The sequence below is a fragment of the Coregonus clupeaformis genome, chromosome 18, assembly GCF_020615455.1.
Source record: "Coregonus clupeaformis isolate EN_2021a chromosome 18, ASM2061545v1, whole genome shotgun sequence".
In the NCBI taxonomy this organism is placed as follows: Eukaryota; Metazoa; Chordata; class Actinopteri; order Salmoniformes; family Salmonidae; genus Coregonus; species Coregonus clupeaformis.
The window spans coordinates 3,434,242-3,578,420 of record NC_059209.1 but is presented as its reverse complement, the minus strand read 5'-3'; positions in this window follow the sequence as shown (position 1 = coordinate 3,578,420).

The following is a 144,179-nucleotide window of genomic DNA, read 5'->3' as shown; positions in this document are numbered from 1 at the left end:
GATACAATATTCAAATTCTTGGATATCCTCCCTTTGGCTGGTTTCTGATAGGAATTGATAATCACTTCACAAACCAGTGACTTGCAGGTCTGATTTGGCCCATGAGCCAGGATTTTAAGACCATAATATTGAGGATAACCAGGCCATAATTAAAGGCCTCATGAAGTGTATAATATGTGGTCATAAAGAGTTTACTTTTAATTTAAACACATTCACTTTGGCAGTCACTTGGTGAAGGCTTCAGGAATAGAAGTTAGTGAATGTAAGAACCATGTGTCTGTTACTAACAAACACAGTCATAGGTGGGTATCTCTCACATTCACTCGAAACACATGCTGGGAAATATGCAAATACATCTTTATGCCCTACAGTGTTAAAACAACACAGTGTATAGTGTTTAATACCTAAACGCCTCGTGCAGAATAAACATGTTTTGGTGTTTGCAATCTAAACACCGTGATGCATTTTCATTGAAATTCTAAATGCCTTGATGTGATTAAAAAGTGTTCCCGAAAAGTGTTTAGTTATGTGTTCAGATCCTAAACACTTGGTTTTACAGTGTATATTGATCTGCGCAGACACTCAGGCTCAGGCAGCGGAGCACACATCCCAGCTGTTGCCGCACCTGCTCGCTCTATGCTTCAGGATAAATCATGCCAAAAGCTTGCTCTTACGGACCCAGCAGCAAATCTATTTGGGGTCTGGACTCTGTAGTCTGTCGAGCAGCCCTCACCGTGGAGAGTGCAACAGCTTTTTGCCATTGCCTCTCAGTGCTTGGCCCGGCAACATCTGTCACATACTGGATGTGTCTGAGGGGTCTTGGGCTCATGGCCTCCATGATTGTAGTAGTCCCGCTAGGCCTCCTCCTCATGAGAGACTTCCAGCATTGGGTGACCTCACTCCGCTTGAACACGTCTCTCCACCGTGGTGGAGGAATGCGCTCCTGCCAACTTCACTCTCTGGCAAGAGATATTTTGTTATGGAGCAGCAAACATCTGTCGTCTCTCAGAGCAACACATGTGGCAGGCAGACTAAACTCAGGTACAGATTTACTGTCACTGGGGAACCCCCTACCAGAGGAGTGGCATCTTCATCCCGAAGTCATCGAGGAGGTGTGGGGACTTTACAGCAGAGCTGCCGTCGATCTGTACACATTGCAGGACAACGCGCACTGTCGCCTGTTCTTTGCAATGAGAGATCTCAACATTCCTCTGGGCGTAAACGTGCTGGCCCACTAGTGGTCAGATGTGCTTCTGTACGCCTTTCCTCCCACGGGCCTGATCCCACGGGCTCTCACATTGTAAAATGTATGTCAGTGATGTCATTTCCAGGCAAGAGTATCTGCATGGCTTCGTGCTTGACTGCCACTTCTCCCTGGTACCTGTTTGGTAACAATGTTTACTTGTTAACTTTGATTTGTTAGTTCTTTGTCCGTTTTTTGTTAAGTCTTTGTTTTTGTCTACTTTTTGGCCTGTTGTTTTTGTCCACTTTTAGGCCTACTGGAGTTTTGTGACTTTTACAACCATTAACTCTATCTTAGCCTACCTCTGAGTCTGGACTGCACTGCTGGGATTTACATTTACATTTACATCATTTAGCAGACGCTCTTATCCAGAGCGACTTACAAATTGGTGCATTCAACTTAGGATAGCCAGTGGTACAACCGCTTTTTTAAATTAAATTGTTTTTATGGGGGGGTGGGGGGTAGAAGGATTACTTTATACTATTCCAGGTATTCCTTAAAGAGGTAGGGTTTCAAGTGTCTCCAGAAGGTGGTCAGTGACTCCGCTGTCCTGGCGTCATGGGGGAGCTTGTTCCACTATTGGGGTGCCAGAGCAGCAAATAGCTTTGACTGGGCTGAGCGGGAACTGTGCTTCCGTAGAGGTAGGGGAGGTAGCAGGCCAGAGGTGGATGAACGCAGTGCCCTCGTTTGGGTGTAGGGTCTGATCAGAGCCTGAAGGTAAGGAGGTGCCGTTCCCCTCACAGCTCCGTAGGCAAGCACCATGGTCTTGTAGTAGATGCAAGCCTCAACTGGAAGCCAGTGGAGTGTGCGGAGGAGCGGTGTGACATGAGAGAACTTGGGAAGGTCGAACACCAGACGGGCTGCAGCGTTCTGGATAAGTTGTAGGGGTTTAATGGCACAGGCAGGGAGCCCAGCCAACAGTGAGTTGCAGTAATCCAGACGGGAGATGACATGTGCCTGGATTAGGACCTGTGCCGCTTTCTGTGTAAGGTAGGGTCGTACTCTGCAAATGTTGTAGAGCATGAGCCTGCAGGATCGGGTCACCGCTTTGATGTTAGCAGAGAATGACAGGGTGTTGTCCAGGGTCACGCCAAGGTTCTTTGCACTCTGGGAGGAGGACAATACGGAGTTGTCAACCGTGATGGCGAGATCATGGAGCGGGCAGTCCTTCCCCGGGAGGAAGAGAAGCTCCGTCTTGCCGAGGTTCAGCTTGAGGTGGTGATCCGACAATCCACACTGATATGTCTGCCAGAAATGCGATTCGCCACCTGGTTATCAGAAGGGGGAAAGGAGAAAAGGTATTGTGTGTCGTCTGCGTAGCAATGATAGGAGAGACCATGTGAGGATATGACAGATCAATAGACTTGGTGTATAGAGAGAATAGGAGAGGGCCTAGAACTGAGCCCTGGGGGACACCAGTGGTGAGAGCATGTGGTGCGGAGACAGATTCTCGCCACGCCACCTGGTAGGAGCGACCTGTCAGGTAGGACGCAATCCAAGAGTGAGCAGCGCCGGAGATGCCCAACTCGGAGAGGGTGGAGAGGAGGATCTGATGGTTCACAGTATCAAAGGAAGCAGATAGGTCTAGAAGGATAAGAGCAGAGGAGAGAGAGTTAGCTTTAGCTGTGCGGAGAGCCTCCGTGACACAGAGAAGAGCAGTGTACGTACAGTCACTGTGGGGACGACGTCATCAATGCACTTATTGATGAAGCCATTGACTGATGTGGTGCACTCCTCAAAGCCATTCGGAAGAATCCCGGAACATATTCCAGTCTGTGCTAGCAAAACAGTCCTGTAGCTTAGCATCTGCTTCATCGGATCACTTTTTTATTGACCGAGTCACTGGTGTTTCCTGCTTTAGTTTTTGCTTGTAAGCAGGAATCAGGAGGATAGAATTATGAGATACTCTACCTCAGGCTAGCAAAACCTTAAAACTTTCTTAGATATCGTGCACCAGCTGTTGTTTACAAATATACATAGACCGCTACCCCTTGTCTTAACAGAGGCTGCTGTTCTATCCTGCCGATACAGTGTATAACCCGGTAGCTGTATGTTATTCATGTCTTCGTTCAGCCACGACTCTGTGAAACATAAGATATTACAGTTTTTAATGTCCCGTTGGTAGGATATTCGTGCCTGTAGTTCGTCCACTTTATTATCAAGCGATTGTAAATTGGCCAATAGTATCGATGGCAAAGGCAGATTAGCCACTTGTCGCCGTCTCTTTACCAAGCACCCCGATCTCCTCCTGCAATATCTCCTTTTCTTTCTACTGCAAACGATGGGGATGAGGGCCCTGTCGGGTGTCTGGAGCAAATCTCTCTCGTCCGACTCATTAAAGAAAAAATACAAGGGTGAATGGTGGGACTTGGGGCAGACACAAGCCATGGAAACGTAGGCTCCCCTCCTGGGTGTGCTCTCCCTCTTCCCCTCCCTCTTCCTCCTCATCTCCCTCTTCCTCCTCCTCTCCATGTTCCTCTTCCTCTACTCTTCTCTTCCTCTCTCCCTCCACTCTCCTCTCCTTCACTCTCCTCTTCCTCTCTCCCTCCTCTCCTCCCACCTCGCTCCACATCTCTATCCCTCCAATCATCTCTTCCTCCTTGCCTTTTGCTGCTGAGCCCTGACTGTCCACATCACTTCCTTTGCTTTCACTGACCTATAGGAACAGAGTAACAGAGAGAGAGGAGCAACAAATAGGATACAATTGTGGTCAGTCTCCCTCTCCAATACAATCTCACACTCAATTCAACAAATCCTCATCAATCTACACACAATACCCCATTATGATAATGCAAGAACAGGTTTTTAGAATATTTGCAAATTTATTCAAAATAAAAAACATAAATACCTTAAGGATACCATCCCTATGGTGAAGCATGGTGGTGGCCACACACACACACACTCTTTCTCTCTCCTCCAATCAACTCTTGCTTTCTTACCTGACAGACTAACTACAGAGTTCACCAATGTTAGCTGATTAGTTACGAAGCTGGGACCGTTTCCAAATGAATTGCTTCGGTAGAAACAGGACAAAACAAGCAACTTGTTAGCTGGCTATGTAAACAAATATCCAACTCATCATATGAGCTCCACTGTGCGGGCATCTACTACGCTAACACGACACGGCATCTACTACCTTAAATGAGGCAATTTATAGCCTATGAATATCTGCACTAAGCAAACCATAACCTAAGGCCAACAGATAAACACAAATTACTCTAGCCTTCATTTCGGTGGCTAGTTAGCTGATTGTCTGTATGGCTAGATAGTGAAAGTGACAGCTGAGGTTGATGCTTCGTGAGCACAGCCCAAATTTACCGCTACAAGACAAAACAACCAACTAGTTAGCTGATTATATACAGCTAAACACTGCAACTACTTCCATGAGACAGAGCGCAATCATTTGAGCTCCACCGCTGATGTGCTGGCCTGTACCAACCAAGTTATCATGACATAACAGAAAAACAAGGCCTTTCGCGGCTACTATAGTAATTTAAAGAAAGGTCGTCAACGGCCGCTATGGGTTATAAAGACTTAAAGTTATGTTTGTCCTTGTATTTATTTTTGCTATAAAGATGGTGACACACACACACAAAAAAAAACTTTACAATAGGCCTGTATCTAAAAATGCATACAGGTGTTCTAAAACTTTTGACCGGTAGTATATATGACCGTGAATATATATACCGTATACGTAATTTTAATAGCAGGACACTTTAAAGTCCATTATCCCTCTGAAGAGTATGAATTAGGCTTCCTGAGAAGGTTTGAATCCTAACCAACCTGCCTACACATAGTTTGAAGTACAAAAGCAACATACACTACATGGCCAAAAGGATGTGGACACCCCTTCAAATTAATGGATTCGGCTATTTCAGCCACACCCGTTGCTGACAGGTGTATAAAATTGAGCCCCCAGCCATGCAATCTCCATTGACAAACAACTGAAGAGCTCAGTGACTTTCAACGTGGCCCCATCATATGATGCCATCTTTCCAACAAGTCAGTTCGTCAAATTTCTGCCCTGTTAGAGCTGCCCCGGTTAACTGTAAGTGCTGTTATTCTCAAGTGGAAACGTCTAGGAGCAACAACGGCTCAGCCGCGGAGTGGTAGGCCACACAAGCTCACATAACGGGACCATCGAGTGCTGAAGCGCGTAGGGCGTAAAAAACCGTCTGTCCTCGGTTGCAACATTCACTACCGAGTTTCAAACTGTCTCTGGAAGCAACGTCAGCACAATAACTGTTCATCGGGAGCTTCATGAAATGTGTTTCCATGGCCGAGCAGCCGCACACCTAAGATCACCATGCGCAATTACAAGCATCGGCTGGAGTGGTGTAAAGTTCGCCACCATTGGTCTCTGAAGAAGTGGAAACTCATTCTCTGGAGTGATGAGTCACGCTTCATCATCTAGCAGTCCGACGAACAAATCTGGGTTTGGCAGATGCCAAAAGAACGTTACCTGCCTGAATGCATAGTGCCAACTGTAAAGTTTGGTGGAGGAGGAATAATGGTCTGGGGCTGTTTTTCATGGTTCTGGCTTGGCCCCTTAGTTCCAGGGAAAGGAAATCTTAATGCTACAGCATACAATGACATTCTAGATTATTCTGTTTTTCCAACTTTGTTGCAATAGTTTGGAGAAGGCCCATTCCTGTTTCAGCATGAATGCCCCTGTGCAAAAAGCGAGGTCCATATAGAAATGGTTTGTCGAGATCGCTGTGGAAGAACTTGACTGGCCTGCACAGAGCCCTGACCTCAACCCCATCGTACACCTTTGGGATGAATTGGAACACCGACTGTGAGCCAGGCATAATCGGCCAACATCAGTGCCAGACCTCACTAATGCTCTTTTGGCTGAATGGAAGCAAGTCCCCACAGCGATGTTCCAACATCTAGTGAAAAGCCTTCCCAGAAGAGTGGAGGCTGTTATAGCAGCAAAGGGGGGACCAACTCTATTAACTATATTAATGCCCATGATTTTGGAATGAGATGTTTGACGAGCAGGTGACCACAAAACTTTGGCCATGTAGTGTAGCTACCGTTGTAGGTCAAAGCTGTGGTTGACTGACAGGCTTCCCAGACTGCCTCCAATCTTTAAAATGTTCCTTCAGGTGTCTAATATTAGTGTACCAAGTTTGATAACCCTATCCTAAAATGCACAATTATTTCACCTATCCGCTGTACTGCAGCAGTTCAACTCTTGAATTTAGAGAAGTGCAGTAATAAAGCTAAAACGACTGTGCACAGTGCACTCCAGTGTTTTTAACCTCTCCAAGATCTTCCATCTTTCAGAAACAGAGGAAGAGCTGCTACAGAAAGGACTCAATTTCATTCCCACAACTCAGAGTTCTGTAATACATTGAGAGAGAGTTGACTTGACACATGACAGCTGTCATAGTGCCCATTATAACTATAGTTATGACTGCCTGACAGATGTTATAATATATTACGTAGCTGCTATAAACACTTTATGAATGCATGCATACATAGGGGGGCTACAGTAAAGTGCAAGCCAAATTTCATTCTGATCTCATATGAATAGATAAGATTTGCCCAGTCCTGCCTTTGAAAGGAAAGGAGGGAGGAGAATAATCGATCCCCTTTCCCAGCACTGTCCTTCCTCACGTTCCACATCCTTCCTTTAATGTTCTCCCACCGAGCCCTCAGTAGCAGACAGACCCGCATCTCCTCCCACCTTTCCTCTTCAGATCCTCTCTCGTGAATAATATATGCCAAAATGCTTGGCTACGCCATTAAAATGGACCTTGGTGAATTATTGATTGTACCATAACACTCCTGACCTCTATCAAAGCAGGCCCGTTAGTTAGCCTCACTGCTTCCGGTACTCTCATATTTCATGTCCCGGTGACTTTTAATACCCGCGAGTATCCCTCATGGGTTTAATCACCATGGCTACAGGCCGGATTGGTGGCGTAGGAAGGGTTAGAGGAGAAGGGAAATGGAAAGCCTTTTCTATTAAATATTGGTAACTGAGGTGCACTGGTACTGTTTTCTTTGGATGTACTGTAAACAACATAAAGAATGGGCAAGAATTGACATTGACATTCTTTCAACATTGCATACAGCACCTGAACTACTAATATGAGTAGAAAATTGAAAAAGCATCAAAGATGATGTATATTGCAATAGTCATTACACCTACAGCAACTCATCAATGCAACACTCAATACTACCCATTTTTCAACAGAAAATGATGATAAATAATAATAATAAAAAGCTAAATAAAAGTGATGACAATAATAGAATGACAAAGAAGACCAAGATAACAACTGTCATCTTTCACCACTGCTCGGCAGACAGCCATTTACCTCACATCCATGACCAGATTGGATGTGAAATGGGGACGCTCTCCTTCCTGCAAATAATGCAACATGATGAGTCATCCCCCTCGCTACCATCAGTCCCCTGTGACCGTAGCAACGGGTCTGGGGCTGTAAAAGAGAGGGCATATGACAACTGGGATATGTCACTTTGCTGCCAATGTGACCTTTTGCTGGCATTTCACTGGAGACATAATCTTCTGTCTCCTCTCAGCCCTTTGGTTCTTAATGCTCGTATTGATTGTGGAAGACGAGGAGACAGGAGATGGGATGTAAATATGCAAATCAGTGTTTGGGTTCGTCAGTGCCCCTGCTTTAACCTTAGCCATTACACCAAGAGGTCTGAACCATCTTGAGAATGATGAAACATGCCATAAGTAGCGTCAAGAGCTTGGTTACGACTGACTAGTCAAGATATAAGCATCTTTAAAGATAGGCTAACTAGTTAGCTAGCAGTATGCTTGGTCAACGAGCTTACCTTCATAATGCTTTGTCATATCAGCTGGATATGTGCAGCACTTTGCAACATCACACCCCATCCCCCTCTGCTGTTCCTGTCGACTCGCCCTCCTCTCCCCTGTTGGGTCTGGTAGAAAGTGCTGACACGCACGCCCCTATGCGAGTTCACTGGGTCAGCCAGCCAGTCCATGCTGAGCGAGAGCAAAAATACCACCACCCCTCTCCCGATTCAGAGCACTATCCTCCTCCCCGATGTTTGATGTCTTTCCCCATCTCAATTAATAATTATCGTTCAATGTTATTTATACAGACTCAGCCCTTTCAAGTCATGTCATGTCTATAGCCACAATTTGACTAGCATCAATTATGTGTCTTTGGAGAGGAGACATTGAGTTTTGTCTAATTAAAAATTGAGTTATTATGTGTATAAACATTAGTCTGGCATGTAAATGCTGCAAAACATAGAAAAATACTCAAGATGTTAAATATTTCCACAAGAGACTAACTTACTTACTCCTCTTCATCCGCTATAGGACATAAGGTTACAATGATCTCCTTACACCTCTCTCTGTCCTTGGCCCCGTGTTGCGCCTCACCCCAAGAGAGGTTAATCTTGTCCAGCTCATCTGTCACAGTTCTGCATTCATCACTATATGCCTACATGTACAGTGACTAGCGAAGTATTCACCCCCCTTGGCATTTTTCCTATTTTGTTGCTTTACAACCTGGAATTAAAATGGATTTTTTGGGGGGGGTTGTATTATTTGATTTACACAACATGCCTACCACTTTGAAGATGCAAAATATTTTTGGGTGTGAAACAAACAAGAAATAAGACAAAAAAACAGAAAACTTGAGCGTGCATAACTATTCACACCCCCAAAGTCAATACTTTGTGAAGCCACCTTTTGCAGCAATTACAGCAGCAAGTCTCTTGGGGTATGTCTCTATAAGCTTGGCATATCTAGCCACTGGGATTTTTGCCCATTCTTCAAGGCAAAACTGCTCCAGCTCCTTCAAGTTGGATGGGTTCCGCTGGTGTACAGAAATCTTTAAGTCATACCACAGATTCTCAATTGGATTGAGGTCTGGGCTTTGACTAGGTCATTCCAAGACATTTAAATGTTTCCCCTTAAACCACTCAAGTGTTGCTTTAGCAGTATGCTTAGGGTCATTGTCCTGCTGGAAGGTGAACGTCCGTCCTAGTCTCAAATCTCTGGAAGACTGAAACAGGTTTCCCTTAAGAATTTCCCTGTATTTAGCGCCATCCATCATTCCTTCAATTCTGACCAGTTTCCCAGTCCCTGCCGATGAAAAACATCCCCACAGCATGATGCTGCCATCACCATGCTTCACTGTGGGGATGGTGTTCTCGGGGTGATGAGAGGTGTTGGGTTTGCACCAGACATAGCGTTTTCCTTGATGGCCAATAAGCTCAATTTTAGTCTCATCTGACCAGAGTACCTTCTTCAATATGTTTGGGGAGTCTCCCACATGCCTTTTGGAGAACACCAAACATGTTTGCTTATTTTTTTCTTTAAGCAATAGCTTTTTTCTGGCCACTCTTCCGTAAAGCCCAGCTCTGTGGAGTGTACAGCTTAAAGTGGTCCCATGGACAGATACTCCAATCTCTGCTGTGGAGTTTTGCAGCTCCTTCAGGGTTATCTTTGGTCTCTTTGTTGCCTCTCTGATGAATGCCCTCCTTGCCTGGTCCGTGGGTTTTGGTGGGCGGCCCTTTCTTGGCATGTTTGTTGTGGTGCCATATTCTTTCCATTTTTTAATAATGGATTTAATGGTGCTCGGTGGGATGTTCAAAGTTTCAGATATTTTCTTATAACCCAACCCTGATCTGTACTTCTCTACAACTTTGTCCTTGACATGTTTGGAGAGCTCCTTGGTCTTCATGGTGGCGCTTGCTTGGTGGTGCCCCTAGCTTAGTGGTGTTGCAGACTCTGGGGCCTTTCAGAACAGGTGTATATATACTGAGATCATGTGACAGATCATGTAACACTTAGGTTGCACACAGGTGGACTTTATTTAACTAATTATGTGACTTCTGAAGGTAATTGGTTGCACCAGATCTTATTTAGGGGTTTCATAGCAAAGGGGGTGAATACATATGCACGCACCACTTTTCCGTTATTTATTTTTTTGAAACTTTTTTAATAAGTTATTTTTTTAATTTCACTTCACCAATTTGGACTATTTTGTATATGTCCATTACATGAAATCCAAATAAAAATCCATTTAAATTACAGGTTGTAATGCAACAAAATAGGAAAAACGCCAAGGGGGATGAATACTTTTGCAAGGCACTATCTACAGTGCATTCGGAAACTACTCAAACCCCCTGACTTTTTCCACATTTTGTTACACCTTATTCTAAAATGGTTTAAATTTGAAAATGTATTAAAGAAATAGCTTATTTACATAAGTATTCAGACCCTTTGCTATGAGACTCGAAATTGAGCTCAGTTGCATCCTGTTTCCATGTATCATCTTTGAGATGCTTCTACAACTTGATTGGAGTCCACATGTGGAAAATTCTATTGATTGGGCATGATTTGGAAAGGCACACACCTGTCTATATAAGGTCCCAAGTTGACAGAGCATGTCAGAGCAAAAACCAAGCCATGAGGTTGAAGGAATTGTCCTCAGAGCTCCGAGACAAGATTGTGTCGAGGCACAGATCTGGGGAAGGGTACCAAACATTTTTTGCAGCATTGAAGGTCCCCAAGAACACAGTAGCCTCCATCATTCTTAAATGGAAGAAGTTTGGAACCACCAAGACTCTTCCTAGAGCTGGCCGCCCGGGCAAACTGAGCAATCGGGGGAGAAGGGCCTTGGTCAGGGAGGTGACCAAGAACCTGATGGTCACTCTGACAGAGCTCCAGAGTTCCTCTGTGGGGATGGGAGAACCTTCCAGAAGGACAACCATCTCTGCAGCACTCCACCAATCAGGCCTTTACAGTAAAGTGGCCAGACGGAAGCCACTCCTCAGTAAAAGGCACATGACAGCCCGCTTGGTTTGCCAAAAGGCACCTGAAGACGCTCAGACCATGAGAAACAAGATTCTCTGGTCTGATTAAACCACGATTGAACTCTTTGGTCTGAATGCCAAGCATCACGTCTGGAGGAAACCTGGCACCATCTTTACGGTGAGGCATGGTGGTGGCAGCATTATGCTGTGGGGATGTTTTTCAGCGTCAGGGACTGGGAGACTAGTCAGGATTGAGGGAAAGATGAACGGAGCAAAGTACAGAGAGATCCTTGATGAAAACCTGCTCCAGAGCGCTCAGGACTTCAGACTGGGGCAAAGGTTCCCCTTCTAACAGGAGAACAACCCTAAGCACACAGCCAAGACAACACAGGGGTGGCTTCGGGACAAGTCTCTGAATGTCCTTGAGTGGCCCAGCCTGAGCCCGGACTTGAACCTGATCGAACATCACTGGAGAGACCTGAAAATAGCTGTGCAGTGACGCTCCCCATCCAACCTGACAGAGCTTAAGAGGATCTGCAGAGAAGAATGGGAGAAACTCCTGAAATACAGTTGTGCCAAGCTTGTAGCGTCATACCCAAGAAGACTTGAGGCTGTAAACGCTGCCAAAGGTGCTTCAACTAAGTACTGAGTAAAGGGTCTGAATACTTATGTAAATGTGATATTTCAGTGTTTGTAATACATTTGCTTAAGTTTCTAAAAACCAGTTTTTGCTTTGTCATTATGGGGTATTGTGTGTAGATTCATAAGGGAAAACAACTATTTCATCCGTTTTGGAATAAGTCTGTAACGTAACAAAATGTGGAAAAAGTCAAGGGGTCTGAATACTTTCCAAATGCACTGTACCTGTATTACCACGTATCCCTGCACATTGATATGGTATTGGTACTCCTTCTATGTAGCTGACATTCTTCTTTCATTTATCATGTGTTTTTTTTTTCTTTATTTAACTCTGCATCGTTGACCAAATAGTATATAATCCGATTTTATTTGTCACATGCTTCGTAAACAACAGGTGTAGAAAAATAATAGAAAAATAACTAGATGGTAATTGCACATGAAGTACAATTGGTGGGACTTGCTTTAACTCTTTAAAAGTATTTTTGTGGTAGAAGTTTAAAAAGTTTTACTTTACTATTTAAAGCAAAGCAGTTAAATATAGTGCACGTTTTTTCATAGACTACTAAATCAACCATATTACTTTGGATTGTGGGGAAGTTAGATCACAAAATGCCTAAACTACAGTTGTTGCGTGTGAAAACTAAAAGCAGAAAGACAAAGCGATCAAATGGTCAGAAGATGGGAATAAAAAGCAGAATCATGTGGACAATACACTTAGGAAAGCAAAGCAACTCTGAATCATTGATGCTGTGGGTTTCAGATAAATACATGCACAATTTACTTTTGTAAAACGTTCAGTGTAAATGAAGTTTGATTTTAGTTTAATGGCTATGTAATGATTAGAAAGTGTTAGGCTATTATTTGGGGAGAGAATTATGATGGTGCATCTAGTGATGACAACTCTTTAAAATTATTTTTGTGGTATTTGAAGAACTATGTAGAATAGGTTCATATGTAGACCTACTGATAGCTAGCTGTAGTTTTATCTAATAAATAAACTATTTAGGCTAACAGTGATCACTGAAAAGTACATTTCCTGAAGAAAACGTGGTGTGTTTGCTAGCTTGTTTTGAAGTATGTATGGTTTTGAATTACGTTATAGTAGTGGTCGTTTCTGCAGTAGTAATGGTGGTGACTGGTTATAGTTGAAAAAGTAGATAGATGAAAACTAAGGATAGCCTGAACATATGAACGTTGGTTTGGTGTATCTAGCTTGAACGGTTCAAGAGTTACTGTTGGTGAGTTATATTATGCTAATTTATGCCAATGTTTTTTGTTATAGTTAATTACAAATATTTAATTTGAATATTAGGATAGCCTGAACATGTGAAAGTTGGTTTGGTGTCTTTAGCTTGAACACTTCACGAATTACCGTTGGTGAGTTATTTTATGCAGATTTAGGTCCCGTTTTAAATTACGTACAGCTTATAAAGGCTTCATAAAGCCTTAATAATGCCTTCATAAGCACTACATAAATGTGTTACAAAGCATCAATAACCTTATGTCATGCTTTATAAAGGGTTCATAAATGTGGCATAACTGTGTGACATAATCACCAATGTCAAATGTGGCACAACCCACTATGTCAAATATTCTATAAACATGTACTTTATAAAGGCTGAAGGATGGCATACGCTCAAAAGTGATGTCATGTTAGTAACATTACACCTAATCTCGTTCCCAGACACTTCCAGCCAAATGCGTGGAAGGTCTGGTAGACCAACGCATCGAACATGGCCTTCATTAGTTAGGGTTAGGTTTAAAATAACATTTTAAGAAGATAAATTGTGGAAATGGGCAGGGTTTTGCAATAATTATGACTCTTTGACTGTGTTAAGTAGTGACGATGACAAATACTTTACTCAGTAAGGTCATTCCTATATAAATCTATGGTCACTCACACTAAGTCCAACATTGATTGGTTGATATCCCAGGCTTATATGTGCTTTGTGTGCAATAACCTGGGGACGACTGTCACGCCCTGGCTCTGGGGACTCTTAAATGTTGAGCCAGGGTGTGTAGTTTCTGTGTTGTGTTTATTTCTATGGTGAATATCTATTATGTGTAGATCTATGTTGGCCGGTTTGGTTCCCAATCAGAGGCAGCTGTAGCTCGTTGTCTCTGATTGGGGACCATACTTAGGCAGCCTTTTGGCACCAGTCAGTTGTGGGATCTTGTTCCGTATAAGGTATGTTGTTTGTATGCTACCTTGGACTTCACGTTTCGTTTGTTGTTTTGTCGTGTGTTTAGCCGTAAATAAATATGAATGCATATCACGCTGCGCCTTGGTCCTTTTTGTTCATGAACGATTGTGACAGAAGATCCCTCCAATCCTGGACCAAGCAGTGTGCCGAGAGGAGCCGAGAGGATGGACTTGGGAGGAGATGAGCGAGAGGCTGGCAAGAAGGAGGGAGGCCCTGATCACGGTGGAGAGACAATCCCCAAAAATGTTTAGGAGGGGGCTCACGCCGTGGACGACGAGGCAGCAGGAGGCCGCGATAGAGCGGTTCCGCTGTTTAGCAGAGGAGGCCACCAGATTAGAGGGGGGTCATTGGTTCAGAAGGAGCAGAAGGAAAGTGTAGAGGCACGGCGAGAGGAGCTGGTTAGGCAGCAGAAGGAGCGGGGGTTAATGAAGGAACCCAGTCCAGCTCCTTGCATCAATCAAGTGGTGCGTGTCGCCAGTCCGGTCCGGCCCGTTCCTGCTTCCCGCACTAAGCCAGTGGTGTGTGTTCCCAGTACGGTTCGGTCCGTTCCTGCTCCTCGCATCAAGCCAGTGGTGCGCGTTGCCAGCCCGGTCCGTCCTGTTCCTGTCCCTCGCACCAAGTCAGTGGTGCGCGTCGCCAGCCCGGCCCGGCCTGTTCCTGCTCCTCGCACCAAGCCAGTGGTGCGCGTCGCCAGCCCGGTCCGACCTTTGCCTGTCCCTCGCACCAGGCCAGTGGGGTGCGTCGCCAGCCCGGCCCGGCCTGTTCCTGCTCCCCGCGCCAAGCCGGTGGTGCGCGTCATCAGCCCAGTCCGGCCCGTTCCTGCTCCCCGCACCATGCCAAGGGTGTGCGTCATCAGCCAGGTCCGGCTCGTTCCTACTCCCCGCACCAAGCCAAGGGTGCGCGTCATCAGCCTGGTCCGGCTCGTTCCTACTCCCCGCACCAAGCCAGTGGTGCGTGTGTCCAGTCCGGCACGGCCCATGCCTGTTCCACCGGTGCCTGGTCCGGCACCGGTCAGTTGCTCCACTCCGGAGCCAGAGCAATCCGCTCCACCTGGGATCCAGTCCAGCTCCGGTCAGCAGGTCTCCACTCCGGAGCCAGAGCAGTCCGCTCCACCGGTGCCCGATCCAGCTCCGGTCAGCGGCTCCACTCCGGAGCCAGAGCAGTTCGATCCACCATCGTCGGGTCCAGCTCCAGTCAGCGGTTCCAGACCAGACCAGGGGCGCAACAGGGAGGCGGATAATAGGTGGTGGTCACGCCTGGAGCCGGATCCGCCTCCGAGGCGGAATGCCCACCCGGCCCCTACCCTGTTATGTTTAGGTTGCGCGGTCGGAGTCCGCACCTTTGGGGGGGGGATACTGTCACGCCCTGGCTCTGGGGACTCTTAAATGTTGAATATCTATTATGTGTAGATCTATGTTGGCCGGTTTGGTTCCCAATCAGAGGCAGCTGTAGCTCGTTGTCTCTGATTGGGGACCATACTTAGGCAGCCTTTTGGCACCAGTCAGTTGTGGGATCTTGTTCCGTGTAAGGTATGTTGTTTGTATGCTACCTTGGACTTCACGTTTCGTTTGTTGTTTTGTCGTGTGTTTAGCCGTAAATAAATATGAATGCATATCACGCTGCGCCTTGGTCCTTCTCGTCCGTAAACGATCGTGACAACGACATTACACCAAGAAACACTTACCTTGATGAAAGCCCCCAACCTAAAGACATTTAAAGACTTGAAACCCCACCTCTTTAAGGAATACCTGGGATAGGATAAAGTAATCCTTCTACCCCCCCTTACCCCACCCCAAAGAAAAAAAAAAAAACACTGGCTATAAGGTGAATGCACCAATTTGTAAGTCGTTCTGGATAAGAGCGTCTGCTAAATGACGTAAATGTAAATGTAAATTTAAAGTGTCTTTCTTCTGGAACCAAGTTAAATGTTCCTTAGTACACAAACACAACAAAAATGAGCCATACCGTGAGGTGTTGGGCCCATCAGGTCTTTGACGCATTAACCCACTCACCCGCTGAAAATTCAGCAACAAAATGTTAGCACCATTGTAACAGGTTGTAATCAATCCCTGGTCTCCAGCATGCTAGCAGAAGAAGAATACCTGGTGCGGTAGTCTCAGGTTGGACTAATCCAAATCATCTTGGTTCTGACACACACACACACACACACAAATGCAAGCTTTGCAGGTCCATCAACCCATCAACTCATTTAAATACAGTTGAAGTCGGAAGTTTACATACACTTAAATTGGAGTCATTAAAATTATTTTTTAAACCACTCCACAAGTTTCTTGTTAACAAAATATAGTTTTGCCAAATCGGTTAGGACATCTACTTTGTGCATGACACAAGTAATAGTTAACAGACAGATTATTTCACTTATAATTCACTGTATCAAAATTCCAGTGGGTCAGAAGTTGATTGTGCCTTTAAACTGTAACGATCCCGGCTGTCTGAGTCGGGTCCTGTCTGGTGACTAGTGCTCCGGTTCGTAATCTCCAGTTTCCCGAGGGTTCGGGAACGCTCCGGGGAGCGCTCTTGTTTTCCGCACCTGCATCCCATCAGCAATCTGCACACCTGGTCCTGATCATCACCCTTCTTAGGCTCTGGCCTAACATCCAGTTCCTGCCGGATCGTTAGCTATGAACAGTATGTTTGTCAGCGTATCAGCCTCTGAGCCATTAGTGTTAGTTTTGTTGTTTTGCACCTTGTGACTTGCTGTGTACTGACCTCCGTTTTTGTTCTGTCTGCAGTCTCTCACCCGGAACCTTCACCCAACCTCTGCCTGATGGTCGGCGGCTGCCGAGCCAGTACCGGACCAACCACTGCACCCTCAACAACCCATCCACGCCACCCGCTCTGTTCCCTGGATTATTCAGCCTCACTCGGAATCTATTAAATAAACACTCACCTTTCTCTCAACGTACCTTGTCCTGGTCTGCTTCTGGGTTCTGGCATAGTAAACCGTGACAGAACGATCCGGCCAGAAATGAACCCAGCGGACCTGGACTCTGTTCGCCATGCTATTACCCAGCAGGAGAAGATGTTGGGCCATCATAGCATGGTACTACAGGAGATCGCGTTGTCAGTTCGGAACCTTTCTACCGGTCTGACGGAGGTCCAGAACCAACGTAAGTGCCCGGTGGAGGATCCACTACCGGTTTCACCCATCTCGCCTGCCGCTTCTGAAGCTGTGTCCATCCGTGAGCCCAAGGTTCCGACGCCGGATAAATATGAGGGGGAGCTGGGAAGATGCCGTTCCTTCCTTATGCAGTGTGGATTAGTGTTCGATCTACAGCCCTACTCTTATGCCACAGACAAGGCTAGGATAGCCTTTGTGATTGAGTTGCTGCGTGGTCGAGCGCTGGAGTGGGCTTCAGCCGTTTGGGAACGACAGGATCCCTGCATGGCTTCATACCAGGGGTTCACGGCCGAGATGAGGAAGCTCTTCGACCATTCCGTCCGAGGGAGGGACGCAGCTAGGCGCCTGTTTTCGCTTCGCCAAGGAACTTCGCAGCGTGGCCGACTTCGTGATCGAGTTCAAGACGTTGGCTGTGGAGAGTGGGTGGAACGAGGAGTCTCTGCAAGCGGCCTTTTACCAGGGTCTGTCGGAGCAGCTCAAGGATGAGTTGATCTCCTATCCGGAGCCTAGTGACCTGGACAGCTTGGTAGCCTTGTCTATTCGGGTGGATAATCGAGTCCGAGAGCGAAGGAGGGAGAAGCAATGGGGTCCGTCCAATCGATCAGCTTCTCAGTTCCCAGTCGGGTCGGGTGGTGGACCAGAACACGTCGATCATTCTCCACCACAATGGATTAGCGGAGAGGTCCTCTCTCCCGATTCTGAAACCATGCAAGTGGGGCGGTACGGGTTAACCAAGGAGGAGCGTCAACATAGACGTAAGACCAACTGCTGCCTCTACTGTGGTAGCTCGGGTACATCATCTCCAGGGGAGAGATTAGGATGGACCAGGAGAAGGTTAGAGCGGTTCTGGAATGGGCCCAGCCCGGTACGAGATTGCAGCTCCAGAGATTTTTGGGGTTTGCGAATTTCTACCGCAGATTCATCTGGGATTACAGCCGTGTGGCCGCTCCGTTAACTGCCTTGACTTCCAGTATCAGGACCTTCAAGTGGAATCCGGAGGCGGATCGAGCGTTTCTGGATTTGAAGAGGCGATTCACCAACGCACCGATTCTCTCTCAACCGGACACGCCCGTCAGTTCGGTCGTTGAAGTGGACGCGTCTGATGTGGGAGTTGGCGCCATCCTGTCGCAGCGATGCTCCACGGACAGTAAACTCCATCCCTGCGCCTACTACTCTCGTCGCCTTTCGCCTGCGGAGAGGAATTGCGATGTGGGTAACCGGGAGCTTCTCGCGGTGAAACTTGCCTTGGAGGAGTGGCGCCACTGGTTGGAGGGGGCGGAGCAACCGTTTATTGTCTGGACTGACCACAAGAATCTTGCTTACGTGCAATCGGCTAAACGTCTCAACTCCCGTCCAGGCCAGGTGGGCGTTGTTTTTCGGACGATTCAAGTTTGCCCTGACGTTCCGACCTGGATCTAAGAACGGCAAGGCGGATGCCTTGTCCCGGATGTTCTCCAAGACGGAGGAGAGTGGGTCCAAGACCGAGACAATCCTCCCCCGGAACTGCGTCGTGGGAGCAGTTATGTGGAAGATTGAGGAGGAGGTGCTGGCGGCCCTTCGGACTCAGCCCGGTCCCGGTAACGGTCCACCCGGTCGGTTGTTTGTGCCTGAGTCGGTTCGTCCTGCTGTCCTCAAATGGTCCCACGCCAGCAAGATGGCTTGTCACCCTGGCGTGGCTCGGACAATGGCGTTTCTTCGCAGACGCTTTTTGGTGGCCTGCCATGGCCGAGGATACTCGGGGTTTTGTTGCTGCCTGTCCAGTGTGTGCGCAGAATAAGAGTACCAATCGGCCCAGCTCTGGACTACTTCACCCCCTTCCTATTCCCCGGCGACCATGGTCGCATCTGGCCCTGGACTTCGTCACTGGGTTGCCCGCTTCTGAGGGGAACACGGTCGTTCTGACTATCGTGGACAGATTCAGCAAGTTCGCCCACTTTGTGCCTATTGCCAAGCTTCCCTCTGCCTCGGAGACGTCCGAGATCCTGGTTAGGGAGGTTTTCAGGGTCCACGGTTTGCCCAGTGATATCGTTTCCGACCGTGGCCCTCAGTTTACCTCTGCTGTCTGGAAGTCCTTCTGTTTGGCCATTGGAGCTACAGTCAGTCTCACATCTGGTTTTCACCCCCAATCCAATGGTCAGGCGGAGAGAGCCAACCAGAAGATGGAATCCACGCTACGCTGTCTGGTCTCTTCCAACCCCACCTCCTGGGTCTCTCAGTTGCCTTGGGTTGAGTATGCCCACAATACTCTTCCTACATCTGCCACTGGGATGTCTCCCTTCCAGTGCCTGTATGGCTACCAACCTCCCCTGTTTCCTTCTCAGGAGAAGGAGCTCTCAGTGCCTTCTGTTCAGGCCCATATTCGTCGTTGCCACCGGACCTGGCATCGGGCCAGAAAGGCACTCCTTAGAGTTTCGGACCGGTATCAGCTCCAGGCGAATCGTCGCCGGATCCCCGCTCCCACCTATACCATCGGAGATAGGGTTTGGTTGGCCACACGGGATCTTCCGTTACGGACTGAGTCTAGGAAGTTGTTACCGAAGTTCATTGGTCCGTTTGTGGTGGAGAAGGTGATCAATCCAGTGGCAGTTCGACTCAAACTACCGAGGACGCTCAGAGTCCATCCCACCTTTCATGTCTCCTGCCTCAAGCCTGTCTTCCTCAGTCCTCTGTTGCCTCCTCCGCCTCCTCCTCCTCCTCCTCGGATGATCGGAGGTGGTCCTGCCTACACGGTGCGTCGCATCATGGATTCCAGACGGCGGGGCCGGGGTTTCCAGTATCTCGTGGACTGGGAGGGGTATGGCCCTGAAGAGAGGAGTTGGATTCCGCGGCGACAGGTCCTAGATGCGGACCTCATCAGTGACTTCTACCGCCTCCATCCTGGCGCTCCGGGAGTCCGCCCGGTGGCGTTCGGTCGGAGGGGGGTACTGTAACGATCCCGGCTGTCTGAGTCGGGTCCTGTCTGGTGACTAGTGCTCCGGTTCCGTAATCTCCAGTTTCCCGAGGGTTCGGGAACGCTCCGGGAGCGCTCTTGTTTTCCGCACCTGCATCCCATCAGCAATCTGCACACCTGGTCCTGATCATCACCCTTCTTAGGCTCTGGCCTAACATCCAGTTCCTGCCGGATCGTTAGCTATGAACAGTATGTTTGTCAGCGTATCAGCCTCTGAGCCATTAGTGTTAGTTTTGTTGTTTTGCACCTTGTGACTTGCTGTGTACTGACCTCCGTTTTTGTTCTGTCTGCAGTCTCTCACCCGGAACCTTCACCCAACCTCTGCCTGATGGTCGGCGGCTGCCGAGCCAGTACCGGACCAACCACTGCACCCTCAACAACCCATCCACGCCACCCGCTCTGTTCCCTGGATTATTCAGCCTCACTCGGAATCTATTAAATAAACACTCACCTTTCTCTCAACGTACCTTGTCCTGGTCTGCTTCTGGGTTCTGGCATAGTAAACCGTGACATAAACAGCTTGGAAAATTCCATAAAATGATGTCATGGCTTTAGAAGCTTCTGATAGGCTAATTGACATCATTTGAGTCAATTGTAGGTGTACCTGTGGATGCATTTCAAGGCCTACCTTCAATGTCAGTTCCTATTTTCTTGACATCATGGGAAAATCAAAAGAAATCAGCCAAGACTTTAGAAAGAAAATTGGAGACCTCCACAAGTCTGGTTCATCCTTGGGAGCAATTTCCAAACGTCTGAAGGTACCACGTTCATCTGTATAAACAATAGTATGCAAGTATAAATACCATGGGACCAGCCGTCATACCGCTCAGGAAGGAGACGCATTCTGTCTCCTAGAGATGAACGTACTTTGGTGAGAAAAGTGCAAATCAATCCCAGAACAACAGCAAAGGACCTTGTGAAGATGCTGGAGGAAACAGGTACAAAAGTATCTCTATCCACAGTAAAACGAGTCCTATATTGACATAACCTGAAAGGCCACTCAGCAAGGAAGAAGCCACTGCTCCAAAACCGCCATAAAAAAGCCAGACTACGGTTTGCAACTGCACATGGGGACAAAGATCGTACTTTTTGGTCTGGTCTGGTCTGATGAAACAAAAATATAACTGTTTGGCCATAATGACCATCGTTATGTTTGGAGGAAAAATTGGGGTGGCTTGCAAGCCGAAGAACACCATCCCAACCGTGAAGCACGGGGGTGGCAGCATCATGCTGTGGGGGTGCTTTGCTGCAGGAGGGACTGGTGCACTTCACAAACTAGATGGCATCATGAGGAAGGAAACTTATGTGGATATATTGAAGCAACATCTCAAGACATCAGTCAGGAAGTTAAAGCTTGGTTGCAAATGCGTCTTCCAAATGGACAATGACCCCAAGCATACTTCCAAAGTTGTGGCAAAATGGCTTAAGGACAACAAAGTCAAGGTATTGGAGTGGCCATCACAAAGCCCTGACCTCAATCCTATTGAAAATGTGTGGGCAGAACTGAAAAAGTGTGTGCGAGCAAGGAGACCTACAAACCTGACTCAGTTACACCAGCTCTGTCAGGAGGAATTGGCCAAAATTCACCCAACTTATTGTGGGAAGCTTGTGGAAGGCTACCCGAAATGTTTGACCCAAGTTAAACAATATAAAGGCAATGCTACCAAATACTAATTGAGTGTATGTAAACTTCTGACCCACTGGGAATGTGATGAAAGAAATAAAAGCTGAAATAAATCATTCTCTCTACTATTATTCAAATTCTTAAAATAAAATGGTGATCCTAACTGACCTAAAACAGGGAATTTTTACTAGGATTAAATGTCAGGAATTGCGAAAAACTAAGTTTAAATGTATTTGGCTAAGGTGTATGTAAACTTCCGACTTCAATACTTCTGTACCTCTCACACCCTAAAGTAACCTGTGTATCATTAGAGAACCTTCATAAATCAGCAAAATGTTAATAACCTATTTATTGACGCTTCATGTAGTGTCCTGAAATACTTAGTTTGATGTTTGACACCTTCGGTCATTCATAACACATCCATAAAGACTCTATATCGCATCACGCTGTACTTACTATGAAGTCAAACACCTTTGGTCATTCATAACACATACATAAAAGCTTAATGATGTAAACACAAATGTATTAACAATTAGGGAATTATCACTAACAGCTAAAACCAATAAACATTAAAGACATGTTTAACCCATACATTTCCTTTTATTCGTACATTTTAAATCAATACAAATACATGAAGTTTAAAAAAGACCAGCAATGCAATTACATTGAACATTACACAGGGCTGTAAATAGTGTAGATTGTCCCTGAGCTGGCGGACGAATGGTTCTTGCCTCGCTTTCTGCTGGTACTGCATTTTGGTTCCAACCTTCAAAATAACAACAAAGAAAGTTAGCAGTTCTGTTAGGAAATTACTTTGCCACACTATTTGGATAAGGACATTTCTGTGCTGCGCCAGAAACTTTAAATGGGAAGATATGAAACTCCATTAATTTCGTATTATCATAATCCATTTTCATTTACAACTTTGAGACATGGCTGTATCTTGGGGAATTTGAATTTAGCTGAGCCTGGCAGCTGTCTACATTTTGGCTCGCTAGCAATTGCTGTCACCTAAATAATTTTAATTAACTATTGAGGTAGCTACAGTATGTAATCTAACTCACCACTTAACTACTACAAACTAATTTAAATTACAATCAATAAAGGTTAACTTACTTTTTTTTCACTGTCCAAAGGCAGCACAAGTGGGGCATTTGGTTTGCGAACTCGTCACATGATCAGTGTCTCGTCAGCAACACAAAAAAAAAAATCCACTAACCAAACAACAGTGCAGGGCATGCTCACTGAATTAAAGGGTAACTACACAAAAAAATCGAAGTTTCTTAGATTTTTCCCAGACCTCAAAAGTCATCCCCTGGTGTGGTTAAACCATTGTTGTGAACACAGAATTTTTTTTTCTAGTTAAATAGTGTGAAAAAACTGGGGGAAATCAGAAAAATAAATTGGGAAACCTGCAGAAACAAAACCAAGAAAATGGAATTTTGGGAAAGAAATAAGTAGGCAAAAAAATAACAATGGATTTTAAAAGGTCCTACTAACGTTTATTGCTGTGCATGACTGCACTTTAGAGTGTGTCATCCTGCAGCACAGCATTTTGGGGAAAGTTGAGGTCAGGTCCAACATTGACTATGCACCCAAGAGGGAAAGAGGTTGGGCCATTCTAGAAATGTTTAGTGAAATATAATGTAATATATACAATTTTGCAGACGTTTTATCCAAAGCAACTTACAGTCATGCGTGAATACATTTTTATGTATAGGTGGTCCCGGGAATCAAAAACAATATCCTGGCATTGCAATGCTCTACCAAGATGCATGACAGGGTTATAAATGCTTTGTAAAGCCTCCATGTAATATGATTAATAAGGCCTTTATTAAAAGAAGCTCATACCAACCCTTAATAAACTTTTAGAAAAAAATGGTGTTTGACCAGATAAAATGCTATTTTACAGTAAACAAATTGACAACGGACTTTCAGCATGCTTATAGGGAAGGACGTTCAACAAGCACAGCACTTACACAAATGACTGATGATTGGCTGAGAGAAATTGATGATAAAAAGATTGTGGGGGCTGTTTTGTTAGACTTCACTGTGGCTTTTGACATTATCGATCATAGTCTGTTGCTGGAAAAACGTGTGTGTTATGGCTTTACACCCCCTGCTATATTGTGGATAAAGAGTTACCTGTCTAACAGAACACAGAGGGTGTTCTTTAATGGAAGCCTCTCCAACAAAATCCAGGTAGAATCAAGAATTCCCCAGGGCAGCTGTCTAGGCCCCTTACCTTTTTCAATCTTTACTAACGACATGCCACTGGCTTTGAGTAAAGTTTCTATGTATGCAGATGACTCAACACTATACACGTCAGCTACCACAGCGACTGAAATGACAGCAACACTTAAAGAGCTTCAGTTAGTTTCAGAATGAGTGGCAAGGAATAAGTTAGTCCTAAATATTTCAAAAACTAAAAGCATTGTATTTGGGAAAAATAATTTACTGAACCCTAAACCTCAACTAAATATTGTAATGAATAATGTGGAAATTGAGCAAGTTGAGGAGATGAAATTGTTTGGAGTTACCCTGGATTGTAAACTGTCATGGTCAAAACATATTGATACAACAGTAGCTAGGATGGGGAGAAGTCTGTCTATAATAAAGCGCTGCTCTGCATTCTTAACAGCACTATCAACAAGGCAGGTCCTACAGGCCCTAGTTTTGTCACAACCTGGACTACTGTTCAGTCGTGTGGTCAGGTGCCACAAAAAAGGACTTAGGAAAATTGCAATTGGCTCAGAACAGGGCAGCACGGCTGGCCCTTGGATGTACACAGAGAGCTAACATTAATAATATGCATGTCAATCTCTCCTGGCTCAAAGTGGAGGAGATATTGACTTCATCACTACTTGTATTTATGAGAGGTATTGACATGTTGAATGAACCGAGCTGTCTGTTTGAACTACTAGCACACAGCTCGGACACCCATGCTTACCCCACAAGACATGCCACCAGAGGTCTCTTCACAGTCTCCAAGTCAAGAACAGTGTCATGACTCTCATGTGATGGTCCCACGTGAGAAGCCCAAGATCAGAATACAGAGAAGCAACAGTCTACAGATCTCTCTGTCTCCCTTCCACTCGGACCCCTCCTTCTAACCAAGCATTCATGCTATTGTTAGTCCAGTCCACTAGGTACCTGTTTTCATTGTATTACGTTAGTAATCAATAACTTGTGTGTGTGTGTGTTTGTATTCTGTGTTATTATTTAGTTAGTTAGTAATTAAATAATTAAGCCAATTCGTGTATTGCTGATTCATCAATAAGGTTAGGGTTCTTGCAGGTTCAAGGATTATGCGACGTTCAGAATGAGACTGATAAGAGGTAATTATTAAAAAAGTGACTGTTATTGATATATAACATATATATCTTCTAAGAGTTTAATTCAGAAGATGGTAACTCATTAAACAACTTCTTCCGTGGTGCCCCAAATTCCTAATGAGTTAATTTACATTATTAATTTAATCGAGTGACAATTAAATCAATCAATCAATCAATTTTATTTTATATAGCCCTTCATACATTAGCTAATATCTCGAAGTGCTGTACAGACACCCAGCCTAAAACCCCAAACAGCTAGTAATGCAGGTGTAGAAGCACGGTGGCTAGGAAAAACTCCCTAGAAAGGCCAAAACCTAGGAAGAAACCTAGAGAGGAACCAGGCTATGAGGGGTGGCCAGTCCTCTTCTGGCTGTGCCGGGTGGAGATTATAACAGAACCATGCCAAGATGTTCAAAAATGTTCATAAGTGACAAGCATGGTCAAATAATAATCAGGAATAAATCTCAGTTGGCTTTTCATAGCCGATCATTAAGAGTTGAAAACAGCAGGTCTGGGACAGGTAGGGGTTCCATAACCGCAGGCAGAACAGTTAAAACTGGAATAGCAGCAAGGCCAGGCGGACTGGGGACAGCAAGGAGTCACCACGGCCGGTAGTCCCGACGTATGGTCCTAGGGCTCAGGTCTCTCAGTTGGCTTTTCATAGCCGATCATTAAGAGTTGAAAACAGCAGGTCTGGGACAGGTAGGGGTTTCGTAACCGCAGGCAGAACAGTTGAAACTGGAATAGCAGCAAGGCCAGGCGGACTGGGGACAGCAAGGTGTCAGCATGCCCGGTAGTCCTGACGTATGGTCCTAGGGCTCAGGTTCTCAGAGAGAAAGAGAGAACGAGAGAATTAGAGAGAGCATACTTAAATTCACACAGGACACTGGATAAGACAGGAGAAGTACTCCAGGTATAACCAACTAACCCCAGCCCCCCGACACATAAACTACTGCAGCATAAATACTGGAGGCTGAGACAGGAGCGGTCCGGAGACACTGTGGCCCCATCCGAAGACTCCTGGGCCAGACTACACTCAATCATATGACCTACTGAAGAGATAAGTCTTCAGTAAAGACTTAAAGGTTGAGACCGAGTCTGCGTCTCTCACATGGGTAGGCAAACTGTTCCATAAAAATGGAGATCTATAGGAGAAAGCCCTGCCTCCCGCTGTTTGCTTAGAAATTCTAGGGACAATTAGGAGGCCTGCGTCTTGTGACCGTAGCGTACGTATTGGTATGTACGGCAGGACCAACTCGGAAAGATAGGTAGGAGCAAGCCCATGTAACGCTTTATAGGTTAACAGTAAAACCTTGAAATCAGCCCTTGCCTTAACAGGAAGCCAGTGTAGGGAAGCTAGCACTGGAGTAATATGATCAAATTTCTTGGTTCTAGTCAGGATTCTAGCAGCCGTATTTAGCACTAACTGAAGTTTTTTTAGTGCTTTATCCGGGTAGCCGGAAAGTAGAGCATTGCAGTAGTCTAACCTAGAAGTAACAAATGCATGGATTAATTTTTCTGCATCATTTTTGGACAGAAAATTTCTGATTTTTGCAATGTTACGTAGATGGAAAAAAGCTGTCCTTGAAACAGTCTTGATATGTTCGTCAAAAGAGAGATCAGGGTCAAGAGTAACGCCGAGGTCCTTCACAGTTTTATTTGAGACGACTTTACAACCATCAAGATGAATTGTCAGATTTAACAGAAGATCTCTTTGTTTCTTGGGACCTAGAACAAGCATCTCTGTTTTGTCCGAGTTTAAAAGTAGAAAGTTTTCAGCCATCCACTTCCTTATGTCTGAAACACAGGCTTCTAGCGAGGGCAATTTTGGGGCTTCACCATGTTTCATTGAAATGTACAGCTGTGTGTCATCCGCATAGCAGTGAAAGTTAACATTATGTTTTCGAATAACATCCCCAAGAGGTAAAATATATAGTGAAAACAATAGTGGTCCTAAAACGGAACCTTGAGGAACACCGAAATGTACAGTTGATTTGTCGGAGGACAGACCATTCACAGAGACAAACTGATATCTTTCCGACAGGTAAGATCTAAACCAGGCCAGAACTTGTCCGTGTAGACCAATTTGGGTTTCCAGTCTCTCCAAAAGAATGTGGTGATCGATGGTGTCAAAGGCAGCACTAAGGTCTAGTAGCACGAGGACAGATGCAGAGCCTCGGTCTGACGCCATTAAAAGGTCATTTACCACCTTCACAAGTGCAGTCTCAGTGCTATGATGGGGTCTAAAACCAGACTGAAGCATTTCGTATACATTGTTTGTCTTCAGAAAGGCAGTGAGTTGCTGCGCAACAGCTTTTTCTAAAATTTTTGAGAGGAATGGAAGATTCGATATAGGCCGATAGTTTTTTATATTTTCCGGGTCAAGGTTTGGCTTTTTCAAGAGAGGCTTTATCACTGCCACTTTTAGTGAGTTTGGTACACATCCGGTGGATAGAGAGCTGTTTATTATGTTCAACATAGGAGGGCCAAGCACAGGAAGCAGCTCCTTCAGCAGTTTAGTAGGAATAGGATCCAGTATGCAGCTTGAAGGTTTAGAGGCCATGATTATTTTCATCATTGTGTCAAGAGATATAGTATTAAAACACTTAAGTGTCTCTCCTGATCCCAGGCCCTCGCAGAGCTGTGCAGATCCAGGACAGCTAAGCCCTGGATTCAAAGAGGAGTCCGTAATTTGCTTTCTAATGGTCATGATCTTTTCCTCAAAGAAGTTTATGAATTTATTACTGCTGAAGTGAAAGCCATCCTCTCTTGGGGAATGCTGCTTTTTAGTTAGCTTTGCAACAGTATCAAAAAGAAATTTTGGATTGTTCTTATTTTCCTCGATTGAGTTGGAAAAGTAGGATGATCGAGCAGCAGTGAGGGCTCTTCGGTACTGCACGGTACTGTCTTTCCAAGCTAGTCGGAAGACTTCCAGTTTGGTGTGGCGCCATTTCCGTTCCAATTTCCTGGAAGCTTGCTTCAAAGCTCGGGTATTTTCTGTATACCAGGGAGCTAGTTTCTTATGACAAATGTTTTTCGTTTTTAGGGGTGCAACTGCATCTAGGGTATTGCGCAAGGTTAAATTGAGTTCCTCAGTTAAGTGGTTAACTGATTTTTGTCCTCTGACGTCCTTGGGTAGGCAGAAGGAGTCTGGAAGGGCATCAAGGAATTTTTGTGTTGTCTGAGAATTTATAGCACGACTTTTGATGCTCCTTGGTTGGGGTCTGAGCAGATTATTTGTTGCGATTGCAAACGTAATAAAATGGTGGTCCGATAGTCCAGGATTTTGTGGAAAAACATTAAGATCTACAACATTTATTCCATGGGACAAAACTAGGTCCAGAGTATGACTGTGGCAGTGAGTAGGTCCAGAGACATGTTGGACAAAACCCACTGAGTCGATAATGGCTCCGAAAGACTTTTGGAGTGGGTCTGTGGACTTCTCCATGTGAATATTAAAATCACCAAAAATTAGAATATGATCTGCTATGACTACAAGGTCTGATAGGAATTCAGGAAACTCAGAGAGGAACGCTGTATATGGCCCAGGAGGCCTGTAAACAGTAGCTATAAAAAGTGATTGAGTAGGCTGCATAGATTTCATGACTAGAAGCTCAAAAGACGAAAACGCCATTTTTTTTGTGTAAATTGAAATTTGCTATCGTAAATGTTAGCAACACCTCCGCCTTTGCGGGATGCACGGGGAATATGGTCACTAGTGTAACCAGGAGGTGAGGCCTCATTTAACACAGCAAATTCATCAGGCTTAAGCCATGTTTCAGTCAGGCCAATCACATCAAGATTATGATCAGTGATTAGTTCATTGACTATGACTGCCTTTGAAGTGAGGGATCTAACATTAAGTAACCCTATTTTGAGATGTGAGGTGTCACGATCTCTTTCAATAATGGCAGGAATGGAGGAGGTCTTTATCCTAATAAGATTGCTAAGGCGAACACCGCCATGTTTAGTTTTGCCCAACCTAGGCCGAGGCACAGACACAGTCTCAATGGGTATGGCTGAGCTGACTACACTGACTGTGCTATTGGCAGACTCCACTAAGCTGGCAGGTTGGCTAACAGCCTGCTGCCTGGCCTGCACCCTATTTCACTGTGGGGCTAGAGGAGTTAGAGCCCTATCTATGTTGGTAGATAAGATGAGAGCACCCCTCCAGCTAGGATGGAGTCCGTCACTCCTCAGCAGGTCAGGCTTGGTCCTGTTTGTGGGTGAGTCCCAGAAAGAGGGCCAATTATCAACAAATTCTATCTTTTGGGAGGGGCAGAAAACAGTTTTCAACCAGCGATTGAGTGCTGAGACTCTGCTGTAGAGCTCGTCACTCCCCCTAACTGGGAGGGGGCCAGAGACAATTACTCGATGCCGACACATCTTTCTAGCTGATTTACAAGCTGAAGCTATGTTGCACTTGGTGACCTCTGACTGTTTCATCCTAACATCGTTGGTGTCGACGTGGATAACAATATCTCTATACTCTCTACACTCGCCAGTTTTAGCTTTAGCCAGCATCATCTTTAGATTAGCCTTAACGTCGGTAGCCCTGCCCCCTGGTAAACAGTGTATGATCGCTGGATGATTCGTTTTAAGTCTAATACTGCGGGTAATGGAGTCGCCAATGACTAGGGTTTTCAATTTGTCAGAGCTAATGGTGGGAGCCTTCGGCGTCTCAGACCCCGTAACGGGAGGAGTAGAGACAAGGGAAGACTCAGACTCAGACTCCGACTCGCTACATAATGGGGAAAACCGGTTGAAAGTTTTTGTCGGCTGAATGAGCGACACCGGTTGAGCATTCCAACGGTATTTCCCTCCAGAAGCCATGAGAAAGTTGTCCGGCTGCGGGGACTGTGCGGGGGATTTATACTAACGTTACTATCTGTACTTACTGGTGGCACAGACGCTGTTTCTTCCTTTCCTACACTGAAATTACCCTTGCCTAACGATTGCGTCTGAAGCTGGGCTTGTAGCACAGCTATTCTCGCCGTAAGGCGATCGTTCTCCTGTATATTATGAGTACAGCGACTGCAATTAGAAGACATCATGTTAATGTTACTACTTAACTTCGGCTGTTGAAGATGTTGACGAACCATGTCCAGATAAAGCGTCCGGAGTGAAAAAGTTGAATGAGGGAAAAAAGTTGCGATGGAAAAAAGGAAAATAAAGTAAAGTTGGCAGCAAAAAAACGAAAAAGTTTAACGAAAAAAGATGAGTGAGGACAAAACTAAAAAGTTGGTAAATTTGTTGAACACAGAGATTGATTAAACGTTTATTAAAAGTAAAACGTGAACAGTTTGGCAGGTAAAACGTGAACAGTTTGGCAGGTAGCCAAGTAGCAACAAACAGCACAGCAGCACGGAGACAATGCGGAAGCGAGACGGAAGTGAACATAAACATAGTTAGTTGATTCGATAAATAACAGTCTTCACATTAATGTAAGTCACGTCACGACAACAGACTATGGGAGGTGCACAGTACTACATAGAGCCATGACTACATGGAACTCTATTCCACATGAAGTAACTCATGCCAGCAGTAAAATTAGATTTTAAAAAAACAGATAAAAATACACCTTATGGAACAGCGGGGACTGTGAAGCAGCACAAACATAGACACATGCATACAAACACACGATAACATATGCACTATACACACATGTACACATGGATGTTGTGTTAATGATATGTGTTAGTAGAGTAGAGGCCTGAGGGTACACACTTAATATGTTGTGAAATCTGTTATGAATGTATTGTAATGTTTTTAACATGTATAACTGCCTTAATTTTGCTGGACCCAGGGGATCCATAATAAATAAATATAAAATAAAGCACAGGTTTATGTCATATTTGACATAGTGAATTATGCCACATTTGACATTGATGGTTATGTCACACATTTATGCCACATTTATAAACCCTTTATAAAGCATGACATAAGGTTATAGATGATTTGTAAAACATTTATGTAGTGTTTATGAAGGCTTTATGAAGGCTTTATGAAAACTTTATAAGCTGCAAATTAGATGTTTATAGTTGATTAAAAGTTTTAAAGAATTTCAAGTTAGGATAGCCTGAACATGTGAAAGTTGGTTTGGTGTCTCTAGCTTGAGTGTTTCAAGAATTACTGGTGGTGGGTTCTTTTATGCTAATTTATTTAGTTAATAAAAGTGTTAAAGAATTTGATAGCCTGAATGTTTTAAAGTTAGTCTTGTAGCTTAATTGGCCAAGGAGCAGGACCATTTTCAATTGCTACCTCTGTAGTCCTAGGTTCTCATTAAAAAAATTATACATATATATATACTGAACAAAAATATAAACGCAACATGTAAAGTGTTGGTCCCATGTTTCATGAGCTGAAATAAAAGATCCCAGAAATGTTCCACACGCACAAAAAGCTTATTTCACTAAAATTCTGGGCACAAATTTTGTTTACATCCCTGTTAGTGACAAGTGATAGACAACAATACAGATAAAAAATAAAAAACTGTCTGCAGGTGTGGTTGGAAGCCCAAGGGCTTATATGATAGACCACACCAAGATAATCCATCCACCTGACAGGTGTGGCATATCAAGAAACTTTTTTATTTTTATTTTACATTTTAGTCATTTAGCAGATGCTTTTATCCAGAGCGACTTACAGTTAGTGAGTGCATACATTCTTTTTTAATTTTTTTCATACTGGCCCCCCATGGGAATCGAACCCACAACCTTGGCGCTGCAAACGCCATGCTCTACCAACTGAGCTACATCCCTGCCGGCCATTCCCTCCCCTACCCTGGACGACGCTGGGCCAATTGTGCGCCGCCCCATGGATCTCCCGGTCGCGGCCGGCTACGACAGAGCCTGGATAGCATGATCATGACACAGATGCACCTTGTGCTGGGGGCAACAATATGCAGTTTTGTCACACAACACAATGCCACTGATCTCTCAAATTTTGAAAGAGCGTGCAATTGGCATGCTGACTGCAGGAATGGCCAGAGTTGTTTCAAGATAATTTAATGTTCATTTCTCTACCATAAGCCGCCTCCAACGCTGTTTTAGAGAATTTGGCAGTACGTCCAACCTGCCTCACAACCGCAGACCACGTGCAACCACGCCAGCCCAGGACCTCCACATCCGGCTTCTTCACCTGCTGGATCGTCTGAGACCAGCCACCCGGACAGCTGATGAAACTGTGGGTTTGTACAACCAAATAATTTCTGCACAAACTGTCAGGAACCGTCTCAGGGAAGCTCATCTGCGTGCTCATTGTCCACACCAGGGTCTTGACCTGACAGCAGTTCGTCTTCGTAACCGACTTCAGTGGGCAAATGCTCACCTTCGATGGCCATTGGCATGCTGGAGAAGTGTGCTCTTCACGGATGAACAAAATTGGATTTTGTCGATGGCAATTTGAATACACAGAGATACGGTGATGAGATCCAGAGGTCCATTACCGTGCCATTCATCTGCCGCCTTCACCACGTTTCATCATGATAATGAACGGCCCCATGTCGCAAGGATCTGTACACAATTCCTGGAAACTGAAAATGTCCCATGTTTGGGATACTCTGGATAGATGTGTTGGACAGCGTGTTCCAGTTCCCGCCAATATCCAGCAACTTCGCACAGCCATTTAAAAGGTGTGGGACAACATTCCACAGGCCACAAACAACAGCCTGATCAACTCTATGTGAATGACATGTGTCACGCTGCATGAGGCAAATTGTGGTCACACCAGATACTGACTGGTTTTCTGATCCATGCCCCTACCTTTTTTTAAAGGTATCTGGGACCAACAGATGCATATATGTATTCCCAGACGTGAAATCCATAGATTAGGGCCTAATTGATTTATTTCAATTGAATGATTTCCTTATATGAATTAACTTTAGCTCAGTAAAATCTTTGAAATTGTTGCATGTTGTGTTCATATTTTTGTTCAGTGTAGTATCATAAATCTTTTGACAAGCAATCTAAGTAGGGTCAGTCTAAACATCTCAGCGTTGGTTTGGAGTTAATACACTACATGACCAAATGTATGTGGACACCTGCTCGTCGAACATCTTATTCCAAAATCTTGGGCATTAATATAGAGTTGGTCCCCCCTTTGCTGCTATACCAGCCTCCGCTCTTCTGGGAAGGCTTTCCACCAGATGTTGGAACATTGCTGTGGGGACATGCTTCCATTCAGCCATAAGAGCATTAGTGAGGTTGGGCACTGATGTTGGGTGAATAGGCCTGACTCGCAGTCGGTGTTCCAATTCATCCCAAAGGTGTTCGATGGGGTTGAGATCAGGGCTCTGTGCAGGCCAGTCAAGTTCTTCCACACAAATTTCAACAAACTATTTCTGTATGGACCTCGCTTTGTGCACTGGGGCACTGTCATGCTGAAAAAGGAAAGGGCCTTTCCCAAACTGTTGCCACAAAGTTGGAAGCACAGAATCGTCTAGAATGTCATTATATGCTGTAGCATTAATATTTCCCTTCACTGGAACTAAGGAAAATAGCCCCAGACCATTATTCCTCCTCCACCAAACTTTACAGTTGGGGCAGGTAGCGTTCTCCTGGCATCTGCCAAACCCAGATTTGTCCGTTGGACTGCTAGATGATGAAGCGTGATTCATCACTCCAGAGAAAACGTTTCCAATGCGCCAGAGTCCAATGGGTGATCTTAGGCTTGTGTGTGGCTGCTCGGTCATGGAAACCCATTTAATGAAGCTCCCGACTAACAGTTATTGTGCTGACGTTGCTTCCAGAGGCAGTTTGTAACTCGGTAGTTAGTGTTGCAACCGAGGACAGACAATTTTTACGCGCTACACGCTTCAGCACTCAGCAAGCCTGTTCTGTGAACCTCTTCGCAGCTGAGCCGTTGTTGCTCCTAGACGTTTCCACTTCACAATAACAGCACTTCCAGTTGACCGTGGCAGCTCTAACAGGGCAGAAATTTGATGAACTGACTTCTTGGAAAGGTAGCATCCTATGACGGTGCCACGTTGAAAGTCACTGAGCTGTTCAGTAAGGCCATTCTACGGCCAATGTTTGTCTATAGAGATTGCATGGCTGTGTGCTCAATTTTATACACCTGTTAGGAACGGGTGTGGTTGAAATAGCCAAATCCAAGAATTTGAAGGGGTGTCCACATACTTTTGTATATATAGTGTAGCTTAAGCGGTGAAAGAGGAGAATTTTTGATTTTTTTTAGCATTCTAGTCTATGGCCCTTTTTTGCCATTGAAATGCATTGGTATCCATAGCAATTTCTCCGTTTGGGCTGCTCACTGACGTGACATGAGAGAGCTGTTAGCTGACGTTAGCTAGCTGCTTTTCATCACTCTAAACTCCGAGAAACAGCTGTAACTTTTTATTGGAAATAATTATTTTCTGATTCCAAATTTTAACAGCAGAGAAGTAGACCAAGACGTCTTACCAGTGTTGTATTCGAGACTACCTAAAGCGATACCAATTCAAGACAAAGACCGGAGCAAATCAAGTCAGAGTCAAGACCAAGACCAGAGGTGGAGCGAGACCGATTCAAGACCCAAACCAGAAAAATGCAAGTCCAATTCAAGACCATGATTGTAATTTTGTCAAATCACCACCATAATAAGAGTTCAAAATATCAAGTATTTCTGTGTTAATATTTCAAAACAACCTCCCGAGTGGCGCAGTGGTCTAAGGCACTGCATCGCAGTGCTAGCTGTGCCACTAGAGATTTCTGGTTCGAATCCAGGCTCTGTCGTAGCCCGCCGCGACTGGGAGGCCCATGGGGTGGCGAATAATTGGCCCAGCGTCGTCCAGTGTAGGGGAGGGAATGGCCGTCAAGGATGTAGCTCAGTTGATAGAGCATGTCGTTTGCAACGCCAGGGTTGTGGGTTCGATTCCCACGGGGGGCCAGTATGAAAAATATAATGTAGGCACTCACTAACTGTAAGTTGCTCTGGAAAAGAGCATCTGCTAAATGATGTAAATATGGAATCTTTAGACATTCAGAATAGTAAAAATATGTATGCTGAGGGAAAATAGAGTCACTATACAAATTATTACTAACCCAAACACAGTGGGGAACAACGGGCCTTCTACTCCTTCAGAGAAGGGCTAAGGATTTATGAAATAATAATGACAATTATATGATTATTTTACATTTACATTTTAGTCATTTAGCAGACGCTCTTATCCAGAGAGACTTACAGTTAGTGAGTGCATACATTTTCATACTGGCCCCCCGTGGGAAACGAACCCACAACCCTGGCGTTGCAAGCGCCATGCTCTACCAACTGAGCTACACGGGGCCTGATGTTCTGATTTAATCTCTTCAGTTTTTGTTGGAAAGTAACGGGTTAACACTGAATATAAAAAAAATATCCAGTCAGGATTTTTATTTGCTGGTCTCTGGGGAGTTAAATCTAGCTAACTAAGTCAGCCATTGTCTAGGCCATCTGAAGCTAAGTAAAGGCATCTGCCATTCAACTGTATTAGGGCAGCATTTTGGAGTGACAGTGGAATCAACCAATCACATTTTGACTTAATGGGTGGGACCATTTTTAGAAAAATGTAGGAAAACGTCTGCCTTCTTGAAGGCCAACAGATAGCGAGCAGTAGTTATCCCATTGTCTAGCTAGCTAGCTTTTGTTGTCGGCTTGTTTGCAGCGGCTGCAGCAGGTGTTATCATCAAAGTGGATGATGTTGCTACTTTGTTAGCTTCTCCCTTTTCAAGAAGAACTTTCAACAAGAAGATGAGTTTCAAATGATCATCATCTGGTGAGTGGAACTGTGTTTTTTATTGCATCTCTTTGAACATAATGCATTTAAAGTGGAACTGACAGCATTTTAGCAGCACAAAATCTTATTAAAATCTGTTCCTATACACCCCCAGGACGAATATGACAAGTTATGGTCATTTTCACGTTTTCATAAATTCTTAGAATGTTTGGGAATTACGTATACTAAGGCATTTGTGAAAATTCTATAACAATACAGAGTGGGAAAGCGGCCATGCGTTTGGAGAATTAATAGACACTGCAGTAAATAAAACCTAATAAAAACATCTGTCTTGTCCAGGACTGGAGTCTTCACAGACCGATGCGCTATAGCCAATCAGAGCTACAGTAGACCATTATACAAACAAGCCATTTGCCAAACGGGCCTGCCATCATTCACTTTGAACTGAACTGTGTGTTTACCGACAGTTGCAACAGCACGACCTTAAAACATTAGAACGCATTCACCAAAAGCCATAAAATACAACTGAATGGATTACAGACATGAAAAGGTAGGCTCTCTCTCCCTCAGTTATGCATCTAGTAAGATGAGCTAAAATCGAACGAAAGAACATTAGATAAACCCTCTCAAACTTTTTCAGTTAATTGGCCGTCAAAATTGCACTGATAAACGATGGGGAATTGTAGCCTCCTCGTCCTTCTGCAGCTTGCCTGCCAATGCATGCTTGTCCCAACCAAGCACCCAAGCTAACTGCCTAAAGTTGGATAGCTTGCTAGCTAGCTACTTCCAGACACAAATGAGGGAACACCTCACTCTGACCATTTTACTTGCCGTAACAGAGCTGGTTAAAATGTTTACATGTTGTCTAGAGAGTTCTTGACTAACTATTACTTTTTTTGCCTACGTTTACTGACACCGGTCATATTCAGCAGGTGATGCGCATTCGTAAATTCATCAGTTGTTCTGTGCTCTGTGCTCTGAAATCGGAGTATATGGCCATAGTGAATTTGCGAACGCAAGAGATATGCTAACTGGATCACAGTTGTTCAAGTTCTTGCTAGCTAACCAAATGACACCTGCATCTCTAGCTGTGTATAGCCACCGAAAAACGATCTGAGGGGAAAAAGTCAGTCACTCACCCACTCCTCCAATGGCATGACATGACATCCTCCTAGCAGCTAGCTATCTAGCTAACGTTAGGCTCTGTGGTTTTAGCTTGCTACATAAATAGATATGCTAGCCTATTAGCCACATTATGACTGATTTATGATCATTGCCCTTGCTAGTTTGATTGTATTGACATTACCAGCCTTAGTTACATGAGTCAGTTTTTGTCCAGAATATTGAGTCATTGAAACTGAAACAGTGCATCTCGAATGAAGGAAGTAAACAATGTACCAGACCAGCTGTGATTTACAACCTGATAGCAATATTTTATATTAATCATGCATTGAACTGCATCCATCTATTTTGCCAACAATGCCTTAGTGTACATCATGGAACGTTGAGTCAAATAGAACCAATTTTTAAACTTTTTATGAATTTGGTTTTGTAGCATAAACTTGGAATTTTATATTTGTGACTGATAATATGATTGTCTGTTTGTTACATACCTGCAAAGTAGTTAAAACGCTGTCAGTTCCACTTTAAATTTTAGGTCACCGGTTACTTTGTGTGCTAAACGTTAATTGTTTTTTGCAATGGGAAGTAATAGTTCAAAATTTTGATTGGGAAATGCTTAATGGTTTTGTTTTTGTACTCTTATGATTGGGACCTACTGGCTTATTATTTCAGAGTTTGTGGACTGCTTATCCTTTAACATTATGCTGTGTGTGACTGCTGTCCTTCCATCGGCCCTATGCAGTGGTGTAGTGATGCCAGGAGAAGTGGGTATACTCTAATTTTGCCAAAAAGTTCCCAAATGGCCCGCCCAGCGAAGGAAAGGCACCCTGTGTGAAAAATCCTATGTTTTCCTATGTTTTTTTAATGAGTTTCCCTATAGAAGTTTCAGATTTTTACTCTCAAAATCCACAACAATGCTTAAACCACATCAATCTGATTGGGTGGGCCTGGCTCCCCAGTGGGTGGGCCTCTGTCCACCCCATCCATGGTTACGTGCCTGATGCAAACAGGCATGATGACAATTGCGAATCACAAATAGCCTATTAACCAACACTTCAGACTAAACTTTTTCAATACCTGATATCATAAGTTGAAACGTCTTTCCTACCCTACCGGCTACTGATGTCATTCTTCTGTGAGATTCTCCATGCCAAAACCAGCTGAGAGCTGCACACTCTTGCTGCCTGTAGATGATATTCCGCTGAAACTAGGCTATGTGTACGGCGAGCATGTGAGTATATTTCACATGCTTGCCGATTGTGTAGGCTACTTAGTGCATGATTTCTCTATTGTACTACATACAGTAATTGATAAGTCATATACCTCCACTACACTACTTTGATACGCATCATTAGGGATTAAGAAGTGAGTATAAGCAATGCCCACTGAAAAAAGTAGTATTCAATACGTCTTATACCTGCATATACCCTGGCCCTTTGTGTTTTATAAAAACTGCACTCTCCTACATTACTGTGCTGGTATTATAGTTGCTGTCTTTTCAGAATCACGAACCTGTCTCACACTGAAGGCCTATAGGTTCGCCACTGCGCAAACATTTTTTTATTTTTTTTTATTTCACCTTTATTTAACCAGGTAAACCAGTTGAGAACAAGTTCTCATTTACAACTGCGACCTGGCCAAGATAAAGCAAAGCAGTGCGATAAAAACAACAACACAGAGTTACATATGGGGTAAAACAAAACAAAGTCAAAAATACAACAGAAATACATATATATACAGTGTGTGCAAATGTAGCAAGTTATGGAGGTAAGGCAATAAATAGGCTATAGTGCAAAATAATTACAATTAGTATTAACACTGGAATGATAGATGTGCAAGAGATGATGTGCAAATAGAGATACTGGGGTACAAATGAGCAAAATAAATAACAATATAGGGATGAGGTAGTTGGGCGGGCTAATTTCAGATGGGCTGTGTACAGGTGCAGTGATCGGTAAGGTGCTCTGACAACTGATGCTTAAAGTTAGTGAGGGAGATAAGTGTCTCCAGCTTCAGAGATTTTTGCAATTTGTTCCAGTCATTGGCAGCAGAGAACTGGAAGGAATTGCGGCCAAAGGAGGTGTTGGCTTTGGGGATGACCAGTGAGATATACCTGCTGGAGCGCAGACTACGGGTGGGTGTTGCTATGGTGACCAATGAGCTAAGATAAGGCGGGGATTTGCCTAGCAGTGATTTATAGATGGCCTGGAGCCAGTGGGTTTGGCGACGAATATGTAGTGAGGACCAGCCAACAAGAGCGTACAGGTCACAGTGGTGGGTATTATATGGGGCTTTGGAGACAAAACAGATGGCACTGTGATAGACTACATCCAATTTGCTGAGTAGAGTGTTGGAGGCTATTTTGTAAATGACATCGCCGAAGTCAAGGATCGGTAGGATAGTCAGTTTTACGAGGGCATGTTTGGCAGCATGAGTGAAGGAGGCTTTGTTGCGAAATAGGAAACCGATTCTAGATTTAACTTTGGATTGGAGATTCTTAATGTGAGTCTGGAAGGAGAGTTTACAGTCTAACCAGACACCTAGATATTTGTAGTTGTCCACATACTCTAGGTCAGACCCGTCGAGAGTAGTGATTCTAGTCGGGTGGGCGGGTGCAAGCAGCGTTCGGTTGAAGAGCATGCATTTAGTTTTACTAGTGTTTAAGAGCAGTTGGAGGCTACTGAAGGAGTGTTGTATGGCATTGAAGCTCGTTTGGAGGTTTGTTAACACAGTGTCCAATGAAGGGCCAGATGTATACAAAATGGTGTCGTCTGCGTAGAGGTGGATCTGAGAGTCACCAGCAGCAAGAGCGACGTCATTGATATACACAGAGAAAAGAGTCGGCCCAAGAATTGAACCCTGTGGCACCCCCATAGAGACTGCCATAGGTCCAGACAACAGGCCCTCCGATTTGACACATTGAACTCTATCTGAGAAGTAGTTGGTGAACCAGGCAAGGCAGTCATTTGAGAAACCAAGGCTATTTAGTCTGCCATGTCTATAATAGATATAAAGGCTGTTAGGATATTAATGTTTCAAGAAAGGAGTGTATATATTTGGCCTGGCGAAAAGGTTTTATGTGCTGACTGAATGGAAGCTGATAATTTTATGAGTTTTTTACATTGATCTCAGCTGGTCTCGGGAAGAAGTCCTCAAAGTCCTCAATGTCCGTTTGGAACTGCCGATCTGCTAACACAGAGTTCATCTCAGCCTATGCTGCCCTTCAGTCCCTTGACCTTTTGGCCCTGACGGAGACATGGATCACCCCAGAGAACACTGCTACTCCAGCTGCTCTCTCTTCATCTGACTACATTTTCTCTCATAGTCCAAGAGTATTTGGTCGTCACGGTGGTGGCACAAGGCTACTCATTTCTGGAGATTTTCTATTTTCTAACCTCTCTCACCTGTCCATCTCCTCATTTGAATTCCATCCAGTCACTGTCACTTCTCCACTCAAGCTTAACATTTTTGTCATCTATCGCCCACCAGGTTCCCTTGGAGAGTTCCTCAATGAGCTTGACAACTTCATAAGCTAATTTCCTGACGATGGCTCACCGCTCTTCATACTTCGAGACTTCAACCTCCCAATGTCTGCTTTCGAATAATTTCTTTCCAACTCTTTCTTTCCCTTCCTTGCCTCTTTTGACCTCAACCTTTCCCAATCCCCTCCAACTCACAAGGCAGGCAATACGCTTGACCTCATATTTACTAGAGGTTGTTCGCATACGAATCTCAGCTCCTACCCAGATGGTCATGCGTCATCGCAATCTTCACTCTCTGTCTCCCACTACTCTCTCCTCTTCTATCCTATCATCTCTCCCTTCTGCTAAATCCTTCTCCCTCCTGTCTCCTGATTCTGCCTCTTCGACCCTACTCTCCTCTCTTTACGCATCATATGACTCGCACTGTCCTCTTTCCTCCTGGCCGGCTCAGCCCTCCCCTCCTGCTCCAGGGCTGAGTGACTCATTACGAGCTTACAGAACAGGGCTGCAGGCAGCTGAGTGAAAATGGAGGAAAACTAAACTTCCAGAGGACCTATCATCCTTTCACTCCCTCCTCTCTACCTTATTTTCCACTGTATCTGCTGCTAAAGCCACTTTCGATCACTGTAAATTTAAAGCTTCTACCTATAACCCTAGAAAACTATTTCCCACCTTATTCTCCCTCCTTAATACTCCAGACCCTCCCCCTCACTCCTCCCTCTCTGCGGACGACTTTGTCAACCACTTTGAAAAGTAGGTTGACGACATCGGCTCCTCATTCACAGTCCACTGGTCCCTCTCACACAGAACTACCCTACGCCTTGACCTCTTTTTCCCCTCTCTCTGCAGATTAAATCATGTGACTAGTGAGGTCTGGCCACCCGACAACCTGCCCATTCTACCCCATCCCCTCCTCCATTCTCCAGACCATCTCTGGAGACCTTCTCCCAGTCCTCACTTCCATCATCAACTCATCCCTGACCACTGACTGCATCCCCTCTGACTTCAAAATGGCTGAGTCGATCAGAGACAGCTCGCTCAAGTGTTTTGGAAAGAAAAGAAAGAAGGGACACAGGTCTATAGTTTTTGAGGTCATATGAGTCGAGTGTTGGTTTCTTGAGGAGGGTAGCGACTCGGGCCATTTTGAAGGGGACGCAGTCAGTGGTCAGGGATGAGTTGATGAGGGAAGTTAGGATCTCTCTCAGAACGATCTTCTTGACCCTAACCATTCAGGCTTCAAGACGGATCACTCAACAGAGATTGCTCTTCTCTGTGTCACGGAGGTGCTCCGCACTGCCAAAGCTGACTCTCTCCTCTGTTCTCATCTTCCTTGATCTATCCGCTGCCTTCGACACCATGAACCATCAGATCCTCCTCTCCACCCTCTCAGTGCTGGGCGTCTCAGGCTCTGCACACTCTCGGATTTCATCCTACCTGGCAGGCCGCTCTTACCAGGTGACGTGGAGAGGATCTGTGTCTGCACCACATGCTCTCACTACTGGTGTCTTCCAGGGCTCGGTTCTTGGCCCTCTCCTCTTCTCATACATAATCGCATTTGTGGTCACTTTTGAGAATGGTGTTTTCCTGCTAATTGAAAATGTGCACTTATAGCCTACTGCCATGTGCACATTGCTGCACTTATTTCAGGAACTGACTTGTTGGAAAAGTGGCATCCTATGACGGTGCCACGTTGAAAGTCACTGAGCTCTTCAGTAAGGCCATTCTAATAGCTTATCAACATTTTAAGATAAATGTTGCATCAGGCTCATTGCTTAAAACAGTTTTTTTGATGCTAGTGGTTGTATTAATTTGGGAACTATCGCGTCCCACAACTGTCCCAGACTATGTATAGGTCAACTTTTGTTCTATTGGGGAAAGTAGATTGACATAGGCTAGTGCTTTTGCTGTTCGTTAGGCCTACTCATCTTGTTGACTGACAAAAAGTAAATGTGGACAGTTCTTCTAATATCTTCAATATGCACCTGGATAAGGACCCGCGCAGTTGTGTCCCTGATGTGTCTGTCTTCACTTGTAGCCTGTGAGAAAGACCCAATCACATGAAGTAGAGACATGTGAGTGAGAGGTGCTTCGGCAGGCAGCCGGGAGAAGGGAATTATAACTATTATATTCAGCCCAAGGGCACAATGACCACTGGCCGCAAAAGGCATGGATTTTTTTGGGGGGTCATTACTGCCACACAAAGGGGATGCAGCCGGGAAATTCTAGGCATTATCTGTAAGGGTTGGTGTGAGGTGTGACCCAGGTGCAGTGCAGGATAGACAGTAGGCAGTAGGCAGAGCTGGTGAAACAAGGATCTTTACTGGTGGTCCCAAAACCAGGATACAAAACAACGGACTTATAAAATAAAGGAGGAGCAAATTGGTCTCCAAAAACAGGCTGACAGCAAACATACAAAATACTAACTACGACTGAAAACAACAATGAAACAGGGAGAACACTTCTCAAGTACCTGTAAATACGTCTTGCGATCAGACACTGATTAGTACTGTTTGGCATTGAGAAACTAGCAGAGACAACAGAGCAAGGGAACACAGGGAAGTGAGGGCATAAATACACAGGTGAACAGGTAGACACAAATGACACCAATAGGATACTGATTCGTCCAGACTGTGAGTGAGGAGGTGCCTAAGGTTGTCGGAGGATGACACCTAGTGGGTCGCTCCGGAACTGCGACTCCCTCCTGTAACAATTATCAAGTGCTTGTCAAATTGTGAATGAAAGACTGATGAAGTGTGTACAGCCTGCAAGAAACAAAGCAAAACTCATGCCTTTCATGCAACTTTTTTCAAATCACCATTAGTCACATCATGCAGCCTTAGAATATATAAAAAATCAAAACGTATAGCCCAACATTTGTATCACAACTAAAGTTACATAAATAACTCTAAATTAAGCATATAGGAGTATCTGTTTCTTTGTTAACCACTCAACACAGAATAGCCACATGTGCGCACTCCCTTTCTATTTTATTCAGCTATGTTCAATTGTATTCTTCATACTATAAAATAATATAAATAAAGCCACGGAATTATAAGCAAATCTTGTATGCTAAATGAGCTAGTGTAGCCCACAGCCATATGGCATAGCCACATCAGGGCCTAACATAAGGACAACTCAGAGTATGCTATTCTGTTCTTCTGAATTAGACTACATTTTCTTCATATCGTGTTTCTTTAGACCTGTCTAAAATAAATAATGGATTTATTGTGATGGTGTAGGTTATATTACATGAATTTATTAGACTTTTTAAAATGTAGATTTTCCAAAGGTCTGTTTCAGTGGCTTGTAGGCTATGCGTGGATGCCAGGAGATGATAAATGTGTTTATGTTAATTAATGGTTAATTACCGTGAGACTGGCAGTTACTTGCTTGACAATCACCGGCTGACAGAATTTCATGACCACCACAGCCTTAACCCTACCTCACACAGGAAGCGGCGCAGGTCCTAATCTGGGCACTTGTCATCTCCCGTCTGGACTACTGCAACTCGATGTTGGCTGGGATCCCCGCTTATGCCATCAAACTCCTGAAACGTATCCGGAACGCAGCAAGCCTGCCTTGTTTTCATCCTTCCCAAGTTCTCCCATGTCGCTCCTCTGCACACTCCGCTGGCTTCCAGTCGAAGCTCGCATCCACTCCAAGACCATGGTGCTTGCCTACGGAGCAGCAAGAGGAACTGTCCCTCCCTACCTTCAGGCTATGCTCACACCCTACACCCCAACCCAAGCACTCCGTTCTGCCACCTCAGGTCTCTTGGCCCTCCCACCCATACGGGAGGGAAGCTCCCGCTCAGCGCAGTCCAAGCTCTTCTCTGTCCTGGCACCCCAATGGTTGAACCAGCTTCCCCCTGAAGCTAGAACAGCAGAGTCCCTGCCCATCTTCCGAAAGCACCTGAAACCCTATGTCTTCAAAGAGTATCTTAAATAATCCCCCTCCCCACCTCGAACCCCCCCCAGAAATCAATAAAAATAATAATAATAATAATCCTGAACCAACACTTGCACTTGACATGATACTCAACATTTTCCTGTACCCATCATGAGGTTGTTACAACCTAGTCTATGAATAAAAGTTTACAACATAGGTGCACAGGTCGAGAGAATTTTGAATAATCAAGGTGACAGACAGTGACACATTCGGTACCGATCTAGGGTGTAATCATTAGTCCAACAGTTGCAAATGAGAGTTTCTATTGGACAAATTCAGGTATGTTTATCCCCGTTTCATTCCATTTGTTTCCATTTAAGAAACGTTTTTCAACAGACACAGTTCACATTCACAGCAGCCACATACAAACAGCTCATTGTATACATAATCACCTTCATGCATCTATCTATGCGCTCTCTTCCTCTCACCTTTTCTCTTCACTTGTGGACTTCAGTGCACAACATATCAGCTGTCTGTGAACAGGGGAAAAAACCTTTCCAAGCCAAACCTTCATATCATGTCTGCTAACCGCTACACACAGCCTACATCATTGTCACATCATACTAAACATAGTTACTAGAACTAACGCTTTAGTAAACCCGCTACAATCCTGCAGTACAGTCAGCAGCAAGCAGTTTAACAGTTACACCGGTGGCAATACATTAATAAAACCAAAAGCTTACCTTGACTTGGAAGAGTTCCAGTGTTGGATAGCCATAGTCAGCTACCTCCCCTTCACATTCCTCTATGTATGAGCCGGGTGTTTGAGTAGGCTAAACTAGCTAGCTGCATTAGATGCTAGCTAAATAAGTGAAAGTGATTTTTTTTTTACTACGGAATATAGCTAGCTAGCGCTCTCTCTCTCTCTGTCTCGCTTCTCCTTAATTTTGGAAGTAACGTATTTGTTAAAAACTGTTCAACTATTGTCTTTCTCTCTCTTTGAATTAACTACTCACCACATTGGATGGACTGCAGTGCTAGGTAGCTGTAGCTTATGCTTTCAGATTCATTCTCTGATCCTTTGATTGGGTGGACAACATATCAGTTCATGCTGCTAGAGCTCCAATAGGTTGGAGGACATCCTCCAGAAGTTCTCATAATTACTGTGTAAGTCTATGGAAGGGGGTGAAAACCATGAGGCTCCTAGGTTTTGTATTGAAGTCAATGTACCCAGAGGAGGACAGAAGCTAGCTGTCCTCCAGCTACAGCATGGTGCTTCCCTACATAGTGCTGCTGAGGCTACTGTAGACCTTTTTTTATGTTTCACTATTTTTATTTTTATGAAATTCACTGAGGAGGATGGTCCTCCCCTTCCTCATCTGAGGCACTTCCACTGGTCTGTAGCATCCAAACAGTTTGGGCTACACACTAATATGACCCCTCTGTGGAAAGGTGAGGTGTTTCGCTCTAGGATGCCCACAAGCCTCACTCGTCTGAAGGTCCCCCGGTACCAAATAAAATAAATAAATGGAAGTATATGTGGAGATAATTTAGTTTAGTGACAAAAATGTGGTCCTCTTTAGCTCAATTGGTAGAGCATGGCGCTTGTAACGCCAGGGTAGTGGGTTCGATCCCGGGACCACCCATACGTAAAAATGTATGCACACATGACTGTAAGTCGCTTTGGATAAAAGCATCTGCGAAATGGCATATTATTATATTATTATTAAAAATAAGGGGTTAAATACATGTAAAAAAATATATATATATAATAATAATTGTTTCCTGAACTTCAGATATATATTCTTTCAGATATAGGAAAGACACTTCAGAACAAACTTCCTTTAGATTATGTTTTGGGGACAATCTGTTGTTCCATTCTGTTGTTTCATGTAGTGAATCTGTTATTCAATGTGTTTGTATGGGTTAATAGCAGTAAGGCCAAATTCAATGTTTTATCAAATAATTGTTTTATATATGTTTTTATACTTCAAGGGGTCTTAAAATAAAAAATAAAATAGCTAAATGGTCCTTGGTATGACCTTCTTAAAACAATTCCATGTGTTAGCTTAGTAGGCTTAGATGGACAAAAAAGATGGACAAAAAGAAAGACAAAAAGTATAAAATATATCAAAAAGTTGTATACAAACCACCTAATCCACATCAGTCTACACTTTTTTGAATGGTGTTTGAATGGTGTTTCTAATTTAAAAAGTGTAAGGGGAATAGCATGTGGAATAATAATAATAATAATAACAAGAAGAAGAAGAAGAAGAAGAAGAAGAGGAAGAAGTATGATGAAGATTCCACCTAATAGCACGAGGAATAAATACAAAATGAGTAACGATAACTTGGCTATATACAGTACCTGGGTACAAGTACGGAGTCAATGTGCAGGGGTAAAAGGTAATTGAGATAGATACAGTGCATCATGGTGAAATCCCTGAGCGGTTTCCTTCCTCTCCGGCAACTGAGTTAGGAAGGACGCCTGTATCTTTGTAGTGACTGGGTGTATTGATACACCATCCGAAGTGTAATTAATGACTTCACCATGCTCATAGGGATATTCAATGTCGGCTTTTTCCCCCATTTTGTCCCCCATCTACCAATAGGTGCTCTTCTTTGCGAGACATTGAAAAACCTCCCTTGTCTTTATGGTTGAATATGTGTTTGAAATTCACTACTCGACTGAGGGACCTTAAAGATAATTGTATGTGTGGGGTACAGAGATGAGGTAGTCATTCAAAAATAATTGCACACAGAGTGAGTCCATGCAACATAATATGTTACTTCTTAAGCACATTTTTACTCCTGGACTTATTTAGTCTTGCCATAACAAAGGGGTTGAATAATTATTGACTCAAGACATTTCAGCTTTTCAATTTTCATTAATTTCTAAAAATGGGGTGCAATGTCAATATTAGGAAGGTGTCCTTAATTTGTTGTACACTATATAAAATAAGCCTCTACTGTCATAAGAATTGCTGCCTTTGCCCCAAAAATATAAAGCATCGCTTTCCTCTTATACTATCTGACATGGTTCAGGTGTGCATACTTAGGTTACTGCTCAGTATGATATGACAGTAAGTAAGAGCAGGTTAAAGCGTAAAAACTTTAAAGTAACTTTCAACAATCGCTTTTTGGAAACAGATGTTTAATTTGTCAGTAGAAAGTACATAGTGTACAGGAGATGTTGGGAAATGACATGAAATACACTTGGGTTTTAAGTAGTGAGTAGTAATTATATTGGTGAAGCAAACTACTTCAAACTTGAGTCACGGAACAAACTTCATCTGGTGTTAGGGCTACTCTAAATGCTTAGGGTCAACTGTATAACTTTTTGGCCCAACAAATGACATCTAAATGGACCTATGAAAGTTTCTTCAGGGAGTGCAACCTTTTACGCTTATTGGTCATATTCCAAGGACTAAGAGGGGATCTTTATTCAAACATGATTGTAAGCTTTTTCTTGCAACACTGTCCTTTTCCAAATCTCAGTGGACTGCAACGCCTACGAGTTTGTTTCGAAGCACCTCAGGGTAAAAGAACGCTTGAGCAACCCATCGTAATCGCACGGTCGTATATCATCCACTAACATAAATCAGTCAGAAGAGGATTGCTGTTCATCCGTCAAGTTTATCGCCAACTCAATACAATTCCTCACACTAGGCAGAACAGGGGATTGGGACACTTTTTGGACACTTCCAGGTTACGTTGTAGGGACAAGTCCCCCACCCCCCTGGGCAAATGAAACATCCTCTTCCAACATTGTTTCCCACAGAGGGATAGAGATACCATCAGTCATCACTGCTTAGAATGACAAGGTTAACTGAACAGCTCCTGCCGGGGTATTCACAACTTCTGCGTGAGAGTGCAGGTTTTGGGACAATGCAGTTTGTGGAATGGAGATGGATGATGAGCATGCATCTGCAAAAAATAAAATAAAAACTCCATGCGTTGTGGATCAAACCACTGAGTGTTCATCGTTCCAAGTGTGTAATGGAAATGACACCCACAGAGTGGGGTCACGGCCAGGCTCACCATTGTCCAGCGCCCCTGTAGCAATTGGCGTTAAGTGCCTTGCTCAAGGCCACAGCGACCTTGTCGGCTCCAGGATTCAAACCAAAGATCTTTCGGTTACTGGCCCAACGCTCTAACAATGAGGCCACCCAGATGCATTGTGTATGGGCTCAAATTATAACCACGTTATGCTGCATTTAGACGAAGGATGCAAAAAACCATCATACCAGTCGGCATAGCGGGACAAGAAAGCAAGAAAGGCGGTGACGGCAAACGCAAGCCAGCACGACGGTATGCATTGCTATGGTGAGTTCAAATCAACATCCGGCAGAAAATAAAAGTAGAAATATTTTAACTCTGGCGGCAGTTCTCGTCTACTGTGGCGGCTGACAGCATTCACCGTTGTTCACCCATTGAAACAAATGACATCCGGTTTGCCGTCTACCTTGTGCCATCTAAATGCAGCATTATAATTTCAGCCTTTTCTTATTCATATTTGATTGAAAACAGTGCAGATCTTTGATATCAAAGACAAAAAGACATCAATGAAAATAAAATGACATACAGATAAACAATTGAGAAGATGGTAATGTTGGAAGAGATGTTTTAACATAAAGCGAGAATTTGGATAGAACACACAATACCTACTGTTGTAGGTCTGCAACTTATCTGCTTATTGTCTGTCTCCTAAATAAACAGAGCACATACCAGTGTATGTATCTATTCTGTCTTTTCTATTATTGTTTCCTCAAAAACAGCACCTGGTATACATTTTTCTGGGTGTGTGTATGTCATTACTATTAATATTTCAGAAGTTTTGTATGATTTTTGTGTGCAAACCATCCTTTCAGTTTACGGCACCTACACTATATATTCAAAAGTATGTGGACACCCCTTCAAATTAGTGGATTTGGCTATTTCAGCCACACCTGTTGCTGACATGTGTATAAAATCGAGCACACAGCCATGCAATCTCCATAGACAAACATTGGCAGTAGAACGGCCTTACTGAAGAGCTCAGTGACTTTCAACGTGGCACCATCATAGGATGCCACCTTTCCAACAAGTCAGTTCGTCAGAATTCTATCCTACTAGGTCAACTGTAAGTGCTGTTATTGTGAAGTGGAAACGTCTGGGAGCAACAACAGCTCAGCTGCGATGTGGTAGGCCACACAAGCTCACAGAACGGGACTGCCGAGTGCTGAAGCGCATAGCGCTTACAAATCGCCTGTCCTCATTTGCAAAACTCACTACTGAGTTCCAAACTGCCTCTGAAAGCAGCGTCAGCACAAGAACTGTTCGTCGGGAGCTTCATGAAATGGGTTTGCATGGCCGAGCAGCCACACACAAGCCTAAGATCAACATGAGCAATGCCAAGCGTTGGCTGGAGGGGTGTAAAGACATTGGACTCTGAAGCAGTGGAAACACGTTCTCTGGAGTGATGAATCACCCTTCACCATCTGTCAGTCCGGCGGACTAATCTGGGTTTGGCGGATGCCAGGAGAAAGCTACCTCCCCGAATGCATAGTGCCAACTGTAAAGTTTGGTGGAGGATGAATAATGGTCTGGGGCTGTTTGTCATGGTTCAGGCTAGTACCCTTAGTTCCACTGAAGGGAAATCTTAATGCTACAGCATACAATGACATTCTAGATGATTCTGTGCTTCCAACTTTGTGGCAACAGTTTGGGGAAGGCTCTTTCCTGTTTCAGCATTACAATGCCCCCGTGCACAAAACGAGGTCCATACAGAAATGGTTTGTTGAGATCGGTGTAGAAGAACTTGACTGGCCTGCACAGACCTCAACCCCATCGAACACCTTTGGGATGAATTGGAACACCGACTGCGAGTCAGGCATAATCGCCCAACATCAGTGCCAGACCTCACTAATGCTCTTGTGGCGGAATGGAAGCAAGTCCCTGCAGCACTTTTCCAACATATTGTGGAAAGCCTTCCCAGAAGAGTGGAGGCTGTTATAGCAGCAAAGGGGGGACCAACTCCATATTAATGCCCATGATTTTGGAATGAGATTTCCGACGAGCAGATGTCCACATACTTTTGGTAATGTAGTGTATCTAAGAATATTCACATTTTAGTTAAGTGGAATGGTACCTGCTTTCGTCACTGTATACTGAGACGCCACGAAGTACCCTGCGCCGGACACGGATAGATGAAGCCCAGTGAACTTCATCGAAGTATTGAAGATTGCAAATGTAAAAGGAATGACAACCCAAGTGCTGATTTCGAATCTGGCATTCAGTGGAGTTATGACCCACTTAAGGGAGGGAGCATCCCAGAGGACCTCCAATGGGGAGGAAAACAAGTCTGGACATGCCCTGGATGTGGCGCTGAGATAACTGATGAGCAAAGCTTTTCTACAAAAAGAACAAGAAAAAAAGAAGGGACAGCTAGTGTGAAGGGATAATCCTGCTTTTGTCATGCTATCGTGGTAGTTAATGTGCTCAGCAAAAATGTCACCTTAGACATACACTACTGGTCAAAAGGTTTTAGAGCACCTACTCATTCAAGGGTTTTCTTTTATTTTGAGTAGTGAAGACATCAAAACTATGAAATAACACATATGGAATCATGTAGTAACCAAAAAAGTGTTAAACACATGAAAATAGATGTTCTATTTCAGATTCTTCAAATAGCCACCCTTTGCCTTGATGACAGCTTTGCACACTCTTGGCATTCTCTCAGCTTCACCTGGAAGGCTTTTCCAACAGTCTTGAAGGAGTTCCCACATATGCTGAGCACTTGTTGGCTGCTTTTCCTTCACTCTGCGGTCCGACTCATCCCACACCATCTTTGTGCAAATTTATAAAAAACGGAAATATCACATTTACATAAGTATTCAGACCCTTTACTCAGTACTATGTTGAAACACCTTTGGCAGAGATTACAGCCTCGAGTCTTCTTGGGTATAACGCTACAAGCTTGGCACACCTATATTTGGGGAGTTTCTCCCATTCTTCTTTGCAGATCCTCTCAAGCTCTGTGAGGTTGGATGGGGAGCATTGCTGCACAGCTATTTTCAGTCTGTCCAGAGGTGTTTGATTGGGTTCATGTCCGGGCTCTGGCTGGGCCACTCAAGGACATTCAGAGACTTGTCCCAATGCCACTTAGCTGTGTGCTTAGGGTCGTTGTCCTGTTTGAAGGTGAACCTTCACCCCAGTCTGAGGTCCTGAGCGCTCTGGAGCAGGTTTTCATCAAGGATCTCTGTACTTTGCTCCCTTCATCTTTCCCTCGATCCTGACTAGACTCCTAGTCCCTGACGCTCAAAAACATCTCCACAGCATGATGCTGCCACCACCATGCTTCACCGTGGGGATGGTGCCAGGTTTCCTCCAGACGTGACGCTTGGCATTCAGGCCAAAGGGTTCAATCTTGGTTTCATTAGACCAGAGAATCATGTGCCTTTTAATGAGGAGTGGCTTCCGTCTGGCCACTCTACCATAAAGGCCTGATTGGTGGAGTGCTGCAGAGATGGTTGTGGAACATGTGAACTTTCCTTTGCCTTAATTACAAACTTGTATTCCATCTGTAAATACGAATAAAATTGTTAAATTACAAGCCTAGTTGGTTTATTCACGGAAAAAAACAGGAACCTTCCCGCTTGCCATGATTGGCTGAGATAATGGATGGGCTGGACATGCCGGGAGATGAGTTTGATTTGGTCTGCCATGTAGCATGTGTCTGTCTATAACGTGAGCTGTTCAGTATGTGTTTATAGTTCTTTCTACCGTGCCGTTTTTGAAAGATATATATATAATGTTAGCCATCAAGAACTTCAAAAGTTTTGCTACTTTTCTCAACAACATTGATGCCCTGAATTTAGCAGGCGCTATCGACAGATCAGTTGGAAAAAGTGATGGGCTACTTTCTGCACACGCCACGGTCAGTGTGAACCGGAGTGACTTGACAGAACGCTGGCCAAACAAGATGTAGCTACAAACAAAACTGAGTTAAATGGTTCCAGTCTGCCGTGAACCATTCATCCATGTATACGGGTAAGAGTCTAGCTACATTTTCAAATATAATACTTTTCTAATTTTGTCAGAAAGTCATTTTCATTGCTAGTTATAGTCTAATGTTAGCTAGCTAACATTGAACATAGTTGGTTAGCTTTAGATACTTACAGATTCATACTACAGCTATGACAATGTTTGTATTGGTAGTAGTATGAGTTGGGATTATGCCGGTTCGTTGTTTAGCTAGCTAGCTAGCTACATGTCTAAACAAAAGACTCCACTTTGCTAGATGATTACATGACCCATCAAGTTAGCCAGGTGTGTCTGGGGGTGATTACAGCCATCTATTGTATTTCATGAACATGTGTACATGTCTAAACAATAGTAACCAAAGCACGTAGCTAGATGTGGCTGGGGGGTGGTTATAGCATTTACTTCACATGACCCATCAATTTAGATGGGTAGGCGTCATCTCCCGAGTTTGAATCCAGGCTCTGTCGTAGCCGGCCGCGACCGGGAGACCCATGGGGCGGCGCACAATTGGCCCAGCGTCGTCCAGGGTAGGGGAGGGAATGGCTGGCAGGGAGGTAGCTCAGTTGGTAGAGCATGGCGTTTGCAACGCCAGGGTTGTGGGTTCGTTTCCCACGGGGGGCCAGTATAAAAAAAAAAGAATAATAAAAAAAACAAATCTAAAAAAATTATAATGTATGCACTCACTAACTGTAAGTCGCTCTGGATAAGAGTGTCTGCTAAATGACTAAAATGAAAATGTAAATAAAATATTTTTATCTGGAGACTTTCTGATTTTGATATTGCTACTATGCAAGTAACCATTTCACTGTACCGTTTACACCTTCTGTATCCTGTGCATGTGACAAATAAACTTAGATTTGATTTGATATAGTATGTTTTATGCTCTGGTTGCTTTCACATTGATGCCGGTATTTGAAGTAGGCCTTGTTGTTGATAGCATGTATTATGCATCTATTTCATGTTGCACTGTATGCACTGTTCCACAAGTAAATTAGTCAATATATGTATGTACAGTGAGGGAAAAAATTATTTGATCCCCTGCTGATTTTGTATGTTTGCCCACTGACAAAGAAATGATCAGTCTATAATTTTAATGGTAGGTTTATTTGAACAGTGAGAGACAGAATAGCAACAAAAAAATCCAGAAAAACGCATGTATAAAATGTTATAAATTGATTTGCATTTTAATGAGGGAAATCAGTATTTGACCCCCTCTCAATCAGAAAGATTTCTGACTCCCAGGTGTCTTTTATACAGGTACCGAGCTGAGATTAGGAGCACACTCTTAAAGGGAGTGCTCCTAATCTCAGCTTGTTACCTGTATAAAAGACAGCTGTCCACAGAAGCAATCAATCAATCAGATTCCAAACTCTCCACCATGGCCAAGACCAAAGAGCTCTCCAAGGATGTCAGGGACAAGATTGTAGACCTACACAAGGCACAAGGCACCTACACAAGGCACAAAGATTGTAGACCTACACAAATATTTTTATAACATTTTTGACATGCGTTTTTCTGGATTTTGTTGTTGTTATTCTGTCTCTCACTGTTCAAATAAACCTACCATTAAAATTATAGACTGATAATTTATTTGTCAGTGGGCAAACGTACAAAATCAGCAGGGGATCAAATACTTATTTCCCTCACTGTATGATGAGGTTGAGAAGTACATTGAACTCGCCATTCTACAGACCTTTAAACCTAATATAAACCTAATATTGCGGTGATAATTAATGCCTGGTGTCATTTTAGTTTGTGTTTGCTGTTCTCCAAACAGCATTTTAGAGTTTTAGAATTGTGTAGAAGTACAGTAAACAAGCTTCAACTGGTGGGGGTATTTCTACACCCCCCACTTGATTAGCAGAACTGACGCCAATGGGTAGGCCTAAGACACAGAGTGGCTTAACAGTAGGATGTAATGTTTTACATAATATCCAATACTTCTCAATATAACCATCCTTTTGTATCTAACCTAGGGTTTTCCATAGGTTTATAAATAAGGGATAAGGATGATGGTGTCTGGGTGTTACTTGAAGACTTAAATGCAGCAGACCTGTATACGGTGCCTTCAGAAAGTATTCACACCCCTTCATTTTTTCCACATTTTGTTTTGTTACAGCCTGAATTTAAAATTGATTAAATTGAGATTTTGTGTCACTGGCCTACACACAATACCCCATAATGTCAAAGTGGAATTATGTTTTTAGAAATGTTTACAAATCAATTGAAAATGAATAGCTGAAACGTCTTGAGTGAATACGTATTCAACCCCTTTGTTATGGCAAGTCTAAATAAGATCAGGAGTAAGAATGTGCTTAACAGGTCACATAATAAGTTGCATGGACTCACTCTGTGTGCAATAATAGTGTTTAACCAGATGTTTAATGACTACCTCATCTCTATACCCCACACATACAATTGTCTGCAAGGTCCCTCAGTCAAGTAGTGCATTTCAAATACAGATTCAAACACAAAGTCCAGGGAGGTTTTCCAAAGCCTTGCAAATAAGGGCACCTATTGGTAGATAGGTAAAAATGAAAAAAAAGCAGACATTGAATATCCCTTTGAGCATGGTGAAGTTATTAATTGCACTTTGTTTTGTGTATCAATACACCCAGTCACTACAAAGATACAGGCACCTTTCCTAACTCAGTTGCCGCAGAGGAAGGAAACCGCTCACCATGAGGCCAATGGTGACTTTAAAACAGTTACAGAGTTTAATGGCTGTGATAGGAGAAAACTGAGGATGGATCAACAACATTGTATTTACTCCACAATACTAACCTAATTGACAGAGTGAAAAGAAGGAAGCCTGTACAGAATATTCCAAAACCTGCATCCTGTTTGCAAGAAGGCACTAAAGTAAAACTGCAACAAATTTGGCGAAGAAATTAATTTTATGTCCTGAATACAAAGCATTATGTTTGAGGCACTGAGTACCAATCTTCATATTTTCAAGCATGGTGGTGGCTGCATCATGATATGGGTATGCTTGTCATCGGCAAGGACTAGGGATTTATTTGCAATAAAAATAAACTGAATAAAGCTAAGCACAGGCAAAATCCTAGAGGAAAACCTGGTTCAGTCTGCTTTCCAACAGACACTGGGAGACAAATTCACCTTTCAGCAGGACAATAACCTAAAACACAAGGCCAAATATACACTGGAGTTGCTTACCAAGATGACATTGATTGTTCCTGAGTGGCCTAGTTACAGTTTTGACTTAAATCGGCTTGAAAATCTACGGCAATACTTTTTAAATGTCTGTCTAGCAATGATCAACAACCAACTTGACAGAGCTTGAAGAATTTTAAAAATAATAATGTGCCAATATTGTACAATCCAGGTGTGCAAAGCTCTTATAGACTTACCAGAAAGATTCACAGCTGTAATCGCCACCAAAGGTGATTCTAACATGTATTGACTCAGGGGTTTGAATACATACAGTGGAAATTAATTACTTAAAAATCATACAATGTGATTTTCTGGATTTTTGTTTTAGATTCCGTCTCTCACAGTTGAAGTGTACCTATGATAAAAATTACAGACCTCTACATGCTTTGTAAGTAGGAAAACCTGCAAAATCGTCAGTGTATCAAATACTTGTTCTCCCCACTGTATGTAAATAAGATATTTATGTATTTCATTTTCAATAAATTTGCAAACATTTCGAAAAACATGTTTTCACTTTGTCATTATTTGGTATTGTGTGCAGATGAGTGAGAAAAAATAATCTATTTAATCCATTTTGAATTCAGGCTGTAACACAACAAAATGTGGAATAAGTTGAGGGGTATGAATACTTTCTGAAGGCACTGGTTATGTACTGTAAACACACACACACACACACACACACACACACATCCATCCATGCATCGTATACACACATACTGATTGAAAGATCTCCCCCCACCCCACACACACTTCAGCCTGATTAATTAGCGTAGTTGACCTGCATTGCCTTGAGGCCTCTATGAGGCCAGTTGTCTTTATTCATAGACAGCGCTCTTGCGAAAATTCCTGACCCATAGTGCCCATTACGTGCTGGATTGTAACGGTGTTCCAGCCACAACCTTGCTGGCATGTTCCTGTTGCAGTGCCTGGATGGAAAGCAGTAGTGTCATTAATGCATAGACTCGCAGTGTGCATAGAAACGATACATTAGCCGCAGGCTGCGTTTGGCTAATGCTCAGCAATGTCTGCATGCAAATCAGCCACCAAATAATCAATTCAGAGGAGCGCAAACTGAGAGTCATAAAGTGACATTTGATTTCATTGGAGTTACATATTGGTGTGAGTGTGCATGAGGTATTCCTGTCTGTGAATGTGTATGAGATAGATTGCAAGTGTGTGAGAATTTCTAGTCTGTATAAGCCATTATTGAAAGATGACAGACAAAACAATGAAACGTTCTCAACACATTCTCATCAACACAGAGAACCCAGGAGAAAATAAACATTGAAAGACAAAAGCATCTACAATGTGATTTTGTAGCCATGGCCACTGTTTAGAAGTAGGCTTAATTTACTGGAAGACCCAAGGTCAGTATGCCTTAATCTTTACACAAGGCCTGCGTCCCAAATGGCACCATATTCCCTATTAAATGTACTACTTTTGACCAGGGCCATCCACCCCGACCAACCACTCTCCTTTTTTGCCTTAAGCAACCTTCTGTCTTATGTAACCCTGCCAAACGTAGCATACCGTACTAATTTGAGTGTCCGAATATACATTTACTCTGTTATGTCTAGTCTATGAGATCAGGCTGGCATATGGCGGTAGGGATCGGATTTAAGATGTGATCTTGCGAGACTTTCCATGCGAGTGTGAAGTGATGATAGGCCCAGATTGGTACATGAACCTGAGTAGGAGGTGCAGTCTGTGCCAATGATGATACGAACTGCTTTTCTCTGGACGGTATCGGATTTTCCTTTCGTTAGCCCTACATGCCACACTGGCCACTGACAAGTAATTGTCTCACTTGCAACTGACATGGCCTCCTGAGGCAGCCATTTGTTGTAATCCTGTGATTTTGCAATGTATATGATGATGATGCAGTAATTTACACTTTAGTCATTTAGCAGACGCTCTTATTCAGAGCGACTTTCAGTAGTGAGTGCCCCATGGGAATCGAACCCACAACTCTGCGTTTCAAGCGCCATGCTCTACCAACTGATCCACACGGGACCGCAGTCATAATATAACATAACAGTTATAATGCATTGCAAGACTTGTCATAGGCATGTATGAGCCCTTGTCTCAGACTCATTTTTATAAATACCTTAACAAACAGCTATTTTCAGTGTGTTGGGAAATTGCAGCATAGAAATACATTATACATTATAAAGGCTCATCTGTGTTGTTAATGACTAACAAAGCATTATACCAAAGCAGTTCTTAGAATCCCAGTTCTCAGTGCTTCCACCCACAATATATGTATTTATGGAAACAACGTTACCGGGATAACAGAACTCCAAGAGGCCTTGTAGAACAAGCACAGCCAAAGAACAGCCAAAGGGTGAAACACATAAATCATTCGGAGTCCTTTACCCTGAAACACTCTGAAAACCATTTAGTGTTTTTCATTGTTTTATAACTCTCTTGGGGATAGGGGCTTTTCTCCTTGTGCTAAATTTAGGGGCTTTTTATAATTCAAAGCAGTCCCTTTCCCTGGCTATTTATGCATGTGGCTGTTGTTGTTTTAAGTTTTTTACTACTGACATTATATAATTGCCGGCTAGACTTCTAGGATCTCTGCTATACAAAGGCCTTTTCGAGGAACTCCTTGGTTTGGTTAGGGTCCAGTACCCCTCTACACACAAACCCTCTCTGTCCCATCTCTCCACCCCTCCCTTTCTCCTTCCAGCTGGTTTTTAAATACAGCAGCTGACTCCCTCACATTTCCCTCATTGTTAATTCTATGGCGTTTTCGTGTGTGTGTGTGTGTGTGTGTGTGTGTGTGTGTGTGTGTGTGTGTGGTGGGGAGTAGAGTAGAGAGAGAGAGATTTGTGTCCGTTTCCTTCCTCTTGTCTGTATTGAATGTTCCGCCCACCCATTTTTTCTGTTCTCCAACGCTGTTGAGATGGGAGGAACTGACAGACTGACTAAGAACTAGATTCAATCAGATCATGTGTTAACCGGCGATAGCCGACACCCGCATAGCTGATGCTTTGGCGGTGTCGGAGTGGTGTCGGAGGTGGTACTGAGTTGGAGCTGTCAATTCGGTGAGCAGCTGCTCTTGTGATAATTGTCAGGAAGCCACACCTGTTCTACCCGCGTTCAGAACGAGAAAGTGTAGGCTATATAGAAATAACAATGCTCAAATTGAATCCTTAAGTCTATTGATGCACCTGTGCAACAATCTAAGTAACAAAATCCCTGTCAAAATCCGTCAGTCTCATCCGCCTATGTCGGCCTTCCGCTTCCGCGGTGGAAGGTGGCCGAGCTACAACGGTGTTTTCTCACGAAAACGTATTTAGCGTCCAAACCGTTTGGGCTACAAACTAATATGACCCCACTGTTGAAAGGGGAAACTCTCACAATTTTCTCTCCATTTTGCTCTATGATCCCCACAAGTGTCACTTGTCTGAAGATGGTACCAGTTAAAACAATTAATGGAAGTATGGAGGTAGTTTTGTGCCAACAAACATTTTAAAAAAAAATCCTGAGCTTTTTTATATCTCCTAGATATAGGACAGACACTTCAAAACATTTTTTCTTGTGATGTATTTTTTGACTGTCTGTTTTGCCATTTATTAATGTGTTATTCAATGTGTTTCTATGGGCTATAGTACTAAAGGCCAAATTCAATATATTTTATAAAATATTATTATTATTATATCTTTTTTTTTCTTATACCTACCAGGGTCCTAAAATTCCAAATCAAATAGCTTAATGATCCATGGTATGACCATCTTAAAACAATTCCATATATTAGCTTAGTAGAAGGCCCCCCAATGCTGGGAGCAGCTTGTGGATTTGACCGGTCTAATGCAGATCCGACACCGTCAACCTCAGCTAAAACAAACCATGAACGCCAACATGTACTGTGACATACTGAAGCAGAGCATGATCCCCTCCCTTCGGAGACTGGGCCGCAGGGCAGTATTCCAACATGATAACGACCCCAAACACACCTCCAAGACGACCACTGCCTTGCTAAAGAAGCTGAGGGTAAAGGTGATGGACTGGCCAAGAATGTCTCCAGACCTAAACCCTATTGAGCATCTGTGGGGCATCCTCAAACAGAAGGTGGAGGAGTGAAAGGTCTCTAACATCCACCAGCTCCGTGATGTCGTCATGGAGGAGTGGAAGAGGACTCCAGTGGCAACCTGTGAAGCTCTGGTGAACTCCATGCCCAAGAGGGTTAAGGCAGTGCTGGAAAATGATGGTGGCCACACAAAGTACTGACACTTTGGGCCCAATTTTGACATTTTCACTTAGGGGTGTACTCACTTTTGTTGCCAGTGGTTTAGACATTAATGGCTGTTTGTTGTGTTATTTTGAGGGGACAGCAAATTTACACTGTTATACTTTACTTTGTAGCAAAGAGTCATTTCTTCAGTGTTGTCACATGAAAAGATATACTCAAATATTTACAAAAATGTGAGGGGTGTACTCACTTTTGTGAGATACTGTATAATCAAATCAAATCAAATTTTATTGGCCACATGCGCCGAATACAACAGGTGCAGACATTACAGTGAAATGCTTACTTACAGCCCTTAACCAACAGTGCATTATTTTAAATAAAAAAGTAGAATAAAACAACAACAAAAAAGTGTTGAGGAAAAAAAGAGCAGAAGTAAAATAAAATAACAGTAGGGAGGCTATATATACAGGGGGGGGTACCGGTGCAGAGTCAACGTGCGGGGGCACCGGCTAGTTGAGGTAGTTGAAGTAATATGTACATGTGGGTAGAGTTAAAGTGACTATGCATAAATAATTAACCGAGTAGCAGCAGCGTAAAAAGATGGGGTGGGGGGGCAGTGCAAATAGTACGGGTAGCCATGATTAGCTGTTCAGGAGTCTTATGGCTTGGGGGTAGAAGCTGTTGAGAAGTCTTTTGGACCTAGACTTGGCACTCCGGTACCGCTTGCCGTGCGGTAGCAGAGAGAACAGTTTATGACTAGGGTGGCTGGAGTCTTTGACAATTTTGAGGGCCTTCCTCTGACACCGCCTCGTATAGAGGTCCTGGATGGCAGGAAGCTTGGCCCCAGTGATGTACTGAGCCGTACGCACTACCCTCTGTAGTGCCTTGCGGTCGGAGGCCAAGCAGTTGCCATACCAGGCGGTGATGCAACCAGTCAGGATGCTCTCGATGGTGGAGCTGTAGAATATTTTGAGTATCTGAGGACCCATGTCAATTATTTTCAGTCTCCTGAGGGGGAATAGGCTTTGTTGTGCCCTCTTCACGACTGTCTTGGTGTGTTTGGACCATGATAGTTCGTTGGTGATGTGGACACCAAGGAACTTGAAGCTCTCAACCTGTTCCACTACAGCCCCGTCGATGAGAATGGGGGCGTGCTCAGTCCTCTTTTTCCTGTAGTCCACAATCATCTCCTTTGTCTTGGTCACGTTGAGGGAGAGGTTTTTATCCTGGCACCACACGGCCAGGTCTCTGACCTCCTCCCTATAGGCTGTCTCATCGTTGTCGGTGATCAGGCCTACCACTGTTGTGTCGTCTGCAAACTTAATGATGGTGTTGGAGTCGTGCCTGGCCATGCAGTCAGGGGTGAACAGGGAGTACAGGAGGGGACTGAGCATTCACCCCTGAGGGGCCCCCGTGTTGAGGATCAGTGTGGCAGATGTGTTGTTACCTACCCTTACCACCTGGGGGCGGCCCGTCAGGAAGTCCAGGATCTAGTTGCAGAGGGAGGTGTTTAGTCCCAGGATCCTTAGCTTAGTGATGAGCTTTGAGGGCACTATGGTGTTGAATGCTGAGCTGTAGTCAATGAATAGCATTTTCACGTAGGTGTTCCTCTTGTCCAGGTGGGAAAGGGCAGTGTGGAGTGCAATAGAGATTGCATCATCAGTGGATCTGTTGTGGTGGTATGCAAATTGGAGTGGGTCTAGGGTTTCTGGGATAATTGTGTTGATGTGAGCCATGACCAGCCTTTCAAAGCACTTCATGGCTACAGACATCAGTGCTACGGGTCGGTAGTCATTTAGGCAGGTTATCTTAGAGTCCTTGGGCACTGGGACTATGGGGGTCTGCTTGAAACATGTTGGTATTACAGACTCAGTCAGGGACATGTTGAAAATGTCAGTGAAGACACTTGCCAGTTGGTCAGCACATGCTCGGAGTACACGTCCTGGTAATCCGTCTGGCCCTGCGGCCTTGTGAATGTTGACCTGCTTAAAAGTCTTACTCACATCGGCTACGGAGAGCGTGATCACATAGTCATCCGGAACAGCTGGTGCTCTCATGCATGCTTCAGTGTTGCTTGCCTCGAAGCGACCATAGAAGTGGTTTAGCTCGTCTGGAAGTCTTGTGTCACTGGCAGCTCGCGGCTGTGCTTCCCTTTGTAGTCTGTAATAGTTTTCAAGCCCTGCCACATCCGACGAGCATCAGAGCCGGTGTAGTACGATTCAATCTTAGTCCTGTATTGACTCTTTGCCTGTTTGATGGTTCGTCGGAGGGCATAGCGGGATTTCTAATAAGCGTCCGGGTTAGAGTCCCGCTCCTTGAAAGCGGCAGCATAGACCCTTTAGCTCAGTGCGGATGTTTCCTGTAATCCATGGCTTCTGGTTGGGGTATGTACGTACGGTCACTGTGGGGACGACATCATCGATGCACTTATTGATGAAGCCAGTGACTGATGTGGTGTAGTCCTCAATGCTCTCTGAAGAATCCCGGAACATGTTCCAGTCTGTGCTAGCAAAACAGTCCTGTAGCTTAGCATCTGCGTCATCTGACCACTTTTTTATTAACCGAGTCACTGGTGCTTCCTGCTTTAGTTTTTGCTTATAAGCAGGAATCAGGAGGAAAGAGTTATGGTCAGATTTGCCAAATGGAGGGCGAGGGAGAGCTTTGTATGCATCTCTGTGTGTGGAGTAAAGGTGGTCTAGAGTTTTATTTCCTCTGGTTGCACATTTCACATGCTGGTAGAAATTAGGTAGAACGGATTTAAGTTTCCCTGCTTTAAAGTCCCCTGACACTAGGAGCGCTGCCTCTGGATGAGCATTTTCCTGTTGACTTATGGCCTTATACAGCTCATTCAGTGCAATCTTAATGCCAGAATTGGTTTGTGGTGGTAAATAGACAGCTAACTCTCTTGGTAAATAATGTGGTCTACAGCTTATCATAAGATACTCTACCTCAGGCGAGCAAAACCTCGAGACTTCCTTAGCACTTGATTTTGTGCACCAGCTGTTGTTTACAAATATACACAGACCGCCACCCCTTGTCTTGCCGGAGTCAGCCGTTCTATCCTGCCGATGTACCGTATAGCCCGCTAGCTGTATGTTGTCCATGTCGTCGTTCGGCCACGACTCGGTGAAACATAAGATATTACAGTTTTTAATGTCCCGTTGGTAGGATAACCATAATCTTAAATCATCCAATTTATTCTCAAACGATTGAAGATTGGCTAATAGGATTGATGGGAGCGGCAGTTTACTCGCTCGCCGTCGGATCCTTACAAGGCACCCCGACCTACGTCCACGATATCTCTGTCACGGTTTCGGCCGAGGCTGCTCCTCCTCCTGGTTCGGGCAGGCTTCGGCGGTCGTCGTCCCCGGAGTACTAGCTGCCACCGATCTATGTTTCATGTTCGATTGGTTTTGTCTGGATGTTGTACACCTGTGTCTTGTTAGTCCTCGTTAGTGCCCTATTTAGTTCTCGTTGTGTGTGCTTGTCATTGTGTGTGATTGTACTACTGTTTCGTGTTTTGGAGCTACATTTTCCCTCCAGTGTTTGAGAGGGTTGTTTGCACATGTTTGTGCGTCATTCGTTTTGTCGCCTGTGTGCGTCGTGCATTTTGCCTTCGGGCTTATTTTGCTTCGGTTGGATATATATTTATTGCACTAAAGCCTTTGGACTGAGCCTCTGTGTCCTGCGCATGATTCCTACACCACACCCACCTTCAGCACGCCTTGACAATCTCTGTCTCTTCCTCATGCGAATAACGGGGATTTGGGCCTTGTCGGGTGTCTGTAGGATATCCTTTGCGGCCAGCTTGTTGAAGAAAAAATCTTTGTCCAATACGAGGTGAGTAATCGCTATCCTGATATCCAGAAGCTCTTTTTGGTTATAAGAGACGATGGCAGAAACATTATGTACAAAATAAATTACAAATAACGCGGAAAAACACACATAATAGTACAATTGGTTAGAGGGCTGTAAAACGGCAGCCATCTTCTCCGCCGCCATTATCATAACACACTATTTACAATTACAGTCTTTAGAACACCCTCAGTCCTCTACAAAAGAGTGTGCTGCTGATGCCAAGTCCCATAGCAGTCTCTTTCTGCTTTAAAGCAGAGGGTAACAGAAAAAGTAGTGCAGGTGATGGGAGATTTCTTGTGAAGACAGCTGGGTGACTTCATACTAAATGTTATATAGCTCCCTCATTCATACACCTTATGGAACAGTGGGGACTGTGAAGCAACACAAACATAGGCACAGACACATGCATGCAAACACACACACGATAACATACGCACTATACACACACGTACACATGGATATTGTACTGTATAAATGTGGTGGTGGTGGAGTAGGGGCCTGAGGGCACACAGTGTGTTGTGAAATCTGTGAATGAAATCTTAATTTTGCTGGACCCCAGGAAGAGCAGCTGCTGCCTTGGCACCAGCTAATGGGGATCCATAATAAATACAAATTTAACGACGCTTCCCTGCTGTGCTCTTTTGGCCCTGAGGCACATTCATGTCAGCAGTTATGTATTTCGGCAGGTGAACACCACTGTTGGCAGTTTGTGGCCTGGAGGTGTGTGACCTGGCAACAGGATCGTCATTCCAAGCTTCTGTGTGTGGCGAGTACTGGCCTCCCTTGATCCGCTGTGGCACCATGTAGGCTTTTTTCCTGGGAGCTGGTAGCTAGCTGTATATGTCCTGCCTTGTATGTGTGTTTTATTTAAGTTCAACAAGTGTTCAGTTGTCATTGTAATAGTCAATAAAGAAATAATATGCATAGATTAGATTAGACACCTGCAATGCTCTACTCTTCACCTACCTGGATAAAGCACTAAAAAAACTTCAGTTAGTTCTAAACACGGCTGCTAGAATCCTGACTAGAACCAAAGAATTTCATCATATTACTCCATGGGCTTCCTGTTAAGGCTAGGGCTGATTTCAAGGTTTTACTGCTAACCTACAAAGCATTACATGGGCTTGCTCTTACCTATCTTTCCGATTTGGTCCTGCCGTACATACCTACACGTACGCTACGGTCACAAGATGCAGGCCTCCATATTGTCCCTAGAATGTCTAAGCAGACAGCTGGAAGCAGGGCTTTCTCCTATAGAGCTCAATTTTTCTCTGCCTCCATTCTCTGCCTCTGACCCTATTACGGGGGCTGAGTCACTGGCTTACTAGTGCTCTTCCATGCCGTCCCTAGGAGGGGTGCGTCACTTGAGTGGGTTGAGTCACAGACATGATCTTCCTGTCTGGTGTTGCACCCCATCGGGCTTGTGCGGTGGAGGAGATCTTCTTGGGCTATACTCAGCCTTGTCTCAGGGTAGTAAGTTGGTGGTCTGTTGATATCCCTCTAGTGGTTTGGGGGCTGTGCTTTGGCAAAGTGGTTGGTGTTATATCCTGCCTGGTTGGCCCTGACCGGGGGCATCGTCGGACGGGGCCACAGTGTCCCCCGACCCACCCCTTTCTCAGTCTCCGGTATCTATGCTGCAATAGTCTATGTGCCGGAGGGCTAGGGTCAGTATGTTATATCTGGTGTAATTCACCTGTCTTATCTGGTGTCCTGTGTGGATTTAAGTATGCTCCATCTAATTCTCTCTCTCTCCCTCTCTCCCTCCCCTCCCGTAGGACCTGAGCCCTAGGATCATGCCTCAGGACTACCTGGCCTGATGACTCGTGGCTGTCCCCAGTCCACCTGGTCGTGCTGCTGCTCCAGTTTCAACTGTTCTGCCTGCGGCTAAGGAACCCTGACCTGTTCACCGGACGTGCTACCTTGTCCCGGACCTGCTGTTTTCGACTCTCTCTCTCTACCGCGCCTGCTGTTTCGACCTCTGAATGCTCGGCTATGAAAAGCCAAGTGACATTTACTCCTGAGGTGCTGTCCTGTTGCACCCTCTACAACCACTGTGATTATTATTTGACCATGCTAGTCATCTATGAACGTTTGAACATCTTGAAGAACAATCTGGCTTTAAATGGCCATGTACTCTTATAATCTCCATCCGGCACAGCCAGAAGAGGACTGGCCACCCCTCATGGTTTCTTCCTAGGTTCCTGCCTTTCAATGGAGTTTTTCCTAGCCAAAGTGCTTCTACATCTGCATTGCTTGCTGTTTGGGGTTTTAGGTTGGGTTTCTGTATAGCACTTTGTGACATCTGCTAATGTAAAAAGGGCTTCATAAATAGATTTTATTGATTGAAGTCACTTTGACCTTGTAAAGTTTTAAATTGTGAATTATGTGGATTTGTACAAAACACAGATTTGTGATCCGTCTTGGTTTTGTTACTCCAGCAGTAGTCCAAGTCATCCATGGTTCTGTTAATCCAGCAGTAGTCCAAGTCATCCATGGTTCTGTTACTCCAGCAGTAGTCCAAGTCATCCATGGTTCTGTTACTCCAGCAGTATTCCAAGTCATCCATGGTTCTGTTACTCCAGCAGTAGTCCAAGACATCCATGGTTCTGTTACTCCAGCAGTAGTCCAAGACATCCATGGTTCTGTTACTCCAGCAGTAGTCCAAGTCATCCATGGTTCTGTTACTCCAGCAGTAGTCCAAGTCATCCATGGTTCTGTTACTCCGGCAGTGTTGATGCTGGTGGGAGAAAACACATCAGATCTCTGAAATGTATTGAAATCACTTATTAGCGCAAGTGTCAATGTCCTTTCCAAACCAAGTTTTCATAGTATTGATTCTAACTCAATGAATTGTATATTCATTTTTTGAGTTTCATCGTTAAAAGGCCAAATACTTCTAATGTGTGTAATGTCTGCCATTCTGTATGAACAAAAGTTTCCTACCAAGCCCTTTGCACGGATGTTCCTGTAGAAACTATTGCTTGGTTGGTATTGGGACAGGATGGACGAGTCTGAGTCTTTGGGGGTTGTTGGCACTGTGTAGGAAAACATCAAAGAAATTGTTACTTCAATAGAACACAGCACAATGCAATGTCATATTTCTGTATACACCCCACTGTATCCTGTGCAAATGCCTAACAAACATTGATTTTGATAACAAAATATCAATGGAATATGTGGTGTTGTGCTGTAACCAGTGTGACATGCTAATATAACCATCCTATGACTTGATGGCCCATAGTCCACCAATATGTCATGCAGATGAGCCATTGACTGACCACTCTGGATATTCATTCAGTCGTTCTGGTGGGTATGTTTGGATGCTGGATTCTGATTGGTTGATATTGTGGGACAATGACGTGTTTTGTCATAATTTCACTGTCCCGCAGCCCAGGCAGGAAATTCATAAACTTAATCTTCCTCAGAAAAAAAGCATCTACACATTATCTTTCCATGCTGCTATTTGGTTTGCAACAGTTGGGGTTTGTATAAATCTATCTGCCTCTACAACCTGTGCAACAATGTATCATTTTACAAATACAATATCTCCCGTGCCAGTAGGCTAGCTAGCCCAAGAATGATCGTGACAGGCTGATGAGATTACATTTCAGCTTCAGAGCTTGATCAGATTCAATAGCATTCTCAGAGGCTAATGTCAGGATGTTATCTTGTAGGCTGTTTTATAGGTAAAGCTTCATGGTGCATCTGAACAAACGTACGGAAGTCCAGAGAGGAAATACAGTGGGGAAAAAAAGTATTTAGTCAGCCACCAATTGTGCAAGTTCTCCCACTTAAAAAGATGAGAGAGGCCTGTAATTTTCATCATAGATACACGTCAACTATGACAGACAAAATGAGAGAATTTTTTTTTTTGTGGTGGTAAATAAGTATTTGGTCAATAACAAAAGTTTCTCAATACTTTGTTATATACCCTTTGTTGGCAATGACACAGGTCAAACGTTTTCTGTAAGTCTTCACAAGGTTTTCACACACTGTTGCTGGTATTCCATCTCCTCTAGAGCAGTGATGTTTTGGGGCTGTCGCTGGGCAACACAGACTTTCAACTCCCTCCAAAGATTTTCTATGGGGTTAAGATCTGGAAACTGGCTAGGCCACTCCAGGACCTTGAAATGCTTCTCATGAAGCCACTCCTTCGTTGCCCGGGCGGTGTGTTTGGGATCATTGTCATGCTGAAAGACCCAGCCACGTTTCATCGTCAATGCCCTTGCTGATGGAAGGAGGTTTTCACTCAAAATCTCACGATACATGGCCCCATTCATTCTTTCCTTTACACGGATCAGTCGTCCTGGTCCCTTTGCAGAAAAACAGCCCCAAAGCATGATGTTTCCACCCCCATGCTTCACAGTAGGTATGGTGTTCTTTGGATGCAACTCAGCATTCTTTGTCCTCCAAACACGACGAGTTGAGTTTTTACCAAAAAGTTCTATTTTGGTTTCATCTGACCATATGACATTCTCCCAATCCTCTTCTGGATCATCCAAATGCACTCTAGCAAACTTCAGACGGGCCTGGACATGTACTGGCTTAAGCAGGGGGACACGTCTGGCACTGCAGGATTTGAGTCCCTGGCGGCGTAGTGTGTTACTGATGGTAGGCTTTGTTACTTTGGTCCCAGCTCTCTGCAGGTCATTCACTAGGTCCCCCCGTGTGGTTCTGAGATTTTTGCTCACTGTTCTTGTGATCATTTTGACCCCACAGGGTGAGATCTTGCGTGGAGCCCCAGATCGAGGGAGATTATTAGTGGTCTTGTATGTCTTCCATTTCATAATAATTGCTCCCACAGTTGATTTCTTCAAACCAAGCAGCTTACCTATTGCAGATTCAGTCTTCCCAGCCTGGTGCAGGTCTACAATTTTTTTTTTCTGGTGTCCTTTGACAGCTCTTTGGTCTTGGCCATAGTGGAGTTTGGAGTGTGACTGTTTGAGGTTGTGGACAGGTGTCTTTTATACTGATAACAAGTGCAAACAGGTGCCATTAATACAGGTAACGAGTGGAGGACAGAGAGCCAGAAATCTTGCTTGTTTGTCGGTGACCAAATACTTATTTTCCACCATAATTTGCAAATACATTCATTAAAAATCCTACAATGTGATTTTTCTCATTTTGTCTGTCATAGTTGACGTGTACCTATGATGAAAATTACAGGCCTCTCTCATCTTTTTAAGTGGGAGAACTTGCACAATTGGTGGCTGACTAAATACTTTTTTCCCCCACTGTAAAGCAATAAAAAAAAGAAAAAGAATGAAAAAAATGTAAGTGGAATTCCACAAAATATATTCTCCATAGGCCCTTATCTACAATATTTAGGCTATAGACCATTTGCATTTCTTTACCATTTGATTGTATGAGAGACACAGTCTGCCCAAATAGTTTGTGTGTTTTGATGCTACCTTTTTCATGCACTGAAAACCCGAAAAATCGTTTTCACATTCTCTGAAAAACACCAATATTCAGATTGAAGAACCACTTTGGGTGTTTCAGAATACTTGTATTCTGTTTTAAAACACTTTCTGTTTATCACAATACTTACAGTGCCTTCAGAAAGTATTCAGACCCCTTGACTTTTTCCATATTTTGGTATGTTACAGACTTATTCTAAATTGGATTAAATAACAATTTCCTCAGCAATCTACACACAAAACCCCATAATGACAAAGTGAAAACAGGTTTTTATATAAATTTGTAAAAATGTATTACAAATAACAAACAGAAATACCTTATTTACATGAGTATTCAGACCCTTTGCTTTGAGAATCGAAATTGAACTCAGGTGTATCCTGTTTCCATTGATCATCCTTGAGAAGTTACTACAACTTGATTGGAGTCCACCTGTGGTAAATTCAATTGATTGGACATGATTTGGAAAGGCCCACACCTGTCTATATAAGATCCCACAGTTGACAGTGCATGTCAGAGCAAAAACCAAGCCATGAGGTCGAAGGATTTGTCTGTATAGCACCGAGACAGGATTGTGTCGAGGCACAGATCTGGGGAAGGGTACCAAAACATTTCTGCAGCATTTGAAGGTCCCCGAGAACACAGTGTCCTCCATTATTCTTAAATGGAAGAAGTTTGGAACCACCAAGACTCTTCCTAGAGCTGGCCACCCGCCCAAACTGAGCAATCGGGAGAGAAAGGCCTTGGTCAGGGAGGAAACCAAGAACCCGATGGTCACTCTGACAGAGATCCAGAGTTCCTCTGTGGAGATGGGAGAACCTTCCAGAAGGACAACAATCTCTGCAGCACTCCACCAATTAGGCCTTTATGGTAGCGTGGCCAGACGGAAGCCACTCCTCAGTAAAAGGCAGATGACAGCCTGCTTGGAGTTTGTCAAAAGGCACCTAAAGGACTCTCAGACCATGAGAAACAAGATTCTCTGGTCTGATTAAACCAAGATTGAACTCTTTGGCCTGAATGCCAAGCGTCACATCAGGAGGGGATGTTTTTCAGCATCAGGGACTAGGAGACTAGTTAGGATCAAGGGAAAGATGAACGGAGCAAAGTACAGAGAGATAATTGATGAAAACCTGCTCCAGAGCGCTAAATACCTCAGACTGGGGCAAAGGTTCACCTTCCAACAGGTCAACGACCCTAAGCAAACAGCCAAGACAACGCAGAAGTGGCCTCGGGACAAATCTCAGAATGTCCTTGAGTGGCCCAGCCTGACCTGAAAATAGCTGTGCAGTGACGCTCCCCATCCAACCAGACAGAGCTTGAGAGGATCTGTATAGAAGAATGGGAGAAACTCCCCAAATACAGGTGTGCCAAGCTTGTAGCGTCAAACCCAATAATAATTGAGACCGTAATTGCTGCCAATGGTGCTTCTACAAAGTCCAGAGTAAAGGGTCTGAATATTTATGTAAATTAGATATTTCCGTTTTTATTTGTAATACATTTGCAAAATGTCTTATAACCAGTTTTTGTTTTATCATTATTGTGGTATTGTATGTAGATTGATGAGAAACAATGACAATGTAATCCATTTTAGAATAAGGCTGTATCGTAACAAAATGGAAAAGGTCAAGGGGTCTGAACTTTCTGATGCACTACATATATATATATATATATATATATATATATATATATATGTGTATACATAAATATTCAGACCCTTTACTCTCTCTCTCTTTATATATATATATATATATATATATATATATATATATATATATATATATATATACTACCGGTGAAAAGTTTTACAACACCTACTTATTCAAGGTTTTTTCTTTATTTGTACTATTTTCTACATTGTAGAATAATAGCGAAGACATCAAAACTATGAAACAACACCTATGGAATCATGTAGTTATCAAAAAAGTGTTAAACAAATCCAAATATATTTGAGATTGTTCAAATATGCATTCTCTCAACCAGCTTCACCTGGAATGCTTTTCCAACAGTCTTGAAGGAGTTCCCACATATGCTGTGCACTTGTTGGCTGCTTTTCTGACTCATCCCAAACCATCTCAATTTGGTTAAGGTCGGTGGATTGTGGAGGCCAGGTCATCTGATGCAGCACTCCATCACTCTCCTTCCTGGTAAAATAGCCCTTACACAGCCTGGAGGTGTGTTGGGTCATTGTCCTGTTGAAAAACAAATGATAGTCCCACTAAGCCCAAACCAGATGGGATGGCGTATCGCTGCAGAATGCTGTGGTAGCTATGCCGGTTAAGTGTGCCTTGAATTCTAAATAAATCACAGACAGTGTCACCAGAAAATACCCCCACACCATAACACCTCCTCCTCCGTGCTTTACAGTGGGAACCACACATGCTGAGATAATCAGTTTACCCACACCGTGTCTCACAAAGACACGGCGGTTGGAACCAAAAATCTCCAATTTGGACTTCAGACCAAAGGACACATTTCCACCGGTCTAATGTCCATTGCTCGTGTTTCTTGTCCCAAGCAAGTCTCTTCTTATTATTGGTGTACTTTAGTAGTGGTTTCTTTGCAGCAATTCGACCATGAAGGCCTGATTCACACAGTCTCCTCTGAACAGTTAATGTTGAGAAGTGTCTGATACTTGAACTCTGTGAAGCATTTATTTGGGCTGCAATTTCTGAGGCTGGTAACTCTAATGACCTTATGCTCTGCAGCAGAGGTAACTCTGGGTCTTCCTTTCCTGTGGCGGTCCTCATGAGAGCCAGTTTCATCATAGTGCTTGATGGTTTTTGCGACTGCACTTGAAGAAACTTTCAAAGTTCTTAATATTCCGCATTGACTGACTTTCATGTCTTAAAGTAATGACGGACTGACGTTTCTCTTTGCTTATTTCAGCTATTCTTGCCATAATATGGACTTGGTCTTTTAACAAATAGTGATATCTTCTGTATACCACACCTACCTTGTCACAACACAACTGATTGGCTAAAACACATTAAGAAGAAAATAGATTCCACAAGTTAACTTTTAAGAAGTGCATGCATTCCAGGTGTCTACCTCATGAAGCAGGTTGAGAGAATGCCAAGAGTGTGCAAAGCTGTCATCAAGGCAAAGGGTGGCTATTTGAAAATAAAATATAAAATATATTTTGATTTGTTAAACACTTTTTGGGTTACTACATGATTCCATATGTGTTATTTCATAGTTTTGATGTCTTCACTATTATTCAACAATGTAGAAAATAGTAAAAATAAAGAAGAACCCTTGAATGAGTAGGTGTTCCAAAACTTTTGACCGGTAGTATATATACAGGCTTTTTGCAATTCCAATACGTTTTCCACTTTGATTCAACGGCATCACATATTTTTTGTTTTTTTTGGGGGGTTGAAATTACATGGAAACAATGTTGATTCAACCAGTTTTTGCCCAGTGAGTCATTTCTTCATCTTATTGTTTGGCAGGTATTTAAAAATAAGGGATGTGTCTTCAAGAGACCAAAATAGACAGATTATCATCTTCCAAAAAGCTTCACAATCATGTTTTGGAGAGGGACACTTTCCAACCCTGCATTCCCATTTGTTGTTAAGGTCCTTGAAGAGTGTTTTATTCATCATATACCCACCAAGAAAAAATGAAATGCATATACACATAATGACATCTGACATTCAGGACCATGACGTGCATTCTTTTCAATTAGAAACAATTAGAACAAGGCCATGTTGTCCAGCCTCAATTGACACACACACACACACACACACACACACACTCATACACAGTCTAAACATCTGACAGCTGCATGCCACAAAAAAGAAAGAAAAAAAGATTCCCAGAAAAAAGAAAAAAATGAAGTCACACAAAGGATGACTCCTTTCACAGTTGAAAAACGGCAATAACAAAAGGCATGTGGCACTGAAAGTCAGTGTGTGAATAACAAGTCCTTTTCTTGTGATTAGTCTTTAAACAGATACCCCTTTTATCCCACAAACTCATCTGAGGGGTCAGGAAGTGCACCGTAAATCTGTTCAGCGGGTAATCTACCACCTATTTGCCAGCTGCTCTCCTGGTATAATGGCGTTGGCATTCCCATGGTGATGCCCGGACGGGAATGGTGACACAGAGGTGGTTAGCACGACGCCAGGGTAATCGGGTTGTGACTTTTTTCCTTGTTATTCCCCTATTTTTCCCTATTTTCCTCTCTCTATTCCCCTCTCTCTCAGCCTCTCTTTCTCGGATGTGTGTCTTTGTTAATAGAAAGAGAGCTAGGGCCTCCAAGGCAGACTGATGAGAGACAAGTCTGAGGGTTTGAAAAGCCAATTAACTGGCCTCACCAGCTGTTGAATGCCCTTGCCAGCCCTCCACACTGACCAAGCAGTGTGTGTGTGTGTGTGTGGTTTCTCTGGCTGACAGATATTCCACTGACCTCCTTCTTCTTTATCAGGCTAAAACACTGCTGTCCCTCTTTAGAGAATGAAAGGAGCAGACAAACTCACAGATGCATAAACTGACTTCCCTCTTTGGGATAAAAGCATCTTTGGGATAAAAGCATCTTTGGTCTTATTTTATAAGCAGATTTCTATGTGAAACCATGTGGGACTGTTTCGTTTTGATAAGTTTGTGAAACATAGTTATTTACATTAAAAGAGTTCCACGACAAAACAAACGGAATACTGCACACAACTTAATTGCCAAGTCAGTTATGAAATGGTGGGTGTAGATTCATACATTTGAAATACTGTGAGAAATATTATTGTAGCGACCTTAACCCAACACCTAGTGAACTCGTCAAGGTGTTCAGACCTCTTGGCGTAACGGGCAAGGTGTTGGCTTGACAGTCGCTGCACTTGGGTTCGAGTCCTGGTATGGCCTAAACCCTAGTGACACCTAGTGACCTGGTTAAGAGGTTCAGACAGTTGCTGGACCAGGGTTTGAGTCCTGGTTGGGGCAACACTCCAAATTCAGTACAGTATGTCATATAAATTTGCTTTACTGAAGCTTTAGGAATAAGAAGTCAGGTGAAACTGTGTTGTGATCATGTGTGATTATCAGATTTGTCACACAAAAAGAAGTTGGGTATTCAATGCATTCAGTCATTTGATTGTGAAGCCCTACCCACTCGACCAAAGTCAATAAGTGAGTGTACAGTAGAACAGAAACAATTCATAACCAACTCCTGTAGTTTGCTCTTCCAATTCCGTGCCGCTCTGGGGCAATGTTTAGAGCAGGACATGAATGGAAAGGCTCTGGACTGGCTTCCAATTTGATAGCGGCAGTCTTTACTCACTTGATACAAAATTATGTTTGTCATACTTTTGTGGGGAATTATCTGAAGAAGGCATTTTGGACCGGAATTTCATGTTCTTACAGTTACTATAACATAATCAAATCGTCATTTTTGATGTCTCTGGTTGATGATGTAAGACATCTATCAGTTGGTCAGCCCGGTAACATGTGGGGTGTTATGTAATTGGCTTAATTGAGCAAGGCTCCAACTGAAAGACTTGATCTCAGAAGATGTTATCTAGCCTCTTAAGACTACAGATTTACTGGTAATTACTGATAATATGCTTACATGACTTGTTTTATTAATTTCCAACAATTTTAGGTCCTTACCTGCTCTCTTGGTCGACTCGCTCGCGACACAGGCATGATGCAGACATCGCTGGATTTCTATTGAGCAGACAAATAAGTCATTTTGTATGAAAGTCAGCAAAATAAATACGTCGGAGACAGACACAAAGCACATCAAGTAGAACCAAGAAAAAGTGCCCTTTTCACAGCACATCTCCCCTTGTCGATAGGGTGGGCACATGCTTTTTAAATGGCCAACATTTTCAATATTTAAAGAAAATATATAAAAAAAGACCCAGCTGCTAGGTCAACCCAGCATGAGAAAAAATACTCAACTGATGGTTAAATTAACCCATATTTGGGTAATCCCAACAACCCAACTTGTTGGGATATTCACACAACCCAACTGTGTAAGGTTCTGTATTTATTTTCTTAGTTCACCTTGTGTTCTTGAACCTAGCCCTGTTTCTTTGCGTTCTTGAACATAGCCCTGTCTTTCATTTTTGTTCATTGATTTCACCTGTGTTAGTTACTCACCTGGTCTCATCAGCTCCTTATTTAGTTCAGTTCATTCTGTTTGTGCCTTGTGAGGTATTGTTCGTTTTGACTCTACTAAGCCTTTTCCTAGCTCGTTTGTGAGAACCAGTTATACCCTTCAGGCCTAGTTTTGTTTCACCTGCCTGTTTGCCTACCTGTGTATGACCATTGCATGCCTGTGACCATATGATTCCTGCCTTCTGCGAAATAAACACCTGCCGCGTTCTGTGCGTGAATCTACACATTTTCCTCCCTGAGTATTCATTACAAACTGTCTGGGTCAAAATAACCCAGCATTTGTCATGTCCAATATTTACCCAGCGCTGGGTTAGCAAAGAACCCAAATTGGGTTGTTTAACCCAGCATTTTTTTGTGTACAATTCACCAAAGGTGTTCTTCCTTGTTTGAAGATAAGAACATTCCATTGTCGTTATTTGTGTCACTCTGGGTGGTGTATAGGCTTTTAAGAACCAACCACACCTGTCTTGACAAAGCTTACATAAGTAGTTCTCATGGATTTGTAACAATGTTATCTCCAAACCAATCCAGGGGTTGATGTAGATACTAAACTTTTTTTCACACTACCTTTCTTGTCAGTGTACGGATGCATCTGTGTGACACTATTAATAAACCACTTGGAGACAGCAGTGAGGAAAATCTAGACAGAAAGTTAAGAGGTGTGTGGTTTACAGAGAGCAAAGTCAAACATCGATATGCAGTTTTTTGTTGTTGAGGAAACAGGGTTGTTTCTTAGTAGTCTGGTGTCAGGAGGAAAAGGAAATGGGTTCTGTGGTCGCATTGTCATGGGAAACGGAACGAATATGTGCTGTCTTTTAAGGAGACAGTATAATAGATTAAATGAGAGAAGGGAAACCGAGAGAGGCAGTTGCTGTTGAGGATGATTTGCCAATCGGTCCAAGTGGTACCTGCCACAGGAGGCTCATAATAATGGCCAGAACGGACCAAATGGAATGGCATCAAATACCTTGAAACCAATTAAGGTGCCACCATCCTCCTGTGGTACCTGCATAGCTTCTTATTGTAATACAAATTGGACACATCGCCCTAGGATGAGCTATTTCTGTACTGTTTACCACTTGAGCAAAGAAATGATAAAAGTATGTGGTTTGGACATTTTTCTAACAGGTATGATTTTATTGTTGAAAATATAATGAAATTCAAATTGTGGAAAAATACCATCCAATTGGATGCTAGACATTAAGGAATCATAATTTAAGATTGAGTCCAGGTTGTAAATTGACCAAACCTCCCACATGTTGTGCAAAAGGTTAAACACAAAAGGGTGTGCAGACTGCATCCCCCCAACATATTCAACTGATAAAGGGCTTGTGATTAATTGAATCCAGTGTGTTAGTGCTGGGCTAGAACAAACATTTGCACCTCTCTGGGGGTCACCAAGCCAGGAGTAGATTGAGAAACATTTCTACATGAAACAGGGTCAGGGTCATCATGGGGAGTCATGGAGTTTCAGTCATTAACGCTGATCAGAGAGGATGTCTCCTGGAGGCAGTACCATATCTCTGCTTATGCTAACAGAGTTACCCATGTACCAGCAGCCTTCATAACCCAACAGGGTCTGTGCTGCACTCGCCCAGGATGTGTGTGTGTGTGTGTGGACGTGTGTGTGTGGACGTGTCCCCACAAGAATAGTAAACAAACAAAAATGTGACCAACTGGGGACATTTTGTTAGTCCCCACAAGGTCAAATGCTATTTCTAGGGGATTTAGGGTAAGGGTTAGGGTTAGGTTTAGGGTTAGGTTTTTAGGTTAGGGTTAGGGTTAAGGTTAAGGTAAGGGTACGGGTTAGGGTACGGGTTAGGTTTAGGGTTAGGGGTTAGGGAAAATAGGAATTTGAATGCGGCTGAATTGTGTGTCCCCACAAGGTTAGTTGTACAAGACTGTGTGTGTGTGTGTGTGTGTTTTGACGGACACAATGTTGGCGGACGGAGAGAAGCCTCAAAACTCTGAAACAAATGGCTGAAGTTGCTCTCCAAATGCAGTGGTGTAACAGCCAAAAACAATAACAAAGAGTCATATACAGTCATTGAAGTTTCGCTATAGTACATCTCATACAGTACCAGTAAAAAGTTTGGACACACCTACTCATTCAAGGGTCTTTCTTTATTTTTACTATTTTCTACAATGTATAATAATAGTGAAGACAACAAAACTATGAAATAACACATATGGAATCACGTAGTAACAAAATAAATGTTAAACAAATCAAAATATATTTTATATTTGAGATTCTTCAGTAGCCACCCTTTGCCTTGATGACAGCTTTGCACACTCTTGGCATTCTCTCAACCAGCTTCACCAGGAATGCTTTTCCAACAGTCTTGAAGGAGTTCCCACACATGCTGACCACTTGTTGGCTGCTTTTCCTTCATCGCAAACCATCTCAATTGGGTTGAGGTCGGGTGATTGTGGAGGCCAGGTCATCTGATGCAGCACTCCATCACTCTCCTTCTTGGTAAAATAGCCCTTACACAGCCTGGAGGGGTGTTGGGTCATTGTCCTGTTGAAAAACAAATGATTGTCCCACTAAGCGCAAACAGGATGGGATGGTGTATCGCTGCAGAATGCTGTGGTAGCCATGCTGGTTAAGTGTGCCTTGAATTCTAAGTAAATCACTGACAGTGTCACCAGCAAAGCACCCCCAAATCATCACACCTCCTCCTCCATGCTTCACGGTGGGAACCACACATGAAGAGATCATCCGTTCACCTTCTCTGCGTCTCACAAAGACACAGCGGTTGGAACCAAAAATCTCACATTTGGACTCATCAGACCAAAGGACAGATTTCCACCGGTCTAATGTCCATTGCTCGTGTTTCTTGGCCAAGCAAGTCGCTTCTTCTTATTGGTATCCTTTAGTAGTGGTTTCTTTGCAGCAATTCGACCATGAAGGCCTGATTCACTCAGTCTCCTCTGAACAGTTGATGTTGAGATGTGTCTATTACTTGAACTCTGTGAAGCATTTATTTGGGCTGCAATCTGAGGTGCAGTTAAGTCTAATTATCTTATCCTCTGCAGTAGAAGTAACTCTGGGTCTTCCTTTCCTGTGGCGGACCTCATGAGAGCCAGTTTCATCATAGCTCTTGATGTTTTTTGCGACTGCACTTGAAGAAACTTTCAAAGTTCTTGAAACGTTCCGTATTGACTGACCTTCATGTCTTAAGGCAATGATGGAATGTGATTTCTCTTTGCTTATTTGAGCTGTTCTTGCCATAATATGGACTTGGCCTTTTACCAAATAGGGATTCTTCTGTATACCACCCCTACCTTGTCACAACACAACTGATTGGCTCAAACACATTAAGAAGGAAATAAATTCCACAAATTAACTTTTAACAAGGCACACCTGTTAATTGAAATGCATTCCAGGTGACTACCTCATGAAGCTGGTTGAGAGAATGCCAAGAGTGTGCAAAGCTGTCATCAAGGCAATGGGTGGCTACTTTGATTTAACACTTTCTTGGTTACTACATGATTCCATATGTGTTATTTCATAGTCTTGATGTCTTCACTATTATTCTACAATGTAGAAAATAGTAAAAATAAAGAAAAACACTGGAATGAGTTGGTGTGTCCAAACTTTTTACAACTGTACAACTGATGTACAAAGCATATGACACAATGGTTGTGGCACAACTGATACTTTTGTGATACAACAGAGTTTGTCTGCACATAAATGGTAACACAACTATTGTGCGATGTCTCCACAATGCTTGTGTAATTATTTTTGTTCTGAAAAATTCCTGCTTATATCGCAACTGTTATGCCAAATGGATTGTCCATCAGTTGTACAACTTGAGTGTGTACAATGTTTGTCTGAGGTCAGGAGCACAGGCACTGAAGTGTTGTCTATTTGCAATCTCTCTCCCTTTGTTAAATCATCCCAGCTGTTTGAAACTCTGTGTTTGAAATATGACATAAAATGGTACGGGAACAAGAGTGCACACAGTGCCACTAAATTCTCACTAAGGCTATTACTTAATGTTTCCTCTTCGGAGAGTCTGGGTCTGCATCCCAAATGACACCCTATTCCCTGAATAGTGCACTACTTTGACCAGAACCCTATGGGTCATGGTCAAACGTTGTGCACTATATAGGGAATAGTGTGCCATTTGGGGCTCATCCCGGGGCTTCTCCGCTGCACGTGTGTCAGGATTGCCTTCTTGGATAAAGTCAAGAGTGTTTTGCCACCACTGATAAAGTTCAAATTTATGCAATGATCGTTTTCTTTGGGCATAAAGCAGTGAGGCTTTTGTCTGCAGTAGCACACACACACCACTGTCTGACATACAGTGGGGAAAACAAGTATTTAGTCAGCCACCAATTGTGCAAGTTCTCCCACTTAAAAAGATGAGAGAGGCCTGTAATTTTCATCATAGGTACACGTCAACTATGACAGACAAAATGAGGAAAAAAAATCCAGAAAATCACATTGTAGGATTTTTTATGAATTTATTTTTAAATTATGGTGGAAAATAAGTATTTGGTCAATAACAAAAGTTTCTCAATACTTTGTTATATACCCTTTGTTGGCAATGACACAGGTCAAATGTTTTCTGTAAGTCTTCACAAGGTTTTCACACACTGTTGCTGGTATTTTGGCCCATTCCTCCATGCAGATCTCCTCTAGAGCAGTGATGTTTTGGGGCTGTCGCTGGGCAACACAGACTTTCAACTCCCTCCAAAGATTTTCTATGGGGTTGAGATCTGTAGACTGGCTAGGCCACTCCAGGACCTTGAAATGCTTCTTACGAAGCCACTCCTTCGTTGCCCGGGCGTTGTGTTTGGGATCATTGTCATGCTGAAAGACCCAGCCACGTTTCATCTTCAATGCCCTTGCTGATGGAAGGAGGTTTTCACTCAAAATCTCACGATACATGGCCCCATTCATTCTTTCCTTTACACGGATCAGTCGTCCTGGTCCCTTTGCAGAAAAACAGCCCCAAAGCATGATGTTTCCACCCCCATGCTTCACAATAGGTATGGTGTTCTTTGGATGCAACTCAGCATTCTTTGTCCTCCAAACACGACGAGTTGAGTTTTTACCAAAAATATCTATTTTGGTTTCATCTGACCATATGACATTCTCCCAATCCTCTTCTGGATCATCCAAATGCACTCTAGCAAACTTCAGACGGGCCTGGACATGTACTGGCTTAAGCAGGTGGACACGTCTGGCACTGCAGGATTTGAGTCCCTGGCAGCGTAGTGTGTTACTGATGGTAGGCTTTGTTACTTTGGTCCCAGCTCTCTGCAGGTCATTCACTAGGTCCCCCCGTGTCGTTCTGGGATTTTTGCTCACCGTGATCATTTTGACCCCACGGGGTGAGATCTTGCGTGGAGCCCCAGATCGAGGGAGATTATCAGTGGTCTTGTATGTCTTCCATTTCCTAATAATTGCTCCCACAGTTGATTTCTTCAAACCAAGCTGCTTACCTATTGCAGATTCAGTCTTCCCAGCCTGGTGCAGGTCTACAATTTTGTTTCTGGTGTCCTTTGACAGCTCTTTGGTCTTGGCCATAGTGGAGTTTGGAGTGTGACTGTTTGAGGTTGTGGACAGGTGTCTTTTATACTGATAACAAGTTCAAACAGGTGCCATTAATACAGGTAACGAGTGGAGGACAGAGGAGCCTCTTAAAGAAGAAGTTACAGGTCTGTGAGAGCCAGAAATCTTGCTTGTTTGTAGGTGACCAAATACTTATTTTCCACCATAATTTGCAAATAAATTCATTAAAAATCCTACAATGTGACTTTCTTGAAAAAAAAATCTCAATTTGTCTGTCATAGTTGACGTGTACCTATGATGAAAACTACAGGCCTCTCTCATCTTTTTAAGTAGGAGAACTTTCACAATTAGTGGCTGACTAAATACTTTTTTCCCCACTGTAAAGAGGTCATAAACAGTTACAGCTTAGGCTGGTTTGTGTCATCTTGACAGTGGAGACAGCCATCATCGTCGTACAGTACTTTACGCTCGGCCCAGGGCAATGCTGTAGTCATGTTCCAACAGCATTGAAAAATAGAGTGAATGTCCCCTAATGATAAAGCTTTGGACAATGCATTAACACTTTCATTCGCGCCCGGTCATATCGACTACAGTCATCCTTGGTTGTAGAACAAGGACTCTATCAATGTTAAGGAGGCTAAAATAAGTGTTACAGTGTGTTTTGAATGCAGTCTATTAGAACATGACAACGTAACAGAGGATGCCATTTGAGTTCAGAAACGGTCATATAAGGGATAAAAATTATTAGAAAATGTGTGTTTTTGTACAACCCCTCTATTCATAACACAGCATGTTGCAGAAACAACCCCTTCACAGATAAAGCAATCTGTTCCTTCTCTTAATCTTACTCTCTCCCAGTCTGCCAGTTGACCTAAGGGAAGAACTATGCACAATGACTATTGTACAAACTGAGCCAGCACTTCTCATAAGGCGTTCAAGTAAAACATTAAACACCCTCTGTCATTGATTTGATAAACCGTCGATAGATGTGTCGGTCTGTGAGCCAAAATAAAACAACATTTAAGCTGCAAGCAGATCAAATCAAATAAAATTGTATTTGTCACAAAAGCCAAATACAAAAGGTGTAGACCTTACAGTGAAATGCTTACTTACAAGCCCTTAACTAACAATGCAGTTTTAAGAAAGAATACCAAAAAGAAATCACACAAAAATCAATATAAAATAATACGAAATAAAAGTAACAAATAATTAAAGAGCAGCAGTAAAAATAACAATAGCAAGGCCATATACAGGGGGAACTGGTACAGAGTCAATGTGCGGGGGCACCAGTTAGTTGAGGTAATTGAGGTAATATGTACATGTAGGTAGAGTTATTAAAGTGACTATGCATAGATAATAAACAGAGAGTAGCAGCAGCGTAAAAGAGGGGTGGTGACCACTTGCAATGCAAGTGGTCTGGGTAGCCATTTGATTAGATGTTCAGGAGTCTTATGGCTTGGGGGTAGATGCTGTTTAGAAGCCTCTTGGACCTAGACTTGGCACTCCGGTACTGCTTGCCGTGCGGTAGCAGAGAGAACAGTCTATGACTAGGGTGGCTGGAGTCTTTGACAATTTTTAGGGCCTTCCTCTGACACCGCCTGATATAGAGGTCCTGGATGGTAGGAAGCTTGGCCCCAGTGATTTACTGGGCGGTACACACTACCCTCTGTAGTGCCTTGCGGTCGGAGGCCGAGCAGTTGCCATACCAGGCAGTGATGCAACCAGTCAGGATGCTCTCGATGGTGCAGCTGTAGAACCTTTTGAGGATCTGAGGACCCATGCCAAATCTTTTCAGTCTCCTGAGGGGGAATAGGTTTTGTCGTGCCCTCTTCACGACTGTCTTGGTGTGCTTGGACCATGTTAGTTTGTTGGTGATCTGGACAGCGTTGCCGGGGTTCAGCTGTGTCCACTGTGCCACCATCAGGACAAATTGGACACATCACCCTAGGATGAGCTAATTCTGTACTGTTTCCCACTTGAGCAAAAAAAAGAACAAATAAATACTACAAGCAGGGTAGCTGTGGAGGCAAGTAGCATTCACCGTACCTTACAGTGGATTAGTGTGCTGTTTGTCATTGCAACAGGCCAGAAAGTGATTAGACGTGTCAAGACCTATAAGAGAAAACGCCTCGTGCCTCTATGCCAAGAGATGTTATTATAGTCATCAAAATGGTAAATGTCAGTCACGATGATAATTAAATGGTGTGAAGTAAATGCACATCAGTGGATTTTTATGAGAAAATGCCCCCTCAGCGTTTCACCTTGGGGCAAAGTGACCGTCAGGTTTTCAGGTGATGAAAGATGATGTCTTTGTGGGCCATTTTTGGGAATTGGGTACAAGCCTCTCTCTCTCTCTCTCTCTCTCTCTCTCTCTCTCTCTCTCTCTCTCTCTCTCTCTCTCTCTCTCTCTCTCTCTCTGTGCATGTCATACTGGAAATGTTTGTGAAAGAGCCCTTCTTCTCTGCTGTATTGACTTGCTGATGTCTAAGTGCTATGCACAGAAGTTATATCTTAAAACAGCCTTCACTTTACTTACTGTGTGCCTCTCTGGGTCTTACAAAATATTACAGGCAGGGCCTAGACTTTTGCCAAATCAATGGGGGCCCCCTGGAGGTCAGGGCCCCTTGGCATGTGCCCTGCATGCCCGGTCAGTAGTCGTCCATTACTACTACAAGTTTAGATAACTGGCTAGACTAATTTACCAATCTAAAAATTGTTAGCTTCAATGGCTAATTGAGTGACTGTCAGTGACTGACAAAACAAGAGAAAAACTGCTGATGCACAACCACATGAGCCCCCACCACTGCTTATACCTGGAGCCGACTGGCAACAAAGCCAGCTTTCAACAACTCCCTGCCTCCCAGAGAGAGAGAGAGAGAGCCTTGTGCTCACCACACCTTTGTGTCTGGGGAGTGTAAAAAACGGGACGGAATAAAAGAGTTGGCAGACATCCAATTACTGTCTTTTTTTTTTTTTTACAGGGCCCTCTTATGTAAGGCTGGAATCTGGGATGGGGACAGGTTTTCCTAAACTCCGTCCTTACCTCCCCTCCTTCTTTCTTCCCTCCCTCTCATGCTGAAACCTGATGGGCACATTTCTCTCACTCTCACTACCCTCCTTTGAATCCATCTCACTGGCTGCTGCTATGTACACACACAGACACAGACAGAGACACACACACACTCCACCATCCAGGAGTATTTCAAGTTTCCACTTCCCTGGAAGACAGTTGATAATTGTTTCTTACTGCCTCTGACCCCCTCCACCACACACACACACATGTTTCCTGAGATCAATTCTTGCCACCTAAAGTTTGCTGGGATCAACATTGGTCACCTGCCATGTCCCATTGGGATCTGTGTCAGAGTTTGATGGATTATGGGTTTGTGTGTGTGTGTGTGTATGTGTGTTTGTGTGTATGTGTAGAAGCAGCCAGTGTGATGTGGGTTAGTGGTAGTAAACAATAAAATAGTGGTGGTGTACAGATTGAAAACACTTAAAAACTCAACCTGTCATGTCACAACATATATTCTTGTGACATTTTCACAGATTTTTTTTTATCACACAATCTGTAGACAATTCATCAGCATGACCACCACTTTGGTTGGTCATGCTGTGGGGCTGGAGAAATGTAACCACTCTCAAATTCATAGATTAAGCTATGGATGTAAGGTCTGAAGCCACATATTGTTTGTTTACAAAGATTCAATGACAACAAAAACATAACCAGTGCAATAATACAACCTTAGATTTCAGGGTTATAATAGGGTAAGACAAGCTGCGATAAGGCATTTACAGGTTATATATTTCTATAATCGAAGGGGATGTATCATTCATTGAAATAACCATTGAACAGCAGGAAATCTTAGAGATTTTGTCTTAATAATTTTGGGGGGATTGAGCTCTCCAGACTCCCACTAAAAAACAAAAGCACTTTCGAGATGATCGCGTAACATGCTCACCATGGCTAGAGGGTTGCATTGTTAGATCTAAAACCTGAACTCAGTAGGATTCCTTCCCCAGTTTGTGCTGTCAACATGGAAGTCCTGAGCAAGAAAGCGAGAGACTGACAGAAAGACAGAGACTGACAGAGTGAGAAAAAACGTTTTGTGTGTCTGTGTGTATGTGCACAAGCGCATGTGTGCCTGTGGTGTGTGTGGCAGTACTATGGGGACTTGGGGGGCTTCTCTTGGGGGTGCTCAGACGATCTTTGTATTGGTAATGAATTGGTGGGACAAAGAGACTGCCCAGCTGTTCCTTACACCTCAACGGACCCTTCAACTGCTGGACTGAAGAGCCAGGGGCCCAATTCGCCTGGACAAGTAAGACAGGGGCAACTGACAAAAGGGCTCTGGGAATGCACCGTCCTTAGAGAGGTTCATTGGTAGCCATCTTTTTAACAGCCACTTAATGTTGTTTGAGGCATCTAGGAGGGGAGTGAAAGAAACAAAGAGATGAAAGCAAGGCCTTCCAAGGCCATTCAATGAGCAAGGAAATGATTGCCCTGCTACAATGTGGTACTCGAACACTACCATAGGTGGGACACAGACTCTGTGAAGAGCTGTTCAGAGCCTATTATCACTGCATTGGCAGATGCCGGTGTATTTTGTCTTAATTTTGTTGGTTTTACACCCACGTAAACCCACATTTGCAGAAATCCACGCTTGCCGTTTTTGGTTCCCAGAAGGTTGCTGGTGGTTGGAACAGTCCTCTGATGTCCGTTCCTTTTGGGAAACTTCTAAGACATTCCAGGCAAAGTCTGGAAGGTTTTCAGAACTCAGAGGGGACGTATGGTTTGATGATGGCATGAAGAGATTGCTTTAAGCCTCGTCAGGACATTCTGGTACCTCATGCTTGACTACAAGGGTTGTGATAATGTTTGGAGAAGATTTAGCAGTTATAATGAAATGTACCTCACAGAGTTACAAATGATTTTCTCTTCATACACACACACACACACGCACGCAAGCACACACATACTCACAAAGATTATGCGATATTCATATTGACCTGGCTTGACTGATAGACCCCCACATCGACATGCATAAAAGAAGGAAGGGTTTAACCCCGGTGACCTCCTTAGCCCCCCCAAAGGGCTTCTTCACAGGTCAGGGAGATAGCAGAGATGGGATGTGTCACATCCTTCTAGAAATGGTGTCAAGCACCGTGCATTCTCCTTCATATTGACTGACTCTACTCATTGAGCCCCTGAGCAAAGACAATGTGTGTCTATATTCATGTTTGGGGACATAAGGGAACTTTTCATCAAACTAACTGCAGCGGAGAAGGGCTTTTGTTCCTGGCTGGCTGTCAAAGTGTCCTATAGCTGAACTCATATGGAGACTATCCAATATGTATGGATGTGGTGTCTTAAAAAGATTTCTGATCTTGATTATTCCTGGTTGGCCAGGGACCTTAGCAAAGTCTCAGCTCACTCGACAAATAGCTGCAGATGATCCTATGCCTGTTAGCTCTTATGGGAATGAGCTGAATACCCCCTCTGACTTTAAATCTCGTAAGGGGGCTTGGGCTAATGCACCTAAATGTGCGAAGTATGATTAAAAAAATGGACACAATTGACATTTGGGTGCAGGACTCATGTCCTGACATTCTGGTTCTCTCAGAAAAATGGTTAAAAGGTTATGTCTCTGATAAAGACATCGAAGTAAATTATTATAATGTATTTAGATGTGACATATTACATAAAGGGGGAGGAGTGGCCATATATGTATCTAATTTAATGGCGTCCCAATCTTTCAATATTTCCGTTCCCCAAATATTTTAGCTCCTGGTTGTAGATGTGTCCATAAACCAGAATACACATTTATTTGTTGCTGGGATTTACCGCCCCCCTGCTGCCATGGTGGATGCTATTGGTGCTATATCTGAGCGTTTAACACCTTTTCTGTCCTTGGAGTCATTTTAGGGGATTTGAATCTGGATTGGCTATCCTCGGCCTCAGATCAATTTAAGTGTTTATGCATTGATTTTAATCTGACTCAACTGATCTCAAAATCCACATGGCTAAATGTGAAAAACCCTGTTAAATCTTCATTGATTGATTTAATTCTTACTAATAACCCCCATAAATCTTTGTCTAGTGGAGTATTTGCATATGATCTCAGTGATCATTGTCCCATTGTATGTATTAGAGATAAGAAACAGAAAAATACTAATTCTCATTTAATTAAGAACAGACACTTTAAAACGTTTTCTGCTCAAGGGTTTTTACATGACATGTTCTACTCTGATTTAGCCATTGTCTCCTGTATTCTCCTCCATATTTATTCCCCTTTTAAACAATTCAGAGTAAAAGATAGGTTGAACCCTTGGTTTACTTCTGAATTATCTGAGTTCATTCAGAGGAGAAATCAAGCCTGGACCAAAGCAAGGAAAACTGACTCTGTAATGGACTGGCAATCTTTCAGACAATCGAGAAACAGATGTAATATCTCGATTAAGAAAGCTAAATCAAGCTACTTTTTAAGCTCTATCTCTGACACTGCTGGTGATCCTTCTAAATTTTGGAAAACAGTAAAAGCGTACAAGTCCCTCTTCTTCCCTGCCTAAGCAAGTTCTGTCTGAATCTGGCATCATAATTGAGAAGAATGGGATAAGTGATGCTTTTAATCATCATTTTATCTCGGCAGGCTTTTTATTTGAAAGAAACTGTGGTTTAGTTGACCCTGGTCAGTCAATCGACTGCTCTTCCCTCTGTCAGCCTCTAGCTGACTCGATGGTTAAGCCGTCAACTTTTAGTGAATCTTTGTTTTCATTTAAACAATTTATTATTTGTGATGTGCTGGATGCCTTGCTTAAAAATCCACTGGAGCTGATATGCTTCATCCATTTTTTGCTGCAGCTCTCTGCCCCCCTGACTGCTGAATCATTAACCCATATTTTTAACCTGACGATTACATCTGGTACTATCCCCAAGGTTTGGAAGGTGGCTCATGTACTCCACCTTCACAAAGATGGTGACCCTTGTGACCTAAATAATGATCTGCATATTTCTAAACTTTCTTGCCTAGCTAAAATATTAGAATCCTTGATAAATTCTCAGCTAAGATCTTTCTTATCTTTGAAATGTATTCTAAATGTACATCAGTCTGGTTTTAGACCAGGTCATAGCACTATCTCTGCTGCATCCCTAGTTATAAATGATGTGGTTAGCTATATAGATAAAATACATTTTGCTGCCCTCTTCCTTGACCTGCCAAATGATTTCTATACTGTTGATCATTCACTGCTATTTCAGAGGCTTTCCTCAATTGGCCCTGACCAGGCTGCATGTAATTGGTTTAAAAATTACTTGTCAGATAGAACTCAATGTATTTGTACTGATGGTGTTAAATTGTGTTTCCTGGATATTACAAAAGGTGTCCTACGAGTCAATTCTTTACATTAACAATGTCTAAATTTAACCTGCACTTGTATGCCGATGATACTGTTGTGTATGCTATTTCCCCTACGGTTGACCAGGCCCTATCTGAACTACAGTCTGCCTTTACTGTGTTTCAGAAAAACTGTACTGACCTGAAATTAGTACTGAATGCAGGTAAAACAAAGTATATGTTGTTCTCTAGAGCGGATAAAAATAAGCGTGATGATTTAAGCATATGCACTTTGGATGGTGTCCATATTGGTCGTGTCCGTGCTTACAAATATACGGGCATCTGGATAGATGAACAGCTGTCTTTTAAAAAGCATATTGATGAGTTCGTTAAGAAGCAGAAATAGGTCCTGCCTCTCGCTAAATAGTAGAAAGCAGATTATTCAGTCGACGTTCCTATTGGTCCTAGACTATGGCGACATCCTCTATATGAACGCAGCTGCCGTTAGATGCAGTTTATCATAGTACTCATCATTGCATTCTCTACCAGAAAGTTGGTTGGCCCTCTTTGATGTCATGTAGGTTAATATGTTGATATGTTTTCATTAATAAAGCCCTTTTACAAAAAGTCCCACTGTACCTAACATCACTACTAAACTTTAGACATACAGTGGGGAAAAAAAGTATTTAGTCAGCCACCAATTGTGCAAGTTCTCCCACTTAAAAAGATGAGAGAGGCCTGTAATTTTCATTATAGGTACACGACAACTATGACAGACAAATTGAGAAAAAAAATCCAGAAAATCACATTGTAGGATTTTTTATGAATTTATTTGCAAATTATGGTGGAAAATAAGTATTTGGTCACCTACAAACAAGCAAGATTTCTGGCTCTCACAGCCTTGTAACTTCTTCTTTAAGAGGCTCCTCTGTCCTCCACTCGTTACCTGTATTAATGGCATCTGTTTGAACTTGTTATCAGTATAAAATACACCTGTCCACAACCTCAAACAGTCACACTCCAAACTCCACTATGGCCAAGACCAAAGAGCTGACAAAGGACACCAGAAACAAAATTGTAGACCTGCACCAGGCTGGGAAGACTGAATCTGCAATAGGTAAGCAGCTTGGTTTGAAGAAATCAACTGTGGGAGCAATTATTAGGAAATGGAAGACATACAAGACCACTGATAATCTCCCTCGATCTGGGGCTCCACGCAAGATCTCACCCCGTGGGTCAAAATGATCACAAGAACGGTGAGCAAAAATCCCAGAACCACACGGGGGGACCTAGTGAATGACCTGCAGAGAGCTGGGACCAAAGTAACAAAGCCTACCATCAGTAACACACTACGCCGCCAGGGACTCAAATCCTGCAGTGCGAGACGTGTCCCCCTGCTTAAGCCAGTACATGTCCAGGGCTGTCTGAAGTTTGCTAGAGTGCATTTGGATGATCCAGAAGAGGATTGGGAGAATGTCATATGGTCAGATGAAACCAAAATAGAACTTTTTGGTAAAAACTCAACTCGTCGTGTTTGGAGGACAAAGAATGCTGAGTTGCATCCAAAGAACACCATACCTACTGTGAAGTATGGGGGTGGAAACATCATGCTTTGGGGCTGTTTTTCTGCAAAGGGACCAGGACGACTGATCCGTGTAAAGGAACGAATGAATGGGGCCATGTATCGTGAGATTTTGAGTGAAAACCTCCTTCCATCAGCAAGGGCATTGAAGATGAAACGTGGCTGGGTCTTTCAGCATAACAATGATCCCAAACACACCGCCCGGGCAATGAAGGAGTGGCTTCGTAAGAAGCATTTCAAGGTCCTGGAGTGGCCTAGCCAGTCTCCTGATCTCAACCCCATAGAAAATCTTTGGAGGGAGTTGAAAGTCTGTGTTGCCCAGCGACAGCCCCAAAACATCACTGCTCTAGAGGATATCTGCATGGAGGAATGGGCCAAAATACCAGCAACAGTGTGTGAAAACCTTGTGAAGACTTACAGAAAACGTTTGACCTGTGTCATTGCCAACAAAGGGTATATAACAAAGTATTGAGAAACTTTTGTTATTGACCAAATACTTATTTTCCACCATAATTTGCAAATAAATTCATTAAAAATCCTACACTGTGATTTTCTGGAATCTTTTTTCTCATTTTGTCTGTCATAGTTGACGTGTACCTATGATGAAAATTACAGGCCTCTCTCATCTTTTTAAGTGGGAGAACTTGCACAATTGGTGGCTGACTAAATACTTTTTTTCCCCACTGTACGAGTTACCACACCCGGTCTCAGGGATGGCTAACTCTGGAAATTATTTTGGTCTCTACTGAGTTAGGTAAATCCATTTTTTGTTTTGTTTTCTTGCACCTTATTTGTGTTCTTAAATGTACTTAAATGATATGTTTTGGTGCCTCTAGGGTAATTCAGAAAGCTGATTGTTTTTTATGACTGTGTTTTTCTTTCTTTCTTTCTGCTTGCATTTTGTATTTATATTTTGATGTGTATTTTAGGTAATTTATGTAATTCAGGGCTCATCTGTACAAGAGACCTTGGTCTCAATATGACTCCCAGATAAAAATACAGGTTAAATAAAACAAAACAAAATCCAATGTGTGAATGTCTTTGTGTTCTGAAATGCTGAGAGAACTTTGCACACACCTTATGGTAATGCATAAGGGAGTAAGCTTGATAGACAACTCTAATTGAGTTTCAGGTAAAGAACGAAGATAATATTTTATTTTATAACATTGGAAAAGGCATACACCAAAACATATCAAACCCACTATGCTGCGTGAGGTCTCCAATCCCACAATAACTATGGCAGATGTTTTTCCTTCAACTTTGGTGCAGTAGACCCAAAGCTTTTGAGTTGTGCCGTGTAAGTGTGTACATCAGCTGTCCAATCGGAAGTTGAAGAGGACTCTTATTTGATACTGTTGTGTATGACATAGAACAAAGACAGCTTTCAAACTCAAAGCAGTCCTCTAATTCATTCATCACAACCTCCTCGAAATAGCCGTTGTACTGTGGCTTCCCAGTGATGAGGTTGGTTGCATTCTCCATAGTCCGCCACAGTATCTTGATTTTTCATTGGTTACAGATGCTTGGTGCATGGCCAAGGCAAGCCACAGTAAAGCAATGCAATTATTGGTTGAGTAAAATACAGAGTGTTATGGTGGTCCTCTATAGTTTGATACCCACCAACCCTTCCTGCCCTCCTCCACCCACAAAGTCCCCCACCAATTCCTGTGAACAGGCATTACAGAGAAAGTAATGCTTTTCAAATATTGAAATTATCTATTAAATAAATAAATAAATTGACCTTTCCTGCCTCTCCAACATGTATTTATGGATCTCATCAACACCATCATCCCACACTGGACCCACTCCAATTTGCATACTGCCCCAACAGATCCACAGATTATGTAATCTCTATTGCACTCCACACTACCCTCTCCCTCCTGGACAAGAGGAACACCTATGTGAGAATGCTGTTCATTGACTACAGCTCAGCGTTCAACACCATAGTGCCCTCCAAGCTCATCACTAAGCTAAGGACCCTAGGACTGAACACCTCCCTCTGCAACTGGATCATGGACTTCTTGACAGGCCGCCCCCTGGTGGTGAGGGTAGGCAACAACACATCTTCCACACTGACCCTCAACATAGGGGCCACTCGGGGGCGCTTGCTTAGTCCCCTCCTGTACTCCCTGTTCACCCACGACCACGTGGCTGCACCATCATTAAGTTTGTCGACGACACAACAGTGGTTGGCCTGATCACCGACAACGATGAGACAGCCAATGGGGAAGAGGTCAGAGACGTGGCAGTGTGGTGCCATGACACCAACTTCCTCAATGTAAGCAAGACAAAGGAGCTGATCGTGGACTAAAGGAAATGGAGGGCCGAGCATGCCCCCATCCACATCGACAGGGCTGTAGTGGAGCGAGTCGAGAGCTTCAAGTTCCTCTGTGTCCCCATCACTAAGGAATTATCATGGTCCACACACACATACACAGTCGTGAAGAAGGCATGACAATGCCTCTTCCCCTTCAGGAGGTTGAAAAGGATTAGGCATGGGCCCTCAGGTCCTCAAAATGTTATACAGCTGCACCATTGAGAGAATCTTGTCTGGCTGCATCACCGCTTGGTTTGGCAACTGCTTGGCATACGACCGCAAGGCGCTACAGAGGGTAGTGTGTACGGTGTCAGAGGAAGGCCCAAGAAATTGTCAAAGACTCTAACCACCCAAGTCATAGACTGTTCTCTCTGCTACCACACGGCAAGCGGTACCGATGCACCAAGCCTGGAACCAACAGGACCCTGAACAGCTTCTACCCCCAAGCCATAAGACTGCTAAATAGTTCGTCCGGGTAGCTATTGGTTAACTATTTAACTATCTACTTTGACCTTTTTTGCACTAACTCTTTTGACTTATCACATCAGCTGCTGATACAGTTTATTATCTAACCTGTTGCCTAGTCACTTTATCCCTACCTACAGTGGGGAAAAAAAGTATTTAGTCAGCCACCAATTGTGCAAGTTCTCCCACTTAAAAATATGAGAGAGGCCTGTAATTTTCATCATAGGTACACGTCAACTATGACAGACAAAATGAGAAAAAAAATTACGGAAAATCACATTGTAGGATTTTTAATGAATTTATTTGCAAATTATGGTGGAAAATAAGTATTTGGTCAATGACAAAAGTTTCTCAATACTTTGTTATATACCCTTTGTTGGCAATGACACAGGTCAAACGTTTTCTGTAAGTCTTCACAAGGTTTTCACACACTGTTGCTGGTAATTTGGCCCATTCCTCCATGCAGATCTCCTCTAGAGCAGTGATGTTTTGGGGCTGTCACTGGGCAACACGGACTTTCAACTCCCTCCAAAGATTTTCTATGGGGTTGAGATCTGGAGACTGGCTAGGCCACTCCAGGACTTTGAAATGCTTCTTACGAAGCCACTCCTTCGTTGCCCGGCGGTGTGTTTGGGATCATTGTCATGCTGAAAGACCCAGCCACGTTTCATCTTCAATGCCCTTGCTGATGGAAGGAGGTTTTCACTCAAAATCTCACGATACATGGCCCCATTCATTCTTTCCTTTACACGGATCAGTCGTCCTGGTCCCTTTGCAGAAAAACAGCCCCAAAGCATGATGTTTCCACCCCCATGCTTCACAGTAGGTATGGTGTTCTTTGGATGCAACTCAGCATTCTTTATCCTCCAAACACGACGAGTTGAGTTTTTACCAAAAAGTTATATTTTGGTTTCATCTGACCATATGACATTCTCCCAATCCTCTTCTGGATCATCCAAATGCACTCTAGCAAACTTCAGACGGGCCTGGACATGTACTGGCTTAAGCAGGGATTTGAGTCCCTGGCGGCGTAGTGTGTTACTGATGGTAGGCTTTGTTACTTTGGTCTCAGCTCTCTGCAGGTCATTCACTAGGTTCCCCCGTGTGGTTCTGGGATTTTTGCTCACCGTTCTTGTGATCATTTTGACCCCACGGGGTGAGATCTTGCGTGGAGCCCCAGATCGAGGGAGATTATCAGTGGTCTTGTATGTCTTCCATTTCCTAATAATTGCTCCCACAGTTGATTTCTTCAAACCAAGCTGCTTACCTATTGCAGATTCAGTCTTCCCAGCCTGGTGCAGGTCTACCATTTTGTTTCTGGTGTCCTTTGACAGCTCTTTGGTCTTGGCCATAGTGGAGTTTGGAGTGTGACTGTTTGAGGTTGTGGACAGGTGTCTTTTATACTGATAACAAGTTCAAACAGGTGCCATTAATACAGGTAACGAGTGGAGGACAGAGGAGCCTCTTAAAGAAGAAGTTACAGGTCTGTGAGAGCCAGAAATCTTGCTTGTTTGTAGGTGACCAAATACTTATTTTCCACCATAATTTGCAAATAAATTCATTAAAAATCCTACAATATGATTTTCTGGATTTTTTTTTCTTAATTTGTCTGTCATAGTTGACGTGTACCTATGATGAAAATTACAGGCCTCTGTCATCTTTTTAAGTGGGAGAACTTACACAATTGGTGGCTGACTAAATCATTTTTTCCCCACTGTATATGTACATATTTACCTCCATTGTTTTTCTCTCTGCATTGTTGGGAAGGGCCCGTATGTAAGCATTTCACTGTTAGTCTACACTTGTTGTTTACAAAGCATGTGACAAATAACATTTATTTTATTTTAAGTTATGTTTTTTATGTTTGCCTCGCAAATCTGCTACTGTACTGTCAAATGTGTCATTGAATTGAGTTGTCTTGGCAGCGATCTGCCAATGCAAGCAGCCACTGTGGGGAGAGAAGTTTACAGTTTCAAGTCAGTTTAAAATATGTATCCCATGGTGTAAACACTGTTGGGTTATTTTGCACTATTCAAAGGGCAATAGAATTGGGTCATTGTGCAGAGTGGCTATCATGGATTTAAAGGTCCAATGCAGCTATAAATAAAAAAAATCTGAGTAATAATTAAGTGCCTTACGTGATTGGTTTCAATAAAAAATGGTCCAAAAGCAACAAAAATTGCTTCTTAGCTAAATGCATTTTCTCAAGCAATAATGTTGTTAGGACTTTCTGGGAGTGGTCTGAGAGAGGGGCCTAATTGGAGGAGGCTAATGAGAGGGATGTGTAACCTGAAAACTAGCTGTAATTGGCAGAGAGGAACTATCTTTGTTATTGGTCTATTAACTTATACCGCCTGGTGAGGTCACCAAGCGGTCCAAAAACCCCACCAAGCCAAACAGGCTGAAATTTCAGGCGGTCTTTTCAAACAGGTCTTACACTAAAAGTGCATAATCATAATTTTCACAGTATTATTCCAACATCATAGTGTGGAAATATATAGAAAACACAGGAAAAGTACATGTTTGACTGCAATGCCCCTTTAAGTTTCTTTTTGTCAAATGCAGTGGAGTAAGAAGTTCACATGACAATGGGTTTAAAGACAGCAAAAATTGCCACTTTTTTACCTAAGCTTGGATACAGTAAATTATTTGAGATATATCATATGGACAATAAACAAACTCTAGCATTGGAAAGTTAAAAGACTTGCCACTAGTCTAGAACAGCTCTTTAGATACTGCAAGATTATGGCAACGTTTTTCTACTTACCCAGAGTCAGATGAACTTGTGGACACAATTTGTATGTCTCTGCGTGCAGTATGAAGGAAGCTAGATGTCATTTCGAGAGCCAATGCTAACTAGCGTTAGCGCAATGACTGGAAGTCTACAGGTACGCTAGCGTATCACATGAGGCTGCTGAGGGGAGGATGGCTCATAATAGTGGCTGGAACGGAATGGTATCAAACACGTGGAGACCATGTGTTTGATGTGTTCGATACCAATCAATTTTTGAGCAATTATTAGGACATGTAAACAGCTTAATCGGAGTTCCAGCGGTGTATTTGATCTGCGCCATGTGCTAGCAGCGCAAGCCTCCCTCTTATGTGTGTGAAGTCAGTTCGGAAAAACTGAACATCTGCATCTTAGAAATAGTTTTGTCATATAAAGTTTGTATGTTCAAACTCAGAATGAAATAGGCTTCCCAAAAAGAACAGGTCGCTGTAGTAGAACGTTAAATTTGATTGATGATTTTCTGCATTCATCAAAGTCTCATCAGGAAGCCTGATTTCAGATGTGTCATGTAAACAAGATTATTATGGAAATAATTCGTCTTGAAAAGCATGTAAACATTTAAATCAAACTATTATATTAATCTGACTATTCACAATAATCATATTATTGTGTGCATGTAACCATACTCAATAACACTAACATTGTGCTATCCTAACAACAAGGGTTTCCTCTTTAACATGGACTTGTGATTTTTGTCTGTGCCTAGACTTGTGTTGGTTGAAACGCTGTCCACCTACATCTAGAAGCTGAATAGAAGCTGGATGGAAGACTCACACAGACACAATGGAAGAGGTTTCATCTGATCCGATTCATCCTGGTTTTCATGCACTGACATACTCAATATATGATGCATCATGGTCTCAGGGCAATTCGCAGGATTTAGTACAGAAATCTGTTCCCTCCATTTCATAATTGGCTTACCCGGTCATACAATAGCATACACATTGGATTACGTAATTTATACATCTTGGAGGACGTATAGTATATATTATCTGAGACCAGGTTGCTTGTTGCGTCGTAACAACGATATAAAATTACGGGGAGAATTTATGCTGGTGGTTAGGAGAACTAATGGCAAAAGTTAGGATCATTTACGTAAAAGGTTAGGAGAACTATAACCTCGTTTCCATGCTATTGTGCACAAAGTTGGCCTTTGTGGGAGTGACCACAGAATTCTATGGAGTGACTTACTAAGAAAAGTATTTGTAATTTAATTTTAGCTAATCACACGACTGCGAGGCGTGGCTCTGTGCTAGTGGTGTGTTAGTGTACGGGTGAGGATAAGAGCTCTCCAGAGGGTGGTGCGGTCAGGGCCACACTACCTGCCCTCCAGGACATCTGCAGCACTCGGTGTCACAGGAAGGCCAAGAAGATCATCAAGGACCTCAGCCACCCGAGCCACGGCCTGTTAACCCCGCTAACATCCAGAAGGAGGAGACAGTACAGGTGCATCAAAGCAGGAACCGAGAAACTGAAAAACAGCTTCTACCTCCAGGTCATCAGACTGGTTAATATTCACCACTAGCCGGCCTCCACCCAGTACCCTGCCCTGAACCGTAGTCACTGTTACTTGCCGGCTACCACCCGGAAATCTTCCCTGCACCTTAGAGACAGCTGCCCTATGTACAGTGAGGGAAAAAAGTATTTGATCCCCTGCTGATTTTGTACGTTTGCCCACTGACAAAGACATGATCACTCTATAATTTTAATGGTAGGTTTATTTGAACAGTGAGAGACAAAAGAACAACAAAACAATCCAGAAAAATGCATGTCAAAAATGTTATAAATTGATTGGCATTTTAATTAGGGAAATAAGTATTTGACCCCTCTGCAAAACATGATTCAGTACTTGGTTGCAAAACCCTTGTTGGCAATCACAGAGGTCAGATGTTTCTTGTAGCTGGCCACCAGGTTTGCACACATCTCAGGAGGGATTTTGTCCCACTCTTCTTGGCAGATTTTCTCCAAGTCATTAAGGTTTCGAGGCTGACGTTTGGCAACTCGAACCTTCAGCTCCCTCCACAGATTTTCTATGGGATTAAGGTCTGGAGACTGGCTAGGCCACTCCAGGACCTTAATGTTCTTCTTCTTGAGCCACTCCTTTGTTGCCTTGGCCATGTGTTTTGGGTCATTGTCATGCTGGAATACACATCCACAACCCATTTTCAATGCCCTGGCTGAGGGAAGGAGGTTCTCACCCAAGATTAACGGTACATGGCCCCGTCCATCGTCCCTTTGATGCTGTGAAGTTGTCCTGTCCCCTTAGCAGAAAAACACCCCCAAAGCATAATATTTCCACCTCCATGTTTGACGTTGTGATGGTGTTCTTGGGGTCATAGGCAGCATTCCTCCTCCTCCAAACACGGCGAGTTGAGTTGATGCCAAAGAGTTCGATTTTGGTCTCATTTGACCACAACACTTTCACCCAGTTCTCCTCTGAATCATTCAGATGTTCATTGGCAAACTTCAGACGGCCCTGTATATGTGCTTTCTTGAGCAGGGGGACCTTGTGGGCACTGCAGGATTTCAGTCCTTCACGGAGTAGTGTGTTACCAATTCTTTTCTTGGTGACTATGGTCCCAGCTGCCTTGAGATCATTGACAAGATCCTCCCGTGTAGTTCTGGGCTGATTCCTCACCGTTTTCATGATCATTGCAACTCCACAAGGTGAGATCTTGCATGGGGCCCCAGGCCGAGGGAGATTGACAGTTCTTTTGTGTTTCTTCCATTTGCGAATAATCGCACCAACTGTTGTCACCTTCTCACCAAGCTGCTTGGCGATGGTCTTGTAGCCCATTCCAGCCTTGTGTAGGTCTACAATCTTGTCCCTGAATCCTTGGAGAGCTCTTTGGTCTTGTCCATGGTGGAGAGTTTGGAATCTGATTGATTGATTGCTTCTGTGGACAGGTGTCTTTTTATACAGGTAACAAGCTGAGATTAGGAGCACTCCCTTTAAGAGTGTGCTCCTAATCTCAGCTCGTTACCTGTGTAAAAGACACCTGGGAGCCAGAAATCTTTCTGATTGAGAGGGGGTCAAATACTTATTTCCCTCATTAAAATGCGAATCAATTTATAACATTTTTGACATGTGTTTTTCTGGATTTTGTTGTTGTAATTCTGTTTCTCACTGTTAAAATAAACCTACCATTAAAATTATAGACTGATCATTTCTTTGTCAGTGGGCAAACGTACAAAATCAGCAGGGGATCAAATACTTTTTTCCTTCACTGTAGCTCATTCTATTATTTATACTAATGTACAGTGCTTTTTAGTTACATTGTTTATATACACCGTATATTTACATACAGGATTCTTGATATAGCTCACTCTAATATACACTACATGACCAAAAGTATGTGGACACCTTCTCATCCAACATCTCATTCCAAAATCATGGGCATTAATATGGAGTTGGTCCTCCATTTGCTGCTATAAAAGCCTCCGCTCAAGGCTTCCCACTAGATGTTGTAACATTGCTGTGGGGACTTGCTTCCATTCAGCCACAAGAGCATTAGTGAGGTCGGGCACTGATGTTGGGGGATTAGGCCTGGCTCGCAGTTGGCGTTCCAATTCATCCCAAAGGTGTTCGATGGGTTTGAGGTCAGGGCTCTGTGCAGGCCAATTAAGTTATTCTACACCGCTTTCGACAAAACAGTCTGTATGGATCTCGCTTAGTGCATGGGGGCATTGTCATGCTGAAACAGGAAAGGGCCTTCCACAAACTGTTACCACAAAGTTGGAAGCACACAATCATCTAGAATGTCATTGTATACTGTAGCGTTAAGATTTCCCTTCACTGGAACTAAAGGACCTAGCCCAAACCATTAAAAACAGCCCCAGACCATTATTCCACCAAACTTTACAGTTGGCACTATGCATTCGGGCAGGTAGCGTTCTCCTGGCATCTGCCAAACCCAGAATCGTCCATCGGACAGCCAGATGGTGAAGTGTGATTCATCACTCCAGAGAATGTGTTTCAACTGCTCCAGAGTCCAATGGCGGCAAGCTTTATACCACTCCAGCCGACGCTTGGTATTGAGCATGGTGATCTAAGGCTTGTGTGCGGCTGCTCGGCCATGGAAACCCATTTCATGAAGCTCCTGACGAACAGTTCTTGTGCTGATGTTGCTTCCAGAGGCAGTTTAGAACTCATTGTGTGGCCTACCATTTCTTGGCTGAGCCATTGTTGCTCCTAGACGTTTCCACTTCACAATAACAGCACTTACAGTTGACCGGGTTAGCTCTAGCAGAGTAGAAATTTGACGAACTGACTTGTTGGAAAAGTGGCATCCTATGAGGGTGCCACGTTGAAAGTCACTAAGCTCTTCAGTAAGGCCATTCTACTGTCAATGTTTGTTTATGGCGATTGCATGTTTGTGTGCTCGATTTTATACACCTGTCAGCAACGGGTGTGGCTGAAATAGTCGAATCCACTAATTTGAATGGGTGTCCACATGAATTTTTGTATATTTAATGTATATACAAGCCGATTGATACACTGCCGATTTTGCAGGTTTTCCTACTTACAAAGCATATAGAGGTCTGTAATTTTTAACATAGGTACACTTCAACTGTGAGAGAAAAATCCAGAAAATCACATTGTATGATTTTTAAGTAATTCATTTGCATTTTATTGCATGACATAAGTATTTGATCACCTACCAACCAGTAAGAATTCCGTCTCTCACAGACCTGTTAGTTTTTCTTTAAGAAGCCCTCCTGTTCTCCACTCATTACCTGTATTAACTGCACCTGTTTGAACTCGTTTCCTGTATAAAAGACACCTGTCCACACACTCAATCAAACAGACTCCAACCTCTCCACAATGGCCAAGACCAGAGAGCTGTGTAAGGACATCAGGGATAAAATTGTAGACCTGCACAAGGCTGGGATGGGCTACAGGACAATAGGCAAGCAGCTTGGTGAGAAGGCAACAACTGTTGGCGCAACTATTAGAAAATGGAAGAAGTTCAAGATGACAGTCAATCAGCCTCGGTCTGGGGCTCCATGCAAGATCTCACCTCGTGGGGCATCAATGATCATGAGGAAGGTGAGGGATCAGCTCAGAACTACCAGGCAGGACCTGGTCAATGACCTGAAGAGAGCTGGGACCACAGTCTCAAAGAAAACCATTAGTAACACACTACGCCGTCATGGATTAAAATCCTGCAGCGCACGCAAGGTCCCCCTGCTCAAGCCAGCGCATGTCCATGTCACCATCTGGATGATCCAGAGGAGGAATGGGAGAAGGTCATGTGGTCTGATGAGACAAAAATTTAGCTTTTTGGTCTAAACTCCACTCGCCGTGTTTGGAGGAAGAAGAAGGATGAGTACAACCCCAAGAACACCATCCCAACTGTGAAGCATGGAGGTGGAAACATCATTCTTTGGGGATGCTTTTCTGCAAAAGGGAAAGGACAACTGCACCGTATTGAGGGGAGGATGGATGGGGCCATTTGTCACGAGATCTTGGCCAACAACCTCCTTTCCTCAGCAAGAGCATTGAAGATGGGTCGTGGCTGGGTCTTCCAGCATGACGACCCGAAACACACAGCCAGGGCAACTAAGGAGTGGCTCCGTAAGAAGCATCTCAAAGTCCTGGAGTGGCCTAGCCACTCTCCAGACCTGAACCCAATAGAAAATCTTTGGAGGGAGCTGAAAGTCCGTATTGCCCAGCGACAGCCCCGAAACCTGAAGGATCTGGAGAAGGTCTGTATGGAGGAGTGGGCCAAAATCCCTGCTGCAGTGTGTGCAAACCTGGTCAAGACCTACAGGAAACGTATGATCTCTGTAATTGCAAACAAAGGTTTCTGTACCAAATATTAAGTTATGCTTTTCTGATGTATCAAAGACTTATGTCATGCAATAAAATGCAAATTAATTACTTAAAAATCATACAATGTGATTTTCTGGATTTTTGTTTTAGATTCCGTCTCTCACAGTTGAAATGTACCTATGATGAAAATTACAGACCTCTACATGCTTTGTAAGTAGGAAAACCTGCAAAATCGGCAGTGTATCAAATACTTGTTCTCCCCACTGTATTTACGTATATGTTGCATTTGGATTATGTTACAGTGCTATTTGGGTTAATTGGTTTTGTTCCGACATTTCAAGATTTAATGTTTTATTATTATTTGTGTATTTGTTTGACATTTTACTACGTTGTTAGGAGATAGAAACATAAGCATTTCACTGCACCCGCTATAACATCTGCTAAACTGTGTATGCAAACAATACACTTTATTTTGGTTTGATTAGGGGGAAGGTGTTGTGGGAGATTATTGGTTGGTAGATTAAGCCGATTAAGCCAATTAAGCCATTGCCTATGCGCTGGGAGTTTCTGCCGGTATTTCTGTATTGGCTAACAAAGGCCAAGTTTGAAAAGTTCGTCCACCAGACTCTTTGTGCATTTGGGCAGAAGTGTCTGGGAAATAGATTAGCAGAACTAAAACAACAAAGGTTAGGAGATTTTACGTAGCAGGTGAATTGGGTTAAGGTTAGAATAAGGGTTAAGGGAAGGGTTAGCTAAAATGTTACAGTTGTCCCCAACTCGAACTGTCTTAGTTTACGTCCACCCACACTCCCCGACCAACCACTGTACTTTTGTTTCTGTCTAAAGTAACTAGACCATTAGTACATATCATACATCTTGGAGGTGCTGTTTCATATGGCATATTCTGTGTAACTAAATGCAATATATTTGATCTAGGTATGTTTTCTTGTATAACTCAGAATGGAAACAATCACCATGTCCAATTTTCTAACCGTAGCCCATCAAATAACTGATAGCTTCATTCTGATTCTCAGCTGTGATCACTTCAATTCCATTGTGTTGTACCTTTTGTCAATCATGCAAATTAAAGGCAACACAATTTCAATCACAGGGTAATGTTCTGGTCTCCATAGGTCCATTTCGATACAGGTCAACAGCAAATTTGGGGGACATTAGATGTCATACAGTTTATAAGTCAACCATATTTTAACAATCCTGTTTGTTCAAAGGATACAAGAAAAAAAAAAACTACATTAGCCTCTGCTTGAGACTTTACACCTTACAGAATTATAATGTTTCAAATCAATCTCTTAGGAGAAAATTCTTAATGAGAGACTATTTTAGACACTAGTTTTATGACTTTCCCAGGAAAGCCGCCACATGTCGAGTGGCCATGAAAGGTTAACTTTCCAGCTGTCAGGACAGGGCTCTATCCTGACTTCAGAGAAAAAATTATCAACTCTTTTTCCTTTCCTTAGGGGGGAGTCAGTTAGCTTTAGTGTCCCAGGCCAAAAATACTTCACAGTTAACATCCCGCTATGGTATACGCCACAGCATTACGGCACTCTGCACGTGGAGCCACGACGGAGAGCATGCGAGTGGCCAGACCTTGGCTCGGATTCAGGAATTTGGGGCATGTGAGGACAAGCTGTGGAAGCACAGAGCCAGAGGCTGAACTCAGACACCTCTCCTTGGGTGAGCTCCACGTTAGCATAGCTGAGCTGAGAACGATGTCTGTGTGAGTTCCAGTGTGAGTTGTTAGGGTAGTAAGCTAGCCGAACTTTGATAGCTGTAATGTGTGGAAAGTACTCAGACACCTCTGTCTTTGTGAGCTCCACATTAGCATTGCTGAGATGAGAGCTATGGCTATGTTGAGTTCTGGTGCAAGTTGTAAGCAGCTAGTTAGCTAGCTCTCGATGTGTGAATGGCATTGCTACACTCAGAATGTTCTGTATGTAGGATGATAGTGCAGTGAAGGTCAGATAACTCTTTGTCCAGGACTGTCGCTAGGTAAGCTACATGTTGGTGTAACTAAACTAAGAGAGCATTGTTTGAGTTTCATGTTAGCCAGATAGCTTTATTCAGACCTTTCAATGCTTATATTAATCATCATCATAAGGTCATGATCGAAGTAACCCAGTAAGCAGAATGACGTTGAAAATACATATTTTAGATGTATTTTCCGGACATTGACATCACGTTCATTTCAGGTGCTGAATGAAAGGTTAGAATAAGTATTTTCTGGGCGTCGAAAACACGTATTTTCTGGACATCGAAAATATGTCTTACACGGACGTCAAAAAGTCATCTTAAATGGATTTAGAAAATATGTATTACATTTACATTTACATTTACGTCATTTAGCAGACGCTCTTTTCAGGACATCGAAAATACGTATTTTTCTGGACGTCGAAGAGACATCTTATATGGATGTTGAAAATACGTCTTATATAGACGTTGAATATGATATAATATACTAGCCTACATATATACTGAGAAAGCACATATCCCAGCATATTACAGGTCGCATAGGGATCATACATTTGTTGGGGGAGAATGACTGTAAGAAGGTCAGTTCTGGTGACTTATTAAAAGGACATCCTTTTAAATGAATGAAAATCAAATGATGTTGACATATGATCTTGACAATATACAGAATTTACCCCCTCCAGAAATGATAACTTATTAGTCCATATGTACAGTTTAGTTCAGTACATTGGAGTAAGTTGGGTACAATACAGTACATGATACTTTACTTGTCTTTACTTTACTGTGTCCTATGTTGTACTCTACTGTACTGTACTCTAGTTAGTATGAAGGAAGTTAGAGGTAGTTTCATGAACCAATGCTAACTAGAGTTAGCACTATGAGCTAGTAGGTAGCGCATTGACTGGAAGTCTATGGGTAACGCTAAAAATGAAATAGGCTAGGGGAAGTAGATAAAGGGCCTCATTGCCAAAATCCCGAAGTATCTCTTTAATGAAATTTACTTCAGGGGAAGCTTATCTTCCCCTAGCCTATTGGAAGCGCTGCCTGTGCCGACATCAATGTGAAAGTAACCGGTGAATAAAACAGCTGGCTGCGAGGCTTACAAGGCTGAGTTCAAATGGCGACATCAAATACAACGCAATCAGGACCCTACCTAAACAGCTGACCAGCAAAGAAAACTGTCTGTCATTGTCTCTGCTGAGAGGAAGGCACGCAGGATGGCAGCTTCTCTCAAAGTGATGCTCCGCATGGTCCCAAAGCCAGCCAAACATAACGCTAAAAATACATTTTAATTGGGATTGGAATGATTTTAATCTTATTTTTTGTAGCCTACTGTTAAATTTTCGGTCTTGAGCTAGAGAATGGCGAGTTCTATACTCTGCCATACCCAACTGACGACCCTGGGTATCAGACAGCATTACTAGAGAACTAAATGGAGATCATCATGTAGGAATGGAAGCGTAAGGGAGAAGGGAGTAACTAGCACCATACATACCTGAAATCAATTGTGAAACAGCAAACTATGGTGACGTGCGCAAAGTGTGAATGTGCTCAATCAATCAAGTGCAGAATTCTCACGCGTGGCAGTAATTCCAAATGTGAAAATACTCAAGTCAAGGAAGTTAAATAGTGACAAAAGTAATTCATGTTAAACAGGTTTGCAGTACCCCGTAACATATGCATCTTGCTGTCCTGCCTGAGCATTCAAAATGTAATGAGCACTTTTGGGTGTCAGGGAAAATGTATTGGAGTAAAAAGTACATATTTTCTTAAGTAGTAAAAGTTGTCAAAAATATAAATAGTAAAGTAATGTACAGATAGCGCCAAAAACTACTTATGTAGTACTTCAAAGTATTTTTACTTAGTTACTTCACACCATTGCCATCAGACTATTGTCAATTTAATTTTGTCTTTAGGTTAACTCTATTATTATATGTGTGAAATTAGTTTTGTTACACAGTAGTTTAGGTGTAGTTCCGATGGGCCATCATCAGCTACGCAGGCTCACTGGCAGTGAATAACATTTCCTCTTAAGACTGCTTATAACACAAATTTTGTTTGTGATATCGAAATTCTACCAACATACATGTGTTAAATATACTTATTTAGGAAAAGTCAAGGACGGAGGGGGGCATGACTTTAAAGATATTTAATTGCTTTAATCAAATGCAGTCAAAATGACTGCCTCTGGGATTCTAGTGTTAAACCTCTTGGCGTAACAGTTAACATTTACATTTTACATTTTAGTCATTTAGCAGACGCTCTTATCCAGAGCGACTTACAGTTAGTGCATACATTATTATTTTATATATTTTTTTTCATACTGGCCCCCCCGTGGGAAGGTGTTGTCCTAACAGTTGCTGGACCTGGGTTTGAGTCCCGGTCTGGGCTATCCCCCGAATTTGCTACGTTGGTGTCAGAAGTGGGATGAGGGACTTGGTATAGAGAAGCGTGGAGACACACTCTCCTGAAGGAAGGGGGTAATGTAGCCAACACCTCATGAGCTTATCAAGAGAACGCGGAACGAAGGAGAACGAGGAAGAGCTCGACTTGTTGTTTTGGAAAGGTTGTTGCTTTGAAAGTGTATTGTAAAGTTTCTTAGTAGCTTGCTACCTTTTCAGTTTTGATCCCGTGACACTGTTAGCATCAGTTGCTGGGACTGCCACTCTCTGTCCAGTGATCCTGCCGACCAAATACAGGTCTGAGGAGCTATTTGGCTTAGCAGCTAGCCAAGCTGCTAGCGAGCTGCCTATCAAGCTAGCAGGGTTTTCTTGAGGGCTTGAACGCAGCCCGCGACGTGGTTAGCCATTGTGGCTGGGACTGCGGATTGTCCCTGGCTTGTTGCTGTCTAGACAGGCATATTATTATTATTATCCCTGCTGTTTGTAGTTGTTGTCAATCTTCCCTTCAATCTGACCTGTCTGCAACTGCGAGGAGTAACAGTGTAACCTACGTTGCTACCATGACAAAGACCAAAGCCGGCAGGAGTACCGTTGAGGACAGTGGTGTCTCTCTATCACAGGTGACAGATCTTTTAAACTAACAAAATTAGTTCTACAAGCAGTTGTTACAACAACAAGAACATAGCTGTTTGGCCCAAATACTGGTGGAGTCAAACAATAAATGAATGGACGACCTGACCAGAGAGGTCCAGGACCTGATGAACAGTTTGCCGTTCTACCAGGGTCAGCTCGATGAGTTTAAACAGGTTAACGGAAAGATGACAGCAATCTGTAAATCATTGAGAGAGGACATCAGTTCTGTGTGTGAATCCATGATAACAGAGAAATCAGATTATCTCCAGGGACAATCAAGGCGTGGATTGTCCCTCAAGGTGGTTGTGGACGGAATTGCAGAATCTCCACCTGAGACCTGGACAGAGTCTGAGGACAAAGTGAGGGAAATGAAGATGGACCACAAGAAGATTGAGGTGGAGTGCTCCCACATAAATGGAAAACCCACCACCGGCCAGGGTGACAGGCCCAGGCCGATAGTGGTCAAGTTCCTGAGGTTCAAGGACAAGGTAGCTGTTCTGAAAAGAGCCAAGAACTTGAGAGGAACGTGTATCTTCCTCAATGAGGATTATCCTGAAGCTGTGCGCCAGAAGAGGAAATAATTTATCCCAGCCATGAAAGCTGCCAGAGCGCGTGTGGACATTGCTTACATCAGCTATGACAGGCTCATTGTCCACCCTTACTCCCAAAAGCCTGGATGGGATGAGAAAGCCAGGCCTATGGGTTAGTAGCTTCAACCCCGCAGCACACACACACTCCAACTGATTAATGGACTGCTGAAAATAATTTATTTCACTTGTTTTGTTTGCTCTTTTATCTCTGATAAGCTACCCAGGAAAGGGCTGAAAATAGCCCATATTAATGTAGCCTGTTATGATGAGTTTCTCGGGTATCAAAGAATCAAGGATGCAAGGATATACTTAGACACTTTGAAGACAGTTATTGCAAATGTTTAATGATCGGTACCGGGTTTGTTACAACAATGACCATAGCTTTGCCCTTGGTGTTACAAACTAACTTGAACAAAGAAGACACTCTACCTTATATACCTTCTGTTACCCTCTTCTTGGCATACATCTGGTAAGTTTCCATGGGCACTCCCTGTCTTTGCTGTTCCTCACCCTTACCCCAAGTCAGTATCCTGTCCATCAATCAAGCTATCCTAAACATCAGTAATCTCATTTGACATAATGGAATGTAGACTTTCTGTCTCCTAACCACTTATCTAGTAACTCTAACCTGTTCCCCACGATACTATGACATGACATCATTACACTATAAAAACATCATATCATAGCCTTAGAAATAAGGTTCATTTAATCAATAACTCGCTAACATCAAATAACATTCATACAGTATATTAGCCATTTCTGTGACTAATAATTCATTTGATGATACAGCAGTAGCAATACAAGGATATAACATATATACAGTGAGGGAAAAAAGTATTTGATCCCCTGCATATTTTTGTATGTTTGCCCATTGACAAAGAAATGATCAGTCTATAATTTTAATGGTAGGTTTATTTGAACAGTGAGAGACAGAATAACAACAAAAACATCCAGAAAAACGCATGTCAAAAATGTTATAAATTGATTTGCATTTTAATGAGGGAAAGAAGTATTTGACCCCCTCTCAATCAGAAAGATTTCTGGCTCCCAGGTGTCTTTTATACAGGTAACGAGCTGAGATTAGGAGCACACTCTTAAAGGGAGTGCTCCTAATCTCATCTTGTTACCTGTATAAAAGACACCTGTCCACAGAAGCAATCAATCAATCAGATTCCAAACTCTCCACCATGGCCAAGACTAAAGAGCTCTCCAAGGATGTCAGGGACAGGATTGTAGACCTACACAAGGCTGGAATGGGCTACAAGACCAACGCCAAGCAGCTTGGTGAGAAGGTGACAACAGTTGGTGCGATTATTCGCAAATGGAAGAAACACAAAATAACTGTCAATCTCCCCCGGCCTGGGGCTCCATGCAAGATCTGACCTCGTGGAGTTGCAATGATGATGAGAATGGTGAGGAATCAGCCCAGAACTACACGGGAATATCTTGTCAAAGATCTCAAGGCAGCTGGGACCACAGTCACCAAGAAAACAATTGGTAACACACTACGCCATGAAGACTAAAGTCCTGCAGCGCTCGCAAGGTCCCCCTGCTCAAGAAAGCACATATACAGGGCTGTCTGAAGTTTGCCAATGAACATCTGAATGATTCAGAGGAGAACTGGGTGAAAGTGTTGTGGTCAGATGAGACCAAAATCGAGCTCTTTGGCATCAACTCAACTCGCCGTGTTTGGAGGAGGAGGAATGCTGCCTGTGACCCCAAGAACACCATCCCCACCATCAAACATGGAGCTGGAAACATTATGCTTTGGGGGTGTTTTTCTGCTAAGGGGACAGGACAACTTCACCGCATCAAAGGGTCGATGGACGGGGCCATGTACCGTCAAATCTTGGGTGAGAACCTCCTTCCCTCAGCCAGGGCATTGAAAATGGGTCGTGGATGAGTATTCCAGCATGACAATGACACAAAACACACAGACAAGGCAACAAAGGACTGGCTCAAGAAGAAGCACATAAAGGTCTTGGAGTGGCCTTGCCAGTCTCCAGACCTTAATCCCATAGAAAATCTGTGGAGGGAGCTGAAGATTCGAGTTGCCAAACGTCAGCCTCGAAACCTTAATGACTTGGAGAAGATCTGCAAAGAGGAGTGGAACAAAGTCCCTCCTGAGATGTGTGCAAACTTGGTGGCCAACTACAAGAAACGTCTGACCTCTGTGATTACCAACAAGTGTTTTGCCACCAAGTACTAAATCATGTTTTGCAGAGGGGTCAAATACTTATTTCCCTCATTAAAATGCCAATCAATTTATAACATTTTTGACATGCGTTTTTCTGGATTGTTTTGTTGTTCTTTTGTCTCTCACTGTTCAAATAAACCTACCATTAACATTATAGACTGATCATTTCTTTGTCAGTGGGCAAACGTACAAAATCAGCAGGGGATCAAATATTTTTTTCCCTCACTGTAGAAGAGAAAGAAATGCTTATGGGGGAGGTGTTGCTGTATATATTCAGAGCCACATCCCTGCAATGTTTAGAGAAGATCGTATGTCAAGTGTTATTGAAGTGATGTGGTTGCAGGTTCACTTTGCACATCTACAAACGTTTCTTTTGGGGTGTTGCTATAGGCCACCAAGTGCTAACAGTCAATATCTAAATAAAATGTGTGAAATGCTTGATAGCGTATGTGATGTAAACAGAGAGGTCTACTTTATTGGGGACTTCATCAAGCTGTCCACTCAAGAAGAAGCTTCTCACTGTAACCAGTGCCTGCAATCTGGTTCAGGTTATTAATCAACCTACCAGGGTGTTTACAAACACTATAGGAACAAGATCATCCACATGTATCGATTACATTTTTACTAATATTGTAGGACTTTGTTCTAAAGCTGTATCCGTACCCATTGGATGCAGTGATCACAGTATAGTGGCCATATACAGGAAAGCCAAAGTTCCAACAGCTGGGCCTAAAATAGTGTATAAGAGATCACACAAAAGATTTTGCTGTGACTCTTATGTGGATGATGTAAAAAAAAAGTGTTGGGCTGATGTGATTAATAAGGAGCATCCAGACGCTGCACTTTAATATTGATCAGCTTAATATTGCAGATAGATTGTAACTTCCATCAATGTAATTGTCTGCATCACTTCCAATCCCCCATGGTTTTTTTTGTATATATACTCCCCTTTATTACTTTTCAACCCCGCCATCCTTTCCCTACTTGGGGTGGATTAGTGAACAACAATGCCCAGGCCTCTACTTCCAGCCTATACTTACTATCTACACCTTATGGACACGTTCAATTTTACAATAATTCAATTTTATTTGTTTTTGCTCCTGAACTTCTTTTACTCTCAACCTCTCCGATCATTTTCATGATGTCCATCCGGTTTGCTTCTATATGCCATATCTTTCTAACTGTGCTCATTCCCAAAAGCTCCAAACATACAACCTATATACTTATTATGGACACAGTATGCTTACATCATTAGTTATCTTGTTATTATTTATTGTTATTTGTTATTAGTCCCATCCTTCAACTGCATTCAATACCTCCCATCTATCTTTTAACACCATCCATATAGGATTTCTATTTGCCATATATATTTCAACCGTACTGTGATGTTTTACAAAAGTTCTGAACCTTTCTATTCTCATTGCTTCTACAGATTGTGAATTAAAAATAAACATTTTTGCTAAAAGTATTATTATATTATTGATCGATTGACTATGACTTTTCAGATCACCCAGTAATGCTATCTGCAAGGTTAGCTCCAGGTAAATATTGCAATCCTTTAGCCATTCCTGGACCTGTGTCCAAAAACAAGCTACAAATGGACAGAACCAAAACAAATGATCTAATGATTCTGTCTCTTCACAGCAAAATCTGCAGAGCTGGGAAGATTGTATCCCCCATATAAATAACATTCTATTGGTAGCAAGAATTTTATATAATAATTTAAATTGAAAGATTCACATTTTTGAATCCGGTGTTGTTTTGCGTGTCAGTTCATAAACACTATGCCATGGGATCGGTACGTCAAAAATCTCTTCCCAACTTTTTTTCCCAATTTATATGGGACGGCTGTCAATCCTTTGGTCCTTAAGTGAAACTGATAAACTTTTTTATTCATCACAGTTTTCCTTAACCAATTATGTTCTTTAATGCAAGGCCGACAGACAAGTTCCTTACTTTCTCCCCCTTCCACTTTCCTCTTCCACTTTTTTGTAGAGCAGACATTTCCATATGTTTTTGTTAGCTGCATGTGCAACACAACTCCACCAGTCCTACCGTTGATATCATTTACGAAGATTATACCTTTTTTAAACATTCTGTCAAAAAATTAAGGTTTTTTGTCAATTCATATATTTGAATTTAACCACAATATGTGTTGCATTATTTGTTCTGTCGTTTCAGGAGGATTAAATTGAAATTGCAACCAACTTTCTATGGCTTGTTTTAGAAAAAGTGATCTTTGTGAGACTATTTCCTTTTCAAATAACTGAAAATGAGAGGTTGTAATCTGAATAAAGGGAAAAAGGTCATTCTTGAACATTGGGTGAGACATTCTTACTAATTTGCTTGAGAACCAGTTCGGATTTAAGTATAACTTTTGTATGACTGAAGCTTTTAGTGATAGGTCTAATGCTTTAATATTTAATAATTTCTGTCCTCCGAATTCATATTCATTATATAAATAGGCCGTTTTAATTTTGTCTGGCTTGCCGTTCCAAATAAAATTGAATTTTTTTTTCTCATAGAATTTAAAAAACTGTTCGCTAGGCGTAGGCAAGACCATAAGCAAATAGGTAAACTGGGATAATACTAAAGAGATAATCAGGGTGACTTTTCCACAAATTGACAGGTATTTACCTTTCCATGGTAGCAAGATCTTACCTATTTTTGCTAACTTTCTATTAAAATGTATTGAAGTGAGATCATTCATTTCCATTGGGATATGTATTCTGAGTATATCCACATCACCATCAGACCATTTTATTGGTAAACTACTAGGTAATGTAAAAATTGTATTTTTTAGTGATCCAATACGTAATATAGTACATTTGTCATAATTTGGTTGTAATCCAGAGAGGTTAGAAAATGTATCTAGATCCTCTATGAGGCTGTGGAGGGATTATAGTTGTGGATTTAAAAGAAAACATGAATGATCAGCGTACAATGACACCTTTGTTTTTAAGCCCTGGATTTCTAATCCTCTGATTTTATTATTGGATCTGATTTTAATAGCTAACATCTCGATGGCCACAATAAATAGATATACCGATAGTGGACAACCTTGTTTCACTCCTCTTGACAGTTTAAAACTTTCTGAGAAATAGCCATTATTTACTATTTTACACCTAGGGTTACTATACAGTGGGGAAAAAAAGTATTTAGTCAGCCACCAATTGTGCAAGTTCTCCCACTTAAAAAGATGAGAGAGGCCTGTAATTTTCATCATAGGTACACGTCAACTATGACAGACAAATTGAGAAAAACAATTCCAGAAAATCACATTGTAGGATTTTTTATGAATTTTTTTGCAAATTATGGTGGAAAATAAGTATTTGGTCACCTAAAAACAAGCAAGATTTCTGGCTCTCACAGACCTGTAACTTCTTCTTTAAGAGGCTCCTCTGTCCTCCACTCGTTACCTGTATTAATGGCACCTGTTTGAACTTGTTATCAGTATAAAAGACACCTGTCCACAACCTCAAACAGTCACACTCCAAACTCCACTATGGCCAAGACCAAAGAGCTGTCAAAGGACACCAGAAACAAAATTGTAGACCTTCACCAGGCTGGGAAGACTGAATCTGCAATAGGTAAGCAGCTTGGTTTGAAGAAATCAACTGTGGGAGCAATTATTAAGAAATGGAAGACATACAAGACCACTGATAATCTCCCTCGATCTGGGGCTCCACGCAAGATCTCACCCTGTGGGGTCAAAATGATCACAAGAACAGTGAGCAAAAATCCCAGGACCACACGGGGGGACCTAGTGAATGACCTGCAGAGAGCTGGAACCAAAGTAACGAAGCCTACCATCAGTAACACACTACGCCGCCAGGGACTCAAATCCTGCAGTGCAAGACGTGTCCCCCTGCTTAAGCCAGTACATGTCCAGGCCCGTCTGAAGTTTGCTAGAGTGCATTTGGATGATCCAGAAGAGGATTGGGAGAATGTCATATGGTCAGATGAAACCAAAATATAACTTTTTGGTAAAAACTCAACTCGTCGTGTTTGGAGGACAAAGAATGCTGAGCTGCATCCAAAGAACACCATACCTACTGTGAAGCATAGGGGTGGAAACATCATGCTTTGGGGCTGTTTTTCTGCAAAGGGACCAGGACGACTGATCCGTGTAAAGGAAAGAATGAATGGGGCCATGTATCATGAGATTTTGAGTGAAAACCTCCTTCCATCAGCAAGGGCATTGAAGATGAAACGTGGCTGGGTCTTTCAGCATGACAATGATCCCAAACACACCGCCCGGGCAACGAAGGAGTGGCTTCGTAAGAAGCATTTCAAGGTCCTGGAGTGGCCTAGCCAGTCTCCAGATCTCAACCCCATAGAAAATCTTTGGAGGGAGTTGAAAGTCCGTGTTGCCCAGCGACAGCCCCAAAACATCACTGCTCTAGAGGAGATCTGCATGGAGGAATGGGCCAAAATACCAGCAACAGTGTGTGTAAACCTTGTGAAGACTTACAGAAAACGTTTGACCTGTGTCATTGCCAACAAAGGGTATATTACAAAGTATTGAGAAACTTTTGTTATTGACCAAATGCATATTTTCCACCATAATTTGCTAATAAATTCATTAAAAATCCTACAATGTGATTTTCTGGATTTTTTTTTCTCATTTTGTCTGTCATAGTTGACGTGTACCTATGATGAAAATTACAGGCCTCTCTCATCTTTTTAAGTGGGAGAACTTGCACAATTGGTGGCTGACTAAATACTTTTTTTCCCCACTGTACATGATTTTGACCCATTTTATAAGAGATTCTCCAAAATTGAAATGCTCCAGGCATTTATATATAAACCCCAGTCGTACTTTATCAAATGCCTTTTCGAAGTCTGCTATGAATAGCAGGCCTGGTTTCCCATATTTTCCATAGTGTCACACCCTGACTCAGGGGACGCTTAAATGTTGAGTCAGGGTGTGTATATTCTTTGTTGTGTGTTTTCTATGTTTCGATCTATTATGTGTAGATCTATGTTGGCCGGTGTGGTTCCCAATCAGAGGCAGCTGTAGCTCGTTGTCTCTGATTGGGGATCACACTTAGGCAGCCTATTGGCACTAGTGGGTTGTGGGATCTTGTTCCGTGTAAGGTATGTTGTGTGTTCAACCTTGGACTTCACGTTTCGTTTGTTGTTGTGTTTATAAGTTAATAAACATGTACGTATATTACGCTGCGCCTTGGTCTGACCCGTCATTCAACGAACGTGACAGAGGATCCCACCAAACGAGGACCAAGCAGCGTGCCCAGGCGGAGCGGATGGCCATGTCACAGGTGGCCAATTTGTGGTCATGGGAGGAGATATTTGCGGGGAAAGGACCATGGGCTAAGTTAGATGCCCAGGCAGGAGAGGAGCAACGGCAACACAGAGGAGGCCGGTCGAGGAGGAAGCCCGAGAAGCAGCCCCAAGAACATTTTTTGGGGGGGCACACGGGGTGGTTGGCGGAGCCTAGGGTTAGAGCAGAGCCAACTCCCCGATTGGGGATCATCCTTAGGCAGCCTATTGGCACTAGTGGGTTGTGGGATCTTGTTCCGTGTAAGGTATGTTGTGTGTTCTACCTTGGACTTCACGTTTCGTTTGTTGTTTTGTCGTTGTGTTTATAAGTTAATAAACATGTACGTATATCACGCTGCGCCTTGGTCTGACCCGTCATTCAACGAACGTGACACATAGTGTTCTATTGTTTCCAATACTTGCCTTATTATCTCCAATGTATCTGCCATGTAAAAAACCTGTCTGATTGGAATGAATGATATCCGACAATACCTTTTTAATTCTATGCGCTATACATTTTGCTAGAATTTTGAAGTGTAAGGGGCCTCCAATTTTTTAACTGTACTGGATCTTTATATTTTCCACTTGTATCCTGTTTCAGTAATAATGAGATCAGACCTTCTTCTTGAGTGTCAGATAATCTACCATTTACATAGGAGTGGTTAAAACATGCTAATAACGGTCCTCTTAGTATATCAAAAAAGGTTTGTTACACCTCGACTGGTATGCCATCCAACCCTGGAGTTTTCCCGGACCTAAAGTCTTTAATTGCATCCAGAAGTTCCTCCTCTGTAATTTCACATGAGTCTTTCTGTATAGCTGTTAATTTTACATTATCAATAAATAAAAAAAATCTCTACTATTAGCTTCAGTTAGAGGAGATGGAGGCGACTGAAAAGAAAACATATGCTTAAAGTACTTTGTTTCCTCCTTCAAGATATCATTTGGTGAATCATGGGTGAATCCGTCAATTGTAACCAGTTTCATTAAGTTATTTTTGGTAGCATTCCTACAGTGGGGAAAAAAATATTTGATCCCCTGCTGATTTTGTACGTTTGCCCACTGACAAAGACATGATCAGTCTATAATTTTAATGGTAGGTTTATTTGAACAGTGAGAGACAGAATAACAACAACAAAATCCAGAAAAACGCATGTCAAAAATGTTATAAATTGATTTACATTTTAATGAGGGAAATAAGTATTTGACCCCTTTGCAAAACATGACTTAGTACTTGGTGGCAAAACCCTTGTTGGCAATCACAGAGGTCAGACGTTTCTTGTAGTTGGCCACCAGGTTTGCACACATCTCAGGAGAGATTTTGTCCCACTCTTCTTTGCAGATCTTCACCAAGTCATTAAGGTTTCGAGGCTGACGTTTGGCAACTCGAACCTTCAGCTCCCGCCACAGATTTTCTATGGGATTAAGGTCTGGAGACTGGCTAGGCCACTCCAGGACCTTAATGTGCATCTTCTTTAGCCACTCCTTTGTTGCCTTGGCCGTGTGTTTTGGATCATTGTCATGCTGGAATACCCATCCACGACCCATTTTCAATGCCCTGGCTGAGGGAAGGAGGTTCTCACCCAAGATTTGACGGTACATGGCCCCGTCCATCGTCCCTTTGATGGGGTGAAGTTGTCCTGTCCCCTTGGCAGAAAAACACCCCCAAAGCGTAATATTTCCACCTCCATGTTTGACGGTGGGGATGGTGTTCTTGGGGTTATAGGCAGCATTCCTCCTCCTCCAAACACGGTGAGTTGAGTTGATGCCAAAGACCTCGATTATGGTCTCATCTGACCACAACACTTTCACCCAGGTCTCCCCTGAATAATTCAGATGTTCATTGGCAAACTTCAGACGGGCCTGTATATGTGCTTTCTTGACCTTCAGCGGGCGATGCAGGATTTTACCAATTGTTTTCTTGGTGACTATGGTCCCAGCTGCCTTGAGATCATTGACAAGATCCTCCCGTGTAGTTCTGGGCTGATTCCTCACCGTTCTCAAGATCATTGCAACTCCACGAGGTGAGATCTTGCATGGAGCCCCAGGCCGAGGGAGATTGACAGTTCTTTTGTGTTTCTTCCATTTGTGAATAATCGCAACTGTTGTCACCTTCTCACCAAGCTGCTTCGCGATGGACTTGTAGCCCATTCCAGCCTTGTGTAGGTCTACAATCTTGTCCCTGACATCCTTGGAGAGCTCTTTGGTCTTGGCCATGGTGGAGAGTTTGGAATCTGATTGATTGATTGCTTCTGTGGACAGGTGTCTTTTATACAGGTAACAAGCTGAGATTAGGAGCACTCCCTTTAAGAGTGTGCTCCTAATCTCAGCTCGTTACCTGTATAAAAGACACCTGGGATCCAGAAATCTTTCTGATTGAGAGGGGGTCAAATACTTATTTCCCTCATTAAAATGCGAATCAATTTATATATTTTTTTTATGTTATTCTGTCTCTCACTGTTCAAATAAACCTACCATTAAAATTATAGACTGATCATTTCTTTGTCAGTGGGCAAACGTACAAAATCAGCAGGGGATCAAATACTTTTTTCCCTAACTGTATTTTAAATTAATTTTGTGCATTTTTCCCCATATTCCATCCAGTTTGCTTTATTTTTATAATATATTACACTTGATCTTTCTTGAATAAGTTTCTCCATTTCTTTTTGTTTTTCCTCTAATTTATTCTGAGCCTCTGTTACAGTTTTTATTGCCATCTATCTGTTCTGTTAGACTTTCTATTTCCTTTGTTAGTATAAACTCTTTTGACCTAAATTGCTTTTGTTTTCGAGATGAGTACTGAATTGCATGACCTCTAAAGGCACATTTAAAGGTGACCATTACAATAAGTGGATTTGCTGTACCTATGTTATGTCGGAAAAAGTCAGTTATAAATTCCTTTGTTCTAATTATAAATAAATTATCACCCAATTGGCTTTGATTTAATTTCCAATATCCTCGCCCACGTGGAAATTCAGTAAGAGTAATGTATATGCCAATTATATGATGGTCCGACCGCATTCTGTCCCCTATCAACACTTTTTAAACTTTTGGTGCCAACGAGAATGACATAAGAAAGAAGTCAATACGACTAGCTTGATTGAGTCTCCGCCATGTATATCTCACTAGGTCAGTATATTTAAGCCTCCATATATCTACTAGTTCTAATGTATCCATGACATTCACAATTTCCTTAAGAGCATGTTGGTGATTGTTTGTGGTGTGATTTCCTTTACGGTCCATTGAGCTATTTAATAACAGTATTATAATCCCCCACCATAATAATATTGTCTTGAATTGCTTGCAGGGTTGATCATTTATTATATATATTGTCAAAGACGTGTGGATCATAATTATTTGGTCCGTAAAGGTTAATGAGCCATATCTGTTTATGGTCCAATAACATATTTAAAATAATCCATCTACCTTGCGTATCTATTTGGACAATTTGCACATTCGGATCGAAATAACTATTAATTAAAATCATCACCCCTTTTTGAATTTATTTTCCAATAGGAGAAGTATATTCCCCGAACCCCCCCCAATTCTTTTTTCCATGCAATCTCGAATTGTTGAATGAGTGTCCTGTATACAATAGATATTATATTCCTTCACTTTGAGCCATGTAAATATAGTTCTTCTTTTGTTATTATCAGCTAAGCCATTACAATTATAACTGGCTATACTTATTTCACCATACACCATAATGAGATACAAGTTTCAAGTCTATTTATCATTATATATAATTGTGTCTCCCGAGTGGCGCAGTGGTCTAAGGCACTGCATTGCAGTGCTAGCTGTGCCACTAGAGATCCTGGTTCGAATCCAGGCTCTGTTGTAGCCGGCCGCGACCGGGAGACCCATGGGGCGGCGCACAATTGGCCCAGTGTCGTCCAGGGTAGGGGAGGGAATGGCCGGCAGGGGATGTAGCTCAGTTGGTAGAGCATGGCGTTTGCAACGCCAGGGTTGTGGGTTTGATAAAATAATATATGTGCTAACTGTAAGTCGCTCTGGATAAGAGCGTCTGCTAAATGACGTAAATGTAAATGTAAATTATATATGTTTGTAAATTTACCAATAAAAAATACCGTAATGATTGAGTGTCCATATAGCTGTACCGTGATATTTGCTTTGCTACTGAGTAACCCTTCAATTGTTCTCCACTAATTCCCCCGTTAAAGCCCCTCCCCATCCCAAGTTGAGCCGTCATCCCGGTGATCGGCATCCCACCCACGTCCCTCCGGATCCCTTAGGGCTTGGGAGGCCAGGACCCATCCATCGAAAACAGCACACAGTGCACAGACGCTGCACTTGATGAATTTATGAAATTGCTTCTTCCAACTATTGATAAACATGCACCTGTTAAGAACCTGACTGTTAGAACTGTTAAGGCTCCATGGATTGATAAGGAATTGAAAAACTGTATGGCTTAAAGAGATGGGGCAAAAGGAGTGGCTAATAAGTCTGGCTGCACATCTGACTGGCTGACTTACTGCACATTGAGAAATGATGTGACTAAACTCAACAAAAAGAAGAAGAAACTGTATTATGAAGATCAATGATATAAATGAAATTATGCGCAGAAAAACAAATTCAACTTCATTGGCAAAGTGGGTAAACTTAGGCAGGAAATGCCAACATTGAACAGTAAGCCATCGTGCTCATGCGTAAAAAAACAAATAATGAAAGAAAAGCATTGCAAGTTAGAATTTTGTAAAGTTAGTGTGGGAGAGGTAGAAAAATTGTTATCAATCAATAATGACAAACCTCCTGGCATTGACAACTTAGATGGAAAGCTAATGAGGATGGTAGCTGACTATAGCCACTGTCATATCTTTAATCTGAGCCTAGAAGAATGTCTTTGTCCTCAAACAGGCAAAACGTCAGTAATCAAACAGGCAAAACGTCAGTATAGAGACAAAGTGGAGTCGCAATTCAACGGCTCAGATACGAGACGTATCTGGCAGGGTCTACAGACAATCACGGACTACAAAAGGAAAACCAGCCACGTCGTCGACACCGACGTCTTGCTTCCGGACAAGCTAAAAACTTTCTTCGCCCGCTTTGAGGATAACACAGTGCCACCGACGCAGCCCACTACCAAGGACTGTGGGCTCTCCTTCTCCGTGGCCGACGTGAGTAAGACATTTAAGCTTGTTAACCCTCGCAAGGCTGCCAGCCCAGACGGCATCCCTAGCCGCGTCCTCAGAGCATGCGCAGACCAGCTGATTGGTGTGTTTCCTGACATATTCAATCTCTCCCTATCCCAGTCTGCTGTCTCCACTTGCTTCAGGATTGTTCCTGTACCCAAGAAAGCAAAGGTAACTGAACTAAATGACTATCTCCCCGTAGCACTCACCTCTATCATCATGAAGTGCTTTGAGAGACTAGTCAAGGATCATATCACCTCTACCTTACCTGTCATCCTAGACCCACTTAAAATTTGCTTACCGCCCCAATAGCTCCACAGACGATGCAATCGCCATCACACTGCACACTGCCCTATCCCATCTGGATAAGAGGAATACCTATGCAAGAATGCTGTTCGTTGACTATAGCTCAGCATTCAACACCATAGTATCCTCCAAGCTCATCATTAAGCACGAGGCCCTGGGTCTGAAGCCCACCCTGTGCAACTGGATCCTGGACTTCCTGACGGGCCGCCTTCAGGTGGTGAAGGTAGGAAACAACACATCCACTTCGCTGATCCTCAACACTGGGGCCCCACAAGGGTGCGTGCTCACCCCATTCCTGTACTCCCTGTTCACCCATGACCGCGAGGCCATGCAAGCCTCCAACTCAATCATCAAGTTTGCAGACTACAATGATGAGACAGCCTACAGGGAGGAGGTGAGGGCTCTGGGAGTGTGATGCCAGGAAAATAACCTCTCACTCAACGTCAACAAAACAAAGGAGATGATCGTGGACTTCAGGAAACAGCAGAGGGTGCACCCCCCTATCCACATCGACGGCACCGCAGTGGAGAAGGTGGAAAGTTCCTTGGCATACACATCACTGACAACTGAAATGGTCCACCCACACATGAAAGTGTGGTGAAGAAGGAACAAAAGAGCCTTGAAGAAATTTGACTAGGCACCTAAAACCCTCACAAACTTTTACAGATGCACAATTGAGAGCATCCTGTCGGGCTGTATCACCGCCTGGTACGGCAATTGCACCGCCAGCAACCACAGGGCTCTCCAGAGGGTGGTGCAGTCTGCCCAATTAATTACTGGGGGCAAACTATCCGCCCTCCAGGACACCTACAGCACCCGATGTAACAGGAAGGCCAAAAAGATCATCAAGGACATCAACCACCCGAGCCACTGCCTGTTCACCCGCTATCATCCAGAAGGCGAGGTCAGTACAGGTGCATCAAAGCTGGGACCGAGAAACTGTTAAATAGCCATCACTAGCACATTAGAGGCGGCTGCATATAGACAGACTAGAATTCACTGGCCACTTTTAGAAATGGAACACTAGACTAGTCACTTTAATAATGTTTACATATCTTGCATTAATCATATCATATGTATATACTTGTCACGTCTTCCCCCGAAGCTGCCACCTCTCCTTGTTCGGGCAGGCTTCGGCGTTCATCGTCACCGGCCTTCTAGCCACTGCCCCTCCTCATCTCATCATTCAATTTGTTTTGTCTTGTTTATTACACACACCTGGTTCATATCCCCTCATTAGTACATGTATAAGTGTTCCATCTGCTCCCTTGTCTTTGTGTGTGATTGTTTATTGTGGAGGATATTGAAGCTCGGTGGAGCTCCTTGTATTTTGTATCGCCCGGATATTTCCCTGTGTGCCTTGTATTTTCCAGTGCGCCTGTTTTTGCTCACTGGAGTGTTTTTGACGCGTTACTGCGTAACTCTGTGGTTGCGGAATAAAGCCTGTTATTCTGTGATTACCCTCCTGCGCCTGACTCCTTCGACATCACCTCATCACAATACTGTATTCTATAATATTCTACTGTATCTTAGTCCATGCCGCTCTGCCATTGCTCGTCCATATACTGTATTTATGTATTCTTAATTCCATTCCTTAGTTAGATTGTGTGTATTGGGTATATGTTGTGAAATTGTTTGATATTACTTGTTAGATATTACTGCACTGTCGGAGCTAGAAGCACAAGCATTTCACTATGCCTGCAATAACATCTGCTAAACACGTGTATGTGACGAATAAAATATGATTTAATTTGACCAATATAGCCTCTTTTTTTTAAAATGAGTATTGACGTGCATGGCCTCTAAAGGCACATTTAAAAGTGTCCCATACAATAAGGGGATCTGCTGTACCTACGTTATGTCGGAAAAAGTCAGTTATAAATTATTCTGTCCTAGTTAAAAACAATAGGCTTTGATGAAATTTCCAATATCCTCGCCCATGTGGAAATTCTGTAAGCGTAATGTATATGCCAATTATTTGATGATCCGACCGCATTCTGTCCCCTATCAACACTTTTTACACTTTTGGTGCCAGCGAGAATGACATAAGAAAGTAGTCAAGACGACTAGCTTGATTGAGCCTACGCCATGTATATCTCATTAGGTCAGGATATTTAAGCCTCCATATATCCACTAGTTCCAATATATCCATGATATTTGTGATTTCCTTAAGTGCCTGAGGGTGATAGTTTGTAGTGTGATTTCCTTTATGGTCCATTGAGGTATTTAAAACCGTATTATTAATCTCCCACCATAATAATAATAGAGTCTTGTATTGCTTGTAGGCTTGATAAATTATTATATATATTTTCAAAGAAGCGTGGATCATCATTATTTGGACCTAGATTAATGAGCCAAATCTGTTTATGGTCCAATAACATATTTAAAATAATCAATCTACCTTGTAATGATCATGCTGTTTAATCAGCTTCTTGATATGCACACCTGGATGGGGATTATCTTGGCAAAGGAGAAATGCTAACTAACAGGGATGTAAACAAATTTGTGCACAACATTTGAGAAAAATAAGCTTTTTGTGAGTATGGAACATTTCTGGGATCTTGTATTTCAGCTCATGAAACATGGGACCAACACTTTACCTGTTGCATTTATGTTTTCGTTCAGTGTACAGTGAGGGAAAAAAGTATTTGATCCCCTGCTGATTTTGTACGTTTGCCCACTGACAAAGACATGATCAGTCTATAATTCTAATGGTAGGTTTTTTTTAACAGTGAGAGACAGAATAACAACAACAAAATCCAGAAAAACGCATGTCAAAAAAGTTATAAATTGATTTGCATTTTAATGAGGGAAATAAGTATTTGATCCCTCTGCGAAACATGACTTAGTACTTGGTGGCAAAACCCTTGTTGGCAATCACAGAGGTCAGACGTTTCTTGTAGTTGGCCACCAGGTTTGCACACAAATCAGGAGGGATTTTGTCCCACTCCTCTTTGCAGATCTTCTCCAAGTCATTAAGGTTTCGAGGCTGACGTTTGGCAACTCGAACCTTCAGCTCACTCCACAGATTTTCTATGGGATTAAGGTCTGGAGACTGGCTAGGCCACTCCAGGACCTTAATGTGCTTCTTCTTGAGCCACTCCTTTGTTGCCTTGGCCGCGTGTTTTGGGTCATTGTCATGCTGGAATACCCATCCACGACCCATTTTCAATGCCCTGGCTGAGGGAAGGAGGTTCTCACCCAAGATTTGACGGTACATGGCCCCGTCCATCGTCCCTTTGATGCGGTGAAGTTGTCCTGTCCCCTTTGCAGAAAAACACCCCAAAGCATAATTTTTCCACCTCCATGTTTGACGGTGGGGATGGTGTTCTTGGGGTCATAGGCAGCATTCCTCCTCCTCCAAACACGGCGAGTTGAGTTGATGCCAAAGAGCTCGATTTTGGTCTCATCTGACCACAATACTTTCACCCAATTCTCCTCTGAGTCATTCAGATGTTCATTGGCAAACTTCAGACGGGCTTTTATATGTGCTTTCTTGAGCAGGGGGACCTTGCGGGCGCTGCAGGATTTCAGTCCTTCACAGCGTAGTGTGTTACCAATTGTTTTCTTGGTGACTATGGTCCCAGCTGCCTTGAGATCATTGACAAGATCCTCCCGTGTAGTTCTGGGCTGATTCCTCACCGTTCTCATGATCATTGCAACTCCACGAGGTGAGATCTTGCATGGAGCCCCAGGCCGAGGGAGATTGACAGTTCTTTTGTGTTTCTTCCATTTGCGAATAATCGCACCAACCATTTGCTCCTAACCTCAGCTCGTTACCTGTATAAAAGACACCTGGGAGCCAGAAATCTTTCTGATTGAGAGGGGGTCAAATACTTATTTCCCTCATTAAAATGCAAATCAATTTATAACATTTTGACATGTGTTTTTCTGGATTTTTTTGTTGTTATTCTGTCTCTCACTGTTCAAATAAACCTACCATTAAAATTATAGACTGATCATTTATTTGTCAGTGGGCAAACGTACAAAATCAGTAGGGGATCAAATACTTTTTTCCCCTCACTGTATTTGAAATCGTTCAAACACTTTGATCGTTTGATTCAGCCTGCCTCGAGTGCCAGATGAATGGGATGTGCACTTTTGGGACTATTCTATTGGTTCATTAAGCCAGACAAGCACAATCAAGCATACATAAAGTATTAGTATTTTTTAAAGTGTATCTTGAATGAGACATTCAGTCAATCTTATCCCCCACACCCCCTAAATCAAAAAATTTATAATAGCACTTGTCTTTTCTTACTAGCACCAACTTTAATGATAACTTCTTTATTGATGAAAAATGTACTTACTACGACTGTGATTTGTGGTTGTCTCACCTAGCTATCTTAAGACTAACTGTAAGTTGCTTTGGATAAGAGCATCTGCTAAATGACTACAATTATAAAATGTTAAATGTACTAGCCATAACCTCACAGCTGCTACTGAAAATGAGACATTTTCTATAAGAGGCCCCATTTTCGACACGACAGCCTCACACCTCTATAATTTCAAAGGCCATAACTCATTGTGAAGGGGATCATCTGGGGTTATACTGACATGTGGTCACACACACACACACAGCTTCCACCCGCAGCTCCCTGGAGCCATTGTCCCAGTTGACACCAAATGGTTACCAAATGCTTCAACTTTATCATGATGGTTGTACCAACCAACAACCAGGCCTAAGTTTCTGGTATCATAAATAGGACCAACAAAAAATTTAACAAATATACACAACATGGATGACGTTGGGTTTGTGTGTGGGGAATGTCCCTGTTGTAAGTCTGGCTGGAGATTTGTAATGAGAAGAACGTGAGGAGTTGTTGAGTGAGCGAAACACCCCCTCAGGACACTAGCATAAATCAACAAAGTGTACTGCTGACCATAAGTCTTCCCAGCTATTTTGGTTTCCAAGAACTGACAAGTCTGCTGTTTCCGCTAGCCCTTGGTTGACACCGCTACACAGAAGCTGGGGAAAACACATGCTGACCCCCTTATCTCCAACCAACCCCAGACAAACGCAAATATACATGCACACACACACAATCTCTCACATGCACACTCACATACAGTATTTTAATATTTATTTATTTCACCTTTATTTAACCAGGTAAGCCAGTTGAGAATAAGTTCTCATTTACAACTGCGACTTGGCCAAGATACACACACACTCTGTGTATTCTCGCTGCTCCTACAATACACACACAGACACACCCACACCAGCACATCCAGACACGGACAGTTTATGCATTATATCCATGAACATTCCCAGCTTCACATGGAGGTTGGACATGGACACGGTGTTCCCTAAAACAGCCTTTTAATTCTCTCTCCACCAAATCGGTTGTGATCACCTTGTAGACCACACAGTGTAGAGGTCCAGTGTTAAGGCTATAGCTCACTCTGCTTAGGACCACAGGGCAAGTAGGGGACCTTGGAGTATGTGTGTGTGTTTATTGTAGGAGCAGTGTGAATACACTCTCTATATTAAAATACTGTGTGTGTGTGTGTGTTCTGTAATAAGGCAGGTGGAGGTTCTGGTCAACGGGAACACACTATTAATTGACCGTCATTCATATCTCAGCCCCATCCTTCAGCTTTCTACCAAGTGGCGGGCTTGCGGTTGGGCTTAATCAAACCATCTCCTCTACACAGACACAATCAGAACTTTTTGTAAGCTTGAGACATTGTCATATGCATTTAATTTTTCATTGAAAACCATCCCTTTGTGAACATTGTAACAGCCCGAAATTAGATGGATCACTCTCTTACCCTCACACTCAATTTCTCTTCCAGGGAGATAAGAAAACAGTACCCTTGAGCCCTGGCTTAGCCTAGTACTGTATCCCAACCACCCACCATTTTGTGTAGACTGATGACTAAAAGGCAATTAGCCTTAACTGAGGAGTGCGGGTCTGTGAAACTCATTCACTGTTGACCACAGAAATGCAGATTCTGGCAAGAGATGAAAGTGAAGCCATTTACCCCCTCTGCATGCCACAGTCAGGCAGTGAAACCTATGCACTAAGCTTCACTTCCTGTGGTGCTCTATCCCCTACTGTACTTTTATATCACTTTAATGAACTGAAGTACCAATTGTTGTATTTTTTTTGTCATCTATTCCCAATCACACTGCAGCTATTGTTATAGACTTCATGATCTTTTGCTGCTTTTTTATGTGTTGTATGGTTTGTTTTCTATATTGTGAAGCTGACAGCTGTTGGGATAACTTGAATTGAACCTATTCCCCCTGGAGATGCAGCTGTAGTATATGGAAGTGTGTATGACATGTGATGGCGATTGAGAGAGACCAAGAGACGAGGAAACTATACAAAGAACAAAAAATGACATTCTCATGTGTCGATCCATTGCCCATTGTCATGAATTATTTCATTTTATTTCATTTTGAAATGTATTGTCTTTTTTTCCATACTCACAAATTGCAGGCTGGGACCCACTGGTGGGATTGTGGTTAATCCCTTTTATGTTTCAGCTGTTGACTAGATTGTACAACAGAGACTTTTTGTTCATGGGTGGGTCTCAAGCACATTAGGCTACAATTACACAGGCACCCCAATTCTGATATTTTGCCACTGACCAATCAGATCAGATCTTTTGCCAATAATCTGGAAAAATATCAAAAGTGGGCTTCCTGTGGATGAGTCACAACATCTTAACCACTTTGAAAAGCACTGTGTGTCCAATTCAGTCGGGTCTCAGCTTACTGTTGAGAGTTAGAATAGTAGAATACACAAGGTGCAATTTCGAACAGTTTTCCTCTTGTAATATGTCACTCACTGTCACGAACGTTGAGAGACGGGTCAGACCAAGGTGCAGCGTGAAAAGCGTACATGTTTATTAAACTCAATAAACATAAACAAAACAAGAAACACCGTAACGCGAAGTCCTCAGGCTACACACATACAAGCCTAACACGGAACACAAACAAGATCCCACAACTAAGGTAGGCAAACGGGCTACTTAAGTATGATCCCCAATCAGAGACAACGAGCGACAGCTGCCTCTGATTGGGAATCACACCCGGCCAAACCTAGAAATACAATTCTAGATCCTAAACATAGAAATTCTAACATAGAGTTTCACACCCTGACCAAACTACCTAGAGAATAACAGTCTCTCCAGGTCAGGGCGTGACACTCACTGACAGTCACTCAATTAGCCAATATCAGTTATTCTTTTTTTTAAATTGGTAAATGAGTCTAGTTAGCCTAGCCAGCTATCTAAACGTGGAGTAATCATGGCTGAATTTCCGTGCCCAGGGGCCCTGACCTCCAGGGGGCCCCATTGATTTTGTTAGTCAGTCTCACTCATATATCATATAAACATGGCATAAGTCATGGCAAAATGTGCAGAAGTGCTGGAAATGTGCTTTTAAAACTGCCCAAATGTCTCCCCACCCCATGGCAAAATGTGTAGAATTGCAGGAAAGTAGCTGTAAAACTGCACAAAAAATGTTATGTAAAGTAAAGGTATTTGTTTACCTTTGTTAAAGCTGCAATATGTAACTTTTTGGGTGACCCAGCTAAATGCAAATAGAAATGTGTGTTATAGCTCTGTCATTATCATTGAAAGCAATTGTATGAAGTGGTAGATCTGTTTTATGTGTGCTATTTCTATGCTTCCCGTTAAGTTACGTTTTTGTGTCTTTTACTTTCGATTTGTACACCAGCTTCAAACAATATAATATTTTGGTTGTGGAAAATATATTTCACAGTGGTTTAGATGGTACAGTGATTCTCTACACTATACACGCTTGTTTTGTCACATAAACTGAAATTAGGAGGACTATTAGAATTTTAGCGACCAGGAAATAGCGGAGCGATTTCTGCATAGTGGATCTTTAATAAAATACTTTTTCTGCTAACAGATCCCTCTCTACATATTCAATTATAGATTTTAATCTTGGTGGTGAGTTAATGTGAGTTAATGTGTAGCAGCTAATTTTATAGCTAATAGGCTATGTATATGTAGATTGACAGAATACAATACCTCATGGTAAGCTGCAGACCCTTTTATCTTCTACGAGAGTTCTCACAGCTGTCTACATCCCTTCACAAGCCAACACTACTCTGGAATTTAACGAACTATATGGGGCCATAAACAAACAAGAAACCGCTCACCCAAAGGCAGCGTTTCTGGTGGGCGGACACTTTAACACGGAGAGACTTAAAACATTTACCAACACGTTGCCTGCTCCACTAGGGGCACTAAAACTCTAAACCACTTTTACTCTACCCACAGAAACAAGGCCCTCCCTCGTCCTCCTATTGGCAAATCTGACCATGACTCCATTCTCCTGCTTCCTGTTTATAAGCAAAAGCTCAAAAAGGAAGTACAAGTGATGTGTATAATATGGAAGTGGTCGGATTAAGGCTATTAGACTGTTTTGCTAGTACAGACTGGGATAAGTTCCGGGATTCATCCGATAGCATTGAGGAGTTTACCACAACAGTCACGAGCTTCATCAATAAGTGCATGGACGATGTCGTCCCCACAGTAACTATAAGAACCAAAAACCATGGATTACAGGCAATATGCGCGCTGGGCTAAAGGCTAGATCTACCGCTTACAAGGAACGGGACACGGACATGGAAGAAAGCCCGCTACGACCTCCAACGAGACTTAAAACATGCAAAACGACAATATAGGAGGAAGGTGGAATCCTATTACACCGGCTCCGATGCACGTCATATGTGGCAGGGCTTGCAGAAGATAACAGATTACAAAGGGAAACCCAGCCATGAGTTGCCCAGCGATGCAGAACTCCCAAACAAGCTTAATGCCTTTTATGCTCGCTTCGAGGAATATAACACTGTGCCTTGTGTGAAAGCCCCTGTCTTCCAGACGACTGTGTGATTTTGCTCTCCATAGCCAATGTGAGCAAAACATTTAAACAGGTTAAACAGGCAGACGGAAAACCAGGGCACGTTCTCAAAGCATGCGCAGACCAGCTGGCAAGTGTCTTCACATATATCTTCAATCTCTCCTTGTCCCAGTCTGTAATCCCAATTTGTTTCAAGCTGACCACCATTGTCCCTGTTGCCAAGAAATCCAAGGTAATCTGCCTAAATAACTATCGCCCTGTAGCGCTCACATCTGTAATTATGAAGTGCTTTGAAAGGCAGGTCTTGACACACATCAACACCATTATCCCAGACACCCTAGTCCCACTCCAATATGCATACTGCCCGAACAGATCCACAGATGAAGCAATCTCAAATGCACTTCACACAGCTCTCACCCACCTGGACAAGAGGGGAAATAACTATGTGAGAATGATGTTCATTGACTACAGCTCAGTGTTCAACATCATAGTCCCCTCCAAGCTCATCACCAAGCTAGGGACCCTGGGACTGAACCCATCCCACTGCAACTGGATACTGGACTTCCTGACGGGCCGGCCCCAAGTGGTGAGGGTAGGCAACAACTCCTCCGCCACACTGACCCTCAACACAGGGGCCCCTCAGGGGTGTGTGCTTAGTCCCCTGCTCTACTCCCATGACTTTCCCAGATGTTTAGTTCATTTCATTCCGATCTCCTTTGCATTATTGTAGCCATTTTCTGTAGCCTGTCAACTATGCCTCTGTCTATCCTTGTTCTCTCCTCTCCGCACAGAGCATCTGGTCAGCGGGGTGGTGGCACAGGAATCCTCATCTCTCCCAAGTGGACATTCTCTCTTTTTCCCCTGACCCATCTGTCTATCTCCTCAATTGAATTCCATGCTGTCACAGTCACTAGCCCATTCAAGCTTAACATCCTTGTCATTTATCGCCCTCCAGGTTCCCTTGGAGAGTTCATCAATGAGCTTGACGCCTTGATACGTTCCTTTCCTGAGGATGGCTCACCCCTCACAGTTCTGGGTGACTTTAACCTCCCTACGTCTACCTTTGACTCATTTCTCTCTGCCTCCTTCTTTCCACTCCTCTCCTCATTTGACCTCACCCTCTCACCGTCCCTCCCTACTCACAAGGCAGGCAATACGCTTGACCTCATCTTTACTAGATGCTGTTCTTCTACTAATCTCACTGCAACTCCCCTCCATGTCTCCGACCACTACTTTGTATCCTTTTCTCTCTCGCTCTCCTCCAACACTACTCACTCTGCCCCTACTCAGATGGTAATGCGCCGTCGAAACCTTCACTCTCTCTCTCCCGCTACTCTCTCCTCTTCAATCCTATCATCTCTTCCCTCTGCTCAATCCTTCTCCCTCCAATCTCCTGATTCTGCCTCCTCAACCCTCCTCTCCTCCCTTTCTGCATCCTTTGACTCTCTATGTCTACTATCCTCCCGGCCGGCTCGGTCCTCCCCTCCTGCTCCGTGGCTTGACGACTCATTGTGAGCTCACAGAACAGGGCTCCGGGCAGCCGAGCGGAAATGGAGGAAAACTACACTCCCTGCGGACCTGGCATCTTTTCACTCCCTCCTCTCTACATTTCCTTCCTCTGTTTCTGCTGCTAAAGCCACTTTCTACCACTCTAAATTCCAAGCATCTGCCTCTAACCCTAGGAAGCTCTTTGCCACCTTCTCCTCCCTGCTGAATCCCCCCCCCCTCCTCCCTCTCTGTGGATGACTTCGTCAACCATTTTGAAAAGAAGGTTGACGACATCCGATCCTCGTTTGTTAAGTCAAATGACACTGCTGGTCCTGCTCACACTGCCCTACCCTATGCTTTGACTTCTTTCTCCCCTCTCTCTCCAGATGAAATCTTGCGACATGTGAAGGCCGGCCGCCCAACAACCTGCAATCTTGACCTTATCCCCTCCTCTCTTCTCCAGACCATCTCCGGTGACCTTCTCCCTTACCTCACCTCGCACATCAACCCATCCTTGACCGCTGGCTATGTCCCTTCCGTCTTCAAGAGAGCGAGAGTTGGAACCCTTCTCAAAAAACCTACACTCGATCCCTCCGACGTCAACAACTACAGACCAGTATCCCTTCTTTCTTTTCTCTCCAAAACTCTTGAGCGTGCCGTCTTTAGCCAACTCTCTTGCTATCTCTCTCAGAATGACCTTCTTGATCCAAACCAGTCAGGTTTCAAGACTGGTCATTCAACTGAGACTGCTCTTCTCTGTGTCACAGAGGCTCTCCGCACTGCTAAAGCTAACTCTCTCTCCTCTACTCTTGTCCTTCTAGACCTGTCTGCTGCCTTTGATACTGTGAACCATCAGATCCTCCTCTCCACCATCTCCGAGTTGGGCATCTCCGGAGCGGCTCAGTCTTGGATTGCGTCCTACCTGACCGGTCGCTCCTACCAAGTGGCGTGGCGAGAATCTGTCTCCGCACCAAGTGCTCTCACCACTGGTGTCCCCCAGGGCTCAGTTCTAGGCCCTCTCCTATTCTCGCTATACACCAAGTCACTTGGCTCTGTCATATCCTCACATGGCCTCTTCTATCATTGCTACGCAGACGACACACTAAACTAAAGATTTTCTATGGGGTTGAGATCTGGAGACTGGCTAGGCAACTCCAGGACCTTGAAATGCTTCTTACGAAGCCACTCCTTCGTTGCCCAGGCGGTGTGTTTGGGATCATTGTCACGCTGAAAGACCCAGCCACATTTCATCTTCAATGCCCTTGCTGGTGGAAGGAGGTTTTCACTCAGAATCTCATGATACATGGCCCCATTCATTCTTTCCTTTACACGGATCAGTCGTCCTGGTCCCTTTGCAGAAAAACAGCCCCAAAGCATGATGTTTCCACCCCCATGCTTCACAGTAGGTATGGTGTTCCTTGGATGCAACTCAGCATTCTTTGTCCTCCAAACACGACGACTTGAGTTTTTACCAAAACGTTCTATCTGACCATATGACAGTCTCTCAATCCTCTTCTGGATCATCCAAATGCACTCTAGCAAACTTCAGACGGGCCTGGACATGTACTGGCTTAAGCAAGGGGACACGTCTGGCACTGCAGGATTTGAGTCCCTGTCGGCGTAGTGTGTTACTGATGGTAGGCTTTGTTACTTTGGTCCCAGCTCTCTGCAGGTCATTCACTAGGTCCCCCTGTGTGGTTCTGGGATTTTTGCTCACCGTTCTTGTGATCATTTTGACCCCACGGGGTGAGATCTTGCGTGGAGCCCTAGATCGAGGGAGATTATCAGTGGTTTTGTATGTCTTCCATTTCCTAATAATTGCTCCCACAGTTGATTTCTTCAAACCAAGCTGCTTACCTATTGCAGATTCAGTCTTCCCAGCCTGGTGCAGGTCTACAATTTTGTTTCTTGTGTCCTTTGACAGCTCTTTGGTCTTGGCCATAGTGGAGTTTGGAGAGTGACTGTTTGAGGTTGTGGACAGGTGTCTTTTATACTGATAACAAGTTCAAACAGGTGCCAATAATACAGGTAACGAGTGGAGGACAGAGGAGCCTCTTAAAGAAGAAGTTACAGGTCTGTGAGAGCCAGAAATCTTGCTTGTTTGTAGGTGACCAAATACTTATTTTCCACCATAATTTGCAAATAAATTCATTAAAAATCCTACAATGTGATTTTCTGGATATTTTTTTCTCATTTTTTCTGTCATAGTTGACGTGTACCTATGATGAAAATTACAGGCCTTTCTCATCTTTTTAAGTGGGAGAACTTGCACAATTGGTGGCTGACTTTTTTTTCCCCCACTGTATATATATATATATATATATATATATATACACATACACATATACATATACATACATACACATAAATACATATATATACATATCCTTTAAAAAAATATATTTCCCTTTATTACTTTCCAACCCCACCACCCCTTCCCTAATTTGAGTAAACTAGTGAACAACAATGCTTAGGCCTCTACTTCCAGATTATACATACTATATACATTTTATGGACACAGTCAATTTTACAATAATTCTATTTTGTTTGGTTTTACTCCTGAACTTACTCTACCCTCAACCTCTCTGATCATTTTCATGATGTCCATCCGGGTTTGCTTCTATATGCCATATCTTTTTAACTGTGCTCTTTCACAAAAGCTCTCAACCTATAACCTATATACTTATTATGGACACAGTATGCTTTACATTAGTTATCTTGTTGTTATTAGTTGTTGTTAGCTGTAATTAGTCCCATCCTTCAACTCCATTAAACACCACCCATCTATATCTTAACAACATCCATATTGGATTTCTACCTGCCATTTTTTTTTCAACTGTACTGTGATGTTTTACAAAAGTTCTGATCTACAGATTGTAATTAGAAAATAATCGGTTTTGCTTAAAGTATTATAATATTATTGATCGATTGACTATGACTTTTCAGATCACCCAGTAGTGCTATCTGCAGGGTTAGCTCCAGGGAAATATTGCAATCTTTTAGCCATTCCTGGACGTGTGTCCAAAAACAAGCTACAAATGGACAGTACCAAAACAAATGATCTAATGATTCTGTCTCTTCGCAACAGAATCTGCAGAGCTGGGAAGCTTGTATCCCCCATATACAGTTGAAGTCGGAAGTTTACATACACTTAGGTTGGAGTCATTAAAACTTGTTTTTCAACCACTCCACACATTTCTTGTTAACAAACTATCGTTTTGACAAGTCGGTTAGGACATCGACTTTGTGCATGACACAAGTAATTTTTCCAACAATTGTTTACAGACAGATTATTTCACATATAATTCACTGTATCACAATTCCAGTGGGTCAGAAGTTTACATACACTAAGTTGACTGTGCCTTTAAACAGCTTGGAAAATTCCAGAAAATTATGTCATGGCTTTAGAAGCTTCTGATAGGCTAATTGACATCATTTGGGTCAATTGGAGGTGTACCTATGGATGTATTTCAAGGCCTACCTTCAAACTTAGTGCCTCTTTGCTTGACATCTTGGGAAAATCAAAAGAAATCAGCCAAGACCCCAGAAAACAAATTGTAGACCTCCACAAGTCTGGTTCATCCTTGGGAGCAATTTCCAAACGGCTGAAGGTACGACGTTCATCTGTACAAACAATAGTACGCAAGTACAGTGAGGGGAAAAAAGTATTTGATCCCCTGCTGATTTTGTACGTTTGCCCACTGACAAAGACATGATCAGTCTATAATTTCTTCCATTTGCTAATAATCGCACCAACTGTTGTCACCTTCTCACCAAGCTGCTTGGCGATGGACTTGTAGCCCATTCCAGCCTTGTGTAGGTCTACAATCTTGTCCCTGACATCCTTGGAGAGCTCTTTGGTCTTGGCCATGGTGGAGAGTTTGGAATCTGATTGATTGATTGCTTCTGTGGATAGGTGTCTTTTATACAGGTAACAAACTGAGATTAAGAGCACTCCCTTTAAGAGTGTGCTCCTAATCTCAGCTCGTTACCTGTATAAAAGACACCTGGGAGCCAGAAATCTTTCTGATTGAGAAGGGGTCAAATACTTATTTCCCTCATTAAAATGCAAATCAATGTATAACATTTTTGACATGCGTTTTTCAGGATTTTTTTGTTGTTATTCTGTCTCTCACTGTTCAAATAAACCTACCATAAAATTATAGACTGATCATTTCTTTGTCAGTGGGCAAACGTACAAAATCAACAGGGGATAAAATACTTTTTTCCCTCACTGTATAAACACCATGGGACCACACAGCCGTCATACCGCTCAGGAAGGAGACGCGTTCTGTCTCCTAGAGATAAACGTACTTTGGTGCGAAAAGAATCTGGCGTCGTTCTGCGTATCAGTTCATAAACACTTTGCCATGGAATCGGTACGTCAAATGCTTTAATATTTAATAATTTCTGTCCTCCGAATTCATATTCATTATATAAATAGGCCTGTTTAATTTTATCTGGCTTGCAGTTCCAAATAAAATGACAAAAAAAAAAATCTCATATAATTTAAAAAACTGTTCGTTAGGTGTAGGCAAGACCATAAGCAAATAGGTCAACTGGGATCATACTAAAGAGTCAGGGTGATTTTTCCACAAATTGACAGGTATTTACCTTTTCATGGTAGCAAGATCTTATTTATTTTTGCTAACTTTCTATGAAAATGTATTGGAGTGAGATCCTTTTTTTCATTTGGGATATGTATTCCGAGTATATCCACATCACCATCAGACCATTTTATTGGTAAACTACATGGTAATGTAAACATTTCTTTTTTAGTAATCCATTACCTAATATAGTACATTTATCATAATTTGGTTGTAATCCAGAGAGGTTAGAAAATGTATCTAGATCCTGTATGAGGCTGTGGAGGGATTCAAGTTGTGGATTTAAAAGAAAACATCAATCATCAGTGTACAATGGATCTTTATATTTTCCACTTGTATCCTGTTTCAGTAATAATGAAATCAGACCTTCTTCTTGAGTGTCTGATAATCTACCATTGACATAGGAGTGGTTAAAACATGCTAATAACGGTCCTCTGAGTATATCATCAAAGGTTTGGTATACCTCGACTGGTATGCCCATCCAACCCTGGAGTTTTCCTGGACTTAAAGCCTTTAATTGCATCCAGAAGTTCCTCCTCTGTAATTTCACCTTCACATGAGTCTTTCTGTATGGCTGTTAATTTTACATTATCAATAGAAAAAAACATCTCTAAAATTAGCTTCAGTTAGAGGAGATGGAGGCGACTGAAATAAAAACATATGCTTAAAGTACTTTGTTTCCTCCTTTAAAATATAATTTGGTGAATCATGGGTGACTCCGTCATATGTAACCAGTTTCAGTCAATACTTTTTGGTAGCATTTCTATGTTTAAGATTTAAAAAGAATTTGGTGCATTTTTCCCCATATTCCATCCACTTTGCTTTATTTGTGTAATATATTACACTTGATCTTTCTTGAATTAGTTTCTCAATTTCTTTATGTTTTTCCTCTAATTTATTCTGAGCCCCTCTGTTACAGTTTTTATTGCTATCTATCTGTTCTGTTAGACCTTCTATTTCCTTTGTTAGTATGGACTCTTTTGACCTAAATTGCTTTTGTTTTCGAGATGAGTACTGAATTGCATGGCCTCTAAAGGCACATTTAAAAGCGTCCCATACAATAAGGGGATTTGCTGTACCTATGTTATGTCTGAAAACATCAGTTATAAATTCCTCTGTCCTAGTTAAAAACAAGTTATCATCCAACAGGCTTTGATTAAATTTCCAATATCCTCGCCCACGTGGAAATTCAGTAAGATTAATGTATATGCCAATTATATGATGGTCCGACTGCATTCTGTCCCCTATCAACACTTTTTAAACTTTTGGTGCCAACGAGAATTACATAAGAAAGAAGTCAAGACGACTAGCTTGATTGAGTCTCCGCCATGTATATCTCACTAGATCAGGATATTTAAGCCTCCATATATCTTCTAGTTCTAATGTATCCATGATGGATAGGAAGAAGATTGTGGGAGCTGTACTGTTAGATTTCAGTGCAGCCTTTGATATTATTGACCATAACCTGTTGTTGAGAAAACGTATGTGTTATGGCTTTTCAACCTCTGCCATATCGTGGAATCAGAGCTATCTAATAGAACTCAGAAGCTTCTCTAATGTCAAACATGTAAAGTGTGGTGTACCTCAAGGCAGCTCTCTAGCCCCTCTACTCTTTTCCATTTTTACCAATGACCAAAGCATGTGTGTCCATATATGCTGATGATTCAACCATATACGCATCAGCAACCACAGCTAATGAAGTCATTGAAACCCTTAACAAAGAGTTGCAGTCTGTTTTGTATTGGGTGGCCAGTAATAAACCTGTCCTGAACATCTCTAAAACTAAGAGCATTGTATTTGTTGCAAATTATTCCCTTAATTCTAGACCTCAGCTGAATCTGGTAATGAATGGTGTGGCTGTTGAAAAAGTTGAGGAGATTAAATTACTTGGTGTTACTTTAGATTGTGAACTGTCATCGTTAAAACATTTAGATTCAATGGTTTTAAAGATGGAGAGATGTCTGTCCGTAATAAAGAGATGCTCTGCTTTTTTGACACCACACTCCACAAAGCAGGTCCTGTAGGCTCTAGCTCAAGCGCTGCAAAGAAAGACCTAGTTAAGCTGCAGCTGGCCCAGAATAGAGTGGCACGCCTTGCTCTTCATTGTAATCAGAGGGCTAATATTAATATTATGCATGCCAGTCTCTCTTGCCTAAGAGTTGAGGATAGACTGACTGTGTCACTTCTTGTTTTTATAAGAAACATTACCTCAACAGACATGATACCATGGGTCTTTTCACAGTCCCCAGAGCCAGAACAAATTCAAGGAAACGTACAGTATTATGCAGAGCCATCTTATATAGTGCAAGTGAACAGCAAACCTGGTTTAAAAAAACAAATAAAGCAGCACCTCAAGGCACAATGCCGCTCCCCATGTGACCTACTTGTTGTGTGTATTTACTGACAGATGCGCACACACACACACTACATGTTAATGTTTTTAAATGTATGTAAATTATCAAGTATTTTGTCAGTAATGTCTTTTTCGTTACGTGTCGGACCCCAGTAAGACTAGCTGTTGCCATTGGTGTCAGCTAATGTGGATCCTAATAAATCAAAATTAAGTGCCATGCACCTCTATATCAGGCGGTGTCAGTGGAAAGCCTGGAAAATTGACAAAGACTCCAGCCACCCTAACGATAGACTGTTCACTCTGCTACCATCCAGCAAACAGAACCAGAGCATCAGCTCTTGGACCAATAAGCCATAAGACTGCTAAATAGCCAGAGTGCAAAATAGTCAATTAACGGTACCCAAACTATCTGCACTGACTCTATCATGCACTGACCCTACACACACTCACTAGACTACATACAGTGCATTCGGAAAGTATTCAGACCCCTTCCCTTTTTGCAAATTTTGTTACGTTACAGCCTTACTATGAAATTGATTAAATATATATTTTTCCTCATCAATCTACACACAATACCCCATAATGACAAAGCGAAAACAGGTTTGCAAATGTATTTTTTAAAAAAATAGTCTGAAGTTTACATAAACCTTAGCCAAATACATTTAAACTCAGTTTTTCACAATTCCTGACATTTAATCCTAGTAAAAATTCCCTGTTTTAGGTCAATTAGGATTACCACTATATTTTAAGAATGTGAAATGTCAGAATAATAGTAGAGAGAATGATTTATTTAAGCTTTTATTTATTTCATCACATTCCCAGTGGGTCAGAAGTTTACATACACTCAATTAGTATTTGGTAGCATCGCCTTTAAATTGTTTAACTTGGGTCAAATGTTTCGGGTAGCCTTCCACAAGCTTCCCACAATAAGTTGGGTGAATTTTGGCCCATTCCTCCTGACAGAGCTGGTGTAACTGAATCAGGTTTGTAGGCCTCCTTGCTCGCACACTCTTTTTCAGTTCTGCCCACACATTTTGTATAGGATTGAGGTCAGGGCTTAGTGATGGCCACTCCAAATCCTTGACTTTGTTGTCCTCAAGCCATTTTGCCACAACTTTGGAAGTGTTGTCCATTTGGAAGACCTATTTGCGACCAAGCTTTAACTACCTGATTGATGTCTTGAGATGTTGCTTCAATATATCAACAAAATGTTCCTTCCTCATGATGCCATCTATTTTGTGAAGTGCACCAGTCCCTCCTGCAGCAAAGCACCCCCACAGCATGATGCTGCCACCCCTGTGCTTTACGGTTGGGATGGTGTTCTTCGGCTTGCAAGCAGCCCCCTTTTTCCTCCAAACATAACGATGGTCATTATGGTCAAACAGTTCTATTTTTGTTTCATCAGACCAGAGGATATTTCTCCAAAAAGTAAGATCTTTGTCCACATGTCCAGTTGCAAACCATAGTCTGGCTTTTTTATGGCGGTTTTGGAGCAGTGGCTTCTTCCTTGCTGAGTGGCCTTTCAGGTTGTGTCGATATAGGACTCGTTTTACTGTGGATATAGATACTTTTGTACCGGTTTCCTCCAGCAACTTCAAAAGGTCCTTTGCTGTTGTTCTGGGATTGATTTGCACTTTTCACACCAAAGTACGTTCATCTCTAGGAGGCAGAACGCATTTCATTCCTGAGCGGTATGACAGCTGCGTGGTTCCATGGTGTTTATACTTGCGTACTATTGTTTGTACAGATGAACGTGGTACCTTCAGCCATTTGGAAATTGCTCCCAAGGATGAACCAGACCTGTGGAGGTCAAAAATATATATAAATCTGAGGTCTTGGCTGATTTATTTTGATTTTCCCATGATGTCAAGCAAAGAGGCACTGAGTTTGAAGGTAGTCCTTGAAATACATCCACATGTACACCTCCAATTGACTCAAATGATATCAATTAGCCTATCAGAAGCTTCTAAAGCCGTGACATCATTTTCTGGAATTTTCCAAGCTGTTTAAAGGCACAGTCAACTTAGTGTATGTAAACTTCTGACCCACTGGAATTGTGATACAGTGAATTATATGTGAAATAATCTGTCTGTAAACAATTGTTGGAAAAATTACTTGTGTCATGCACCAAGTAGTTGTCCTAACCGACTTGCCAAAACTATAGTTTGTTAACAAGAAATTTGTGGAGTGGTTGAAAAACAAGTTTTAATGACTCCAACCTAAGTGTATGTAAACTTCCGACTTCAACTGTATATATATATACAGTGGGGAGAACAAGTATTTGATACACTGACGATTTTGCAGGGTTTCCTACTTACAAAGCATGTAGAGGTCTGTAATTTTTATCATAGGTACACTTCAACTGTGAGAGACGGAATCTAAAACAAAAATCCAGAAAATCACATTGTATGATTTTTAAGTAATTAATTTGCATTTTATTGCATGACATAAGTATTTGATACATCAGAAAAGCAGAACTTAATATTTGGTACAGAAACCTTTGTTTGCAATTACAGAGATCATACGTTTCCTGTAGGTCTTGACCAGGTTTGCACACACTGCAGCAGGGATTTTGGCCCACTCCTCCATACAGACCTTCTCCAGATCCTTCAGGTTTCGGGGCTGTCGTTGGGAAATACGGACTTTCAGCTCCCTCCAAAGATTTTCTATTGGGTTCAGGTCTGGAGACTGCCTAGGCCACTCCAGGACCTTGAGATGCTTCTTACGGAGCCACTTCTTAGTTGCCCTGGCTGTGTGTTTCAGGTCGTTGTCATGCTGGAAGACCCAGCCACGACCCATCTTCAATACTTCTTCAAGATCTCGCGATACATGGCCCCATCCATCCTCCCCTCAATATGGTGCAGTCATCCTGTCCCCTTTGCAGAAAAGAATCCCCAAAGAATGATGTTTCCACCTCCATGCTTCACGGTTGGGATGGTGTTCTTGGGGTTGTACACATCATTCTTCTTCCTCCAAACACGGCGAGTGGAGTTTAGTTAAAAAAGCTATATTTTTGTCTCATCAGACCACATGACCTTCTCCCATTCATTACATTTTTTTTACATTTAAAGTCATTTAGCAGACGCTCTTATCCAGAGCGACTTACAGTTAGTGAGTGCATACATTATTATTTTTCATGCCCCCCGCGGGAATCGAACCCACAAACCTGGCGTTGCAAATGATATATTCTACCAACTGAGCTACAACCCTGCCGGCCATTCCCTCCCCTACCCTGGACGACGCTGGGCCAATTGTGCGCCGCCCCATGGGTCTCCCGGTCGCGGCCGACTACGACAGAGCCTGGATTCGAACCAGGATCTCTAGTGGCATAGCCTTAGACCACTGCCCCACTCGGGAGACGATCTTGATCATACAGATGGTCATTGGCAAACTTCAGACGGGCCTGGACATGCGCTGGCTTGAGCAGGGGGACCTTGCGTGCGCTGCAGGATTTTAATCCATGACGGCGTAGTGTGTTACTAATGGTTTTCTTTTGGTCAATGACCTCTCTTCAGGTCATTGACCAGGTCCTGCCGTGTAGTTCTGGGCTGATCCCTCACCTTCCTCATGATCATTGATGCCCCACGAGGTGAGATCTTGCATGGAGCCCCAGACCGAGGGTGATTTACCGTCATCTTGAACTTTTTCCATTTTCTAATAATTGCGCCAACAGTTGTTGCCTTCTCACCAAGCTGCTTGCCTATTGTCCTGTAGCCCATTCCAGCCTTGTGCAGGTCTACAATTTTATCCCTGATGTCCTTACACAGCTCTCTGGTCTTGGACATTGAGGAGAGGTTGGAGTCTGTTTGATTGAGTTTGTGGACAGGTGTCTTTTCTACAGGTAACGAGTTCAAACAGGTGCAGTTAATACAGGTAATGAGTGGAGAACAGGAAGGCTTCTTAAAGAAAAACTAACAGGTCTGTGAGAGACGGAATTCTTACTGGTTGGTAGGTGATCAAATACTTATGTCATGCAATAAAATGCAAATTAATTACTTAAAAATCATACAATGTGATTTTCTGGATTTTTGTTTTAGATTCCGTCTCTCACAGTTGAAGTGTACCTATGATAAAAATTACAGACCTCTACATGCTTTTTAAGTAGGAAAACCTGCCAAATCGGCAGTGTATCAAATACTTGTTCTCCCCACTGTATATATATATATATATATAGCAATCATTATAATGAAATATTTGTACCAATAGTAAATAAAGCACTCAAACCACAGCATTTCATAGTCAACATAAAATACACAGGCTATACATTGTGGGTCTATATAAATGCCAGTGGAGGCTGGTGACAGGAGGATTGTTCATAATAATGGCTGGAATGGAGTGGCTTTTTTATGTAAATATATATAAACCTACAATATACAATGTATTAGCATAGACTGTATATTTTATGTTGGCTATGACATGCTGTGGCTTTCGAGTGTCTTATTTACTATTGGTACACATATATAATTATAGGTATTGTGTACCTCATACTCTATATATGTTTATAGATGTGTTGTTTATTTGATATATTGATGCAGGGCTCATCCATAAAAGTATCGATGGAGTGCTCACCCCCTGCTAAAATAAAGTAATAGTAAACTTGAGTTCTTACTGAATGTTTTTTTATCTTCAATAGTGCCAATGACTCAGATCACCTTAGGGAACCACCACATTCAAGACGTCCATCCCCCACTCATTCAAATGTGATGATGCATTTCAAAGATGATGCAACAAAAATAGAAAACATATGTTTTTTTGTTTGATCTTTTAGCAGACGCACTTATCCAGAGCAACTTACAGTTAGTGAATACATTTTTTTTTTTTTTATACTGGTCCCCCGTGGGAATCAAACCCACAACCCTGGCGTTGCAAATGCCATGCTCTATCAACTGAGCTACATCCCTGCCGGCAATTCCCTCCCCTACCCTGGACCAATTGTGCGCCGCCCATGAGTCTCCCGGTCGCGACAGAGCCTGGATTCGAACCAGGATCTCTAGTAGCACAGTTAGAACTGCGATGCAGTGCCTTAGACCACTGCGCCACTCATTGTATTTTACCCAATCTATTGTGTTATGTTCTCCTACATTAATTTCACATTTCCACAAACTTCAGTGTTTCCTTTCAAATAGTTTCAAGAATATGCATGTCCTTGCTTCAGGTCCTGAGCTACAGTCAGTTAGATTTGGGTATGTCATTATAGGCAGAAATTGAAAAGAAGGGTCTGATCCTTAAGAGGTTAAAACCTACCCAAGCCAGAAACCGTGAATAGATGGCAGCATTCGTGCAAAACTGAAAGCACGAACCACCGCATTTAACCATAGCAAGGTAACTGGGAATATGGCTGAATACAAACAGTGCAGTTATTCCCTCCGTAAGGCAATCAAACAGGCAAAATGTCAGTACAGAGACAAAGTGGAGTCGCAATTCAATGGCTCAGACATGAGACGTATGTGGCAGGGTCTACAGACAATCACGGATTACAAAGGAAAAACCAGACCCACTTCAATTTGCTTTCCGCCCCAATAAATTCACAGACGATGCAATCGTCATCGCACTGCACACTGCCCTATCCCATCTGTACAAGAGGGATACCTACGTTCATTGACTATAGCTCAACCTTCAACACCATAGAAAATAACTTCTCCCTCAACGTCAACAAAGCGAAGGAGCTGATCGTGGACTTCAGGAAACAGCAGACGGAGCACGCCCCAATCCACATTGACGGGACCGCAGTGGAGAAGGAGGAAAGACACAAATAGAATATGATGTCCATCTAAACTGGAGGAGGAAATTATTGTCTTATCAATTATTTAAGTAGCACTGACCCAACAATGATATATAGTGAATATGCGCAGTGCGCACTCACCAGGGATATTGCCGATGCTCTCCACTGGTGCCAATAAAATAGGCTATATTGTTGTTCACTCAATTAAATTCAGAATTTTGATAACTAAAAGACAGATTAGTCTATTCATTGTCTTCTCTTTACAGCAATAACCACTTGCTTTGCAAACTATGTTTTTCTGCGATTGTATTTTGAAATACTGCGATATACCTGGCTTGGCCTCTACTTTTCACAGACAGTAGCAACTCAACAATAATCTGTCTTTCCTTCCGGCAACGCCATTTAAAACAATTACTTTTTTTTTAAAGCCGCAAATTATCCTCTGTGGCTAAATCATGCTTTAGTACCATATTTTGAATGATTTCATTTATTTCAGTATGGACACGAGTAGGCTAATTAGGTTATTTAATTTTGGCAATTTAATTGAATTTAGTTTTGGGAAAGCTTCTCCTAGCCTTATGGACGTGCCGCCTATGCTGCTTGCATATTAAAAACGTAACCACATGTAACCTCCATTCGCTATTCGAGTGCAGGCTACGGCTGACATGTTTGTTTGGGGGGTGTGGGCCATTCTAAATAAAAAATAATTCCACACATACTGTATAACAGTACGTTATATATAAAGACCAGATTCAACATCTTAAGGCTCGGACCCTTTTTTTAAATTTTTGCCTAAAATTACATACCCAAATCAAACTGCCTGTAGCTCAGGACCTGAAGCAAGGATATGCATATTCTTGACATCATTTGAAAAGAAACACTTAGAAGTTTGTGGAAATGTCAAATGAATGTAGGAGAATATAACACATTAGATCTGGTAAAAGATAATAAAAATAAAAAAACGTGCGTTTTCTATTTTTAAAAAATTGTTGCATCATCTTTGAAATGCAAGAGAAAGGCCAGACAGTGATGTAGGATTCTAGATGTAATTTAGATGTTGTCCACTAGATGGCAGCAGTGTGTGTGCAAAGTTTAAGACTGATCTAGTGAAGAATTACATCACTACACAATATTTTGTATCAAGTCTGCCAGGAGTTTTCCTAAATGTGCCGAATTGGTTTTCAAGTACATAACTATAGAGAACATACAAAAATGCTATGGTAATACAACATTTGAGTTTGCACACACCCAGGAATGTCATACATGATGGATCATTAGCTTCCCTACAGGAAAGACACTAACCGTCACACATTTAGATTGCCGGGCATGGTGGGTGTGGAGCCAGAGGTCAAACTGTAAAACCCAGTTCCTACATTTGAATATAAAAATAGATTTTTCAAACAAAACTACACTACATTTTATCTTTGGGACACTCAGGATGACAAATCAGAGCATGATTACTGAATGTAAGTACATCATTTACCTTCAGAGGTGAATGTACCAAACCAGTTGCCATGATAAAAGTGTTTTGTGCACTATCCTCAAACAATAGCATGGTAAATTGGACACTGCAGTTAGATTAACAACAATTTAAGCTTTCTGCCCATAAAAGACATGTCTATGTCCCGGAAAGTTGTATGTTGTTTACAACACCATTCTAGTCACATATTGCACATTCAGCAGCAACCGTCCCGTATAAGTGACACCGATCCCATAGAGGTTAAGAATAGTCTGATGAGTGAGAATATTATCATGTGCTTGTCAAATTGTGAATAAGAGACTGTGTGTGCAGCCTGTACAAGAAACAGAGCAGAGCTCATGCCTTTCATGCAAATAATCATTAGCCATCATGCAGCCTTAGAATGTATAAAAAAATATAATGTTGTATAGATAACCCTAATTAAAATTATTATTT